Source organism: Camellia sinensis, chromosome 13, assembly GCF_055761805.1.
Source record: "Camellia sinensis isolate YWXY chromosome 13, ASM5576180v1, whole genome shotgun sequence".
NCBI classification, from domain to species: Eukaryota; Viridiplantae; Streptophyta; class Magnoliopsida; order Ericales; family Theaceae; genus Camellia; species Camellia sinensis.
In genome coordinates this window covers 55,652,259-55,796,437 of record NC_138973.1, presented here as the reverse complement: position 1 = coordinate 55,796,437, position 144,179 = coordinate 55,652,259, and the positions used below count along the sequence as shown (strand labels likewise).

Below are 144,179 nucleotides of genomic sequence, written 5' to 3'. Positions count from 1 at the left end.
AAGAAGGGCTCTGCAACCAGCCAGACTGACAGTGGTCGTTCCAAAATGTCACGGTCAAGTGGGTTTGATGATGTGTGCGCAGCTTTCACATCCTATGTACAAGCCAAAACAGGACATTCACGTGCACGAGAAAATGAGACTGAGGCTGTAAGTGCAGGTGGTGATGATTATTCCCTTGATGCATGTCAAGATGCATTGCTTGAGCTTGGGGACATACCACCGTTGCAGTACGTTAGGGCACTGACACTGTTCAAGGATAAGGAATGGGGAAGGTTTTTTATGCGCACTCCTACCCATTTGCGCCTAGCCATGATCCTCGTTTTGCAGTGAATTAAGAAGTTCTATGTAGGGCTGATCGCGGGTCGGTTTTGGCCGGGTGCGGGCCAAAATCGACCCGACCCGCACACATGCGGGTTGGAGAAAACAGACCCGCAACCGCCCGCGGTGCGGTTCGCGGGTTGTGCGGATGGGTCAGTTGGTTGTGCGGGCGGGTGCGGTTCGGTTTGCGGTTTGGGCTTTTTTTAAATTGGGCTTAGTTATGATATTAATTTGAACAAATTTGACATGTTGGGCTACTTTTTAAGCATTTTTTTATTATTTATGGAAAAGTTATAAATTAAATTTCATGATAACATAAATGCCCATATAATGATATAATAAATTTTACATTCTTCCAAAATACAAAAATAATTGATAAAACTAATTACAAACTAAAACATTAAAATTCACACTAAAATCAATCTCCATCCATCCATAATCCAAAGCTTACCTAAATTTTACATTCATCCAAAATACAAAAATAATAATAATAACTAGTCATCTCCATCCATCCATAATCTAAAGTTTACCTAAATTTTGCATTCATCCAAAATGTAAAAATAATAATAATAACTAGTTATCTCCATCCATCCATAATCCAAAGCTTACCCATTAATCCAAAATGCAAAAATAATAATAATAACTAGTTAGAAACTAAAATAAATTAGTTTTCATCCATCCATCCATCCAAAATCTAAAGCAAGCTTACCTAAAATTTAGTGCTCCAATTAATTTTACATTCATCCAAAATAAAAAAAATAATAATAAACATTAGTTACAAACTAAAATAACATTGTCTACAAACTTCATCCAAAATAATTTGAAAAGGTGGTATCCATCCAAGGCTTCACTAAACTCTTTAGGTCCATCTTCCAATGTCCAATCTCATCCAACAATCTGCCAAAAAAAATTCCAATGAGCCAAATTAATAAATATAAATAAATAGATATGAATAAATAAACATTAAGCTGATCTCAACTAATTAGAAAAATCTCACACATGAGCCAAATGAACATTAAAGTTCAATTATAGCATCTACATTAGACTTTGGGGTTGAAGAGGAACATGGCTCCAAAGTACCTAAAAGCATGAGTCAACAAGAGAAGATAAATAAACTTGCATAGTAAAAATAATAATAGAATTAAAAATGAAGAGATATTCACATATTACCCGAGTCGTATTGCTCAAATTCCTCAACATCATCCATTGCTTGTCGAAGAGAAATTGGAAGGTTGCTTTTAAGCCAATTTTGTGTGCATACAAGAGCTTCAACCATGGAAGGGGCAAGTGAACTACGGAATGGATCAAGGATACGTCCCCCGGTACTGAAAGCCGACTCCGAAGCAACGGTAGAAATGGGCATGGCCAACACATCCTTTGCTATTTGAGATAACACTCTATACTTTGTTGCATTATTCTTCCAATATTCCAATATCTCAAATGTCTGATTTTTTGCAAAATGTTCAACCTCGCCCAAGTACTTGTCTAATTCCGACTTGCTTCCACTAGTGAAGCGCCCTTCCAAATATGAATTAAATTGGGACTCCATTTGAGAATCCAAATCATCCTCATCAATCACCATTGTCTCCACTTCAGTCACCCTCGAGACACTCTCATTTGATGAATAAATTGTGGCATAATGGTTGTACAAACGAGTCAAACAAGAAACAATTTTGTTCACCATCTCATCCACCTTCCTCTTTTCTCCATGAAATATATTTGTAAAACAAAACTCCAAGTATGCTATCTTTTTTGTAGGATCAAGAGCAACAGCAACATACAACAACAAATTAATCTTATTTCCATCCCCCCAATATTTGTTGAACTTTTGCTTCATACTCATAGCCATTGTGCACAAAACATCATCATTGTCCAAAATTAATTGATTAATTGTGCTTTCAATTTTAAACATCTCTTTATAAAATGCATTGGAAGTAACAAAAAGGTAGGGCCGAGCAAGTGATCCGTGAAATCCGTAATCCGATCCAGTCCAGTCCAATCCGATAGGTTTGGATTGGTTTTTTGAATCCGCGGTTCTGTTCCAGATTAAAGAATTAAAAATCCGTAGTTTACGGATTGGTTCCGGATTGAACCCCACGGTTCCGGATTGGAACCGATCCGAACCGTATACAAATAGTCTATATTTTTATTATACATCCCCCCATAGTATCTTCTCTTAATTCTATATAAAATCTAAACTGAAACCTAAAATCGTATAATATTTTCTTTTATTACTCTTGTTTGTTGGTTTTTAGTTTTAAGTTGTAATAGTTTAAATACTTATAGTGAAACCAATTTTCTTATGGTTGTTTAAATTTTAAAACAGTATGTCGCTATTATAGAAAAATATGTTGCTATTGTGGAACTAATATAGCACTATGTTTATATTTTTATAAAATTAAAATGTTATAAATATATTTTTGTTATTTAATTATGTGAATCCGTGGTCCTAAACCGATCCAATCCGTATTTAAATGGATTGGTTCGGATTGGTTCCATGATTTAAACGGATTGGATTGGTTCCAATTTTTTAGGAACCGTAGATAACGGATTGGTCCTGGTTTTATCCCAATCCGATCCAATCCGGACCATGCTCACCCCTACAAAAAGGGACCCGAAAAATTTCTTTGTTGCAAGGTAGAATAGTTTCAAAAATCTCACAAACAACCTACATTTTTTCCAATCCTCCTCATTTGGAATCCTCCTAATCCCACCATCAACATCCTTGAAGTAAGTTTCAAAATTGGAGTCTTCATACTTCAAACGGTTAAAAGCCTTCTCAAACTTTTCAGCAGCCTCCAACATTAAATATGTGGAATTCCACCTTGTTGGTACATCTAGGCATACAAGAGCAGTAGTCACAAGTTTTAGATAGGCCGCACACTTCTTAAAAGCATCTTGCCGATTAGGAGAAGACCTCACATACCTAACCGCAAGTCTAATATTTGCAATAGAATCATCCATTTCTTTCAATCCATCACTCACAACAAGGTTTAGAATATGTGCACAACACCGCATATGCAAAAACTCATGCTCCAAAATGGTCCCCTTCCAATCTTTGGTATTCCTTCTCAAGTATTGAATGGTAAGATTGTTGGAACTAGCATTATCAACAGTTACAGTGAAGATACTATTGATGTTCCACTCAAGCAAACACAACTCAATTTTTCTACCCAAAGTTTCCCCCTTGTGATCTTCAACTTGTTGGAAGTTTATGATTCTTTTTTGTAGTTTCCAATTATCATCAATGAAATGAGCCGTTAGACACATGTAACACAAATTTTGAATAGAAGTCCAAGTGTCCGTAGTGAAGCAAATTCTACGACCCTTCATCAACCTCCTCAATTTATCCTTCTCGTTGTTGAATATGTTTGTCACCTCTCTTGCTATGGTATGACGAGATGGGATTGGTGTGAATTTAGGAACGGCAACATTACAAAATCTTTTAAACCCAACTCGCTCCACAAATCGAAAAGGTAACTCATCAATAATCACCATCTCGGCAAGAGCCCTTTTACAAGCCTCAAAACTAAAACTTGTTGCCACAACCTCAACACCCTCTTCGACATTTTGTTTTGATTTAAAACTCAATGTTTGTTGCCCATCTTTATCATTGTTTGGAAATTGTTTGCAATTAGGGGTATGACTTCTCAAATTACTAGTCCCATGAGTCCTAGAATCGGCCATATACTCTTTAAAACAATACTTACACACTGCTCTACGTTTCCCATCTTCTCCTATAACCTTATCAAAATGGTCCCAAACCGAGGATGGTGCTCTCCCACCACTACTCTCACTTTTTCTTTTGTTCGGGGGTTTAAGAGGCTTAGATTCAGATGGGAAAACATTAGTTTGAGAATTAGATGATTCTGGTGGAACAATAGGGCTTCCGGTAGATTCAAAACTAGCATTGTTATCTTTATCCATTCAAACTGGTAATAAAAAATTAAAAAAGTATGAGATAACAATTAAGTCATAGATGGTATTAATAATTGAATCTAAACCATAACAATTCTAGCAAAAGCATCAGCTATTTTCAACATGAAAATAAAATAAATACAATCTTATAAACTTGAGTCTTATAAAATAAACCATCCACATCTCATTCACCATTTTTGTTTTCAAATTTCTACTCAAGTTTATAAATCAAATAAATACAGTCTTATAAACCTTATTAATATTATGAATGTGACCTACATGCTACCAATTTTAAATTCACAATATACATATGAATTATGTATGTTATAGTTTTTTATTTGTCGAGAATGTGTATTCAATAATTTTCCTACTTTCATGGATTAATCATTATGGTTCTTTCTCCTATTTATAAAAATGATATAGAATAATTCCAATGGTAAATGTAAAAATAATTTTGCTAAAGTGTAAAGAAAATATAACCAATTCTCATTTTTGGCTACACTGATTTTGCTAAAGTGTAAAGAAAAAAGTTAAGTTGGAAGCATTTTTTTTGAAGAAATTAAAAATCAAGTGTATTTTTGAAAAATAATTATATATGCATGAAAAAATTTATGACTTTAATAATTAAAGTTATAAATTTTATTATTAACACTACACTGATTTGTTATCTCTCTCTCTCTCTCTCTCTCTTTATTTTTTTATCTCTAATTATCCGGAAGAACAGTTCTGAGAATTAGTAGATGTAGATGATTGGGAACCAAGCATTTGAATCAAAAAAAAAAATTAATTAAAAAGTCACAATAAATTATTAAATTATTTTTTTTACTTTTATATAATTTTTTCTTAAAATATTAAAAAGTGACTAAAAAATCAAACTTCCAAACCAAACCAGATCCACATCTAAGTTTCAAAAATCTAATCAAACTTCCAAACCAAACCAGATCCACAATAAATTATTAAAAAATCAAACTTCCAAACCAAACCAGATCCACATCTAAATTTCAAAAATCTAATCAAACTTCCAAACCAAACCAGATCCACACCCAAGTTTCTGCAGATCCACATCTAATTTCAAAAATCGAATGAAAAAGAGACAGAGAGAGAGAGAGAGAGCGAACCGGGCTGTGTTGCTGCCGATCGCCGGTTGATTTGCTACTGCCGATCGCCGGTTGCTGTGCTGCTGCCGATCGCCAGCGTCTCGCCTCGCCGCCGCTGCTGCTGCTGTGCTGCAGTGCTGCCGATCGCCGGCTGCTGCTAGCTAAGAAAGGAAGGGAAAATACAAAAGGGGGAGAGAGGAGAGAAATAGACGGGCTGCTCTGCTAGGTGGGTTTTCACGGGTAGGGTAATAAATAACATAAAGGTTTATTTTCTAATATATTATATATATATATATAATATTATTATATTAATATATAAATATAAAAAAAAAATTATAATAATACGCGGGTCGCGGTTTGCGGTTCGGGTAGGGTCAGAACCGCAACCCGACCCGAACCCGATTTTTGGCAGAATTCTTGACCCACACCCGCCCACCTACCTATATCGAAACCGCCCAAAAGGCTGCGGGTAGGGTAGGGTCGAGCGGTTTGTGCGGGTGGGTGGGTTCTGTGCCCAGCCCTAGTTCTGTGTTGCTTGTGTTAGCAAATCTTCTTCGCTGAACTGTTTGATGATTTCATTATTCCTGATTTGGTTTTTCTTATTTTTTTTTTTCATTCCATCACATCCTCTTTCCTTTTTTATGTTCGTATGTTTTTTTTTTTTTTTGAACTTTTAAGTGTTTTCTGTTATATTAAAACTATGTTCTATTATTATAATATGACCATGTGTTAAATAAATTTTGTTCTCCTCTGAATTTTACTGTTTCACCAATAACGCTAACTATTACAGCATGAATAACGTATTTTATAATTATGCTTTTACTGTGATGTAGACAAAGGCATATGTCATCCGACAGAGAAAACAATACAATGGAGCTCTCATCAGAGGAGGATGAGGTTGTTGATGATTTTATAGATTTTTTGATGATTTATTTAATGCATGACCATATCAACGCGTCAAGTAGTCGCCGACCGCAGCGAACGTGTCCATTTAGAGGTGATGATTACATCTTTGGCCTATTAAATGGCCATCCAGAAACAATGATGAACGTTATGCGAATGGATGCACAAACATTCATTTTATTGAAAGACACTTTACTCTATAATGGCTTTATCGATACTGAACATATGCATATCAGTGTGGAGGAATCGCTTGGAATTTTTTTATACACTTTTGCACAAAATGATCGCCATCGAATAATGGCAGATAGATTTCAACACTCCACGGAAACAATTTGCCGGCACATAAAAATTGTTATGCGGGCATTGTGCAAGCTTTCATCATCGGTTATCAAACCACGTAACCTAGAGGACATACCGGGAAAAATTTTAAATGATAGGAGGTTTTTTCCCTGGTTCAAGGTACGAACAGTATGACTGTCCTGTAAGTTTGTTCATATCAATAAGTGATAATAAATATTATTTTTTTTATTATGAAAGTAATATCGAAGTTTGTTTCGCTTTTAATATCAAACAAATATCTATCAATTAGGATTGTGTCGGTGCTATTGATGGCACATTGGTGGATGCATGGGTCCCTGCTTCAAGACAAAATACATTCCGCGGTCGGAAAGCAACGGTATCGCAAAATGTACTCGCAGCTTGCGACTTCGATATGTTGTTCACATTTATTAATTCTGGATGGGAAGGTAGCGCTCACGACAACGCTATTCTGCTTGACTCTATTACACGAGCTGATCTACAGTTCCCACACCCACCCAATGGTGATTGTCCCTGAATAACATATGGTACACTTTTTTCCTTGTCTGTTTTTGTACATATCAATTGACAGAACTGTGTATTCATTATTTACATGTAGGCAAGTACTATTTAGTTGATGCTGGTTTCATGAACATGCCTGGATTTCTTGCCCCATTTCGGTCTCAACGGTATCACTTGCAAAAGTTTCGTGGCCATCGTTATGCAGGACTTAAGGAATTGTTTAACCATCGACATTCGTCATTACGCAATGTCATAGAAAGAACATTTGGTGTTTTGAAGAAGCGCTTCCCAATATTGCGGTCCATGCCAAATTACAAGTCTACGCGACAAGGGCCTATCGTGATTGCACGTTGTGTAGTGCACAATTGGATCCGTTTGCATGCAGCTATGGATCCATTCTTTATGGAAGCTGATAATGAAATGGGCGTGGAAGCAAAAGCAGACGGGCTTGTTGGAGACCAAGCTAACTACGTTGATATGTCACAACATGGGTTAACGTCCCAATCGAACATTAGGGATGCAATTGCTACTGCTATGTGGCAAAATCATGTTCATCATGCATAGAAAAGGGATGTGAACAAGGCAAGTGAATATCGTACTGACTACTGGTTGTGAATGCGTAATTATTTGGTAAATTATTTCAATCATTATGACACCGTTACTACATAACTTCGCCCTTCCTTGTCTGTTTCTGTGATTTACTGACTTCTTTTATCTTCTTATAGGATAACTAATACTGAGAACAACGATTGGGCTAAATGGCAATGAAACGAAATAAAACACAAACATCATCGCATGGGCAATGAAGATAATGGTTTTTGCATATCAGTGTGTACTTAAATATGTTGTTCATGCAATGTGTAATATATAATTTTATGTATAGTCTAGCAAAGACAATTTAATATATTGTTATTAATATGCAATGTGTTTCTTAGTAACTTTCATAAATAAATATGTTGTATTTAAATTAAATGTGGTGGCACTACAGGAAATGCCACTTTTGGCGACCAAAATATTGGTCGCCAAAAGCCCCATTTTTGGTCGCCGAAACAATTAGCGACTAAAATATTTTGTCGCCAAACTAGTCGCCTATACGCTGTCGGCGATAGTATTGGCGACTAAACTATTTTTGGTCGCTGAAAGTGAACGTTTTGGCTACTAAACTCTGGTTAGTCGGCAAAGGTTATCTTTTGGCGACTAAAATATTAGTCGCCAAAAGTGAACATTCGGCTACCAAACTCTGAGTAGTCGGGAAAGGGTATGTTTTGGCGACTAAATATTTAGTCGCCAAAAGTGTTGAAATAAAATAAATTAAATTTTCAGCGACTAAAATTTTTTGTCGGGAATAAGTTTTAGTGGCCCCATTACTACATTTAGGGACTAGAGAATTTAGTCGCCAAAAATATTATTTTTCATTTTATTAAACTTTTGGCTACTAACCATTTAGTCACTAAAAGTTCTACCTTAGGCGTGGTGACTTTTGCCGACTAAAACTGTTCGTAGCCAAAAACCTATTAAGATTCATTTCTTTACTTTTTGCCACCAAAAGTTTTAGTCGCCAAATGATACCATTTTTTCCGTGACTAAAAAATTTAGTAGCCAATAGTTTATTTCTCTCATTCTCAAATTTTTTAGCTACTAATTATTTGGTGGCAAAAACGTTTTGGGTTATGTTTTTGCTACTAAATTATTAGTAGCCAAAACTTTTGATTACCTATTTGGCTACCAAAACATTTGGTGGCCAAATAATTTTCTGTTTTTTTTAAAAAAAAAAAAAAAAAAAAATTGTAAACAACCTGTATTCATTTATATTACATGTACCCTGTATAAACAATATAATCCATCAACACTAAAATATATTATCAATCATTAAAGCATTCAACATAATACATGAATAACCATGATTTAAATCACATACATAATACATGAATAACCAACGTCAATAATTTAAATTACAACCTATAAACATAATACTTTCTATTACATTTGTAATTAATACAGCAATGATACACAAACACCAGAGAAAATCAGACCAGCCACCTACAACAAGGAAGATTAGTGATTTGAAGCAGCTTAATTACGTCCTATAACACCCAAAGCAAGAGAGATTTAGTCTTCTGTCCAGCTCTGCTCAACAATTTCACGCACCCTCCGGTTGTATTCACGCTTGTTCTCACAAAACAACAATGCTGCTTCTGAATTTGCAGGTGAGTTTGCATTTGGATCACAGAGCATTGACTGAAATGAGAAAAAGGGGAAACCTGCATTTGGGCTTGGGTTTGGGTTTGGATCACAGAGCAATGACTGCAATGAGAAAAATGGGAAAAATCAAAAAACATCATACCTGAACTAGTGACCAGTAGCTTTGTGGAATCAAAACATTCCTAGAAGTTATATCTATTTGGTATGGTAGAGTCATGCTTGAACAATTGACAAACTGCTGAGTTTATTACATGCATTTGCTAGTTTTGCTCATTTATTTATTAGTAAAATGATTGCACAGTATGAATTTAATACACACCACGCATAAACACGTGCCCCAAGTTGTTATGTTATATCTATGAGCCTGTTAACAATTAATGAAAGGTTGGCCGCTATTTTGCCACACTAAATCCAACGGATAGTATGCATGGAGTGGCCAACATGGGTTCAATTTTGCTACCTTATGAAAATTTGTTTAAAAAAGAAAAGTAAAAGTTCTGTTAAATAAAGTGGATAAATAGGTATGCACAAACCAATCAACTTTATTTTGCTGCTCTCAAATATTTTTGTATTTCATTCTAGATTTCTCATATTTTATATTACCTACATAGAGGAAAGTGGAAACCATAAAGAAAAAAATAAATAGCACAAGAGCCAAAGGAGATATGTTTTGTGCTAGCATACTCTAAATTGGTTGCAGGCTTGACGCCCTTTTTTCTCAAAATCAACAAACACGAGTCTGTCATACTCCACCAAAAAATTGACAGAAAAAGTTCTTTTGAATAACTCTTTTTCAAGCAAATTAACTACAACAGCTTCAGTTTACCATTTCACTAATCATTCGAAACTAGTATCTTTAAATCAAAATCAAAGGGTGATTTTTTACTACGAGCAATATCATCTGACCATTCCTAGCAATAGATATTTTTGAACCATATATACACTCCATCATACCTGGATAGATGTCAGTATAGCAGCTATATCATATATTGGACTCCACTGATTTTGTAGAATATCCAGACAAATACTTCCATCTGCATAAACTGGTCCAAGCACAAAACAATAGTATGAGCAACTAGCATAGGCATATATCTTAGTGACATTATGTTTCACCACATAAGAGAGGAAATCAAATATCAAGGAGCAATGAAAAGACACAAAGAAAGCAGGATTCTGTGCAACAAGCTCCAGTGGATATGGCACGAAGTGTAATAGAAGCATGCAAACTAATAAACCCCAAAAAAGTAATAGAAACTTATAAAGACAAGTATAAAGCAATGTTGGCAGTCCTAAGAGGAGTAAACAGTATTGAAGTTAATATTAGTGGCAGAGCATGACTTCTGAGGATTCAGTGGCAGAAACTTACACTTTCCATAACACAACACAATAATCTGCTACCCTCTCAATCAAGAAAGCAAAAGGATTTAATTACTTATGACAAATAGATTTTACGTGAAGCCTTCTATAAACATATCCATTACCTTCCCACTTCTCAACTTCAAGCACTTAAAGCAAACCAGGCTCAACAACCGCTTTAGTTCGCTCACATGGGAAGGATGATATACTGGAATTGGTAATTCTATATACCCAAAGTGACTTGAAAGGTAAAAAAATGAACAAAACTTTAGCAATACTTCAATGTGTCCAGCGGTCATGACCATTCAAACTTCTCAATGTAATCAGAAAATAAATTGGATTAAAACATGAAAAATGCCTTCGCATGTCCCGGGTTCCACAGCACCACATGATTCACATTTTCCAAATTCAAGCGGCAAACTAAGGAACGGATTTGAAAGTTGACTAGCATGGCTTATAGGGAAATCACTATTGGATGATGTGCACTAACAAAAAAATAAATAAAAGGAATCATACCAACTTATTCAACCAGAATGGTCACAAGATCCAAAGTTGCACTTAATCAAATGCCAATTGTAGGACAATTTGTTCGGAAGGAGGTTTACATCCATCACAAGATCTAAAATATGTCTCTGGAACAATATTAGGACTCAAATCTTCTAGGGCCCAATTTTTTTTTTTAAGAATTTTTAAAACTATAAATGAAAAAACACATCTGAGAACTGTTTTAGTTTCCAAAAAAAAGACAACAATTTTCAATTTCAAAATCTAAAGAAAAAATATTATTTTCAAAACAATTTTTCATTCCCTATCCCCTGCGTACCTCCTCCCTCCACTCACTGAACATTTTTTCTTAATCTCATTTTATTTTTTAAAAACATATGTATGATGTACCAAATATGTCCAGCGTTCAAAAAAATGATGTACCAAAAACATATGTATGATGTACCAAAAAAATGAACAAAACTTTAGCAATACTTCAATGTGTCCAGCGGTCATGACCATTCAAACTTCTCAGTGTAATCAGAAAATAAAAAGGATTAAAACATGAAAAATACCTTCGCACAACATTAAAACATTAAAACATGACCATTGCATTCACACTAGCCATGTTTCTCAACCCACACAGTACAATTGAGTGAAGTCAAGCTAGTGAAGCACGAGTGAGTGGAAGTCAAGCTAGTGAAAAATTAAATCAATAAAGACGTCATTCTCCATCTACTTCCATTCATAGGGATAATATGCACCTCACATGGCCATTTTTTCAGCCCCCTAGCTTACATTGTATAGGATTAAGATTTGAATTAATACTTCTAAGGGAAAATTACATATCAGTGGAAAGTTTACAAAATATTAACATATCAGTCAAATTCACTTTACAGCCATATATAACAACGTAACAGGCGAGACTGCAGTTTGAATGTTTTTAAGGATTGGATTTGGGATGGCCAAATTAATCCCAATACCCAGACTGGGCCAAACCTAGAGTGGCATATATTTCCTTAGTTTCCCTTAATCATCATTAGGTAAATCACACATTTTGTTCTTCTAATTCCTTTTAACATGAATCCCAACCCTCCATTAATTAACCCAGATCACTTCCTATACCTCTGCTTCTGCTAACTTGGATATCCGCAGCCTATATGCAAAAAACTGAACTACTTCTTACTAATCATCAGAGAATATATGTATACATGCTCTTTTAACAAAGAAGAGGATGGTCAGAGAATTCTGGAACAAGTGCCTTGATCAGTTACGAGTGTTATCTCATGGTGCTTCAAAAGTGGAAGGACTTGACAGTGGTAGAGATGAACTTCTCTATAACCCTCTTTTTGGTATAAATAAGTGGTTTGCCGATAGGTAATCTGACAACTACAAACAGTTTGAAGATTCATTGGAGAGGTTGCACAAGTGGAAATATGATTCTCATGAGACTTTTATTGATAGAAACACTTTTTTTTCTTTGAGCTTCAATAAAGAATTTTAATAAAAAAGCAAGAAGAAGGAAAGAGGACAAGAAGTCCTCGTATAAACAAAAACATAAAAGTCAAAACAAATAGCACGAAACTCCTAGCACTAGGGATGTTATTGATAGAAACTCTCTCTCTCTCTCTCTCTCTCTCTCTCTCTCTCTCTCTCTCTCTCTCTCTCTCTCTCTGAGTCAGACTGATGATAAATTTAAATGAACCCTACCTAAAGGGCTCTCACTTATAAGAAAAACCCTTGACAACCTATGGCAAGGCTATCAGATTTGTGCTATCTGTGCAGCAGAATTGGCTATGAGACGTGATAGTTCTGAGGGATTCTGACCCATAACTACGTGTAAATCCTAGTTGATTTTATGGCTCCCAAAAGAAAAAAATGACCATTAAAACATTATAAATAAAACATTAAAACATGACCATTCTTCTTTTTCTTCTTCTTTACATAATTGATGGATCAAATATAAAACATTAATTACGAGGAACAAAATATAAAAACATTGATGGATCAAATATTTAAGGGCAAATTACACTCACCTCACCTCCCTTAAGTTAGGGAAAATACAATTAGCCCTACACTTTTGACATAATTGCATTAGACTCCCTTAACAGTTAAGCCCTTTTTTATTAGTAATTCATTAGTCATATGAATAAAAAATGGAGAAAAAAAATAAAGCATACTTTTACAGTCAATTGAGAACACATGAAACACCACTTTAAATTAATGAGTTCTTGCATATTTATGCCACAAAACAACAGTTCATCAGGGAAAAAAAAGAAAAGTGAAGGATTTTTCAGTACTTAAAGTGCATGCCTTGGGCATATATCAATAGGCTAATTAGAGAAGGGTTATTGAGGGGCCTTGGGAAAATAAAAAAATTCAAAACTCTGTTCAGGCCTCCAACCTCCAATGCATATTTCTTTCTTAGTTCCAACTTCCAATGATTTTCCATCTTATTTTCATGTTATTTCCAGATAATTCAATTTTTTCCACATGGAATAAAATCTTTCCCTTTTTTCCAAAAACCAAGACAGTCCAAAGTATTTAAGTTTTCACTTCTATTTTGCTTTATTTTCCTCCAGTTTTTCTGGGGGTACACACGAAAATGAATAGTTGCAATAAGCTTTTTAACAATCAAACTAGTGTTATTGAATCTTTTACTTTTTATTTGAATCCCAATTGACATTTCAGGCTTTTAATTCAAATCTCATTGGCAATTCCTCAAAAACAATCAAGAATTCATCAACTTAGGCAAATGTATAAACTTCACCATATAAATGAAGGTACATGAGCTATGCATACAAACATGCAGAACATACATTGCAAATACAGAATTTTAAAACCTTAAACTAGAAATGAAATTAGAGAAAGAAGTATGACCACCTGGGTGACTTCTGTAGAGGTGACCCAAATGATTACAACAGCAGCAATCAGGAAGAAACGAGCCCTGTATCTCCAACCCATCACAAATCGAAGAACGACCCAGATATCAAAATTGCAAAATATACACGAAAATCAACAAATTTCGATGCGGCTTTCTGTCAGATTATCAGATCTTCGACGTAAGTCTTTGTTGTTTCACTTGTCACCAACACACCCAAAAAAAAAAAGACAAAAAAGAAAGAAAAAGGTTAGCTACAAGTTTACGAATCGATTCGATTAATTTCTGAAAGAGAAATAAATAAACAAAAGAACCAAGTTTGTATGTCATGAGAGATAAATAAATAAAACCTATATTTCTGAAAGAGAAATAAATAAACAAAATTAGGAAACAATGCACCAAACTCTGTATATCATGAGAGAAGAAGGCTTACCAAAGAGAAGAACAAGCACCAAAAAAAAAAAAAAACACTCGCAAAGTAGCGAGAAAGACACCCAAAGTCGCCCACGGCGAACGACCCAACGACGAAGGTATCGGCAAAGGTATCTGAGATGCCGCACCGCCACTGCTGCTGCAGCTGCTAGCCGTCGTCAATCGCTGCTCACCGTCGTCGCTCGTTGGCCGCCGTCGTCCCCCCTTGCCGCTGCTTGCAGTCGATAGAGAGAGAGAGATAGTATTTTGGGAATTTTTGAAATTGGGGATATTTTTGTTAAAGGGGTTGGGGAACAAAAGGGGGGAAAGAAAGGAGGGAATTAAAAAAGCGGGAAAACGAAAAAGAAAAAGAAGAGGAGAGCTAGTCATTTTCTTTATTTTTTATTAAAATAATTTTTATTTTTATTTTTATTTTTATTTATTTTTTTGTAGTTAATGAAACTTTTTTTGTTTTTATTTATTTTTAGTTACTAAGGTTGAAAATTTATTTGTTTTATTTTTATTTTAATGAAAAAAAATTATTATTATTTTTTTATTTGGTAGAAGTAGAGGTAATTTTTGGGGGATTTTTGAAATTGGGAATTTTTTGTTTAAGGGATTGGGGATTGATGATTTGAGATCATGAGAAATAAAAGGGGGAAAAGAAATGGGGGAATTAAAGAGCGGGAAAATAAATTTTTTTTGGTTAAAATAATTTATTTTTTTGTAGTTAATGAATTTTTTTTTATTTTTCATTTTTTTTAATTACTAAGGTTGAAAATTTATTTGTTTCATTTTTATTTTAATAAATTTTTTTTTTTATTTTGAAGAAGCAAGGGTAATATTTTGATAAAAAAAATTTTGTCTGCGGCTCATTTTTTTTTTTTTTTTTGTTACTAAAAACCAGAAACTAATTTTTTGTGGTAGAGAAATGGAGCAACAGTGAAGGTGGTGGATAAGAGGTGATGGTCGTGGTGGTGGCGGCGGTAGCGGCAAAGGAGATTAGTGGTGAAGTTGTGGTAGTGGTAGAGGAGATGGAGTGGCGATGGTGGAAGAGAGGTAATGGTAGTAGTAGTAGTGGTGGTAGTAGAGTAGTGGCGATAGTAGTAGTAATGGTAGTCGTAGAGGTGAAGTAGCGACAGTAGAAGTAATAGTGGTGGTGGAATGGTGTTTGCAGTAGTGGTGAAGGTGATAGCAGAGATGGGTGGTGACAGAGAGTGATAGACAGAGAGACACAGAGATGAGGGAGAGAGTGATAGACAGAGAGACACAAAGATAGAGAGAAGAGAGATGAGCGAGAGAGATAAAGAGAAGAGAGATGAGCGAAAGAGACAGAGAGATAAATTTAAAAATAAGTCTTACAAATCAGATTTATTTACTCATAAGTCATGAGTGAATTTGTTTTACACACTTGGCCCTCGTTTTGATAATGAAATTTTTTTAAAACTTTTTAAATATATGTTTTGTGTCTGTAAAATGATTATTTCATTAGTACTAGTAATAATATTGAAAAATTTATTAAAATGATAAATAATTGGGATATTTTGTCTTTTATTTGTGAATTTTGATTTATTCTTAATTTATTAGTGTTATTGAAATATGATGATGTAAAAAGTATAAATAGTTTAATTGTACTTTTTAAAAGTATATGCATGTGAGAGGGCGAGGAAGAGATCGGTGAGAGGGTTTCACGAGCTCAGACTAGAGAGAGAGCGAGAGACAGACTGGGTGAGATTAGGGTTTTTTTTTTTTTTTTTGCCGGGGGGGCGGGGGGAATGGGAAAAAAATAAAGGGGGGAGCGGGAATGGAAAAAAATAAAAGGTATTATATATTTTGTAGAAATAGGGGTAATATATATTTTAATGAAAAATATTTTCCACTAACATAAAAATTAATTTTCTGTAGTCAATGAAAAATAAAAAATAGACACAAAGAGAGAAAGAAAGAGAGAAGAGTGATAAGTGAGAGAGAGAGAGAAGAGTGAGAGAAACAAACAGACACAGAGAGAGAAAGAAAGAGAGAAGAGTGATAAGTGAGAGAGAGATAAAGAGAGAAAGAGATATATATAGAGACAGAGAGACAAAGAGAGAAAGAGATAGAGAGAAACATATAGAAAAATAGAGAGAAACAAGAGATGAGAGAGATATATAGAAAGATAGCAAAAAGAGATGAACGAAAGAGAGAATAGAAAAATAGAGAGATAGAGAGAAGAGAGATGAGTGAGAGAGACAGAGAGAGAAAAAGAGAGATGAACGAGAGAAACAGAGAGAGAAAAGAGATGAGCGAGACAGAGAGAAGAGAGATGAGCGAGAGAGACATAGAAAGAAGACAAATGAGAGAGATAGAGAGAAGAAAGATGAACGGAAGACACATAGACAGATAGACAAACAGACAGAGAAAGAAGAGTGATGAGTAAAAGAGAGAAAGATAAGAGTGGTGGTAGTTGAATGGCATTTGCAGTAGTGGCAAATGTAGTAGAGAAGATGGGTGGTGAGAGAGAGATATGATTGAGAGACGAATAGAGAAAAGAGATAGAGAAAGAGACAGAGTGATGAGCGAGCAAGTGTGCCGTCGCAAATAGTTCCGTCTCATATACCCACTTTTCTTGTAGTGAGGAATGAGAAGGAGTTGTGTGTGAGAGTGAGATGAGAAACGGAGAAGGGTTAGGGCAAAATTTTGGGGGGAATCCCAATTTGAGAGGGACTTTCAAATTAAGATAAAAATTTTGTGAAAATATTTGCTGCTAATTTTTTTAGAGATGTGAAAAATAGATCAGGCTTGTTAAATTAATATTTTTTAATTTTATTTATTGCTTATACTTTTTAGTTTATTGGAGTTTTATGACCCAGTTTGTGAAAAAAAAAATTACAAAATTTAGAAATATTTAGAAAGTATAAATTTAAAAATAAGTCTTACAAATCAGATTTATTTACTCATAAGTCAATTGTGAATTTTTTTTACACACTTAGCCCTCGTTTTGATAATGAAATTTTTTTAAAACTTTTTAAATATATGTTTTGTGTCTGTAAAATGATTATTTCATTAGTACTGGTAATAATATTGAAAAATTTATTAAAATGATAAATAATTAGGATATTTTGTCTTTTATTTGTGAATTTTGATTTATTCTTAATTTATTAGTGTTATTGAAATATGATGATGTAAAAAGTATAAATAGTTTAATTGTACTTTTTAAAAATAATAAATTTATTATTAAAAATTAAATTCATCAGACTGACCTGTAACTATGCCTTTAAATTTTTGCAATGTAAAACTATCGACAAACAGCCAATAACAAGTTGCCCATTTTAGCATACCTTTCGCGTGAAGACCCAATTATTACAATTATTAAAAATAATAGTCTATTTTCAGAATTTAATTTCTTTTTATAATACAATTATTACATTTTAAAAATATTAATTTTTCAAAATTACCTTTTGATAGCAGGGCCGACCCTGCCCTAAGGCAGGTAAGGCTTGTGCCTTAGGCCCCATATTTTGGCCCAAAAATAGGGCCCTAAATTTAAAAAATTGTTATAGGTTCAACTTTTTTTTTTTTGGTTTTAAGATCAATTTAAAGGGCCCCAAATGTTTTATTGGGCACATGTATAATTTAGCCCATATTTATTTATAAATGTGTTTGGCCCATATTTATTAAAATGAAAATATATAAATAAATAAATAAAAAACAATAGGGCCCCTAAATTTGGTAAAACATATAAACATATATAACATAGGGCCCCTAAATTTGGCCCAAAAATAGGGCCCCTAAATTTGGTAAAATATTATAGGCTCAATGTTTTTTTTTTTTGGGTTTTAGGATCAATTTAAAGGGCCCCAAAATATTTTTTTGGGTCCATGTATGATTTACTCCATATTTATTTATAAGTGTAGTTTGGTCCATATTTATTAAAATGAAAATATATATTAAAAAAAAAGTGTTTGGGCTCAAGAAAAATAATACATACAATATATGGGCCCTATTTTTTTATTTTTTATTTTTACCTTCTTTATCTATTAGATTTTAGTGGAATAAATAATTTTGCTCAAATTTTTTTACCTAGGTCTTTATCAATTTTAATTGAATAATTTTTTCGTAATTTTTTTGTTCTAATTTTGTTTTATTAAATTGTTTTATTTATAATTTTAATGATTATATGTGTAAGTAAATTTTTTTATGGTTACAAACAAATAAAAAAATTGTAACTTATCGTTTTTATTCATGAATTTTTTTTCAATATAAAAGGGCCCCAATTTCCGAAATTCGCCTTAGGCCCCGACGAACTCAGGGCCGGCCCTGATAGTATATTTTTTTAGAAATATCAATTGTCATAATTGTTCTGTTTGTATTATTAATGGATTTAAAAAAAGGACAAAATAAGAAATTTTTATTATTTTAATAATTAATTTTTTAAAAAAATTAATATTTTTAGATAATAAAAAATAAAATAAGATATTAATAATTTTGGATGGTGGGTGTACAACCTAAAAATAAAAATAAAAATAAAATAAAATAACTATTTTGTTTAGTCAAATTTTCAAGTGGAGACTAATGGTATTGTTATTAATAAAATAAAATAACTATTTTGTTAATTTTTTTATTTTCATTCGGCTACCAAAAAATGTAGTAGCCAAAAGTAGGCCTTTGGCGACTAAAAGGAATTTTGTCGCCGAAACTTAACATTTGGCGACCAAAATTTTGGTCGGCAAAGATTAAAAATTAATTTTTTTATTTTCATTCGGCTACCAAAAAATTTGGTAGCCAAAAGTAGGCCTTTGGCGACTAAAAGGAATTTTGTCGCCGAAACTTAACATTTGGCGACCAAAATTTTGGTCGGGAAAGATTAAAAATTAATTTTTTTATTTTCTTTCGGCTACCAAAAAATTTGGTAGCCAAAAGTAGGCCTTTGGCGACTAAAAGGAATTTTGTCGCCGAAACTTAACATTTGGCGACCAATATTTTGGTCGGCAAAGATTAAAAATTAATTTTTTTATTTTCATTCGGCTACCAAAATATTTAGTAGCCAAAAGTAGGTCTTTGGCGACTAAAACTCATTTTGTCGCCGAAACTTGACATTTAGCGACCAAAAGTTTGGTCGGGGAAGATTAAAAATTAATTTTTTTATTTTCATTCGGCTACCAAACAATTTAGTAGCCGAAAGGTACCTCAACGGCTACTAAATTTTTATTTAGTCGCCAATTGTCATATGTTTAGCTACTAAAAATTGTTTTAGTCGCCAATTGTAATATCTTTAGCTACTAAATTTTTTTTAGTAGCCAATAATCAACATTCCCCTACTAAAAAAAATTAGTAGCTAAAAAGTTGACTTTTGCCGACTAATATTATTTTTGGTAGCCAATTCCGTGACTTTTGGCGACTAAATTAGTTTTGGTAGCTAAAAGTGGTCGGCAAAAATGCTTTTTCTTGTAGTGTGGTGGCAGATGGGTGGTGGGTGGTGATGGGTGGTGGGTGGTGGTGGCGGATGGGTGGTGGTGGGTGGTGGTGGCGGATGGGTGGTGGATGGTGATGGGTGGTGGTGGTGATAAGTTCACCATTTAAAAGTGTAACAAATAAAAAATAATAATAATAATAATAAGAATAAGAATAATAATAACAACAACAACGACAACAACAACAACAACAACAATAATAATAATAATAATAATAATAATAATAATAATAATAATAATAATAATAATAATAATAATAATAATAATAAAATAAATTAAAATAAAATAAAAAAGTAAATTATATTTTATTGTTTTATATCACCCGATTTTATAGCAAAATATTATTTTACATGAAAAATGTGTAAAAATTCGCTGAGTACATCTTAAAGTAAGGGTGTATAATTTGTGTAAACTCTGGGGTATTCTTTTTAATTTTCTGTACAGAAGTTTATATTAACTTCTTTTTTTTTTCCTTTTCATTAAAAAAAAGAATGTTTATTATTAAATATTATTAAATTGTAACTTGTTTTATTTAATTTCAAAACATCAATTTAATTTTATATTATAATTGATGTAGAAAAATTATTTAATAATTGTGTAATTTTTATTCATTTTATTCAAATGAAGGATTTCGTAGAAATTTATGAATTACTATTTATTAATTTTTGTACAAATAATTTTTTCAATGCATAATCTTTTTGCACAGATTGTTATAACATTATAACTATGTAATTAAATGATTCCAAAAAAAATCCGTCGTTGTTATTCATTACGTGAATAGAAAAGTTTATAACAAAATAACAAAAGTAAAACAATCACAACAAAACTCACCAAATAAATAACCAAAACAAAAAAAGAGAAAAAAAATATAACCACCATATCTGTGAACCATTTTACTTGATTTTTAAACAAGTTAAGCATCCTTGTCAAGTGGTGTTGGAGGTGGAGGGAAATGCTGATGGTACAGCTGAGTGACTCGATGGTCAATCAGATCAATGCAGTTCCTTGTCAGTTCAGCGTGTCTCTCTGAGTCTACACGAAACTCACCAAATTGATGAATTAGTGAGTTCTGAGCGGTGGCAATTTCATCGAACCGAGTACCAAATTCATCGAACCGAGTACCCAATGTATTGAGTTGATTAGCCATTTGTTGTTTCCATTGTAGGCGCTGATTGCACCGTTCTTGTTCCAAGGCTAAATAATCAGTCTAGTAATGGGGTTGTTCATTTGATGGCATGGTATTATCATTGGGTTCTTCCTCATCAGGTATTGGTTGATTTTCAAGATTAATAGAGCCCATCAAGGTGTCAGCACCACCAGCTCAGGTCAGTGTATACTCAGAAATTGGTGAAGTGATTCTGATCCATCCTTCACCTTCAAGGTTCACATCATGGGCTTTGAAAATTATGGTTAACAAAACTCCAAAAGGTAGTGACCGGCCACTCAGAGTATCCAATTTTGCAAGCATCATTTCTTTTAGTAATATAAAGCATAAATCTAATTTTTGTCTAATTTCAAAACAATATAACAAGTAAACTTAAAAACATGAAACACTATTATAATGTCCTTTTTGGGAGTGATATTTTCAACTATCCATCAATGGAGAATACGAATGTGAGGTTTTAAATGGCTGACTTGAAAATTAGTGCTGCTAAATCGGTTGTCACAAATTGTGGTATAAATCTGAGTGACATCATCAACAATTTTTTCTAATGCGGTCTCATTTTGAAAATAACATTGTAAATCTCCTGTTTCGACTCCAATAATTTGTGCAAAACGACGGAGAGAGGGTGTGATTCTTTTCCCCTTAACATAAGAGGTAAGACTGAACGGTTCATTTTGTTGGTCACCCAGTGTCAAGTGAACATAAAATAATCGTAGAAGACGGGGATATATCTTATTTGGCAAATTATTTAATGGTAACCATCCCATTGCATCTAATTTGCCAAGTAAGAGTGAATCATATTTAGAAGGTAGTTTTCCGTTTCTCCCCGTAATAATTGGTCGAGTAATGAAATGTTCATAGGCTTGTTCATAATGATATGTTGCAAAATCATTAGTTGGATAGCCATCATGTTGTTGCTGTGGTGGTGGTACAGGGTTTGAGGATTCACCAAGTTCGGGCCTGGTTCGTTTTGTTCTTGGCATGATGACTGCAAAAGTGAAAGAAAATTGTATATTAAAACATATGAGAGGTAAAAAATATGTATGAAAAATATATCAACCATTAGTACATTTTTGTGCATACAAACTTATTTTTATGTAAAAAATAAATATAAAAAAATTTGGTGACAAAATTTAATTAGGCAGATGCTATAGAAACAGATTTTTATAAATAAAAAAAAAACCATAGGGAATGATCTTTCTCATTTATATTGGGTTTGTTTCATTCAGTTTATTATAACTTAGAAACTGATAATCAGAAAAATAAATGATAGTGTGACAAAATTAGAACAAAAATCAGAAAATATAAAAGATGAAAATGGAACAGATATGAAACAAAGTGAACAGATACGGAGGTGGAATGGTGACTGGGCCGGGATGACCGGCCAGTTGTCCTCCTCTTCCCTCCCTCACTCCCTCTGCAGCTAATGTCTGAAGCTAATATGAAGATGAACTGGCATCAAAACTAACCTGTAAATTATGGAAGTGGAGAAGGAGGACCTAATGAGATGGTAAATATGCTTCTATTTCTCTAATTTTTGTTTTCTGATGTAACTGGAGAAGGTGTTTCTGAGATGGTGAAGTTGGTGTGGTAAACGGAATGAGATTCAGATTTAATAGAAAGGGTGAGGTTCAAAAGGTTCAGCTTGGAATTTTTTTTTTATTTACTTTTTATTTGTTAAATATTATTTGATTTTAATATTATTACTTTTTATATATATATATATCACATCCGTGTACTAAGTACACAGCTGCAGCCTCTCCTTTTTCTTTATCTCAGTGTTGAACACACAGCTATGAAACAATAGGGGGTAGGTAATAAGTAAGTGAAATTACTATCTTACCCTTTATATTTTATTCTATGTAATCGCTTTCCTTTTAAGTCAAGAGGGGCATAATAGTCATTTTGTATGTCAATCCCACAATTATATGAGCTCAACGGGTACAATAATGCATTGCGTTTCTGTTGCCACTTATGGACGAAATTCATAACATGTAATAAATGAAAAAAAAATGGATAATGTTTTGTAAGATTTACGTTATGATTTATATTTTAAAATATTAAATTTAGTGTATTTATTCCTTCTTTATTAATATGTATTTTCAAAAATTGTTGACTTTAACAAAATGTTAGAAAAAAATTAAAAACGTATTTTACAAATGAATTGATAGAAAAATTAATTGGCAGAAAATAATTGACATAGGTTTATTTTAAAATGAAAAAATTATTTCGAAAAAACAATTATTCAAAAAAATTACAAAATAAAAAATTAATTGACAAAAAAAATCAATTTTTAATTTCAGTATTTTAAAAATAGTTTGGTTATTATTGTTGATAAAAAATATGAATATCGATATATGAGTTGTGTGTTTGATGATAAATTATTGGTTGAATTAAGTTTTGAAAACTATTTTCAAAACACATCACTAAACAAATTTTCACCTTTCACATGTCACATCAAACTTTCAAAACTTAATTCAAAATACATCTTCAAAACACAATTCAACACTCTATTTAAAAATCATAACCAAACAAATTTTCTACACTCAAATCATAATTCTACAACCCACAAACTCAAAATACAACTCATACTCTCAAATCACATTTACAAAACACAACCAAACGCAGGCTAATTTTTTATTTTTTATTTTTGTGGCTATTAAATTATTTAGATTATTTTATTTGGCACATTAATAAAAATTCAATGGTAAAATAAATATATTTTTTAATAAATATTTTAATTTAAATCCTAATATATATATATATATATATATTTTTTCATTTATATTTTTTTAATTTTATTTTATTAATTTTATTTTATAACTAAAATAAAATAAAATTATAATAAATATTTGATAAATAGACCGATTGGATTAGGCAGAATTAAAAAAAACTATTTCAAACCTAATTTAAATATTAAATAGATACAAAATTTTAATTTAACCATATTTAATAAATAAGATAATTTTTTAAAATCTTAAAAATATAGAATTGAATTGAGGGAGCTGGGCATCGATGCCGCCACTCGGTCCAATAAGTTGCCACGTCTCCTTGTTGGTAAGCGGTCAACAAGCTTACGCTGTAAACAGACGTAAAATTGAGCAACGCGTCATGTGTCGTATAATGGAATCTATCTATCTATAATAAGTTAAAAAGTTCAGAGAGAGCTTGGGATACACCATAAAAGTGTTTTTTTTTTTTTTAAATTATATTTTTTTTATAAGAAATTAAAAAATATGTTTATTTAGATTATTCTAAATTCGTCCTAAAACTTTTATGGGAAATTTTGTTTTGCCATCTAAATTATATTTCGATAATCAATTTAAATCATGTACTTCTTATAATTTTAATTTTACATTTAAATTATTTAATTTTAGATTAATTTCACTCCTAGTGTCAACTACTGTCTATAATTAGACAGCACTTGTTATCGTCTTCATTTGAGATTTTATTTTACCTCCAAATTATCTCCAAAACTTCAATTAGACCCCTAAACAATGAAATTTAAGGATCTAATTGATATTTTTGAGATAATTTAGGAGACAAAATAAAATTTCGGAGCCACGTTATTAATTTCCATTTGATTATAAACGACAATTAATGACAAGGATAAAATTGAACCAAAATCAAATAATTTAAGTGTAAAATTAAAATTGGAAAAAGTACAGGAATTATTTTGATCATTGAGATATAATTTGAGTGGTAAAATGAAATTTCTTTTAAAATTTATCATCTTACATTACTATAATTTTTAAACAGAAAAGAAAAAGTATGTATTATATGTACTGAGAGGAAGATTTATGATCTGGAATTGGGCCGAGGTAACGGCCGAGCAGGTTGAGAGCTTAATGGTGTATGGGGCCGAGATGACCGGCGATCCGCCCGGAGATGGGCTGCCAGGAGTTGGGCCGGGCAGGAGTTGGGCCAAGTATGTGCCGCCCCAAACCGTAAAGAAGCTGCTCGGCAAGGCAGTGCTCGATTGGACCGAGCTACTTGATCAGGCGATGGTGGAGCTAGTCAAGCTGAGTGACCGGCGCCCAGAAAGGCGTGGTCAGCCGAGGTAATCGTTTGATCGACAGGAAGGCTGACCACAGGAGGTGCCCCGGGCTAGGCTTTGCCGAGATACCGCCTAGCCCGGTCCTCCTTGGGCTTAGCCAATGAAGTGCTTGGGTATGAAGCACAGCACGGCCGTGGATAGAGTAGCTCGGCTGCTGAGCTCCAGCTGAGAAGGCAGGCAGTTGAGATTAGGTGATGTTCAGCAAGGTTTACGCTGACAGATGGGATAGCGGAGCCACGTATCAGGAGATGACTGGGAGTATATGGGGCGCAGAGGGTATATAAGCATGTCTGCGCCCCCCATACGCAGGACGAACACTTTTGTAAGGAACTCCTGCACAAACTCTCTATCTGCTCTCCCTAAGGTGTGTGCTAATTAGATCGTCGGAGGGGTTTTTCGGCCACACACCGCCGGGTAGCTCACCTTCATTGTATTTTCAGGTGATCGGACAGAAACGGAGCTTGGAAGAAAGGAGTACGGGCTTGCTGAAATATTTGCTCCCCGCACAATTGGCGTCGTCTGTAGAAAATTTGACAGACAAAACCTTGTCTTCCAGGCTCGTCTGATTGCCGTCCATGGCGAACAACGAAGAGTTTCCGTTGTCTGCCATAGACGGAGCCACCCTGGAGTTCACCCGAAGGAGAGAAGGACCTCCCGTCACCCATCCAATGGCGGACTTGGAGACACCCACCGGAGGACAATCAGGAGACGTGCGGGATAAGCACGGAAGAAGTTATGGCCACTCACGAAGTCCAGACAGTCATCAGCGGCAGAGAGAATCACATGCCCGACGTCTGGAACACAAGTTGAGGGACCAAGACGCTGTCATCCGGCGAATGGCGGCGGAGATGGAGGAGCTCAAGCGGCATGTCAAAGGGAAGGGTGTAGCTGGAGTGGGTGACCACAGTGAACGCACCCCATCCCGCCGCTCAGGCAGTCAGAGTCAGCGACGCACTCCATCCATCTCTATTACCAGAAGTTACCAGGTTGGTGATTCCGACGCGCATGCAGAGAAGTCTAGCGCGCAGGATAGCACATACCAGCCCTCGCGTCCGGTGACGACGTCGAGGTACTCATATTCTGCTCACTCAAAGGATTTGCGGGCAGTCTTGAAGGAAAGAGCTCGCCGTCGAGAGGCACAAAGGGTGCCGGCGTTTCAACGGCTATCCTATGGGGTTCACGCCAGCGAGGAGGTCGGAATGCCTCCACCCCGCCAAGCAGCGCCACTCTTTGTAGATACGGACCTGGCCAGGCTGAGTGCCACCCTTTTTTCCCCGAAAATAGAAACAACATCGCTTCCGGCAGGCTTCCACCAGCCTAAGTTCACACTCTACGATGGAAAAACTAATCCTTACATGCACGTAAGCCACTTCCGACAAGTTATGGCCGGACATCGGAGAAATGATGGGCTTATGTGCCTTATCTTTCCGTCAAGTTTAGGCGAGCTAGGCTTGAAGTGGTTCGAGAGGTTACCGGAAGCGAGCATGCAAAGGTGGCACCAGTTGGCCGAACCCTTTGTGACGCGCTTCAAACCAACACTAAAACACCAAAGGAAGTCGATCACTTACTAAGTGTCAAGATGGAACCGAGCGACACACTGAAGGCATATAACTCCAGATATTGGGAGACCTTCAACGAGATCTTGGATTGCCCGGTCAACCTTGCAATCACTCAATACAAGCATGGTCTCCCGGTCGGACATAGACTGTGGGACTCGCTCACCATGCACCAACCGACGTCCATGGGCCAGCTCATGCAGCGCATCAATGAAAACATCCGGGTTGAGGATGATGCGTCAGCATCTACCGTGAAGTCAACTCCGGTAGAAACAGACAAGAAAACGGCAGGCAAAGTGCACGCAGTTGGGCGAGAGTCCAGCCGCTCAAGTGACAGAGCAGAGGAATCAAACCGTGGCTCGAATCGTGAGAACCGGGGTAGAGGACGTCAGAACGACCGGGATGACTACACCCAAGATGATGTTGCGGATGCCAACAGAAGATTGAAGGCAAGGACTGGCATCACCACGGTCTTCAAGATTCCAATTTATCGCATACTTAGTGAAATCCGAGACGAGGAGTATGTCCGGTTTCCTGCTAAGTTGGGCGATGGACAGAAGGGCTACAATCCGCGGTATCGTTGCACATTCCACCGGGAGAGAGGCCACCGGACTGAGGATTGTTTGCCTTTGAGGCAACACTTAGAATAGCTAGTCGCGGTCGGGCACCTCGACCTTTACATTGATGGCGGCGTAAAGCCAAATCAGGCTCCGGTCGATCCCAGGGGACAGGATGACCGAGACGCACCACCACAAGGGGTTATTAATGTCATCCACGGCATCATGGAACCGGAGCGTGTTTGCGAACTCCAGGGCATGATAAAAAAGGCAGAACATATGAGGGAAGTTTTGTCAGTACAGCCTGCCATCAAAAGAGGGAAGACTGAAGAAAAAGACGCGATTAGTTTCACCTCAAGGGATCTAGAGCGTATCCAGACGCCGCATAACGATGCCCTAGTAGTAACACTACGCATCACAGAATTTGATGTTAAACAGATCTTGATCGACCAGGGAAGCTCGGTCGAGATCATGTATTTTGATGCGTTCAAGCAGCTTAAACTCCGAGAGACAGACTTGGCTCCGGCAACTTCGCCACTGGTTGGTTTCAACTCGCAACCGGAGTGGCCCTTGGGAAAGATTATCCTGCCGGTCAAAGCGGGATCCGTGTCAAGCAAGTGGAGTTTTGGGTGCTACAAGTGCCTTCGACGTACAACCTTATCCTTGGAAGGGGATGGCTTCACGCTATGCAAGCTGTAGTGTCGACCTACCACCAGGTAATGAGATTTCCCTCGGCTATGGGGGCAATCGAGGAGATCTGGGGGGATCAAGTTATGTCCAAACAGTGCTTCGTGGCCGTGAATGGCAGCCGGGCTGCCAAAGGGTTCGTGCAAATGATAGAAGGACCGAAAGACTGAGGAGTTCTGGAGGACGTGGGCACTAAGGCAGATGACAAAGCTGTGGAGGACCTGGTTGAGGTGCGACTCGATATATAGCGGCCGGATAAGTTCTTCCTACTCGGTTCCAGCCTTACTGCCCAAGAGAGGACCGAGATGGTTGAGTTTTTGATTACCAACATCGAAATCTTCGCATGGTCGCCTTACGACATGCCTGGCCTCGATCCAAGTTTTATCTGCCATCACCTCAACGTCTTCCCTGGAGCAAAGCCAGTCATCCAGCAAACGAGGAGATCGACACTGCATCACGCCGAGGTAGTTGCAGAGGAGGTGAAGAACCTGCTTGAGGCACGAGCAATTCAGGAAGTGCACTACCCTCGGTGGATTTCCAACACAGTAGTGGTGCCCAAGAAGAATGAAAAGTGACGAGTTTGTGTCGATTATAAGACAGTCAACCGAGCTTGTCCCAAAGATAGCTTCCCTTTGCCGTGAATTGACCAGCTTGTGGACTTGACAGCTGGACATAATAGGCTCAGTTTCTTGGATGCCTACCGCGGCTACCATCAGATCGCCATGCGTGGGCCTGACCGAAAGATCGCCTCTTTCATGACTCCAAGGGAACTCTTCTGCTACCGAGTCATGCCTTTTGGTTTGAAGAACGCCGGGGCAACCTTTCAGAGGATGGTGACCAAAATGTTTGCTCCTTTGCTTGGCCGGACAATGGAGGCTTACATCGATGATATGGTGGTAAAGAGCCGACTTGAGGCAAACCATTTGTCCGACTTAGCCGAGATGTTTGCCATTCTAAAGAAGCACAAGCTGCGATTGAATGCGTCAAAATGTGCCTTTGGCGTGGGGTTCGGAAAATTTTTGGGGTTCCTAGTCACGAACCGGGGCATCAAAGCAGACCCTACTCAGATCAAAGCCGTGCAAGAGTTGAAGCAGCCCAGCTCGGTTAAGGACGTGCAACACCTGGCCAGGATGGCTGCCGCGCTTAATCGGTTTATAAGCCAGTCATCAGATTGCTGCCGCCCTTTCTTTCAAGCTTTGAAGTCAAAGTTCTCGTGGGACGAAGCGTGCGATCGAGCTTTGGCCGAGCTCAAGGAATATCTGTCTACTCCGCCACTGTTGGTTACACCAAAGCCGGGTGAGGAACTCTACCTTTACCTTGCCGTCTCCCAGCACGCAGTCAGTGTGGTGCTAGTCCGCGCTGAAGGAATCAAGCACCTCCCAATTTTTTATGTCAGTAAGACCTTGCTGCCGACTGAGACGAGGTACTTGCCGCTGGAAAAGCTTGCATTGGCGTTGATGATGGTTTCAAGGAAGTTGGCGCATTATTTTCACGCCCATACCATCATCGTACTGACCGAGTTTCCCCTTAAGGCCTTGTTTGAACGGGCGGACTTTTCAGGCCGAATTCTCAAGTGGGCGGTCGAATTGGGACAGTTTGATGTAAAGTTCCAACCGCGCACAGCCATAAAGGCCCAAACTTTGGCCGATTTCGTTGCTGAATTCTCGCCAGGAACTCATCCGGTATGCCCGGTCGATATTGCCGCGGCCGAATAAGGGACTGCAAGCCTGACCGAGATACCACAACTGGGTGGAGTTGCTGACGCGGAATTTGCGCGCCCCACCGTAGTACCCTCAACTTGTACAATTCAACCAACCGGTGACGCGATGACGGAGTCGGGTATTGTTGTCCCACCCACTCTGTCCGGTATAGCGTCATCAGAGGGTGAAGTGATAGAACTACTCAGCACCGAGCCTGCGGCCGACATAATACCGCAACCTGGTGATTCGCCTACGGACTTAGGCATTGTAGACCGACTTGCTGAGTCCGGTGCCGAATCACCAAGGGGGGCTGGAGTGGAACCGATCAACACGGAACTTGAAACCAGGCAGCCAAGGAACCGTGATCCCATTGCCCTTCGCAACTCTCAGGACCCATCAGACTGTTGGAAGCTTTTTGTAGGGGAAATGTGGAAGCTTTTTGTTGATGGAGCGTCCAACCGTCATGGTGCCGGCCTAGGTATCGTTCTTATCTCCCCGGATGGCCTAACCATTGAACATTTTATCATGCTTGGCTTCCCAGCATCTAACAACGAGGCTGAGTACGAGGCCCTTCTCGCAGGGCTCAAGAGCGCTATTCAAATGAAGGCTGCCGAGCTATTAATGTACAGTGATTCCCAATTTGTGGTTAACTAAGTATCTGGGATTTATGAAGCAAAGGACGACAGAATGGCGAAGTACCAAGCTCTGGTCAGGGCGCACATCAAGTAGTTTCAAGCAATCAGAGTCCAGCAGATTGGCCGTGAAGAAAACAGCCGAGCTGACGAGTTGGCCGGCCTCGCTTCGATGGTAGATAGTACGTCTCCAAACCCCCTGTTAATTGACTTTCTTCCACGGCCAAGCATTGAAGACGCCGGGTAGACGGATGTACTCTGCGCCGCGCTAGGTCCTTCCTGGATGGACCCCTTAATCTTGTTCCTCAGAGACCGGACTCTACCAACCGACAAGAAAGAAGCACACAAAGTCTGGGTGAGGTTAGAGCGGTTTTGGCTCTCTCCATCTGGTGCGTTGTATAAAAAGTCCTTTACTGGTCCTTATCTAAAGTGCGTGCACCCGAGTAGTATGGAGGCCTTCTTGTACGAAATTCACGAAGGCATTTGTGGCAGCCACATAGGGGGCAGGTCTTTGGCCTACCGAGCTATTTCGCAGGGATACTGGTGGCCGTGCATGCAGGCCGACGCACAAAAGTACGTCCGTAAGTGCGAAAAATGCCAAAAATTCGCCCATCAGATCCATTAGCCTGCTAGAGAACTTCTTCCCCTCACCAGTCCTTGGTCCTTCGCCATGTGGGGGCTAGATATAGTGGGGCCACTGCCAATAGCACCGGGAAATCGGAAATTCTTCATTGCGGCCACAGATTGCTTCACGAAATGGGTTGAAGCTGAGCCCTTGGCAACAATCAAAGAAAAAGACGTGAAGCGGTTTGTCTGGCAGAACGTAGCCACACGGTTTGGCGTCCCCAAGATCTTGATCTCTAACAACGGCACCCAGTTTGACGGTCGCCTATTCAGAGGATTTTGTGAAGATTTGAAGATTGAATTCTACAACTCCACTCCGGCTTACCCGCAGTCCAATGGTCAAGCCGAGGCATCGAACAAGACTATACTAGATGGATTGAAGAAACGGCTGGAGAAGGCAAAGGGAAAATGGGCTGAGGAATTACCCAGCATCCTTTGGGCATACCGAACAATCCCGCGGCGATCTACCAGGGAAGCTCCATTTGCTTTGGCTTATGGCATGGAGGCGGTCATACCTTTGGAAGTTGGCATGCCCACCCTAAGGAGCGAGAGTTTTGAGCCCGAACTGAATGCCGAGGCTATTGCCCTAGAGCTGGACCTAGTAGAGGAGCGTCGGGAGAAGGCCCTCATCCATGTGGCCACTTACCAACAAGAGCTCTCAAAGAAGTACAACAAGACGGTCCACCCCAGACTGTTCAAAGTTGGTGATTAGGTTTTGAGAAAAGTTATGGGCAACACCCTGGTGCCAGGTGAAGGCAAACTAGGGGAAAATTGGGAAGGACCCTACAAGATCACCAGTCTGGCGGGCAAGGGGGCTTACCACTTAGAGGATCTAGAGGGAAGAGCAATACCCCGGCCATGGAATGCGGCCAACCTGAAACTATATTATTTCTAAGCTTTTGCTTTCTTTTCTTGTGCAAAGGAATTTTTTGGCTTGCACTTCAGAATGTAATTCTTTTTGTCAATATATCGAAGTAATTTTGCTTTAGCACTTGGACTGTTGTTTTAGTGTAAATTCCGAGATGATTTACTCCGGTTGAAAGAGTTGGTGTTTTGTCCAACTTCAGATTCCCAACCGAGATGATTTACTCCAGTTGGAAGAGTTGGTGTTTCGTCCAACTTCAAATTCCCAACCGAGATGATTTACTCCGGTTGGAAGAGTTGGTGTTTCGTCCAACTTCGGATTCCTAACCGAGATGATTTACTCCGGTTGGAAGAGTTGGTGTTTCGTCTAACTTCGGATTCCCAACCGAGATGATTTACTCCGGTTGGAAGAGTTGGCGTTTTGTCCAACTTAGGATTCCCAATCGAGATGGCTTACTCCGGTTGGAAGAGTTAGTGTTTTGTCCAACTTAGGAATCCCAACCGAGATGATTTATCCCGGTTGGAAGAGTTGGTGATTTGTTCAACTGCTATTTCCAACCGAGATGATTTACTCCAGTTGGAAGAGTTGGTGATTTGTTCAACTTTGTTATTACCAACCGAGATGGTTATTTCAGTTTATGAAGTTGCTGTTTTGTTCTGCTTAAGTACTTCAACCGAGTTATGTATTCCAGTTGACGAGTTGTTTTGTTCAATCTATGATTTATACCGAGATGTTTTGCTGAAGATGGAATTGATGACAACCGTGCTAACACTTGGCAAAATTAGAGTTTTTCATTGATAGAAAATCAATACAAAAGGTGGGAACAGAGCCCGGTTACATCAGAAACGCAGAAAGCAAACATACAAAAAGAAAAGAAAACTAAACTAAGGGGGAGAGATTGGTAAACTCGTCCTCGGCGGCCTCAAGGTTGATGGTTGGACTTTTGTCTTGGGCACCGGGCTCGTCATGGCCAGGCTGCTCCTGCACCTCGGCATCCTCTGCCTCTGCATCTGTCTCGGCGTCTCCCTCTTCAAGCCCTTCCTCGGCCTCAGCTTGCAACCCGCTAAAGACGTTGTTTGCGTAAGGCACGAGGTAGACCGATAGGAAAACAGGAGGAGGATTGGCAAAAACGTCGGTGTCAGAGCCCTGGCCGAGATGCTCGCAGGCGGACTTCCAGCCAGCTTTGAAGTAAATGTCTTGTGTTGCAAAGACTTGTTTCTTATAGCTCTCCTCGGCTTCGTTGAAGCCGGCATTGTTAGCATCCCGGCAGTCTTTCTTCCGTGACTTTTTGAGCGCGTTTAGCTCGGTCTGGAGCTCATCCTGTTTTTTCACGGCCGCATCCAGCTGACCGAGCAGTCTGTTGTTGTTTGCATTAGCCATCTCAAGTGAAGACTTTGCTCGGCTTGGAGGCTCTGGACTTGGCTGGCTGTGTCATTGGCCTTTTGCTGAAGTCTATGGATGCGCTCCATTACTAGGTGTTGTTTCTGAATGGCCTACAAGAAGCAAAATTGATTAGAGAAGGAACCGGGCAAACACTTGTGAAAATTTTAGAGGCACATTGACTTACCCTAGCCATAGACTTCACTGATGATTTTATCAACCGAGTGTCAGGGACGTGGTCGCTGCCGACCACGTCGCTCGGTAGAAGAAGAGCTTTGGTAAGATCGAAGGCGAGCAAATGCTCTTTATCGCCCTTGATCGAAGCCGTGGCCGGGATGTCTTGACCCCGGTGCTTCAGCTGTGGACGCCAGGCTGGTACTGATACAGGAGTGTCAGATGGCTGCTCGGTAGTCAGCTCGGCGACAAGCTCGGCAGATGGGTCTGCGTGAGCTCTTTTACCAGTACGGCGAGGAGCAGGTTCTCGGTTGGACTGCCCGGTCGCTGGAGAGGCAAGAGCGACCACGGCGTCGCTGGATTGACCGGCGGCTGGCGAGCGGGTGACAACGCTCGGCATCTCGGCAGACGTGGCGGTGAGCAGGTTCTTGATTCTGCTTCGTTTGGCCATCTCGTGCTCCTCTGTCAAGCGAATGAGTGGAACGTTTGGCAGAGTTGGATTTGGTGGAGGTGTTGGAGCGCGGAGGAAGTCTGTAACTTTACTCCGGCGGGGAGCGGAGTATCTGTATGAGGGACTGTAGCCGAGCAATTGGTTGCAATCTCGGTCGCGGTAACGGAGCGCGGTCCTGATTACCTCTACGTTGGGGAAATGATAGTTGGCTTGCAAGGCTTGGATTGCTGCAAAAGAAACAAGAAAGAAAATGACTAAGTACAGAAACATGAAGAAAGTATATTAACCGAGCTAATTTGCGCGGCTTACATGTGCTGCCAAAGTTTTTGCTTATCATCCAGCCCGGTACATCGGCTGTCTCGTAATTGCCTAACACCCAGAAGAAATCATCGTCGTGAAGATCCTTGTCTGGTGTGCCGGTCACGATTTTCTCTATGCCCGGTCTAATCTTAAGATAATAGGCGTGGCCGTCGTTGGTGTGGCCTAGGGTGTATTGGCGCAGGATCTCGGCTAAACCTAGGCTTATGCCTAACCGGTTGTTTAGCTCGTGCACGCTGTTTATTATCCGGTAGGTGTTGGTGGATACTTGGGTTGGTGCTAGCCCGGTTCGGCGCAGGAACTCGGTCATCAGGGGATTGACTGGGAAGCGGAGGCCTCCTTCTACTATTGACAGCACGGTGAAGGGGCATTGGTCTAGTCTGCCCCAGGGTGTTGTCTCCTCTTCAGCCAATTCGAGATGGACGTCGGCTAGGATGCCGTACTCCTCTCTGAACGCAGCTAGCGCAGCCGGAGTATCCACTAGGAAGCGGAATTTCCCCATTTGTGGCCGGACTAAGGTAGCTCGGCTGAGGTGTTTGGCACAGTGGCAATTGGTAGTTGCTCGGTCTTGAGAGCCTGAGGAATGGACAGTGGTCCCCTTGGACTCTGCAGGAAAAGGATGGCAAGTGTAAGTGTGAGCGCGGTCGCGCAAAATGAGCTTTTCTTTAGCTCGATCATGAAGAGTGCCAAACCACCTCGGTTTCCTAAGCTAACTAAGGAGCTCGGTCGCCCAAGCGAACCAGATGTTAGCCCGGTTGAGTGACCAATTCCTTTTGCTATCTCGGTTTTGCTGGGGTTCTGACAAACATGTTATTTGCTCGGTTACAAAGGTTTTTTGGATCAAATGAAGACCAGGAGCCCGGTCCGCCCCCGTTCTTCAGTGTTCTTCAGGAAAAATGAAGAACACCATAAGTGATGGAGGGTTTGGGATGGTTTTTGGTGCCCGAATCCTAAAAGCTGCGTTTCTCTCCCCTAATGTGTGAAATATCGAAGAAAATGACGATAAAAGGGGAGTTTGAGGACTTACCAAGTTAGGGCAGTGCGTTCTCCACCTTGGAGCTCGAGTTCACGAATGGCAGAGGATGGGCAATAGCTCTGTGAAGCTTGATAAGCAAGAAAGGCAGTAAGAACGGAAGGAAGAGGGCAGGGGCATGTTTATAAAGGGTAAGAAACCGCCCAAATTCAAATTTGCAAAAACAGCTGGGTTAGCCGCTCGAGGGCGAATAAAAGGACGACACGTGTTCCCATTAATGCAGCGTCAGAGTTGAAGCGACAGGAAGGTTAGGCGAGACGACGACCGAGGAGCCAGCCGGGCTGGTCTTGAAGACAGGAATGAAAAACCGAGAAGTTGAACCGGGCAAGTTCTGAAGCCAGGAATAATAACCGGCCTGATCGCCATTCTGCAAACCGCGGACCGAGGACAAGATTATCCCGGTCAGTATAGGTAATCCCAGTCACGTTTCAGCGGACGGAATTAAGGGGCAATTGAGAGGGAGATTTATGATTTGGAATTGGGCCGAGGTAACGGCCGAGCGGGTTGAGAGCCTAATGGTGCATGGGGCCGAGATGACCGGCGATCTGCCCGGAGATGGGCTGCCAGGACTTGGGCCGGGCAGGAGTTGGGCCAAGTATGTGCCGCCCCAGACCGTAAAGAAGCTGTTCGGCAAGGCAGTGCTCGGTTGGACCGAGTTGCTCGATCAGGCGATGGTGGAGCCAGTCAAGCTGAGTGACCGGCGCCCGGAAAGGCGTGGTCAGCCGAGGTAATCGTTTGATCGGCAGGAAGGCCGACCACAGGAGGTGCCCCGGGCTAGGCTTTGCCGAGATGCCGCCTAGCCCGGTCCTTCTTGGGCTTAGCCAGTGAAGTGCTTGGGTATGAAGCACAGCACGACCGTGGATAGAGCAGCTCGGCTGCCGAGCTGCAGCTGAGAAGGCAGGCAGTTGAGATTAGGTGATGTTCAGCAAGGTTTACGCTGACAGATGGGATAGCGGAGCCACGTGTCAGGAGATGACTGGGAGTGGATATGGGGCGCAGAGAGTATATAAGCATGTCTGCACCCCCCATACGCGGGACGAACACTTTTGTAAGGAACTCCTGCACAAACTCTCTATCTACTCTCCCTAAGGTGTGTGCTAATTAGATCGTCGGAGGGGTTTTCCGGCCACACACCGCCGGGTAGCTCACCCTCATTGTATTTTTAGGTGATCGGACAGAAACGGAACTTGGAAGAAAGGAGTACGGACTTGCTAAAATATTTGCTCCCCGCACATGTACTTTATAATTATAGAAAAAATCACATAATTTCATACTTTTTGAGTCATAATTAAAAAAAATAAAAAATAAAAATCATAACTAAAATTTTAAAATAATATCATAATTAAAGAAAAAATTAATCATAATTAAAAATATATATATAATTAAAAGTGCATATAACGTGGTATTTTTTTAAGACATGATGTAACATTAATTTATGGAGTGTTTTAGAAAATTGATAAAAAATTAATTTTTTGACTTTTTGAGGGTTTTTTTTTTTTTTAAATCTGACTCTTTTAGTATTTTCTTTGTGACTCTTTCGAAAAAACTTGATAAAAAGCGCGCAAAAAAAAAAAAAAAAAAAAAAACTGACATTTTACCAAGTTTACAAATTACTCCTATAAACTGAGTTATTTTATACAGGCGAGTGATAATCATCGCTGCCTAGTCACATGATTCTTCTTCTTCTGCTGCTACCATATTTGATAAGCTCACACAGAAGAGCAGAGGCAAACAGATCTTCTACTCCCAAAAAATAAAAAAATGAGTTCAACCCAAACCCATCTTAGTGATCATGACAATCACGCTGTTCCCATAGTTGACTTGTCTCTCCTGCACCAAACTGATCCCCACACAAAATCTCTACTCATCGATCAAATCCACCAAGCATGCCTACAAATGGGTTGCTTTCAGGTCATCTCTCTCTCTCTCTCTCTCTCTCTCTCTCTCTCTCTCTATGTATGTATGTGCACACATGTGCTTTTGTTTTTTAATTTGTGAAGTGGGTTTTAATGTTGATGTAGATTGTTAATCATGGGATAAGTGAATCGGTGATAGAAGGAGCTTTAGATGTGAATTCAGAGTTCTTTGATATGCCAATTGCAAACAAGGAAGAGCTCATGTCTGATGATATATACAAGCCGGTGCGATTCAGTACGGTTCAGGGCAACAGTCCAATTGAGGGCCAATTTTTTATAAACTTCCTTAAGCTATATGCTCATCCTCTTGAAGATTTAGTGGCATTATGGCCTAATAATCCTCCTCATTACAGGTATTAATTTGATTAATTAATTAAAAAAATTGGGAGTAACATTTTACCTCATTACAATTAGCTACCTTGATGTTTCTTCAAATTCTCAATTGATTCTTTGAGGTTCTGGAAGTAACACAATTGCATAACAAATGTTACTCCATTATTCAACCTTTCATTCCAATGGAGGCTGTTGGAAATGGTGGAAAAAATTCTGGGTAAAACCAGAATTTTTTCTCAAGTTTGGTCTATTTTTTAGGTGGGCCCCGAGTGTCGATTTACTCGGGTCAAAGTGGTAACGCGTTCTATGCCGCGTTGTGATTCACGTGGTATATTTGGTTGCTCAAAACCATTACCGAGTGAATGGGAAATTGAAGCCAAAGTGTGCTCCATAGAAATGGAATTTTGGTGGAAATTTCTTAAAGTTGTAAATTGGCTTGTCCCACATTGATTTGGTGGGAAGTTTTGAAAGGGTTTATAAGGCTTAGAGTGAGATACTTGGGGTGTGCCCCAAGGGGTACCCAAGTGTTTTAGAGGGAGAGGTTATGGGCAAAATGGGCTAGACCCATTGGACCCAAAAATCACCACGCGCGCCGTCGTCCGGTCAAGCAGGCTGGACTGGACTGGGCTTGGGTGTGTGGTTGGGTTGGGCTTCTAATCTTTTTGGGCAAAAAATATTTAAATTTAATTTTATTTTTTATTAAAATAAAATTCAGAATTTAAATTAAATTGGTTTGGATTTTTTGTTCATCCAAACAGGGCTCTTCCCGTTTTCAAACAGAATTAAACGGATTTGGATTTATTGCTCATCCAAACAGAGCCCTTCCCGTTTTCAAACAGAATTAAACTGATTTGGATTTATTGCTCATCCAAACAGAGTCCTTCCCGTTTTGCTATCTGTTTGAATTCAAAACCAACAGGTATCATACCTGTTCAATTCAAAACCAAGAGCCACATACCTGTTCAATTCAAAACCAAGAGCCACCTTCACATCTATAAATAGGATCACCCTCATTTGATGTTTTCCATTCAGAAATTTCGTATTTCACTTCTGCTAATTATATTCTTCATCTTGTTGCATTTTATTTCCGAAAGAAAGAGTGTAAACACTTAGTGTGTTCGTAAGGCAAACAATTTGTAGTGCTGTTATTGTTTGTGGTAAGATCATTTCATCCTGGGAGATAGACGTCCAAATTCTGAAAGCACCGTGGAGAGGACGAATCTGTCTTAAGGACACAGTGTTAAACACTGGACTTGATCAGAAAAGTTATTCAAATAAATTAACCAAGTAAGTTGTTTAATTTTATTCTGTTTTTTATTTGTTTATTTAATCAGATTTTATTTTTGTTTTTGTAACAAAATAAAACCTGTGGTTTTATTTATTTATTATTATTTCGAGTTTGATTTTTGTAATCAAACAAATTCTCTCCTTTTATCTATTTCTTTTATTCTTATTGTTGTTTTGTACACAACAGAATTTAATCTATTTAAATACAGTGAAGATTGTCCAACAATCTTAAGACAGAACCTTTTTGGGTATCTTCATTGTATTTAATTTTCTGTGTTTTCAAATTAATATTCTGGTTGGAAAAACAAATAGTGATTTATACTATTTGACAGATAGTAGTAATATACTGTCTCTTTTCTTTGACAACAACTAGTAGTACGATACTGGTGTCATTAACAATTCAGAATATTATTTGGTATTACAGAAAATTCTTGTGATATTTTATTTTTCTAGTTTTAGTAACAAGGAAAATAAAATTATTTTGTTGTTATAATTATTTTCTGGTTTTAGTAACTAGAAAATTAATTTGTGTTTTAATATTTTCTGATTTTTGTAATCAGAGATTATGGCTACTACAACTGAAACTGCATCTGGCAGTGGTACTCCTATTGTTACACCTATATCGGTCCCTATCCAGAACCATGTTCATGTACCAATCAATCATGGAGAAAAACCGGAAAAATTTAATGGTACCGAGTTTAAGAGATGGCAGCAGAAGATGCTGTTCTATCTTACAACTCTTAATTTGGCCCGGTTTCTCCATGAAGAGGCTCCAGCACTTAAAGAGGGTGAAAGTGATCGGCAAGTTGTTGCCGCTGTAGATGCTTGGAAACATTCAGATTTCCTGTGCAGAAACTACATCCTAAATGGCCTTGACAATATGCTGTATAATGTATACAGTCCTCTGAAAACAGCAAAAGAATTGTGGGATTCTTTGGAGAAGAAATACAAGACAGAAGATGCCGGCACGAAGAAATTTGTCGTCGGTAAATTTCTGGACTTTGTTATGGTAGACTCCCAAACGGTAATATCTCAAGTTCAAAGTTTTCAAATAATTTTGCATGATATTCATTCAGAAGGTATGTCTCTTAGCGAGTCATTCCAAGTCGCTGCTTTAGTGGAAAAGTTGCCACCGGCTTGGAAAGATTTCAAAAATTATTTAAAACATAAACGCAAAGAGATGACTATGGATGAATTGATTGTAAGATTTAGAATTGAAGAAGATAACTGAAAGGCTGAAAAGAGGAATGGAAAAAATCCCATTGAGTCCAAGGCTAATGTGGTTGAACAAGTTCATAAACCACATAACAAAAAGAGGAAGTTTACTGGAGATGGTCCTAAACAAGGCGATAGTAGCAAGAAGTTCAAAGAAAAATGCTATAACTGTGGCAAAACTGGACATCGAGCTTCTGACTGCCGCCGCCCTAAAAAGAATCATGGAAGTACAAGTAAGAAGACCACCAATCAGGCCAATGTAACAGAATTGGATTACATCTCTGACGGAGTGAATGACATCAACCTTTCTGCTGTGGTGTCTGAGACTAACTTGGTTGGAAATCCCAAAGAGTGGTGGGTTGACACTGGAGCAACTCATCACATTTGTGCAGACAAGAAGATGTTCACTACCTACAATGAGGCTGCAAATGGTGAACAACTTTTCATGGGAAATTCTTCTACTTCTACTGTGGCTGGACAAGGGAAAGTAATCTTGAAGATGACATCAGGGAAAGAACTGACCCTCAACAACGTACTGCATGTACCTGACATCCGGAAGAATTTAGTTTCTGGGTCTTTGTTAAGTAAAAAATGGTTTTAGGCTTGTATTTGAGTCTGATAAATTTGTATTAACAAAGAGTGGTATGTATGTTGGTAAGGGATACATGAGTGATGGTCTCTTTAAGTTGAATGTAATGACAGTTGTACCGAAAGTTGCTATGAATAAGAATATCACATCTTTTGTTTATATTCTTGAGTCAAATTTATGGCATGGTAGATTAGGACATGTGAATTTTGATGCTTTGCGTAGATTAATTGGTTTAGATCATATACCAAAGTTTGAAATTAATCCTAATCATAAATGTGAAATTTGTGTAGAAGCGAAACTAACTAAGGCTCCATTTAAATCAGTTGAAAGAAAAACCGAACCTCTAGAATTAATTCATACTGATGTATGTGATTTAAAATTTATTCAAACTAGAGGAGGTAAAAAGTATTTCATAACATTTATCGATGATTGCACAAGATATTGTTATGTTTATTTACTTAGAAGTAAAGATGAAGCCTTAGAAATGTTTAAACTCTACAAAACAGAAGTTGAAAATCAACTTGGTAAAACCATTAAAATGGTTAGAAGTGATAGGGTTGGTGAATATGATGCACCATTAAATGAATTTTGTGCACAACATGGCATTATTCACCAAATTACAGCCCCTTATTCTCCACAGCAAAATGGAATTGCTGAAAGGAAGAATAGAACCCTAAAAGAAATGATGAATGCCATGTTACTAAGTTCAGGCTTACCACAGAACTTGTGGGGGGAAGCAATATTGTCTGCTAATTATGTTCTTAATAGAATACCCCATAAGAAAACCAAAAGCATTCCTTATGAATTGTGGAAAGGTCGACCACCTTCCTACAAATACTTAAAAGTGTGGGGGTGTTTGGCAAAAGTTGAAGTACCTGTTCCTAAAAAGACTAAGATTGGACCAAAAACAGTAGATTGTGTGTTTATTGGTTATGCTCAGAATAGTAGTGCATATCGGTTTCTGACTTATAAATCAGATATACCTGATATAAATGTGAACACTATTATAGAGTCAAGGAATGCTGTGTTTTTTGAACATGTCTTTCCTTACAAGAAAGGACAGGAATTAAGTTCACAGAAAAGAACTTATGATTGTACACAAAGTCAAGAGACTAATGACAATCAAACACAAGAGACTAGTAATAGTCTTGACCAACAGGATTTAACTAATGATGAACCTAGACGAAGTAAGAGAGCAAGAACATCAAAATCCTTTGGTCCAGATTTTCTGACATACTTGTTAGAAAATGAACCTCAAAGCTTTAAGGCAGCAATGACAGGTCCTGAAGCACCTTTGTGGAAAGAGGCTGTTAATAATGAAATTGAATCCATTATGCAAAATCATACTTGGGAATTGGTGGATCTTCCACCAGGTTCTAAACCTCTTGGATATAAATGGATATTCAAGAGAAAAATGAAAGCAGATGGTTCAATTGACAAGTATAAAGCAAGACTTGTTGTTAAAGGTTACAGACAAAAGGAAGGTCTGGATTATTTTGATACATATTCCCCTATGACAAGAATAGCATCCATTCGCATGCTTATTGCTATAGCAGCGTTGTTTAATTTAGAAATACATCAAATGGATGTTAAGACAGCTTTCTTAAACGATGATCTAAATGAAGAGATCTATATGGAATAACTCGAAGGGTTTGTAGTATCAGGGCAAGAAAAGAAAGTTTGTCGACTTGTAAAATCCCTTTATGGATTAAAACAAGCACCTAAGCAATGGCATGAAAAATTTGATCATGCAATGCTTACTAATGGGTTTAAGATAAACGAATGTGACAAATGCGTCTATGTTAAAAACACTGACCAAGGATATATCATAGTTTGTCTTTATGTGGATGACATGCTTATCATTGGAAGCAGTCAAAACATAATCAAATCAACTAAGCAGATGCTTAACAAAAGATTTGATATGAAAGATATGGGGTCGCAGATGTTATATTAGGAATGAAAATTACTAAAACATCTGACGGATATGCATTATCTCAATCTCATTATATTGAGAAAATTCTTGATAAATTTATCAAGGATGATTTGAATTTAGCTAGAACACCTGTAGACATCAGTCTTTATTTATCAAAAAATAAAGGTGATGCAGTGTCTCAGTTAAAATACTCCTAAATCATTGGAAGCCTAATGTACCTAATGAATTGTACTCGTCCTAATATAGCTTATGCTATCAGTATATTGAGTAGGTACACTAGTAACCCTGGAGAAGACCATTGGAAAGCGATCATTCGAGTTCTTAGATATCTAAGATTTACTCGTGATCATGGTTTGAACTTTACTCGATATCCAGCAATACTCAAAGGTTATTGTGATGCCAATTGGATATCGGATACTAAAGATTCAAAATCCACTAGTGGATATGTCTTTACTCTAGGAGGCGCTGCTGTTTCTTGGAAGTCCACGAAACAAACTTGCATCGCACGATCCACAATGGAATCCGAGTTCATTGCTTTAGACAAAGCAGGTGAAGAAGCAGAATGGCTTCGTCACTTCTTAGAAGACATTCCAATGTGGCCAAAACCTGTGCCAGCTATTTGCATTCATTGTGATAGTCAATCTGCAATAGGCAGGGCACAGAATCACATGTATAATGGTAAGTCACGATATATTCGTCGTCGACATAATACCGTAAGGCAATTGTTGTCAAATGGAATAATCTCAATAGATTATATAAAATCTAAAGAGAATATTGCGGATCCGTTAACAAAAGGTTTGACAAAAGAGCTAGTGTATAGTTCATCGAAGGGGATGGGATTAAAGCCTATTACATAAGAGTCGTCATAATGGTAACCCTACTTATATGACTGGAGATCCCAAGAACTAAGTTCAAAGGGACAACTAAGTTATGTATGGCTCGCCAGAAATCACCAAGGGATTAAAATTCCTACCCATTCCTATGGTGAGAGTGATATCTGCAATATATGTTGTCTGCAGGGGTATAAGGATAAGCTTTGCTTTTTAATGATTACTTATATCTTGATTAAGACATAAAATCAAGATGAGTATAAGGAGATACTCACAATAAGAATCACCTATATGAGTGTTGAACTGGGGCCGGTTCTATGAGAATGAAGAGGCTAAATTCTCTAGAAACACTTATGAAAACCAGGTGCGTTCAAGGCCAAAATGAACACAACAGTGAGAACCACGATGTGTTAGAAGATATTTTGTGTGAAATCTATTGTCTTGGCTTACACAAACGGCTGAACAATTCAAGGCATCGCGTCCATTGGTTAGCCAGTAAGTCCGATAGGTTATCACTAGGGAAGGTTCAAGGCCGAAAACTACCTATCCTGATGCAAGATATTTTCGACTTATACTCTTTCGTTAAGTCTACATATTGTTGCATTTCCGTTGTCATCAAATTCCATTCATGTGGGGGATTGTTGGAAATGGTGGAAAAAATTCTGGGTAAAACTAGAATTTTTCCTCAAGTTTGGTCTATTTTTTAGGTGGGCCCCGAGTGTCGATTTACTCGAGTCAAAGTGGTAACGCGTTCTATGCCGCGTTGTGATTCACGTGGTATATTTGGTTGCTCAAAACCATTACCGAGTGAATGGGAAATTGAAGCCAAAGTGTGCTCCATGGAAATGGAGTTTTGGTGGAAATTCCTTAAGGTTGTAAATTGGCTTGTCCCACATTGATTTGGTGGGAAGTTTTGAAAGGGTTTATAAGGCTTAGGGTGAGATACTTGGGGTGTGCCCCAAGGGGTACCCAAGTGTTTTAGAGGGAGAGGTTATGGGCAAAATGGGCTAGACCCATTGGACCCAAAAATCACCACGCGCGCCGCCGTCCGTCCGGTCGGGCGGGCTGGGCTGGGCCTGGGCTTGAGCGCGGGTGCGTGGTGTGTGGTTGGGTTGGACTTCTAATCTTTTTGGGCCAAAAACATTTGAATTTAATTTTATTTTTTATTAAAATAAAATCCAGAATTCAAATTAAATTGGTTTGGATTTTTTGTTCATCCAAACAGGGCCCTTCCCGTTTTCAAACAGAATTAAACGGATTTGGATTTATTGCTCATCCAAACAGAGCCCTTCCCGTTTTCAAACAGAATTAAACTGATTTGGATTTATTGCTCATCCAAACAGAGCCCTTCCCATTTTGCTATCTGTTTGAATTCAAAACCAACAGGTATCATACCTGTTCAATTCAAAACCAAGAGCCACATACCTGTTCAATTCAAAACCAAGAGCCACCTTCACATCTATAAATAGGACCATCCTCATTTGATGTTTTCCATTCAGAAATTTCGTATTTCACTTCTGCTAATTATATTCTTCATCTTGTTGCATTTTATTTCCGAAAGAAAGAGTGTAAACACTTAGTGTGTTCGTAAGGCAAACAATTTGTAGTGCTGCTATTGTTTGTGGTAAGATCATTTCATCCTGGGAGATAGACGTCCAAATTCTGAAAGTACCGTGGAGAGGACGAATCTGTCTTAAGGACACAGTGTTAAACACTGGACTTGATCAGAAAAGTTATTCAAATAAATTAACCAAGTAAGTTGTTTAATTTTATTCTGTTTTTTATTTGTTTATTTAATCAGATTTTATTTTTGTTTTTGTAACAAAATAAAATCTGTGGTTTTATTTATTTATTATTATTTCGAGTTTGATTTTTGTAATCAAACAAATTCTCTCCTTTTATCTATTTCTTTTATTCTTGTTGTTGTTTTGTACACAACAGAATTTAATCTATTTAAATACAGTGAAGATTGTCCAACAGAGGCCTCCAACACTAGTAAGCATTCTGCCTAACAAAAGTACATTAAAAAGAAGAAGAAAAAAAAGCGTATTAGGCATTTTGTTTGATCATTTTACCTAGTGTACAAGGGTAACTACTGGTTTGGTAATTAAAAACTTGGCCCACTTTATGTATTAACGTCTGTTAGCAAAAATTTAGTTTGGGTCAAATCAACAGAGTGGATTTGATAGAGAAATCAATTTTCACAAACAAATCAAACAATGTGGTTGGTGTGCTAAGACTTGGACAGATTCAAGGATTTCTTTGGAGGTTGTAACGTGAAGAAACAGAGATAATCACACTGGAAATGTGATTAATAATACTTAAACTTGTCACTTAATTACAATAATCAAATTACAAGTTTTATAGCACTACAATCCACAGGCCCAAAATGAGTTAACAAGAACTTAAACTACTATTACTCCTAAGTACATGTACTGAACTACTCTTAGATAAGTTATTGCTACTCCTAGATTTTACAAGTAATGTGAATTGGGTTGAAGGTCCTTCTCTCTTCTCATTTTCAGCTTTTATGCTGCTCCACTGGTGTCAAGACCCAAACCCGCCCCTATAGGTTTAACATCGTAACCGGCCAGTAATCCTGGGATTACCAAAGGCTTTTGAACAGATTAACTTATGATAGGGGTTGTGGAAGCAGATAAATAAAATATACATAGTCCATTGAGTTATGCAGACATATATGGAACAGAAAATTTAAAACTTAATTATACATGCACATATGATGTCACGACCCAAACATGCCCCTATAGGTTTAGTGTCGTAACCAGCCAGTAATCCGATATTACCATAGGCCTTCCCGTACAATAAAAAATAATCGGGGTTTGTGGAAGAAAAATACAAAAATACCAATAGTCCAATAAGGTATGCATCTATATGAACAAACATGTACACATATAAACGTTAACTTACCCACATAACGATACATAACTTATAACATAATATCTTATACATAACATATGCCCATGCTGAACATGTACATCATGACCAAAAGTTTGACAATGGCCTCTTAGGCCTAGCGCCAACTCGGAGGCACTCAAAACAACTCGGTAGGCTTCAAAACAGTGGCTTGGTTAAAGACCCCTTGTAAACTTGTCCTTCAGGACCCTCACCTATACATATACATAAAAAAAATAGTGAGCTAAAACCCAGTGAATAACATTAAAGTAAAAAGGTTAATAATAATGTCCGCTCAAACATTAAAAGCAATTCACATGTTCGTTAAGGAAAAGTATATCAGTCATAAGGATCCACGTGCATATATAGCGGTCTTTCAAACCATAATCTATACGGACAATCATATAACTCGATGTCATGTACACACTTGGCCATGGTATTATTACTCTCAGGCGAGAGCCACATGCATATAGGCCTCGGTATTGTTACCTCCGGGTAAGGGCTACGTGAATATAGACCACGGTATTATTACCCCCGAGTAAATGCCACGTGAACGTAGACTGCGGTATTGTTACCCCCGGGTATGGGCCACGTGAGTATATTGCATGAAGTGGGATACTCATTCATTCAGTAAATCATGTCACTGTAGAAACAATTCTTAACAATAACAATCACAGTCAGATACGCATTCATTCAGTAAATCATATCACTATAGAAACAATTCTTAACAATAACAAACAGTCAGAAAGAATAACTCAAACATATCTTTACAACATTGTTACTCACAGTTCGTTCTGTGAGGCATGTGGCTAGGGTGCAGTGTCTGACCTATATGAACACAGACAAGCACAATGGTTTAATATATAGTCTCACTGGTTCAATTACTCGTTACTTAGTCGTTAAATCTTTCCGTTTCACCATATGAAAACCATGCAAACGGAGGCCTAACAGTCCGAGACATAGCCAGAAAAACAGGTTGGATCTGCCTTGTTGGCCGCATGTGCGGTGGCCTTGGCCGCACAAGTGGTAGTGAAACAGTAGGCAATTTTGAAGGTTGGCCGCTCGAGCGGTGGCCCAGGCCGCTCGAGCGGTCTGGGTCTATTTGCAGCCCGAAAATCTGCTCTTGAATGGAATCTCATTATTTCCAATATCAAACTTCATTTTCATGTATTTCAAGGCCAAAAACTCATAAAAACATGTTGAATGCAACATATCTAGTTTAAACAAAATCATAACCATAACTTCAAAATGGAGGTTAAATTTTATACAAAACATTCAAACCCTTGAGTTGAGATACAAAGTCATCAGTTATGCAAATTGAGCTCTCATCCTTGAAATTCAGGGGGTTTATTCTTCAAATCTCAAGAATCATGCAAGAAAATAAATTGATGAACATGATTTCCATGAATCTATGCCATACATGAGGATACAACGTGCTCTTAATAATATATGGAAAAGTACATGCAAAACTCACACATAAGTCATAAATTCAACTGTATAACACTTAATCTTCAAGAATTAAGAGTTAAGATTCTTACGAAGGGCCTTTATAGGTACTTAATCTTGCATAATCTTGTTGAATACAAGCTTGATCTTAAGCCTCTCCTTCAAGTTCCACACCTTCCTCTTGGTTTCCCTCTTTCTCTAAACCTCTCTCTCTTTCTCTAGATTTTTCTTCTTCTTTTGTTGACCCTAAGCAATGTGTATATATATATATATGTACTATCTAATATTTAATTAAATCCAATTTAATTCATTCTAAATCAGAATTTTACAAAACTTCAGGTTCGGTCTTAAAAATCACACTGATCACGAATATGTATTCCGTTCTGGTTTCTGAAGCCTCTAAGGCCTTCAATTTCAGTGTAAAGTCGCAATGAAACCATCCAAACGCACCTTAATGAATCGGATGACATCAATTTTCAATTAAACTTCCTAAATGGCTCTAAAAATTCCCATTAGCATATCCATGTACTCAATTTCGGTTTCTGAACCCATTAAGGTTATCAATTTCAGTTCCAAAGTTGTAGCCCCAACAGATATTTCTCCAATTTCGACAGATATTCTCAAATTAATTCATATTAACGCATAGTTAAGAAAAATAGTTGTAACACGCATTTCGGGACCATTACATATGACGTCAATATTTCATAAGTCATGCATCAACATGTAGATACCACCAAAACGGATAACAAAACAAAGCATATACGGAATTCTATAATATGGTTCACAACTTGACTTCGGTAGAACGGGAACCTCCTCGAGAGGCACAGTGGCTGGCTGACAAAACAACTCTCCAGGCAGCAGCTTAGGCCTAGTCACGCACCTGCTCACCTACATACATAATATAAATAGTGAACGATAGCCTAGTAAATAATAACAGAGTAAAAGGTTTTAATGAATGTTGTCTATCACAGTGTCAGAAATCCGAGGTTATATCAGGAACAAATTTTTTGCATATTAGATTCATGTACATATTCATATTCGTATTCAAAGTTCATACATCTCACATAATGGTACGTGGTACATCCATTAGCGTTAACAAATCCGATGACCCATATTTGGGATGGCCATAAAGGCATTCCGATGACTCATGTGCACAAAGACATTTCCGATGACCCATAAAGGGACGGCCATAGAGGCATTCCGATGACCCATAGAGGGACGGCCATAAAGGCATTCCGATGACCTGTAGAGGGACACATATCATATGATGCTAAGAATGCCATGAATATATTTTAGAAACTTAGACCATCATTCATTCATACAAAACATAGCATCTCAGAAAACTAATCATTTCATATCATCAGAAAATAATTAAAGTTAAACATAACTTTACAAAGTCATTACTCATAGAGGGCTCCACTTGTAAAACAGACAAAGCAGACAAATCAGATAAATTGTGGCGCGTGACCTACACAAACATAACAGACACACACATTGGAACACACACCCAACTTATTTTATTTCGTTTTTAGTGTGTTTCTACGTCTTATCCTCATTATTATGTCTTAATTAGGGTTTAAGAATGCCTAAAATACAATGAGGATGCTAAAATGTACTTAGAAATGTTGAAAACGGGGGTCTCGCTGGAGTGCAGCTTCTTTCGCTCGAGAGGATGTCCACACATATAAGTGGTCGCTCAAGCGCAACTTCCTTCACTCGAGCAATCTGCAAAATTTACAAAAGTACTGATTGCTTGATTTTTTCACTCGAGGCACGCTTGACGGTCGCTCGAGCGTGAGACTGAGGTCTTCGCGCGAGCGCAACTCTTGTCGCTCGAGCGGTCTGCAAAATGTGAAACTTCTGGGGGCATGCATTTTACACTTGAGCATAGACTTATCCGCTCGAGCGGTGGTGCAAGAAAATACGTGTGGTCACTCGAGTGTAGGTTTCATCGCTCGAGCGGAGAGACAAATTCTGGAATTTCCAGATTGATGTTCTAAGCCCAAAACTCAAATTCAAAGCTATAAATCATGCTCTTTTTGGGCCAAAAACTGAAGGAAACTTGTGTAAACTTGTAAAATATGGTGAATTCAAAATTATTTCGCAAAATCAAAGCCCAAAAGTATACCAATTGCTTAAAACCCAACTTGAAAATTAAAGAACATAACTTGAAGTTAACATGCATGAATTGGGTTGACTTCTAAGCTTTCAAAACATGATCAAATGAAGTTAAATGTTGTAAGTTATGATGAATTCCCAAAATCAAGTGAGACTTAGTACATGCATGAGGGAATTCTTTTGCAAACAAGAGCAAAACTCCATGAAATGTACATGCATGCATGGGATGCTCATCTTTTCTACTTCCTTAGCTCAATTCTCATGTTTAACCACCTTAATCTCATGAATTCTTCCACTAATGTCTAGAATGCAAAGCTTAAGGACAAAATTCTCACCTTGAGTCTTCAATTCTTTGGGGTTTGATGATGATTTGAGCAATTCTCCAATTTCCAAGCAATTTCCTACCAGACTTCAAGGTTTGATCTCAATTCTTGCCCTCTCTCTCTTTCTCTTTTCTCTTCAAGGAGGGGTGATATGAGATTGTAAAGTGAACTAATGAGTTCATATGGGCCTTACATAGGCTTGAATTAATGAGACTTAATTAAAGCTAAACAAATGGACATCAATTATTCTAATTTACTCGTTTCGAGTCGAATTTCAATCAAAACCTACCATAAAATTCTAAAAAGTCTGAATAATACATAAATCAAGTTAATTTCGTGATCGGATGCCGATAAGGCTTTTAATTCGCAGAACGAAACATAAACATGAACAGATCTTTCTATGATAGACAAATAGGGTGTGTTTGATTGGACGGACTGGAAAATGGGGGATTAGAATCCATCGAACTTGAGTCTTGGGACTATGAATCCCCCGGACTATTTGGTCGGATTGGATATGTATCCTGTGTTTGTTTTTTCATGGGATTAGATGTCTGGATAGGACTATTTTCAGTGAATCCAACATTTGGTTGGACGGACTGGATAGGATAAATGAACAAAAGACTATTTTACCCTTTTTCAATTGTTTACTAAGTAATAGCAATATTAAACATATCTTTAATATTTTAATTATTTTTAGTAAACATTAAACATACTAATGGTTAAATTTTGTTTAAAGATACTTAAACATACTAATATTGATAAAAAATTGACTGGTACAGATTATTTTTATTTAAACAAATAAAAATTTATTGTTGAAATTAAACATACTAATGGTTAAATGTTTAAATTTTTATTTAAACAATTAACATTGAAATTATTTTGATGTACAGATTATGTTTAAACAATTAACAATTAACAATTAAATAAATGTTGATGCACAGATTATGTTTAAACAATTAACAAATGTTGATGTAATTAACAATTAACAAATGTAGATGTAATCAAATGTTGACGTATTAAAACATAATTTAATAGATATTAAATAAATATACATGTTGATGTACAGTTGTTGAAATAATTTAATAAACATGTTGATGTACAAATGTTTAAATGTTTAAATAAAACATAATTTAAATAAATGAAATTATTTATTGTTGAAATTAAACATTTAATTGTTTAAATAAAACATCTATTAAAACATCTATTAAATTTAAATAATGAAATTAAATAAAACATAAACAAAATTTTTAAATAAAACATCAATAAAATATCTATAAAAAATTATTTTAAAAAATTAAATAAATAAAACATTAATAAAAAGTTAAATAAAATTATTTTATTTTTAAATTGAGACATTTAAATTTTATTAAATTTTATTAAATATAATACATAATTAAATAATAGAGGGTCAAAATTGTCATTTTCGTATCTAATCCAAACAGTGATTAGTCCCCCCAAAATAATCCCACCCCCCCAAGGACAGGATAGTCCCCCATATGGGGGACATGGAGTCCGGCCGGACATGGAGTCCGCCGGATTAAAAAAAAATCAAACGACGGATAAGGAGGAAGGCCGGACATGGAGTCCAAATAGTGGATAGTCCCCCCCTTATTCCCCCAATCAAACACACCCATAGAGACACGAATAATACAACACACATGTAATTAATTCAGAATTTCATCGTAATTACTCATTGAATATTCTTAATCATGGTTTAACGGTTAATCATAGATCGGAGTTGTTACAACTGGCCATGTCAAAAAGCCACGTGTCCTTTTTACTGGTAGCTTCTACTTGCCCGTGATCCATAACTGCTGCAACTGTCAAAAGCTTCCTTTTCCTTTGAAATTGTAACATGTAATGTCCCTGATCTTCTCTCCAAGCCACTATCTTCATGTCCACGATTCTTGGACCCTTATTGTTCATGCCCATGCCCTTTGACATGCCTATCGACAGAGAATTCGAATTTTTGGTGCCAACAATTCCAAAGGTTAGCTATGTAACCAATTTAATTCGTCCCAAACACTCATTAATGGGTACTAATTGAGCGTTAATTTTTTTACTTTACCTAGTGTATACTTTAATAACACTTTCCATTCTTGAAATTAGTTTGGCTGTCAAAAAACCTAGCCATTGGAGAAGTTCCAAGTTACGTTTGGATGACAAGAACGAAAAAAAGAGGAAATGAAAATTTCATTTTCAAAAACTCATTATTAGTATTAAGATCTCTATGTCAATACAAGCCAAGCATTTGGTTAGGATTTTTTTAATTATAAAATAATAAAGTTTTAAATATTGTGGGTGCATTTACTTGTTTTACTCTCTTTCAAGAATGTGACATTTTTATATGAGGACCAGGATGTTAGAATGAGATTATATTAAGGTAGTGTTTGGTTCATTAGAATGAATTGAAATGTAATGATCATTCTATTAGAATGTCTATTCTTATATTTGGTTCACAAAAATAAAAATGTCATGGCTATTATATAGTATTTCACCAGACTTCACCTGCTGTGTGGTTCTCTATCTAGCAAAATGGGTCTCTCTTTTTTTTCTTTTTTCTTCTTCTTCTTCTTTCTTTTTTTTTTTTCTTTTCTTTTCTAATTCTTTTTTTTTTTTTTTTTTTTTTTTTTTTTTTGGGATATGGTGGACCATTTGTTTAAATCCGTGAAGGAAGTGAAAAAAGCATATAATTTTCCATAAATCCCTAAGGTTTGTTTGATAAGAATGAAAAATATGATAAAAAGTTGAAGTGATATAAAGTGAAATGAAATAAAGAAAAGTGAAAGAAAAATTTATTTTCTTATGCATTTGTTTAAGATGAATTTTTTGAGAAAAAGTTGTACTCCTACTAAAATTGAGAAAAAACTGAAATTTGCAACAAAAACAAAAAACTGAAATTCCCCTTCATTATTTACAAAAAAAAAAACTGAAATTTCCCTGCATTATTTGGAGAGAGAGAGAGAGAGAAAACACTGAAAGCCAAATAAGCATAGTGATATAGGTTGTACATAAAGTTCAACTTTTCTTGCACTTTCCGAAGTTCAAATGTTTTCTCTGTCCCACACTTCTCTTTTATTATAACCAAACTCACCAAGAAACTTATGATCATATGACAGAAAAGATGGAAACGTACACCAAGGAGGTGATGAAACTAAGCATTGAAGTACTTGGAGCCATTACGGAGAGCTTAAACTTGGCTCCGACATACCTAAGAGACAAATTGGAGCAAGGGTTCCAAATGATGGGCATCAATAGCTACCCACCAAGTTCCAAAACAAATGTCAAGATTGGTATAGTGTCTCATACAGATCATAGCATCATCACAATTCTCCTCCAAAGTTGCTCAGGCCTTCATGTCATGGACACCAGTGGCAGTAGCAGTGGTGGTGACGGTGCTTGGAGGGTTGTCCCTGAGATGAAGGGCACCTTGGTAGTCCTTGTTGGAGATCATCTACAAGTATTGAGCAATGGTATCTACAAGAGTGCGTTACACCGCGCAGTCCCGAGCACAGATGAAACCAGGCTGTCCATAGCTAGTTTTCACAGTCTAGCCATGGATGAAGTGGTTGAGCCTGCTCCAGAGCTGGTGGATGAAGAGCACCCAAAAGGGTACAGAGGAAGTAGCTTCCAAGACTACATCAACCATCTCTATTCTAAAAAAGAAAAAACCTTCATTGAGACTCTTAGAATGAATTGACATGTTTGTGATAGATGATGTGGTCTCAAATTCTACAGCTTGATTGACATTGTATTGTGTACTTCTATAGAAATGATATACATACAAATTGTGTTTTCAGTTGCATTGTATTAGCATTTAGCAATGGTATCTACTCTGTTATATAAAGTCTACAAAATTGAAAGATTTGTTAGAGTTTTTTCTTGAGTTTTCTTTTTTCTCTTCATCTACAATTTTGTTTTTGTCAATCAATAAAATATCAACTGATTGATTTTCGTAGCACGCCTTCTAGTATAATATATACATGTCATGTTTTCACTATGTATTACTATGGCCATGGTTATGCTTTGTTTTGAGATTTTTCAATGCACTTCAAATTCTACGGTGTGTTGTTACATGATGATAACGGGATCTGCTTAATGCATTCACAGTGACACGATATGGTGAGACTCGAAAAACGTATCTCAAGACACAGTGGTGTTTGGGAAGTGACTTTTTATGTAGGTTTTTTTAGTTGTAGGATATTATTGGATAAAAAATTTATAGTGTTTGGGAAGATAGTTGGGTTCTTTTGTGGTTGGATGTGATATTTATGAGAAAAAAAGTGAAATGATTATGGAGTTGGATGTGATATTTTGTTTGGATTTGTTTTTTTTTTTTGGTTTTGCAAAACTTTTGTCTTTTAGTGAAAAAAATGAGAAAAAAATTTGGAAACCAAGTTCCCAAACACCACCTACAATTGTGTGACGGGAAGTGTACTGAGTTAGAGAATATCATAACGTATTACTATGATCTTGAGTAGCCATCACAATTGGTCAATAGGTGGTTGGCCTGGAGGGTCAGGTGAATCAGACTTTCCCATCTGATTTTTTGCTGCATACAATTATTAGGCTTTAAAGATAGAAAGCAGAGAACCCCAATGGTGCTTGTGTTGTGTGGCGTGGGAGTGAAATTGAATTCCTTTCCAACATGTATCATCAATTTTTTCACATGCAGTTGCAGAATTTTTTATTTTTTATTTTTTAATTTTATTATTATTTTTTGCATCATGCCTGATCTATGAACCCACAAAGTTGTTGCAATTATATCTGTATACTTATATCTGGTAGGCCTAACTTGAACCAGCAAATTGATTCATAGATCACAGAGGTAGTCATGAGCCAATTCATGAGCTAATTCATGAGCCACCAACCATCTGACTTTGATTTAATTATAAAAATGGAAATATTAAATGGAGAACACTCCAAAATTTCACTTTTAGGCAATTTGTGGGATTCAGGTGGCACCTTCTTGGGGCATAGACACCATGATTGGAAAACTAGTGGAACTACAGTAGTAGATATGCTCAAAGGATGCTTGATAAATCCATATGAATTCATAGCCAAGAATTATCTGTCTTCAAATTTCTCTATCTCTCTATCCCGATATATTCCAATCATTGAATTACATAAAAATTTCGAAACATATGAATTTTAAGACATAATCTAATAATTAGAGATGCAGATAGAGAGATTTGATACAAAAAATATCGTGGCTATACTCATGACCATAAAAGGAAATATGTTCAGTTGTTCCAACCATATGCAAAAAAAACGAGTATTGTCCTTTGGTGTAGCTGACGGATGGCAGTTGGGATAATCCTTGAAAAGATAAAACAAAGGATAATTTATATCGAATTATCATTTATTTTAATGCACCTTGTTGTAGTTAAAGTAGGGACATAGAATTTCACAATAATTAGGTGGGTGATTCTATTTACAGCACAAGAAAAACTTAGTACACGTAATTTATATAATTTAGATTTAAGTTTATGAACAAAAATTTAATGTTCGGATACAAATTGATGAACAAAAAGTAATTGTCTGGATATAAAATAGTTGGACAAAATATATATTTGAACAATTTATTTTTATTCATCAGTCTATGTCGGAACATTTGTCTTTTGTTTAAAAGTTCATATTCGAACAAAACAATTGGTATTTACTAAGATTTCTTATGGTGAGTGAATAGAATTTCTCTAATTAAATAGGTCTAATTACCAAATTGTCCATTAACACTTCAAAATTTACAATAGTGCACACCATACCTCTCTAATTTTTTTTGTTCCTGCGTGTATATTTATTAGAATAATAAATAAAGGAGCACCAAATTATGAGCCAATGAACACATTTTCCATTTGTTTGTACAACACCTTAATTGAGTTAGGTATATCAGTAAACCAACTACAGTACTAAACGGGGCAGTTTTGTGCATTAATCAATCATTTTTCCAACCTTGCAAAACCTCCTCGAGTGGAGATGTACTCTTTTTTTTTCTTTTTTCTTTTTTTCCCTCTCCTATAAATAGCAAAACCAGTATTCATCAAATTGTGCTCAAAGTACTATCAACATGGCAAAGCTCAATGGCACCCCCACCAACTTCCTCCCCAACTCCCACATTGAAGCTGCCCAGTCTGTGACACCAACCAAGGCAACTGATCCAAGACTGTCACGCCAAGTGGCTGTCACAGACTCTGCCTCCTCAGCCATTTTCCGGAAGCGATTCTGAGCCATTCTGTACTACAAGAAGGCCTTGAGTGAGGAGTCAGGGTGGTTGTTGGTGGGGTGGATGAAGTTGTCGCTCGGGAAGGCTTTGGAGGAGCAACCTATCCTTGCTGGGAGGCTCCGGAGAGGGGAAGGAGGCAAAGGGGAATTGGAGATTGTGTCAAATGATAGTGGTGTCAGAATGATTGAAGCACGGATCTCCACAACCTTGGAAGAGTTTCTTGATTTGAAGGAGAGGGAAGATGCAGAGGCTGAGCTTGTGTTTTGGAATGATGATGATCAAAATCCTCAGTTTTCTCCATTGTTCTATATCCAGGTAAGTGATAGTAACACTTGTACTATAGTCTTTATTAAGCAAACTTTGTAATATATATATTTTTTTGATAATCGAGAACGCATGCTTATGGACCCATCCTAAAATGAAAAATTCAAGGTTCAAAGACTACCCCTAAGCAAGTGAACCAGACAAACGGCAAGGGAATCGAACCCTTGTCAATAAGCTGGTCACCATGCCCATATACCCACTTATAGCCATCTTACGCTCTATTTAGTTGAGAGATTTAAGAATAGATTTCGAAAGATAAAGAAAAAAGGTTTGTGAAATTAGGTAAAATGTAAATATGCTTTATTTATATTTCACCTTCCTTTTTTCTTTTCCTTTCTAAATCTTTTTCCAAATCCTCAATTAAACACAGCATTACTGTTCTGTGAATTGAAACCATATGATTCTTGCATTTTCCTTTTAATGCGACCAAGAAGTGTTTTTTGAGTTTTTTTTTTTTTTTTTTGTCAGGTGACTAACTTCCAGTGTGGAGGATACTCAATTGGGATTAGCTGCAGCCTTGTACTAGCAGATCCTTTGGCCATCATAAGCTTTCTAAGGAGATGGGTCGACATTCACAACCATATGGTCTCTGAAGCTGATGAGGCCAAACCACCTCTCTTCTACCTCCCTAATTTCAAACCAAATGGCACTTTTCTCACCAACCCAATTGGCTCAAACCAGACCAAACACCGCGGCAAAATTATGATCTTCAAATCTTCCACCATCAAAGATTTGAATTTGAATGATGAGGCACGCAAGGCACTCGCATTGCAGTGTGTCGAGGAGGCAGAGAGCAAGTTTGGTGTCAAAATGGCTTCAGATTTATCTTTGTTTGTGAAAGAACTCTCAGAGGAGGTCATAAAGGTAGAGAAATTTGCAAGAGAAGGGCTTCTGCAGAAGCCAAAGGGGTGTGGGAGTGGACTCAGTTGTGCAAATTGGGAAGATTTAGGGGCTAGTGAAGTAAATTTCTTTGAAGGGAACAGGCCTGTTTGTGTTTCTTGTTGGATTAATTCTGTCCCTGGTGAAGGATTTGTGATCCTAATTCCATCTGTTGATGAGAGTGTCTCTGAAATGAACATCGTTGTCACAGTTCCTAGTGAGACAGAGATGTAACCACCCCTTTACTTGGATGATCCATAGACCTTTTGGTTTTAGATTTCTTTCTAGTTTCAGCGTGTGGTATTAAGAATTCTTGTACCAGTGAATGATCAGTGTGGCGGTCTAAGGGTCTTGTACCTTATTAAGAGGTCAGGATCTCGATTCTTTCCACCACTTGTAGAACATTTCATGTGTAATTGTTGAGTTTATTATATGTTTGTGGTAATAAGATGTTGGATTTTCTTATATAGTTAAATGCTTAGTCAAACTTAAATCTCAAAACATTTTATGTTTGTGGTAATATATTGTTGGATTTTCTTACATAGTTAAGGTGTCATTTGGGAATTGATTTTTTTAATGATTTTTTGACATTTTATAAAAAAAAAAGGCGTCCAAAATATTAGAGATAATGACTTGACTTTTTGTAGTGATTTTTTTGATAAAAAGTTACATTCCCAAGCGAGACCTAAATGTTTAGTTAAATGCAAATCCAGGGCCGGCCCTGGGCATAGGCCCACTAGGCCATGGCTTAGGACCCCTCAAAATAGACAAAAAAAAAAGGGCCTCCTCCTATTATAATTTAGTGTAATATATTAGGTATGTTTTGAGTCAAAAAAAAATTAAAGAAAACCCAAATTAACTTAAAATAAATTGATCCATTAAAAAATTAAAAGGCTCATTCAAAATTAAAAGGGCTCATTCTCTCTCCCTATCTAATTCTTAACCCTAACTCTTAAAGAGTATTAAATCTTTCTTGGCTAAAGGATGTGAACCCTTTGGGCATCTAAACTTTTCAACTTTCTGAAAAGGGGTTATGGATGCTGGTTAATGGTGCTTTAATGACCAGCCATAAAAGCTTAAGGCTCTTCCTCTCTCCCCTATATATGTATAGATTGAGACCCTCTTGTCAAGTCTCAATATAGAAATTTTTACTTCGATTTTACAAGTCAGTTTGCCAGAAAGTTCCTACAGTGAGAGAGTGATATAGATTCTGCGAACAAGACTCAGGAGAGTGATATTGCCATTGAGACGGTGAATGTTGAAGGGGGTGGAACCCTAGAGACTGGAGCCGTGGGAGATTTGGTTAAGAAAGCTTCTATTTCTCAAGAAGTTGGAGCTGCCTCTACTTTTCCTCCCCTAGATGGCCTGGACAAGATTATGGACACTGCTCCTGAGGTTCCTTCCGTTGATAAAAGCTAAAGTTTTCTTTAGAATGATTCGAAGTTTCTGCTTTTTCTGACTTTCTTTTGTTATCAAGTTTCTGATGTACTGCGGCTCGGTCCCCTTGACGAGTTGTCTCCTTATACTTGCCAAGACAATTTTCCTCTCTTCTTTTTTTTGTTATTGTTGTTTGTTAGGCCAGCTGTGCCTTTGTTGGATGATGGAATTTTCCTTTCGATTTTGCAATCTGATGTTTTCTTATTTCCATGTCTGAATGCTATCTGTACTGCTTGCCCCCGGCCGAGCACTATTGGGACTTCGGGACCGAACAGATGCTTGGTCTAGTTAACGAATATGTTGCATAGCTGTGCCTGGTTTTGTAATGAAAAGAAGAAGGTCTTACTTAGGTCCATGTTGATTCTAAAAAACAATTGTTTGCCCCCACCTGGAGCTAAATAAGATCAGTATTGAAGACTGTGTTCTTTAGGCTGAGCTGCTTAAGTCTGTTGCAACTTTGATAGCATAAGTGCATTTGAATGGGGTAAAGGTATAAAGAGGTGTCTTACTCAAGTCCAGGTTGGTTTGAAAAGAAAACAATTGTTTGCCCCCACTTGGAGTTGAGTAAGACTAGTGCTGGAAGTTTGCCCCTGATAGAGTTTAGCCAAGTCTGTTCCAACTCTGTTTGTACGCAGCAATACTGAAGTGTCGATGTGATAATACTTAAGATATTCTGTAGGCTCAGAGATGTTTACTTAAGACATGTTAGTGCGGTTTCCACCAAGCAATTCCACTTGGCATGTTTAACTGCTAACTAAAATTTAATTCCGTTCAGTCATTCTGAAACTTAATCTGCTTGGGTTAAGACCAAAGCTGAGTTCGTTTGATACACATCAAAGCTAATTCCGTTTGCTAAGCACCAAAGCTAATTCCGTTTGATAAACATCAAAGCTAATTTCGTTTGGTAAGCACCAAAGCTAATTCCATTAGGTAAGCACCAAAGCTAATTCCGTTTGATAAACATCGAAGCTAATTTCATTTGATAAACATCAAAGCTAATTCCGTTTGGTAAGCACCAAAGCTAATTCTGTTGATAAACATCGAAGCTAATTACAAAAATTTGATAAATTTAAAAGAAGTGAGGAGGCATTTGCATTGGTCAAAAGATAAAATGTCTTTACATCCTGATAGAGAAGTTGGGGTTTAATTCTATTGATAGTATTTCTTGAGATTTGCTACATTCTAGGGCCGAGGTATGGCTCTGTGTCACGACCCAAACCCGCCCCTATGGGTTTAGCACCGTAACCGGCTAGTAATCCGAGATTACCGAAGGCCTGCTTAACAGTAAGACAGTAAAACAGAGAACAGGGGCCTGGCGGAAGCCAATACAGTAAATAAACAATGTCCAATGAGCTGTGACAGTATGTATGCCAAAAAGACTTTTCATATATACAAATACACAGTGCAAAACAGTATGTACAACATTTATAATCATTCAGATCAGGGACCTAATCCCTATTAAACAGTACAGTAACAGTCTATACAGTTCTACACAGTTACTACAAAACAGATGGGGGAAATTCAAACACCCCTAAGCCATAACTTGAGAGGTTCGGAACCTCGCAGTGAGGCATAGTGGTTGGCTTGACAAAACTGGAGCTTACCCCGACGCTTTTAGTCGCGGTCTGTTGCCTGTACACCTACATATATATATGAGTAGTGAGCTAAAGCCCAGTGAATAACACAATGCGTAAAGAGGTTAAGAATGAATGTCCTTATAGTAGTTAAAACAGTTCATTAAATCAGTATTTTAGTCGTTCAGTCAGTACAGTCATATGTGGTACATCCATTAGCATAACAGTACAGTAAACAGTAGGTCTTGAAAGACCGAACAGTCAATGATGGCCATCAATCAGTAAACAGTAGTGGTTCCAACAAGGGAACCGACAGAGATCTCTGTAACAGTAACAGTAACAGTCAGTAACAGTAGTTGTCAAGGATGCCACAATACAGTTCAGAATAGAGGACATACATTCATTCTATTAACAGTATTAATTCAGAAACAGTACAGTTCAATTGTTCAGAAGATAATCATTTTTGAACATATCTTTACACAGTTGTTACTCACAGAGTTCTGGGCTACAGTAAAGCTAGAGCGCGTCTCCAGTCGCCAACCCTACACAGTTTACTGGACGAACACACACTAAGCTACACAGTTGGGAAAAATAATAACTTAATCCCTAATTTGCCTCGATGTGGTTCTACATCTATATCCTCATTAAGATGCCTTAAACTAGGCCTAAGAATGTCTAGGATGAAATGAGGATGCAAAGATGCACTTTAAAAGTATTTTCAGAATTTTCAAAAAACAGGGGTCCCGCTCGAGCGTAGGTTAATCCGCTCGAGCGGACATGCAGACAAAGGTTTCCGCTCAAGCTCAGACTCAACCGCTCGAGCTTACCTCAAAACAGTCAAAAGTGCTGGATAGGTGAAATTCACGCTCGATTGGGCGCTCGACACCCGCTCAAGCGTAAAACACAAGGTCCCGCTCGAGCGTAAATTACCCCGCTCGAGCTGACTCAAAAACAGAACAAAATGCTGGGAGCACGATTTCCACGCTCGAGCGCCAGTCACCCCGCTCGAGCGTGAGTTCAAAATCTGGAATTCCCAGATTTGAACCTCAAGCTCAAATTCAACTTTCAAAGCAATAAATTCGATCCTCTTGGGCTCATTTCCTGGAAAAAATTTGCAAATACATAGTACAACATGGTTCAAAGCTCAATTTGTAAAATCAAAGCCCAAGGGAAGATCAATTAAACTCCTTTTCAAACCAAATTTCAAGAACATAATCCAAGCATGACATGCATGAGTTAAAACCACTTCAAAGCTTCAATGCTAGCTCCAATGAGCCAATTCTTTTCAAAACAAGATGAAATCATGGACTTAAACATAATATGAACATGCATGTAACACTTTGCCATGAAAACAACTTAAAATGCAACAATACAAACATGCATGCATGAAATGAGCTTCAATTCAACATGCTAGAACAAAATCATGACTTAGCTCTTCAACATGACATGAACCATGCAAGAATCAACTTAAAGACACAATTAAGAGGATAAAATTCATGCCTAGGTTCCTTAAATACAAGTCTAGAAGCTCAAGTAGGCAAATCTCCTACAATTTCTTCCAATTTCTAAGCAAATCAACAAGTTGAACTCAAACTCTCACTTCCTCTCACTCTTGGTCGGTTATGGCTCAAGGAAATGAGCTGAAGAAATGTTTTGAAGGCTCAAATATGTTATAATAAGGGCCCACTCACAATGGCATTTCCTTAAATAAAGCAACTTGTTTTGTTTAGCTTATTTTAATCTAATTTAATCATACTAAATCCCATTTCAGATAAATACATCATTAAATCACATAAATTCTACTGATCATGAAACACTAATCAATTTCTGGTTCTGCCGTCGATAAGGCCTTCAATTTGCAATTTAAACATAAAAACATAAATAGATAATCAAACAGTCAAACAGATAGAAATGCAATTCAAACAGATATATTCAATCAATTAGTTTCAGATTTCAGTCGGTCAGTTCAGTATTTCAATCAGTTCAATTACCAATCATAATCAGTCTCAGTTTAGCAGTAATCAGTAATCGATCAGTGATGAAGGTTGTTACAGTCTCCCCTCCTTAAAAAAAGTTTAGTCCTCTAAACTCGAGTTACCTTTGTTTTGGAAGAAAACAGGATTCAGTGGAAACAGTTCAGGATATCTTTTAGCCATGTCATCTTCCCTTTCCCAAGGGGCATACACGTCACCATGGTTTTGTCAGTCGACTTTCACTAACGGGATCTCTTTGTTTCTCAACTTCTTTATCCGTCTGTTTACAATCTAAATAGGCCGTTCCTCGTAAGTGTAGTCATCACTCAGCACTACACGAGTAGCCTCTATCACATGGAAAGGATCCCGGAGGTAGTCCCTCAACATAGAAATGTGGAAGACGTTGTGCATATGCTCCATTTCAGGAGGAAGTGCTACTTGATACGCCACCGGATTGATTTTCTCAATAATCTCATACGGTCCGACATATCTCGGAGCTAGCTTGCCTTTGACTCCAAAACGAGTCTGGCCTTTCATCGGTGTCACTTTCACAAAAACGTGATCACCTACTTCATATGCTCTGTCTCGTCTTCTGACATCTGCATAACTTTTATGCCTGCTCTGTGCAGTTTTCAGTCTCTATTGTATCAGTTTCACTTTCTCAGTCGTTTTATATACAATCTCGGGCCCAAGCAAAGGCCCATCTCCAACTTCTGCCTAACAAATCGGAGACCTACATTTTCTGCCATACAATGCCTCGAAAGGCGCCATACCAATACTTGAATGATAACTGTTGTTGTAGGCGAATTCGGCTAAGGGCAAATGGCTTTCCCAGTTTCCCAGAAAATCAAGGACACACATTCTCAGTAAATCCTCCAGAGTTTGGATGGTCCTTTTTGACTGGTCATCTGTCTGAGGATGATAGGCACTACTCAGCCTCAGTTCAGTACCCAATGCAGTCTGTAAGCTTTGCCAAAATCTCGATGTAAACTTCGAATCCCTGTCAAAAACAATAGACACAGGCACTCCACAATTTCATCAATATAAAGTATAGCCAATTTGTCCGCATTATAAATTGTCTTAACAGATAGGAAGTGAGCAGATTTAGTCAGTCTATCAGCAATAACCCAAATTGAGTCCATACCTTTACTGGAGCGAGGCAATCCCACAATAAAATCCATGGTGATATGTTCCCATTTCCACTCCGGTATAGGTAAGGGTTGCAGTAAGCCTGCGGGTCGTTGATGTTCGGCTTTGACTTGTTGGCAATGAAGACATTTCGATACAAAATTAGCAATTTCTTTCTTCATTCCCGGCCACCAAAAATTTAGTTTCAAATCTTGGTACATTTTCGTGTTCCTTGGATGGATAGACAGTTTTGAATTGTGGCCTTCTTGCAGAACTCTTCTTTTCAGTTCAGTATCATTCGGTACACACAGTCTTTCTTGAAATTTCAGTACATTATTTTCAAATTTGAAACCCGGTCTTGGTTTAGTTTCCCTTTCTTCGATGATCTTCTTCAAGAAGTCATCCAGTTGCTGTGTCTCTTTAATCTCTTCAATCAGTGCTGGTTGAGCAGAAATAGCAGCTAAGATTCCACCTTGTTATCGCAAAACAATTTCAATTTCAGATTTTTCAAGGTCACAAAGCAATTCTTTCTGCCCGGTGAGCAAATAGGCTAAGTTTCCAATCGATTTCTGGCTCAGTGCATCGGCAACGGTAACGGTGTTGGTTTTTCCCGGATGGTACAAGATCTGTAGGTCATAGTCTTTAATCAGTTCTAGCCATCTCCGCTGTCTCATGTTTAGTTCTTTCTGTATGAAGAAATATTTCAAACTCTTGTGGTCGGTATATACTTCACATGTCGCCCCATACAGATAGTGACGCCAGATTTTCAGTGCAAATACTACTGCAGGAAGTTCCAGATCATGGGTCGGGTAGTTCTTTTCGTGCGGTCTCAGTTGCCGGGAAGCATAAGCAATAACTCTCTCATTATGCATTAAAACACATCCCAAACCCTTATGAGAAGCATCACTAAATACAGTAAAACCATCTGTACCTGAAGGTAGGGTAAGAATCGGTGCAGTTACAAGTCGAGTTTTCAACTCTTGGAATGCTGATTCCCTTTGGTCAGTCCAATCAAATGATATCCCCTTCTGAGTTAACTGAGTCAACGGTAAGGCAATTTTGGAGAAATCTTTGACAAATCTTCTGTAATACTCGGCTAGTCCCAAAAAGCTTCGGACTTCTGTCACATTTGTTGGTCTAGGCCAGTTTACTACAACTTCAATTTTCTGCAGATCAACAGAAATTCCATCTTTGCTAATAACATGCCCCAAAAAAATAACATGATCAAGCCAAAATTCGCATTTAGACAGTTTAGCATAAGGTTTCTGTTCTCTTAGGGTCTGTAGGGCAAGTCTCAGATGATGTTCATGTTCTTCTATACTTTTAGAGTAAATCAGTATGTCATCAATGAATACTACAATAAAGTCATCAAGGTATGGTTTAAAGATTCTGCTCATGAGGTCCATAAATGCAACAGGTGCATTGGTAACTCCGAAAGGCATAACTAAAAATTCGTAATGTCCATACCTCGTTCGAAAAGCAGTTTTGTCAATGTCTTCTGGTTTAACTTTCAACTGATGGTATCCTGATCTGAGGTCGATCTTAGAGAACACTTGAGCACCCTGTAACTGATCAAATAAGTCATCAATACGTGGCAATGGGTATTTATTTTTCATAGTTACCTTGTTCAGTTCACGGTAGTCAATACACAGTCTCAGTGAGCCGTCTTTCATTTCACAAACAAAATAGGTGCGCCCCATGGTGAGGTACTAGGCCTGATGAACTTTTTGTTTAACAGTTCTTGCAGTTGCACTTTCAATTCTTTCAGTTCAGTTGGAGCCATTTGGTAAGGAGCTTTAGATACTGGTTGTGTTCTCGGAATCACATCAACGGTAAATTCAATCTCTCTGTCAATCAAATCCCTTGGAAGATTATCTGGAAAAACATCTGGGAATTCTCTGACTATAGGAATACTGTTCACGTTAGAATTATCATCAATAGATACAGTCAATACAGAACATAGATACCCTTTACACCCCTTTCTAATCAATTTAACAGCTTTCACAGATGAAATCAAATACGGAGGAGGTACTACTCCAGCCCCATTAAACACAAATTCGGGTAAACCAGGTGGACGGAAAACTACTTGTTTCATTACACAGTCTATAGTAGCATGATATTTCGTTAACCAGTCCATTTCCAATATTACGTCAAAATGATCAATGTTCAGTGGCAGTAAATCAATAAACAAATGTGCATCTCCAACAATAATTTCACAAGCAGGGTACATATATGCACAAGTCATGGATCCCCCAACTGGTGAAGATACAGCTAACAGATAATTCATGGGTTCTAATGGTCTATTCAGTTTTCGCGAAAAAGCATGCGACACATATGAATGCGTAGACCCCGAATCAATCAGTACATAAGCATTTTGAGTACAAATAGAGAGAATACCTGACACAACGGTCTCGGTATTCTGCACGTCTCCCGGTACTAGGGCGAACACTCGGCCCTGCCTCATGGGCTTTTTCCCGGTAGCTTTGGGGTTCGATTTTGGTGCAACAGTTGATGCTGCCACGCTTGGTGCAGCTTTACTATTGGCTTATGGAGCAGAGGGGCAGTCTTTCACCATGTGGCCCACCTTGCCACACTTGTAACAGGCTCCAGATATTTTGTAACAGACCCCTTTGTGCTTCTTGCCACACTCAGAACAGGGTGGTATGAAAGCACTCCCTTGGCTGGGGCTAGTTGTTGACCCCGTATTCTGTTTCTTGTTCAATGGTTATGCTTGCCTTTCTTGAATTTAAAACCCTGCCTTTTACCACGCCATTCAGACGCTGGTGTCTCAGTTCTCAGTGCCTCGATGTTCGATTCAGCCATCAATGCTCGGTCAAGAACATTTACATAATTCGGTAATTTCAGAACATTTATTCTGTCCAGTATTACAACATTAAGGCCGCCTTCAAACTTTCTGGCCTTCTTATAATCAGTGTCCACCATGTGTGGTGCATAACGGGCAAGTTCAGTAAATTTTGTCTCATATTCAGCAACGGACATTGTGCCCTGCCTCAACTGTTCAAATTTAGTTACCTTTCTGTCCCTAACACACTGAGGGAAATACTTTTCGAAGAAGGCTCCTTTGAATTGAGCCCAAGTCATTACAATGTTATCATCGCGGATAAGCATCCACCACCTTCTAGCCTCTTCTTGCAAGGTAAAGGTGACCAACAGTACTTTATGTGCTTCAAAGCACGAAAAAACCTCAAACAATTTTTCAGTCTCAATGACCCATGCTTCAGCTTTTAACGGTTCAAGGCCTCCCAAAAAAGACGGCAGTTTCATTTTACTGAACTTTTGGGTAAGAGCAATTATGTCCCCATCATTAACATTCACATTCTGTTCCGGCTGTACCGAAGAAGGAGGTGGGGGCCGTTGGTTCTGTTGTTGCTCTAGTCTTTCAGCTATTAATTCCATCATTCTTTCCAGTCTTGCCATTCTTGCCTCAGAGGATGAGGATTCAGATTCATTTGCAGTTCTTGTATTATCCATTTCACTATAAGCAGTTAAAGCAATTTTAAACATAAGCAGTTGTATACTTAAACAGTTTATCACATTAGTATATATTCAGTCATGTCTTAGCCACACACACTTTTCATGCTCATGTAATGCCCTAATTGCTTTTCTAGGACATCCTATAGCTCATTTGGACACGTGTGTGCAGTATAACTCGTGGTAAGTATCGCTCTGATACCACTCTGTCACGACCCAAACCCGCCCCTATGGGTTTAGCACCGTAACCGACCAGTAATCCGAGATTACCGAAGGCCGGCTTAACAGTAATGCAGTAAAACAGAGTACAGGGGCATGGCGGAAGCCAAAACAGTAAATAGCCAATGTCCAATGAGCCGTGACAGTCTGTATGCCAAAAAGACTTTCCATACATATATGCAGTTGGTGACAAAACAGTATGTACACTGTATACAATCATTCAGAACAGGGACTTAGTCCCTATTAAACAGTACAGTACAGTCTATACAGTTCTACGCAGTTACTACAAAACAAATGGGGGAAATTCAAACACCCCTAAGCCAAAGCTTGACAGGCGCGGAACCTCGTAGTGAGGCACAGTGGTTGGCTTGACAAAACTAGAGTTACCCCGGCGCTTCTAGCCACAGTCTGGTGTCTGTACACCTACATATATATATATATATATATATATATAAGCAGTGAGCTAAAGCCTAGTGAGTAACAACTGTGTAAAGATATGTTAAAAAATGATTATCTTCTGAATAATTGAACTGTACTGTTTTTGAATTGATACTGTTAATAGAATGAATGTATGTCCTCTATTCTGAACTGTATTGTGGCATCCTTAGCAACTACTGTTACTGATTGTTACTGTTACAGAGATCTCTGTATGTTCCCTTGTTGGAACCACTACTGTTTACTGATTGATGGCCATCATTGACTGTTCGGTCTTTCAAGACCTACTGTTTACTGTACTGTTATGCTAATGGATGTACCACATATGACTGTACTGACTGAACGATTGAAATACTGATTTAATGAACTGTTTTCACTACTGTAAGGATATTCATTCTTAACCTCTTTACGCATTGTGTTATTCATTGGGCTTTAGCTCACTACTTATATATATATATATATATATGTAGGTGTACAGGCACCAGACCGTGGCTAGAAGCGCCGGGGTAATTCCAGTCTTGTCAAGCCAACCACTGTGCCTCACTATGAGGTTCCGAGCCTGTCAAGCTTTGGCTTAGGGGGGTTTGAAATTCCCCCATCTGTTTTGTAGTAACTGCGTAGAACTGTATAGACTGTACTGTACTGTTTAATAGGGACTAAGTCCCTGTTCTGAATGATAGTATACAATGTACATACTGTTTTGTCACCGACTGCATATATGTATGGAAAGTCTTTTTGGCATAGAGACTGTCACGGCTTATTGGACATTGGCTATTTACTGTTTTGGCTTCCGCCATGGCCCTGTACTCTGTTTTACTGTATTACTGTTAAGCAGGCCTTCGGTAATCTCGGATTACTGACCGGTTACGGTGCTAAACCCATAGGGGCGGGTTTGGGTCGTGACAGTCTGTAAACAATGTCCAATGAGCTGTGACAATCTGTATGCCAAAAAAAATTTTCATATATACAAATACACAGTGCAGAACAGTATGTACAACATTTATAATCATTCAGATCCGGGACCTAATCCCTATTAAACAGTACAGTAACAGTCTATACAGTTCTACGTAGTTACTACAAAACAGATGGGAGAAATTCAAACACCCCTAAGCCATAGCTTGACAGGCTCGGAACCTCGCAGTGAGGCACAGTGGTTGGCTTGACAAAACTGGAGCTTACCCCGACGCTTCTAGTCGCGGTTTGGTGCCTGTACACCTACATATATATATATATATATATATGAGTAGTGAGCTAAAGCCCAGTGAATAACACAATGCGTAAAGAGGTTAAGAATGAATGTCCTTACAGTAGTGAAAACAGTTCATTAAATCAGTATTTCAGTCGTTCAGTCAGTACAGTCATATGTGGTACATCCATTAGCATAACAGTACAGTAAACAGTAGGTCTTGAAAGACTGAACAGTCAATGATGACCATCAATCAGTAAACAGTAGTGGTTCCAACAAGGGAACCGACAGAGATCTCTGTAATAGTAACAGTAACAGTCAGTAACAGTAGTTGCTAAGGATGCCACAATACAGTTCAGAATAGAGGACATACATTCATTCTATTAACAGTATCAATTCAGAAGCAGTACAGTTCAATTGTTCAGAAGATAATCATTTTTGAACATATCTTTACACAGTTGTTACTCACAGAGTTCTGGGCTACAGTAAAGCTAGAGCGCATCTCCAGTCGCCAACCCTACACAGTTTACAGGACGAACACACACTAAGCTACACAGTTGGGAAAAATAATAACTTAATCCCTAATTTGCCTCGGTGTGGTTCTACATCTATATCCTCATTAAGATGCCTTAAACTAGGCCTAAGAATGTCTAGGATGAAATGAGGATGCAAAGATGCACTTTAAAAGTATTTTCAGAATTTTCAAAAAACAGGGGTCCCGCTCGAGCGTAGGTTAATCCGCTCGAGCGGACATGCAGACAAAGGTTTCCGCTCAAGCTCAGACTCAACCGCTCGAGCTTACCTCAAAACAGTCAAAAGTGCTGGATAGGTGAAATTCACGCTCGATTGGGCGCTCGACACCCGCTCAAGCGTAAAACACAAGGTCCCGCTCGAGCGTAAATTACCCCGCTCGAGCTGACTCAAAAACAGAACAAAATGCTGGGAGCACGATTTCCACGCTCGAGCGCCAGTCACCCTGCTCGAGCGTGAGTTCAAAATCTGGAATTCCCAGATTTGAACCTCAAGCTCAAATTCAACTTTCAAAGCAATAAATTCGATCCTCTTGGGCTCATTTCCTGGAAAACATTTGCAAATACATAGTATAACATGGTTCAAAGCTCAATTTGTAAAATCAAAGCCCAAGGGAAGATCAATTAAACTCATTTTCAAACCAAATTTCAAGAACATAATCCAAGCATGACATGCATGAGTTAAAACCACTTCAAAGCTTCAATGCTAGCTCCAATGAGCCAATTCTTTTCAAAACAAGATGAAATCATGGACTTAAACATAATATGAACATGCATGTAACACTTTGCCATGAAAACAACTTAAAATGCAACAACACAAACATGCATGCATGAAATGAGCTTCAATTCAACATACTAGAACAAAATCATGACTTAGCTCTTCAACATGACATGAACCATGCAAGAATCAACTTAAAGACACAATTAAGAGGATAAAATTCATACCTAGGTTCCTTAAATACAAGTCTAGAAGCTCAAGTAGGCAAATCTCCTACAATTTCTTCCAATTTCCAAGCAAATCAACAAGTTGAACTCAAACTCTCACTTCCTCTCACTCTTGGTCGGTTATGGCTCAAGGAAATGAGCTGAAGAAATGTTTTGAAGGCTCAAATATGTTATAATAAGGGCCCACTCACAATGGCATTTCCTTAAATAAAGCAACTTGTTTAGTTTAGCTTATTTTAATCTAATTTAATCATACTAAATCCCATTTCAGATAAATACATCATTAAATCACATAAATTCTACTGATCATGAAACACTAATCAATTTCTGGTTCGGCCACCGATAAGGCCTTCAATTTGCAGTTTAAACATAAACAGATAATCAAACAGTCAAACAGATAGAAATGCAATTCAAATAGATATATTCAATCAATCAGTTTCAGATTTCAGTTAGTCAGTTCAGTGTTTCAATCAATTCAATTACCAATTATAATCAGTCTCAGTTTAGCAGTAATCAGTAATCGATCAGTGATCAGTGATAAGGGTTGTTACAGTCTCCCCTCCTTAAAAAGAGTTCAGTCCTTTAAACTCGAGTTACATTTGTTTTGGAAGAAAACAGGATTCAGTGGAAACAGTTCAGGATATCTTTTAGCCATGTCATCTTCCCTTTCCTAAGTGGCATACACGCCACCATTGTTTTGCCAGTCGACTTTCACTAACGGGATCTCTTTGTTTCTCAACTTCTTGATCCGTCTGTTTACAATCTGAATAGGCCGTTCCTCGTAAGTGTAGTCATCAATCGGCACTACACGAGTAGCCTCTATCACATGGAAAGGATCCCGGAGGTAGTCCCTCAACATAGAAATGTGGAAGACGTTGTGCATATGCACCATTTCAGGAGGAAGCGCTACTTGATATGCTACCGGATTGATTTTCTCAATAATCTCATACGGTCCGACATATCTCGATGCTAGCTTGCCTTTGACTCCAAAACGAGTCTGGCCTTTCATCGGTGTCACATTCACAAAAATATGATCACCCACTTCATATTCTCTGTCTCGTGATGATCAAAATCTAGAATTCCTAGATTTGAACCTCAAGCTCAAATTCAACTTTCAAAGCAATAAATTCGATCCTCTTGGGCTCATTTCCTGGAAAACATTTGCAAATGCATAGTATAACATGGTTCAAAGCTTAATTTGTAAAATCAAAGCCCAAGGCAAGATCAATTAAACTCATTTTCAAACCAAATTTCAAGAACATAATCCAAGCATGACATGCATGAGTTAAAACCACTTCAAAGCTTCAATGCTAGCTCCAATGAGCCAATTCTTTTCAAAACAAGATGAAATCATGGACTTAAACATAATATGAACATACATGTAACACTTTGCCATGAAAACAATACCTAATGCAGTCTGTAAGCTTTGCCAAAATCTCGATGTAAACTTCGAATCCCTGTCAGAAACAATGGACACAGGCACTCCATGCAGTCTAACAATTTCATCAATATAGAGTATAGCCAATTTGTCCGCATTATAAATTGTCTTAACAGGTAGGAAGTGAGATGATTTAGTCAGTCTATCAACAATAACCCAAATTGAGTCCATACCTTTTCTGGAGCGAGGCAATCCCACAATAAAATCCATGGTGATATGTTCTCATTTCCACTCCGGTATAGGTAAGGGTCGCAGTAAGCCTGCGGGTCGTTGATGTTCGGCTTTGACTTGTTGGCAATGAAGACATTTCGATACAAAATCAGCAATTTCTTTCTTCATTCCCGGCCACTAGAAATTTAGTTTCAAATCTTGGTACATTTTCGTGTTCCCTGGATGGATAGACTGTTTTGAATTATGGCCTTCTTGCAGAACTCTTCTTTTTAGTTCAGTATCATTCGGTACACACAGTCTTTCTTGAAATTTCAGTACATTATTTTCAAATTTGAAACCCGGTCTTGGTTTAGTTTCCCTTTCTTCGATGATCTTCTTCAAGAAGTCATCTAGTTGTTGTTTCTCTTTAATCTCTTCAATCAGTGTTGGTTGAGTAGAAATAGCAGCTAAGGCTCCATCTTGTTCTCGCAAAACGATTTCAATTTCAGATTTTTCAAGGTCACAAAGCAATTCCTTCTGCCCGGTAAGCAAACAGGCTAAATTTCCAATCGATTTCCGACTTAGTGCATCGGCAACGGTGTTGGCTTTTTCTGGATGGTACAAAATCTGTAGGTCATAGTCTTTAATTAGTTATAGCCATCTCCGCTGTCTCATGTTCAGTTCTTTCTGTGTGAAGAAATATTTCAAACTCTTGTGGTCAGTATATAGTTCACATGTCGCCCCATACAGGTAGTGACGCCAGATTTTCAGTGCAAATACTACTGCAGCAAGTTCCATATCATGGGTAAGGTAGTTCTTTTCGTGCGGTCTCAGTTGTCAGGAAGCATAAGCAATAACTTTCCCATTCTGCATTAAAACACATCCCAGGCCCTTATGAGAAGCATCACTAAATACAGTAAAACCATCCGTACCTGAAGGTAGGGTAAGAATCGGTGCAATTACAAGTTGAGTTTTCAACTCTTGGAATGTTGATTCCCTTTGGTCAGTCCAATCAAATGATATCCCCTTCTGAGTTAACTGAGTCAACGGTAAGGCAATTTTGGAGAAATCTTTGACAAATCTTCTGTAATACTCGGCTAGTCCCAAAAAGCTTCGGACTTCTGTCACATTTGTTGGTCTAGGCCAGTTTACTACAGCTTCAATTTTCTGCAGATCAACAGAAATTCCATCTTTGCTAATAAAATGCCCCCAAAACATATCATGATCAAGCCAAAATTCGCATTTAGACAGTTTAGCATAAGGTTTCTGTTCTCTTAGGGTCTGTAGGGCAAGTCTCAGATGATGTTCATGTTCTTCTATACTTTTGGAGTAAATCAGTATGTCATCAATGAATACTACAATAAAGTCATCAAGGTATGGTTTAAAGATTCTGCTCATGAGGTCCATAAATGCAACAGGTGCATTGGTAACTCCGAAAGGCATAACTAAAAATTCGTAATGTCCATACCTCGTTCGAAAAGCAGTTTTGTCAATGTCTTCTGGTTTAACTTTCAACTGATGGTATCCTGATCTGAGGTCGATCTTAGAGAACACTTGAGCACCCTGTAACTGATCAAATAAGTCATCAATACGTGGCAATGGGTATTTATTTTTCATAGTTACCTTGTTCAGTTCACGGTAGTCAATACACAGTCTCAGTGAGCCGTCTTTCATTTCACAAACAAAACAGGTGCGCCCCATGGTGAGGTACTAGGCCTGATGAACTTTTTGTCTAACAGTTCTTGCAGTTGCACTTTCAATTCTTTCAGTTCAGTTGGAGCCATTTGGTAAGGAGCTTTAGATACTGGCTGTGTTCCCAGAATCACATCAATGGTAAATTCAATCTCCCTGTCAATCAAATCCCCTGGCAGATTATCTAGAAAAACATTTGGGAATTCTCTGACTATAGGAATACTATTCACGTTAGAATTATCATCAGTAGATACAGTCAATACAGAACATAGATACCCTTTACACCCCTTTCTAATCAATTTAACAGCTTTCACAAATGAAATCAAATACGGAGGAGGTACTACTCCAACCCCATTAAACAAAAATTCGGGTAAACCAGGTGGACGAAAAACTACTTGTTTCATTACACAGTCTATAGTAGCATGATATTTCGTTAACCAATCCATTCCCAATATTACGTCAAAATGATCAATGTTCAGTGGCAGTAAATCAATAAACAAATGTGCATCTCCAACAATAATTTCACAAGCAAGGTACATATATGCACAAGTCATGGATCCCCCAACGGGTGATGATACAGCTAACAGATAATTCATGGGTTCTAATGGTCTATTCAGTTTTCGAGAAAAAGCATGCGACACATATGAATGCGTAGACCCCGAATCAATCAGTACATAAGCATTTTGAGTACAAATAGAGAGAATACCTGACACAACGGTCTCGGTATTCTGCACGTCTCCCGGTACTAGGGCGAACACTCGGCCCTGCCTCATGGGCTTTTTCCCGGTAGCTTTGGGGTTCGATTTTGGTGCAACAGTTGATGCTGCCACGCTTGGTGCAGCTTTACTATTGGCTTATGGAGCAGAGGGGCAGTCTTTCACCATGTGGCCCACCTTGCCACACTTGTAACAGGCTCCAGATATTTTGTAACAGACCCCTTTGTGCTTCTTGCCACACTCAGAACAGGGTGGTATGAAAGCACTCCCTTGGCTGGGGCTAGTTGTTGACCCCGTATTCTGTTTCTTGTTCAATGGGTTATACTTGCCTTTCTTGAATTTAAAACCCTGCCTTTTACCACGCCATTCAGACGCTGGTGTCTCAGTTCTCAGTGCCTCGATGTTCGATTCAGCCATCAATGCTCGGTCAAGAACATTTACATAATTCGGTAATTTCAGAACATTTATTCTGTCCAGTATTCTAACATTAAGGCCGCCTTCAAACTTTCTGGCCTTCTTATAATCAGTGTCCACCATGTGTGGTGCATAACGGGCAAGTTCAGTAAATTTTGTCTCATATTCAGCAACGGACATTGTGCCCTGCCTCAGCTGTTCAAATTTAGTTACCTTTCTGTCCCTAACACACTGAGGGAAATACTTTTCGAAGAAGGCTCCTTTGAATTGAGCCCAAGTCATTACAGTGTTATCATTGCGGATAAGCACCACCACCTTTTAGCCTCTTCTTGCAAGGTAAAGGTGGCCAACAGTACTTTATGTGCTTCAGAGCATGGCAAAACCACAAACAATTTTTCAGTTTCCAGTCACCATGGATTTTATTGTGGGATTGCCTCGCTCCAGTAAAGGTGTGGACTCAATTTGGGTTATTGTTGATAGACTGACTAAATCTGCTCACTTCCTACCTGTTAAGACAATTTATAATGCGGACAAATTGGCTATACTCTATATTGATGAAATTGTTAGACTGCATGGAGTGCATGTGTCCATTGTTTGTAACAGGGATTCGAAGTTTACATCGAGATTTTGGCAAAGCTTACAGACTGCATTGGGTACTGAACTGAGACTGAGTAGTGACTATCATCCTCAGACAGATGGCCAATCAGAAAGGACCATCCAGACTCTGGAGGATTTACTGAGAATGTGTGTCCTTGATTTTCAGGGAAACTGGGAAAGCCATTTGCCTTTAGCCGAATTCGCCTACAACAACAGTTATATTTCAAGTATTGGTATGGCGCCTTTCAAGGCATTGTATGGCAGAAAATATAGGTCTCCGATTTGTTAGGCAGAAGTTGGAGATGGGCCTTTGCTTGGGCCCAAGATTGTATATGAAACGACTGAGAAAGTGAAACTGATACAACAGAGACTAAAAACTACACAGAGCAGGCAGAAAAGTTATGCTGATATCAGAAGACGAGACAGAGAATATGAAGTGGGTGATCACGTTTTTGTGAAAGTGACACCGATGAAAGGCCAGACTCGTTTTGGAGTCAAAGGCAAGCTAGCGCCGAGATATGTCGGACTGTACGAGATTATTGAGAAAATCAATCCGGTGGTGTATCAAGTAGCGCTTCCTCCTAAAATGGAACATATGCACAACGTCTTCCACATTTCTATGTTGAGGGACTACCTCCGGGATCCTTTCTATGTGATAGAGCCTACTCGCGTAGTGCTGAGTGATGACTACACTTACGAGGAGCGACTTATTTAGATTGTAAACAGACGGATCAAGAAGTTGAGAAACAAAGAGATCCCGTTAGTGAAAGTTGACTGGCAAAACCATGGTGGCGTGTATGCCACTTGGGAAAGGGAAGATGACATGGCTAAAAGATATCCTAAACTGTTTCCACTGAATCCTGTTTTCTTTCAAAACGAAGTAACTCGAGTTTAGAGGACTAAACTCTTTTTAAGGAGGGGAGACTGTAACAACCCTCATCACTGATCACTGATCGATTACTGATTACTGCTAAACTGAGACTGATTATGATTGGTAATTGAACTGATTGAAATACTGAACTGACTGACTGAAATCTAAAACTGATTGATTGAATATATCTGTTTGAATTGCATTTCTATCTGTTTGACTGTTTGATTATCTGTTTATGTTTTTATGTTTAAACTGCAAATTGAAGGCCTTATCGGCGGCCGAACCAGAAATTGATTAGTGTTTCATGATCAGTAGAATTTATGTGATTTAATGATGTATTTATCTGAAATGGGATTTAGTATGATTAAATTAGATTAAAATAAGCTAAACTAAACAAGTTGCCTTATTTATGGAAATGCCATTGTGAGTGGGCCTTTATTATAACATATTTGAGCCTTCAAAACATTTCTTCAGCTCATTTCCTTGAGCCATAACCGACCAAGAGTGAGAGGAAGTGAGAGTTTGAGTTCAACTTGTTGATTTGCTTGGAAATTGGAAGAAATTGTAGGAGATTTGCCTACTTGGGCTTCTAGACTTGTATTTAAGGAACCTAGGCATGAATTTTATCCTCTTAATTGTGTCTTTAAGTTGATTCTTGCATGGTTCATGTCAAGTTGAAGAGCTAAGTCATGATTTAGTGCTAGCATGTTGAATTGAAGCTCATTTCATGCATGCATGTTTGTATTGTTGCATTTTAAGTTGTTTTCATGGCAAAGTGTTACATGCATGTTCATATTATGTTTAAGTCCATGATTTCATCTTGTTTTGAAAAGAATTGGCTCATTGGAGCTAGCATTGAAGCTTTGAAGTGGTTTTAACTCATGCATGTCATGCTTGGATTATGTTCATGAAATTTGGTTTGAAAATGAGTTTAATTGATCTTCCCTTGGGCTTTGATTTTACAAATTGAGCTTTGAACCATGTTATACTATGTATTTGCAAATGTTTTCCAGGAAATGAGCCCAAGAGGATCGAATTTATTGCTTTGAAAGTTGAAATTGAGCTTGAGGTTCAAATCTGAGAATTCTAGATTTTGAACTCACGCTCGAGCGTGGAAATCGTGCTCCCAGCATTTTGTTCTGTTTTTGAGTCAGCTCGAGCAGGGTAATTTACGCTCGAGCGGGACCTTGTGTTTTACGCTCGAGCGGGTGTCGAGCGCCCAATCGAGCGTGAATTTCACTTATCCAGCACTTTTGACTGTTTTGAGGTAAGCTCAAGCGGTTGAGTCTGCGCTCGAGCGGAAACCTTTGTCTGCATGTCCGCTCGAGCGGATTAACCTACGCTCGAGCAGGACCCCTGTTTTTTGAAAATTCTGAAAATGATTTTAAAGTGCATCTTTGCATCCTCGTTTCATCATAGGCATTCTTAGGCCTAGTTTAAGGCATCTTAATGAGGATATAGATGTAGAACCACACCAAGGAAAATTAGGGATTAAGTTATTATTTTTCCCAACTGTGTAGCTTAGTGTGTGTTCGTCCTGTAAACTGTGTAGGGTTGGCGACTGGAGACGCGCTCTAGCTTTACCGTAGCCTAGAACTCTGTGAGTAACAACTGTGTAAAGATATGTTCAAAAATGATTATCTTCTGAACAATTGTACTGTACTGTTTCTGAATTAATACTGTTAATAGAATGAATGTATTTCCTCTATTCTGAACTGTATTTGGCATCCTTAGCAACTACTATTACTGATTGTTACTGTCACTGTTACAAAGATCTCTGTCAGTTTCCTTGTTGGAACCACTACTGTTTACTGATTGATGGCCATCATTGACTGTTCGGTCTTTCAAGACCTACTGTTTACTGTACTGTTATGCCAATGGATGTAGCACATATGACTGTACTGACTGAACGAATGAAATATTGATTTAATGAACTGTTTTCACTTCTATAAGGACATTCATTCTTAACCTCTTTACGCATTGTGTTATTCACTGGGCTTTAGCTCACTGCTCACATATATATGTAGGTGTACAGGCACCAGACCGCGACTAGAAGCGTCGGGGTAAGCTCCAGTTTTGTCAAGCCAACCATTGGGAGGTTCTGAGCCTGTCAAGCTATGGCTTAGGGGTGTTTGAATTTCCTCCATCTGTTTTGTAGTAACTGCGTAGAATTGTATAGACTGTTACTGTACTGTTTAATATGGATTAGGTCCCTGATCTGAATGATTATAAATGTTGTACATATTGTATACAATCATTCAGAACAGGGACTTAGTACCTATTAAACAGTACAGTACAGTCCATACAGTTCTACGCAGTTATTACAAAACAGATGGGGGAATTTCAAACACCTCTAAGCCAAAGCTTGACAGGCTCGGAACCTCGTAGTGAGGCACAGTGGTTGGCTTGACAAAACTGGAGTTACCCCGGCGCTTCTAGCCACGGTCTGGTGCCTGTACACCTACATATATATCTAAGCAGTGTGCTAAAGCCCAGTGAATAACACAATGCGTAAAGAGGTTAAGAATGAATGTCCTTACGGCAGTGAAAACAGTTCATTAAATCAGTATTTCAGTCGTTCAATCAGTACAGTCATATGTGGTACATCCATTGGCATAACAGTACAGTAAACAGTAGGTCTTAAAAGACCGAACAGTCAATGATGGCCATCAATCAGTAAACAGTAGTGGTTCCAACAAGGGAACCGACAGAGATCTCTGTAACAGTGACAGTAACAATCAGTAATAGTAGTTGCTAAGGATGCCACAATACAGTTCAGAATAGAGGACATACATTCATTCTATTAACAGTATTAATTCAGAAACAGTACAGTTCAATTGTTCAGAAAATAATCATTTTTGAACATATCTTTACACAGTTATTACTCACAGAGTTCTGGGCTACAGTAAAGCTAGAGCGCGTCTCCAGTCGCCAACCCTACACAGTTTACAGGACGAACACACACTAAGCTACACAGTTGGGAAAAATAATAACTTAATCCCTAATTTGCCTCGGTGTGGTTCTACATCTATATCTTCATTAAGATGCCTTAAACTAGGCCTAAGAATGCCTAGGATGAAATGAGGATGCAAAGATGCACTTTAAAATGATTTTCAGAATTTTCAGAAAACAGGGGTCCCGCTCGAGCGTAGGTTAATCCGCTCGAACGGATATGCAGACAAAGGTTTCCGCTCGAGCGCAGACTCAACCGCTCGAGCTTACCTCAAAACAGTCAAAAGTGCTGGATATGTGAAATTCACGCTCGATTGGGCGCTCGACAGCCGCTTGAGCGTAAAACACAAGGTCTCGCTCAAGCGTAAATTACCCCGCTCGATCTGACTCAAAAACAGAACAAAATGCTGGGAGCACGATTTCCACGCTCGAGCGCCAGTCACCCCGCTCGAGCGTGAGTTCAAAATCTGGAATTCCCAGATTTGAACCTCAAGCTCAAATTCAACTTTCAAAGCAATAAATTCGATCCTCTTGGGCTCATTTGCAGGAAAACATTTGCAAATACATAGTATAACATGGTTCAAAGCTCAATTTGTAAAATCAAAGCCCAAGGGAAGATCAATTAAACTCATTTTCAAACCAAATTTCAGGAACATAATCCAAGCATGACATGCATGAGTTAAAACCACTTCAAAGCTTCAAATGAGCCAATTCTTTTCAAAACAAGATGAAATCATGGACTTAAACATAATATGAACATGCATGTAACACTTTGCCATGAAAACAACTTAAAATGCAACAATACAAACATGCATGCATGAAATGAGCTTCAATTCAACATGCTAGAACTAAATCATGACTTAGCTCTTCAACTTGACATGAACCATGCAAGAATCAACTTAAAGACACAATTAAGAGGATAAAATTCATGCCTAGGTTCCTTAAATACAAGTCTAGAAGCTCAAGTAGGCAAATCTCCTACAATTTCTTCCAATTTCCAAGCAAATCAACAAGTTGAACTCAAACTCTCACTTCCTCTCACTCTTGGTCGGTTATGGCTCAAGGAAATGAGCTGAAGAAATGTTTTGAAGGCTCAAATATGTTATAATAAGGGCCCACTCACAATGGCATTTCCGTAAATAAGGCAACTTGTTTTGTTTAGCTTATTTTAATCTAATTTAATCATACTAAATCCCATTTCAGATAAATACATCATTAAATCACATAAATTCTACTGATCATGAAACACTAATCAATTTCTGGTTCTGCCGCCGATAAGGCCTTCAATTTGCAATTTAAACATAAAAACATAAACAGATAATCAAACAGTCAAACAGATAGAAATGCAATTCAAACAGATATATTCAATCAATTAGTTTCAGATTTCAGTCGGTCAGTTCAGTATTTCAATCAGTTCAATTACCAATCATAATCAGTCTCAGTTTAGCAGTAATCAATAATCAGTAATCGATCAGTGATCAGTGATGAGGATTGTTACAAGGGCAGACTCATTTCTACTTCAGATTCAGTTATTGCTTCCGAAGACTTTGCTTTTGAGCTGACCAAGACCTTGTTACTGCCAGTGGACATGGTTGATCACAATGGGCCCTACGATATTCTAGTTCTAAAGGGGACCCTTCAAATGATGACTGCTGTAAGTGTTTTTGGGATTTGCTTGGTGTTATCTTACTGTTTTCTTTCTTTTAATATATTTGTTATCTGTTGTAGTGTATTCAGAGGATGCATCTATCAATCACCTGGGCTAAGGAATTAGAAAAGGCTGTGCTGGAGGCTTCCATGAATACTAAGAAACTGACAGTGAGCTTCGAAGCCGAGAAAGAGGGACGCAGGAGTGCCGAAAGGGAGGTGTTCCGTCTGAGCAAGGTTGTTACCTCGGCTGAAAAGTCCAAGGAAACTGCCATTGGGGTACAGGCCCTACTTGAAGGGAAGGTGACAGAGCTAGAGGCTGTTACTGCGGTGAGGGCCGCTAAACATTCTGCGTTGGAGGCTAAGTATTGGCAACAAGGTTAGGATGAAGTTGGTGCAGCTTACAAAGAAGAGGTGTTGGTGTTGTGGGATAAGCTCTTTCTAAAGGGTTGGTCGAGTGCTCTGGGCGCTGCTTAGGTTCCTGAAGGGTCTCCCTTGTTTCAAGATGTTCCTGTTCCCTTAAGGTCCTTGGGTCCGAAGACTGCTGCTACCCCTGCAATTCTTCCAGCTAAGACTTCCCCAGGAACTGATTCTGTAACCAAGACTCAAGAGAGGGACGTTGCCAATGTGACAGTGAACGTTGAAGGGGGTGAAACCCTGGAAACTGAAGCTGTGGGAGATGTGGTTAAGGAGGCTTCTACTTCTCAAGAAGTTGGAGTTGCCTCTAATTTTCCTCCCCAAGATGGCCTGGATAAGATTGTGGATGCTACTCCTGAAGTTCCTCATGTTGATGAAAGTTTGAAGTCGTCTTTGGAATGATTTGAAGTTTTTGCTTTTTCTCTCTCTCTTTTGTTTTCATTTTTCTGCTGTAGCTTTCTTGATTCTATGTCTGAATGTTACCTGTACTGTTTGCCCCCAGCCGAGCACTGTTGGGACCTCCAGGCCAAATAGCTGCTCGGTCTGGTTAACGAATATGTTGTACGACTGTGCTTGGTTTTGTAATGAAAGCAGAGGGTCCTACTTTGGTCCAGGTTGGTTCTGAAAAACAATTGTTTGCCCCCACCTAGAGTTGAGTAAGACTAAGGTTGGAAGTTTGCTCCTGATAGAATTTAGCCGAGTTTGTTCTAACTCTGTTTGTATGCAGCAGTACTGAAGTGTTGATGTGACGATACTTAAGAAATTCTGTGTACTCAGAGATGTTTATTTAAAATATGTTAGTGCGATTTCCACCAAGTAATTCCACTTGGCTAAGGTCCAATTTAGTTCCCAAACATAATTCCACCAAGCAATTTCACTTGGCATAGTTGAGTACTAACTAAATTAAATCACGTTCAGTCGTACTGAAACTAAGTCTGTTTGGGTTAGACCAAAGCTAAGTTCATTTCATAAACATCAAAGCTAATTCAATTTGGTAAACACCAAAGCTAAATTCATTTGATAAACATCAAAGCTAATTCTGTTTGGTAAATACCAAAGCTAAATTCATTTGGTAAACACCAAAGCTAAATCCATTTGATAAACATCAAAGCTAATTCCGTATGGTAAATACTGAAGCTAAATCAGTTTGGTAAACACCAAAGCTAAGTCCGTTTGGTGAACACCAAAGCTGATTCCGAAAATCTCTTGCAATGAAGCCGGTCAAATATTAAGCAAAAAAAAAAAAAATTTGAGAGACGTGGATAGGCATTTGTATTGATCAAAAGATAAGTGTCTTTACACTCTGACCTTGTATGGACCTTCCCAGTTAGGTCCTAGTTTTCCTTCACCAGGAACCCTTTTGTGATCCATAACTTTCCTCAAAACCAGTTCTCCAGGTGTGAATTGCCTTGGGAAAACTTTTTGGTTAAAACTCTTGATGAGCTGCTGCTGATATGCTACAAGTTTGATCAATGTTACTTTTCTTTGACTTTCTGCCATATCCAGTGTTTGTGCAATAGCTTCCTCGTTACTTGTGCTTTCAAACAGCTCAGATTGGAGGGTTGGGAGACCAACTTCAAGTGGGATAATAGCCTCCATTCCATAAGTTAGGGAGTAAGGTGTTTCCCCTATTGAGTGTCGTGTCGTGGTTCGGTAAGCCCATAACACGTAGGATAACTCTTCAACCCACTTTCCTTTTGCATGTTCGAGCCGCTTCTTTACTCCGTTGATGATGGTTTTGTTCAACGCTTCTGTCTGCCCATTACTTTGTGGGTAGCCAGGAGAAGAGTTTCGATATTCAATCCTGAGGTCGGCACAAAATTTTCTAAAGATCTTTCCGTCAAACTGTGTTCCATTGTCTGTAATCAGTACCCGCGAGATGCCGAAACGGACCACGTCGTTCCTCATGACAAACCGCTTTGTGTCTGCTTCTTTGATACTTGTCAATGCTTCAACTTCAACCCACTTAGTGAAATAGTCAGTTGTAGCAATGAAGAATGGTCTGTTCCCAGTGCCTCATGCCAAAGGTCCAACAATATCCAGACCCCATTGGACAAAAGGCTACAAGCTGGTGAGTGGAATGAGAGTTTTGGCTGGCTGATGAACTAGTGGAGCAAACTTCTGACATTTATCACACTTCTGAACGTACTACTGTGCATCTTGTTGCATCTGTGGCCACCAATACCCATGAGTGAGGGCTCGATGCGCTAGTGACCTTCCACTTACATGGCATCCACAAATCCCATCATGAATTTCATAAAGAACATTTTTTTACTAGATTTGGATGGACACACAAAAGATAAGGACTGAGATAGGAGCGTTTGTATAGCTTCCCAGAAGGTGAGACCCAAAACTGAGCTAATGTATGTCAGATTTTGCTGGCTTCCTTCTTGTCTTCGGGGAGAGTACCAGATTTCAGAAAAACAAGTATTGGATCTATCCAGCTTGGCTCTAGGTTACTGCAGAGGACTAGAGATGCAATGCTTGGTTCTGGCACGAGCTCAATCCAAACTTTTCTAGCGTCTTTGGCATCTACTAACGAGCCGAGGCATGCCAGAGCATCAGCATGGTTGTTTCTATCTTGACTGATTCGTTCTACTCGTATGGATTAGAATTTTTGAGTAGATCCTTAGCCTTGTCTACATACATGGCCGTTCTTTCGTCTCGTGTTTCATAGACCCCAGTAAGCTAGTTAACAACCAATTGAGAATCACTGAAAACCAGAAGTTACTCTGCACTGAAGTGTTCGGCACTGCGTATACCAGCCAACAGTGCTTCGTACTCCGCCTCATTGTTAGAAGCCTTCCAACTAAGCCTAAGAGCTTGCTCCCAGATAAATGCTTCTGGTGACATAAGTACTACCCCTGCTCCTGAGCCTCGGTTATTAAACGATTCGTCGACATAGAGCCGCCAAATATTACCAATAAAGAGTTTCTATGCTTCTGAAATGCATTGTTTTCTTAGTTCAGTGGTGTGTAGCACTGGTACCGAGCTGGAGTTTTCGCGCTCAGTGCTTTGGGTGGGAGAGAATTTGGCGACGAAATCTGCCAAGACCTGGGCCTTGATTGTTGTTCTGGGTTGATATCGAATGTCAAACTCACCAAGTTAAACCGCCCATTTCGCTGTTCAGCCGGAGAAATCAGCTCAGCTGAAGACAGATCTGAGGGGGAATTCAGTGAGGACATTGATGGTGTGACCTTAAAATTAATGTTACAGCTTCCTTGAGGCGATGAGCAGTGCGTAAGCTAGCTTTTCCAAGGGTAGGTATCATGTCTCGGCATCTAGTAGAGTCTTGCTAACGTAGTATACTGGCTTCTGTTCCTTTTCAACCTCTCGAATCAATACCGTACTTATAGCGTGATCTGAGACTACCAGATATAGGTACAGTTCTTCCCCCGGTTCTGGAGTGGACAGGAGATGTGGTGTACTGAGATATTTTTTAGGCCTTGCAATGCTTCGGTATATTCAGGACCCCATTCAAATGCAGCCTTTTTCTTAGTAGCTGAAAGAAGGGCTTCATCCGATCTGTAGACTTACTGATGAACCGATTCAGGGCAGCTACCATTCCAGCCAGCTTCTATAGCTCTTTAGCCTTTGTTGGTACTTCAAGCTCTTGTATTGCTTTGATTTGATCCGAATTTGTCTCGATTCCTCTGTGAGTCACCATGTACCCCAAGAACTTCCCTGTTCCTGCCCCGAAAGCACATTTCGAGGTATTAAGGCGAAGCTAATGGCTTTTCAGTATTCCAAAAACTTCTCTTAGGTCTGTAAGGTGGTTTGTTGCTTTTCACTACCATATCATCTATGTAAGCTTCCATGGTTCTTCCGAGTTGTTCCTTGAACATTCGAGTGATCATTCATTGGTAGGTTGCCCCGACATTCTTAAGACTGAACAGTATTATTTTGTAGCAATAGGTGCCTCTTGGAGTAATGAATGCTATCTTCTCTTGATCTGGGCCGAACAGTGGTATCTGGTGATAGCCGTTATAAGCATCCAGAAAACTCATATGTTCATGTCCTACTATTGAGTTTACCAGTTGATCAACGCAAGGCAGAGGAAAATTGTCCTTGGGAAAGGCTCTATTTAGGCAGGTGAAGTCAATGTAAACTCTCCATTTTCCATTCTTCTTTTTTACTACAACTGTGTTGGACAACCATTGTGGGTACTGAACTTCTCTAATCGCCCCCGACTATAATGACTCGAATTCTAATTCATATCAGATTGGTATTGATGGGTTAGCAAGTGAACTTTAAATCTTACAATTGAGGATTATTGGGTGATGTTTGGAACCTTGATTGAAGCCTTAACAAAGTGTTTAGGTAAGATTAGATCAAAAGCCCCAAATTTGAGTTTTTATTTTTGACCAGCCTTCACTCTTTTGCCCTTTTCTTTTTACATACTTTGAATTTGGATGTGCGGCTAGAACCATTGGAAAGCTTGTTTCTGGGGCTTTGATTTGGACACAAGAACGACCTAAAACGGAGTCCGAACGAGAGAGTTATACCTGTTTGAATTCTTAGTGCCTCTGCTGGTTTTCTATAGGGTCAACACCAATCTGGGAAGGGTCGACCCTCTTATGTTGCATAATTTTTGTGTTGGTTGCTGGAAAATAGGGTCGACCCCCTCTTGTCTACGGGTCGACCCCCTCTTGTCTACGGGTCGACCCCCCTTGCTTGTGCCAGATTGTCTTTTCTACCTAAAGGGTCGACCCCCCCTGCCCGAAGAGTCGACCCCTGCGTGTTTTTTTTTCAGATTTTGGGGTTCAAATGGGCCCTACCTTTGGGGGGGTTTTGGGCCTATTATTTTATTGACCTTAGGGCTACTTCTCTACTACTATAAATAGGCTCCAAGCATGGTTTCATTTCACTTTTCTCCTCCTTCCTCTCTCTCAAACCCTGAGCCTCTCTCATCTCTCTTTAAACCCAACTTTTTCCCACTTAGATTGCTAGATCTACACATCTAGAAGCATCATCTCACCCAGGTCCCTTGAGGAAGGCTGTAGAGCACGCCAAGGGCTTTCAATCCATCCAAGCGGATCGTGTTTTTGTTGAAGTCGAAACTTCGGGTTTCTCTCTCTTCTTGCTTAAGGTAGGATTTTCCTTGCTTCTCTTCAATATTGTCTTGTGGATAAATGGGTGATACTTTTTATTACATAAAACCCTCATTTTGAGGAGATTTTTAGAAATGGCATGTGAAGGGAGCTAGGGTTTTTGATTCATGGAATTTGAATTGTTGAGTTAAATGGAATATATGATGAATGTGGTTTTGAGTTAAATAGCAAAAAGCCCTAATATATGTTTAACCCTAGTTATGGCATCTCTGTTGGGAGTAAAGAAAGCTTCAATTGACATTTGATTTATGGAATTGAGTCCATGTTTTGTAGAAGATGAGAATAAATAACGATGAATAATAGTTAGAAAATAACAATTGTATAGAAAGGTTATTTTGAAGAAATTAAGATGAGTAATTAAATTAATTAATTGGGGACAATTTATGATGATTATTGTGTTATGAAATTGAGTATGAAGATTTGATAATTTTGTGGAAAAGTTAAAAGGCCATTGAAATATAAAAATTGAGAATGCTTTTAAAAATGCGCCAAAAGCTCTTAGTGGATGTGTTATTAAATGAATTTTGTGATAAAAATAATGAATGCTGTTATTGGTTTTGTTGGGATTATAACAACGAATGACTTAATGAATACTAGAGAATGGTGGAAAATAATGAGTACGTGTTCTTGAGCTAATATGTAATGGAAATGATGAATGAATTTGTTGGCTTTGCCTACAATTCATAACGAGCAATGACTTAAGAAATTGATGGATTGTAATGTTGCCTTGGGGTCCTTTTCCTGCCGTATTTGAGTCGGCAAAGCGTGACGCTTAATAAAGGCTCTGCCTTCCTTCCGGAGTAGCACCCGGTAAAGCGTGTAGGTTGATGAAATGTGTAAAGGTTCCGCGTTCCTTCCGGCTTGTGACCAGTAAAGCGTGAGGTTCCGTATTCCTTCCAACTTGTGACCGGTAAAGCCTGTGATATGATGTTAAGGCTTGGTAATGGAGCTGGTGTCCAATTTGGATTGTGTGAAATGATTATAATGAGATTTGTACATGGGTTTTTGAGATAATGGAAAGTGAATAATTTTGATTGGGTAAAGTCGAATATATGGAATTGTCACGCCCCAAGCTCCATGACAACGCCGCACACTCATTTAAGTGGGCATGCAAGGCTACGAGTCTAACACATAACCAACAATGTAAAATACTCCAATTAAATCCTTAATTATCATAATGCTAAAATCCATAAAAATTGATTATTCTTATCATATGAAATTATCCACCAAGTCCACTAATAAAATCCATTAACAAAACAATTAATCCAAGTACTTAAATCATAGTCCTACTCTCGGCACTCCCATATGTAAAAAAAATCCCGCGCAACTCTACTCTTCAGAATCTGAAAAAAAATAAAATAAGGGTAAGCTAGATAGCCTAGTAAATAACCAACCATCACTGCCAGCTGGATCAAGTATTAAAAAAAATTAATAAATAAATCGATAACCAATAAATATAAATTTTTCTACAGTTCAATAAATGAACAAGTATTTGTAAGATGGTTTCATAGCTAAAAGTAAACAATGTACAATACATTTTAAATGAAAAGCCAACAAGATAATTCAGAGTAATTCATTGTTCAAATCGATGGTTCGATATTCAGATGGTTCAATGATTTGATTCACAAAACCCAAGTCTTAATGACTACGGTCACTTAGCCCGTGACAAGGCCCAGAACCACACATAGGCCGGTGGTAAAGCCCCAAAAGAAACTAGTTTCTGTGCCAATAAATAACCCCCATTGGCTAGGGTCCAAATCATAGTCAGACTAGAGTGATGTTCAAAATTCAAACAATACACAACTTTTAAATAAAACATTTGATATTTTCAGAATAAACGTTTAGTACAATTTTCAGAATAGTTTCACCAAATATTCAAATAATTTTCATAATAATATTAGATGTTGTTTTATACTTGACCCATATTTTATTTTAAGAGAACAGGAAAGCTATGAATAAATATTTATGATTTTAAACGGTTCGATAGGAATAAAAATAAACCAACACTGATAGAGGGTTACTTACCTCAAACAGCTAAAATAATATTTCCCAAGCTAATCTCAAATTACCAAGATCCACCTCAATCTCACGAACCTAATAAAATATTATACCACATAAACAATTATTATTTGCACCCATCCTTCTCTTCTTGTAGCAACCATAGAATAAATTAATCCAATTGTTTATTAGGGACCCCCACAATTTAGCATCAAAACAAAGCCATCACAGCTTCGGAATTCTCAACCTATATTATTCTATTGTTGTTCATATACATGTATAAATTTGTAATTGCTTGTGGCCAAACTTGTATCCCACAAACACACCACCACTAAACTTAACCTATCACATATGAATCTCAAAATATGAACCACCCAACCAGGATGCAAAATACACTCTAAAATTGAGCAAAAATCGAGACCCCCAACATAGACTACATCAATATATTTATTTAATCATATAAGCCCGTAAATTCATCTATTGATATATTAACACCAAAATCATGGATAAGAATACAAAACAAATAAATCTTACCTAAGTGATGAATAAAGAAAAATCACCACTCTATAAATCCTCCTTCTTCACTTTGGTTTGTTTTCTTCTTCTTCTTTTTTTTTTTTTTCCACTTTTCAAACCCTGCGCAGCCTTCCTCCCAAGCCCTCTGTTTTTTTTTTTTTTGTTTTCTTCTCCCAGACAAAGCCACGGCATGATGGCTACTTAACCTAATATTCTTTTCTTTTCCAAAATTACAAAATTACCCACCTATGTTATTGAAATAATAATGCCATCTCATAATTAAATCCTTGATATTACTAAGTGACCCATATAAATTAATGTAATTACCAATCTATCCAAAAATAATAATGTTCAAAACTTGGGTTTTACATCCTTACCTCCTTAAAAAAATTTCGTCCTCGAAATTTGACATACCTGAAGTCTCAAAAAGTTGTGGATACTTTCGTTTCATTTCATCCTCGAGTTCCCAAGTTGCTTCTCTTTCTGAGTGATTACTCCATTGAACCTTAACATAGTGGATGACTCAACGCCTCAAAACCTGTTCATTCTTATCAACAATTCGTATAGGGTGTTCCTCATATGTCAAATCCTCCTTAAATTGCAATGGTGCATGATCAATCACATGACTAGGATCCGGTATATACTTCCTTAACATTGAGACATGAAAAATATTATGAACTCCAACTAGTGAAGGTGGTAGGGCAAGTCTATAAGCTACCTCACCAATTCGATCTAAAACCTCAAATGGCCCAACAAATCTAGGACTCAATTTACCACAAACACCAAACCTCATTACTCCTTTCATAGGAGACACCTTAAGGAATACATGGTCTCCAACCCCAAACACCAAATCACGTCTCCTGTTATCTGCATAACTTTTCTGTCTACTCTGTGCCGTGCGAAGTCGCTCTCTAATAAGATTGATCTTGTCCACTGTTTGTGTGATACCCCTGTCCCGTAATATGTTAATCGGTCCTTAATATGCGTATGATTATGTGTTTAGTATGATTTTGTGTGCCATTATGTAAAAATATGCGGCTTTGAACTTCTATCTGTTCACCATAGGAATGTCTATTTAAATAATCTGCTTTGGAAATTAAATTGGAGGCCTTATCGGCCACAGAACCCGAAATTGATTACGCCATTATGATTGGCATAATTTTTAGAACCTACAGTGAAATTTAATTGAAAATTGATTCAAGTCAGATTAAATTGATTTAATTGTTGAATTAGTGTCAATTATTCGTTATTATTATATTGATGTTGGTGGGGTTGGTAGTGTTAAGACACTGCACCTTGTATTCTCTCCTCATAACTTCCCTTGGTTGATCAAACTCTAAGAAAAACAAAAGGAGGGCCAGCTGTTAGAAAGAGAGGGGAAAAATTGGGTGATTTTGGCTCAAAGATTGGGGAACTTGAAGATCAAACCCAAGATTTTGTTATAGTTTGGGAGATTGAACTCTTAGGTAAGTAAACTCATGGCCAAGAACATGAGTTAGCTTGATTATAAGGAAATTGAGTTGTTTGTGTTCAATTGAAGGTCAATGAAGACATGCATGTATATAATTGTTGTGGAAATGCATAATCTAGCATGTATTGAGTTAAATATGGAAATAAATGTGTTAAATCTTACATTCAAGCATGTTTTTGTTGAGCTCCATGAGAATGAACACCATTTGCATTGTTTGGAATGGAAATGAAGTCAAGATTAGCATGCATGTTGAATAATTAAAGATAGGAGCTTTGAATGCATGAATGTGTATGATAGAATTTAGCTTGAATTAAATTGAGCCATGCATGTATTTGATTTATGAAATTGGGCTCCATGAAGATGTGTTTTGGTGTTTATACCATGTTAGTACAAGTATATGTGAAATTGGAGCCACCACAAGCATGAAATGATGGTTTGAATGTTGAAGGGGGCTCAAGAACTCAATCTGGAAAACCCAGATTTTTGATGTCCGCTCGAGCGGGGTGATTGCCGCTCGAGCGGGAAAATCGTGCTCCCAGCACTTTTGTAGAATTGGATTTCCGCTCGAGCGAGATATCTCACGCTTGAGCGGGGAGTTTTGTAGACAGGCCTTCCGCTCGAGCTCTCTATTCCACGCTCGAGCGTATTTTTCATGCAACCAGTACTTTTACAGGCCTTAAGGGTCCTTTCGAGCGGGTAAGTTAACGCTCGAGCGGGGACCCTGTTCTCTGAAATTTTGTATGCTCGTTCTGTGTTTTATTTTCCGTTCTCTTTCACTTGTAAGCACTCTTAGGCATATGTTAAGCATTGTAAATGAGTTAGTGAGATAAGAATAAAGCCTAAAGAAGAATATGTGAATCAAAGAACGGATTAAACTGTTAGTGACCCTTTTGTGTTCATGAAATATGTAGGGTCAAGCTCCAGGGCAAATCCACAAGCCGATCACTGTGAGTAATATCAATATTTGAATGACTATGAATGTCCAATTATTATTCCCTTATAAGTTTTATGAGTTGCTAATTGGGATTGTGAACAAAAGTCTGACATAAATGATTGGGCCGAAGGCCATTTTGACATAAATGATTGGGCCGAAGGCCGTTTTGACATAAACGAATGGACCGAAGGTCGTTTTGGCACAAATGAATAGACCGAAGGTCGTTTTGACATAAATGAATGGACCGAAGGTCGTTTTGACAAGACATGAATGAATGGGCCAGAGGCTGTTTTGACACAGAAGGGTAAATAGGCCTAAAGACCAGTTTAATATGAAAGTTTGAAAAGGCTGAAGGCCAGTTGGACACGAGTAATAGTTTGACAATGAAACGAATGAATTGGGCCCGAGGCCGTATGATGTGTTTGGAACCTCAGTTACTTAACTTACATGTGTCTATGTATGTATATACTAGTTAAAATGTAAATTGGGCCCAAGGCCGTTTGATGTATATTGTTCCAATATATATTCTTTATTTGATATTATTCACTGGGCTATCGCTCACGCTCATTCATGTATTTGTAGGTGAGCCCAAAGAAGTCCAAACCCAGCCCCAGTGAAGTCTATGTGGAACAACAGAGGTTTTGGGAAAGTCAGCCCTTGTGTCTCACGCACGAGACCCGCCTTCGCCTTTTTGTCATTTTGTTCTATGTTGTCGTGTTGGCGAAGTTTTTGTATATGTCTGCTTATAGTTTTTATGGGTTGACTTAGTATTGGATGATCCTGTCTGTACAGAACCTATGTTTCTGTTGTGAGTTATTAACGTACATATGTATGGTTTATTTTGATGTGCCATGTAAGCACAGCTCTATGGACAAAGTTTTAAATTTGGCTTCCCTTTTGGCCCCCTTTACTCTGATGTGTTAAGTCTGTTTTGGTTTGAGGCCGTAGGTAATCATAGGATTACTGGCCGGTTATGTCCTTAACCCATGGGGGCGGGTTCGGGTCGTGACAGTTTGTTGCACAATCTCAGGCCCTAAAAACTTCCTTTCACCCACATCATCCCAACAAATAGGTGATCTACACTTTCGTCCATATAAAGCCTCATATGGTGCCATCTGAATACTCGCATGATAATTGTTATTATAAGAGAATTTTACTAAGGCCAAATGCTCATCCCAAGAACCTCCAAGATCAATAACACAAGCCCTCAACATGTCTTCCAAGGTTTGAATAGTTCTCTCTGGCTGTCCATCAGTTTGAGGATGAAAGGCAGTGCTAAAATTCAAACTAGTGCCCAAAGCTGTATGCAAACTCCTCCAAAACATAGATACAAATCTGCTATCTCTATCAGACACTATGGTCACTGGAATACCAAGCAACTTCACAATCTCCTTGATATACAATTTTGCAAACTTCTCTAAGGAGAACCCTACCTTAAAAGCTAGAAAGTGAGCGGATTTGGTCAATCGATCAACGATAACCCAAATAGCATTGTTACCACCTTGGGTCTTAGGCAACCCTGTCACAAAATCCATGGTAATATGTTCCCACTTCCACTCGGGAATAGGAAGAGGTTGTAACTTGCCTGCAGGTCTCTGATGTTCAACTTTCACTTGTTGACATACCAAACATTGAGCAACATACTGAGCAATTTCCCTCTTCATATTATTCCACCAAAAGTTCATCTTCAAGTCTTTATACATTTTAGTGCTCCCTGGATGTACAGTATATCCTGAACTGTGAGCTTCTCTCAGGATTTCTCTCTTGAGCTCTAAATCATTAGGCACACACAACCTCTCTCCAAATCTCAAGGTTCCATCTTTATGCATACAAAATTCCATCTGTAGCGCTATTTCCATTTCAGCCTTAAGTTTTTGCAACTGAGGATCTCTTCCCTGAGCATCTTTAATTCTATCAATCAATGTAGGTTGAACTCTAAGGTTTGCCAACTGCACTCCATGGCTATGCCATCTAATGTCAATATTCAACCTCTGTAAGTCTTCCAAGATATTCTTTTGGTCAGTGATTAAGGTAGCCAAATTACTCGGGGTCTTTCTACTCAAGGCATCCGCCACTACATTGGCTTTTCCTGGATGATAATTGATAGTCAAATCATAGTCCTTTAATAGCTCCAACCATCGCCTTTGCCTCATATTCAATTCATTTTGAGTGAAAATATACTTCAAACTTTTATGATCAGTGAATATCTCACATTTCACCCCATACAAGTTGTGATACCCCTGTTCCGTAGAATGCTAATCGGTCCTTAAATTGAGTATGATTATGTGTTTACCATGATTTTATGTGCCATTATGTGAATATATGTGATTTTGAAGTTTTATCTGTTCACCGTAGGAATATCTGTTTGAATAATCAGCTTTGGAAATTTAATTGAGGGCCTTATCGGCCACAGAACCCGAAATTGATTACGCCATTGTGATTGGCATAATGTTTAGAGCCTACGGTGAAATTTAATTGAAAAATTGATTCAGGCCAAATTAAATTGATTAATTAATGAATTGGTGCTCAAATATGTGATATTAAATTAATGGGGCTTAGTGGGGTTATATGGGACCCTTATATATTCAACTCCCTCCTTTTATTTCATTCTGGGCTGATTAAACTCTCTAGAGGAGGAGAGACCCGAACTAGAGAGAGAGGGGAGGAAATCAAAGTTTTGCTCTTGAATTTTGGAAGTCTTGAAGACAACTCTAGACTTGACCATAAATTGGAAGGATTGAGCCTCTAGGTAAGCATTGATTCTTGAATTCATGAGTTAATGGGTAATCTTGTGTGTTCAAGGGTTGTGGTGATCAAGAGCATGATTTGAGCTGGTTTTATTGAAATTGAGGCTTGATATGTGCATGCATGTAAAGAACTCCTATGGAATCACAAAATCTAGCATGTAATTTGTGAAATTGTGAAAGATTGGTAGTTTAATCCCACATGCAAGCATGTCTTTGTTGAGTCTTATAGCAATGAGCACTAATTGCATTATTTGAAATGAATATGAAGTCAAAATGGACATGCATGTACAAATCATGGGAGTATAAATCTTGAATGTTTGAATTTGATATGTTAGTGATGAATTTGGATTAATTTGAGGCATGCATGTAAATGATGTAAGAAATTGAGCCTCCTAAGGTTGTGATTTCGTATTGGTAGCATGTTAACATGTGTAAATGTGTAATTTGAGCCATTGCATGCAAGTAATGTGGTTGAAATGTCGAAGTCGAGCTCAAGAACACCATTCTGGGTTTTCCAGAATTTTGACTTTCGCTCGAGCGGGGGAAGGGCCGCTCGAGCGGATAAATCGTGCTCCCAGCACTTTTTGCAGAGTTGGATGTCCACTCGAGCGGGATATCTCGCGCTCGAGCGGGGAGTTTTTGTAGACAGGCCTTCCGCTCAAGCGCTCTATTCCACGCTCGAGCGTATTTTTCATGCAACCAGTACTTTTGCAGGCCTTAAGGGTCCGCTCGAGCGGGGACCCTGTTTTCTGAAATTCTGGAAATGCATTCTGTGTTCTGTTTTCCCGTTCTCTTTCACTTACAAGCACTCTTAGGCATATGTTAAGCATTGTAAATGAGCTAATGAAATGTGAATTAAGCCTAAAGAGAGATATGTGAATTAAAGAACGGATTGAACTGTTAGTGACCCTTTTGTGCTCATGAAATGTGTAGGGTCAAGTTCCAAGGCAAATCCACAAGCCGATCACTGTGAGTAGTACCGATATTCGAATATATGTGAATGTCCAATTGTTTATTTCCTTATAAGCTTTATAAGTTGCTATTCGGGATTGTGGACGAGAGTCTGATATGAATAAACATGAATGGACCAAAGGTCGTTTTGATAAACATGAATGGACCAAAGGTCGTTTTGATAGACATGAATGGACCAAAGGTCATTTTGATAGATATGAGTGGGCCAAAGGCCGTTTAGACATGAATAAATGGGCCGAAGGCCGTTTTGACATGAATGAGTGGGCCGAAGGCCGTTTTGACATGAATGAGGGGGCCGAAGGCCGTTTTGACATGAATAAATGGGCTGAAGGCCGTTTTGACAAGGATGAATGGGCCGAAGGCCGTTTCGACACAAATGAACGGGCCGAAGGCTGTTTTGACATGAATGGAAATTTAGATGGGCCCGAGGCCAGAATGTTTGGAACTACAGACACTTGAGTTGGAATTTCGTATAGTTATATATACATATCTGTTAAATAGAATTATGAACTGGGCCCAAGGCCGTTTGGAACATATTGTCCTACGTTGTTATGTATATTCTGTAATTGATATTATTCACTGGGCTATCGCTCACGCTCATTCATGTGTTTGTAGATGAGCCAAGAGAGGCACAAACCCAGCCCCAGTGAAGTCTGCCAGGAACAACATGAGTTATGGAGAGTCAGCCTCGTGTCTCATGCATGAGACCATCCTTGCCCTTTTATCATGTACTTATGTTTTGTCTTGTTGGCAAGGGCTTTGTTTACGTCTGTACATAGTCTGTTATAGGTTGACTCGTCTTAGATGATCTTGTCTGTAATGAAATTTATGGTATTGTACTTTTGACGTGGGTTATTAACGTATATAAGTTTGGGTTGTTTTGAAGTGCATATAAGCACGGCTCTATGGACAAAGTTTTTTATTATTGCTTCCGTTTGGCCCCTATACTCTGTTGACTTATGTCTATTTTGGTTTGAGGCCGTAGGTAATCTCAGGATTACTGGCCGGTTACGTCCTTAACCCATGGGGGCGGGTTTGGGTCGCTGTAAACGTTTTCCTCCAAATTATTGTACTCCTCCCAATACCTTCTAGCATAATTACGCAGCGTTTCTTCTTATTCCTTTCGAAGACAGAACAATGTATCCGGCTCTTTCGGAATCTCAGTGTTGGAGACAAACCTGGCCAAGAACTCTTCAGAGAGCTACTTCCAGTCGTAAATCGGTCCAACAGGGAGACAATCAAACCATCGAAGTCCAGATTCTCCCAAGCAATGCCTCGTCTTGGCTCCATAAGGACATCATCTACCAATAATGGCTGATGTGCGTCAGTGGCTTTAACTTCCCATCGTGTGACGTGAACTTTGGTGGAGTGAACTTCTTAGGAGGTCTCATGGCCATGATTTTTGAGGAGAATGGGGAAGAGACGAGTCGATCCAATGCTCGGTGCTCTCTCTGATGGATAGTATGGTCAAGGTGATCTCGCCGTTGCTCATTTTGTCTGTTGCCAATTAGCCAAGTACGAAGATCCTGAGGAGGGTACTCTATCTGCTGGTTAGCTGTTTTCTGCCTCTTAGCCCTTCTTCGACGTGAGCCTCGAGTATGGCTGCTCGCTGCCTCACTTTGTACCGGGATTGGCGAGCTTTGCTGCCCAAAGTCATTTTTGGGAACCTTCTTCACTGTTGGTTCTCGGGATGGGCTTCTCTGTCGCAGGCGAGAGGGCTCTACGTCAGTCCTCTTTTTCGTCGAGTCACCCATCACCCTTTTGAGTTGTGCTTTTAGTTCCTGTATCTCTATTCCCATGGAGTCAATAATTTGATCCATGTAATCCTTCTCTAGTAGAAAATGATGAGAAGAACCTCCAGTGAAGGGTAATCGATGCTCAACGGATTCAGGAGTTCGGTTGTTGTTTCTAGTTTGTTCTTCTAGGACTATCGGGAGTGCTGAGCCTTTATCCTTTGTCTTCTCCGTTTGTGGAGTCAGTACCGAATGTGTGATATCCTCAATCCCCATCACCGAAATCAAGCATAGAACTTAGAGACAAAGCCGGTCCACGTTCACCGCACCAATTGTGCGCACCAAATACTACACTAGATGATTGTGGATCGAAGCTCCGCACTTAATTAGACTATCTAGGAATCGAAACCCTACAACAATAAGCACCGTTAGAGCTACTTGGCCGGGGTTGGCTGGATAACCCCTCTGATGTGGGTTGTCACACCCCAAACCCGGGTATAACCGGCCGTGGCCCACAGGGCCTTAGCCCAAGGCACACGTAAGCCTTAAACATGAATCCAAAATCATAAAGAATAAATGTGACAATAGCCCAGAAATAAATACATCAAAACCCAACACACTGACATGTCACAAGTATAAATGGTAAAACCAACCACAACCAACTTCTAAACAAATATACTAAATGGGACACAAACCGCCCACAAAATAAAATAATTCCCAATCAAACCCAACCACAATGTATGCACAAAACTCGACATAAAACTAAAACAAAATAAATGAATGTCCTAGAGGTCCATGCAATTGAGTCTCCACTACGCCATGAGTCCACGCTAAGTCCTTCTAACACCTGGAAATGATAAACAACTAAGTCAGCTGATAGCTCAGTGTGTAGCAACATGGATAGTAAATACAATTTTGAAAACAGGGTTCAATTTCAAAATAAGATATATATCACATAAACTAGATTGGCATACAGTTTGGTAAAGATAATCTGTTTCAAAAAGAAGGTTCCACGGTTTAACAGTTAAAATACCCATGTCTCTCAAGAACATGATAAATGACATTTTCTACTTAAAACAGATTACAACATGAACACTAATAATTTTCTGGGTATCAAAAAATAACAAGTAACATGCCACACAATTCTCAAGGCTATAAGCCCCGTTGGATCCAATATCGAACTAAGAGTCATCCTCAAGGTGGCAACCTGGGTTTTTTCTCTAAGACGATCCGATTGAAGGTCACTTAACTTAACCTAGGTCTTTTCCTTACAATCGTTGAGCACTAGAGTCATCACGGCCCAACCCGGATCTATTCCCTAGTAGTCAGAGTCACCACACACAGTGGAATAATTTCCCTAGACTAAAATACACAGATCGTCCCAATAATCAATACACATCAGTTTCACAAAACATGGTAGTTCACCATTATAAACATGAGACCAAAACAAAAATTTTACAGCATGCCAAGTTCACACATGGTTCAGAAATAATTTAATTCCATTGACAATATAATAATTTACCAAAACAGTTTAGTCCTGAAACAACAATTAAATTTTCCAACAGTTCAGGGTAGGGAAACATTTATAAAAATATGTAGCATGAAACTACTCACCTGGAAACGGAATAATGAAACCCTCGAATAGAGTATGAAAGTCCCACTAGTGTCCTGAACCAAGTATGAAGACTACACGTCACTACTAATTTAAAAAAATACTAAAGAATAGGAACTAAGTAACCTCAAACTAAAGCGCACTAACACGGCTCAATCCAACTCACCGTTACTCTTAAATATTACCTAAGTTCATTTTCTTCAAGGTCTAAATTTACCCAAGACATGGGTTCCGATCGAAACTTAACTAAAAGTAACTTTAAGATTAAAAAAAGTTTTAAACAAGTTTTCCCAATTTATTCGCTAACTTTGAAAATTACAAAATCCACTCTACACTATTCGAAAAATTCCAAAATCCTCCAGATATCAACTAATATATCCTAAGTTTCAAACCCAATTGGTTTTACTTGATTTGCTTATCAAAATAATTATTTACAATTAATTATGCCCAAACAGGTTGTTTTCTACAGCACTTTAAAGAAATTAATGGTTCTCTTAGTATATATGAGCAATCGATGCAAGGCCAAAATTATATGAAACTAGACTCGTAACCGGTTCTAATGATGCTAATTTGATAATTTTCGGATTTATACCCAAAGAGAACAACACTTCCGAAGTTACTATTTAAACCACTTTCTGGACAGATTTGAACGCCGCAGTTAATATAGATTTTGACTCCCAAAAATTATGAGAAAATTCAGATATGCAATTCAATATGTAGTTAATCTACTGTAGAAATTTCAATTTAAAATTCATCCATTTGATATAGTTTCTTGATTTTTAAAGTTTGTGATTCTGTGCAAAATTTTTGAACTAAGAATTACACTCATTCTTTATACATGAATTTAACTCCTCAGATTTCTTAACAGCACATATATATATATATATATATATATACAAAGTACACAAACCTATAACCTCTTCATCAATGAACTAAATAATAATAGAGCAAGGACAAAGAACAAAAACAAATAGAAGAATAAAGATAGAGACCTACTACACACCCAAAAGTTCTTCCTTGTTTGCAACCCCTTTTTTTTTCTTCTTCTTTTCTCTTAACCTCTCTATCCCCGTGGCTGCTGTTGGTGTTGTTGTATAATGTATTAGGCAACCTAGGGTTACCTTATATATCTAAACAAAAGCCTCTAAATTATTATCTCTTTATATTATTTTATTTTCTAACCCATAAATTTAAATAAAATATAACTATTATTATAACAAAATATACTTACTAACTTGCCCTCTATTTTTTTTTTAAATAACAAATCTTGCCTCTAAATTAAATACTTTCATCATAAATTTATTTTAAGTTTAAAATTAATTAAAAGACCCTCCAATAATATTTAATTCGCACTTAAAGATTCACAATAAAATATTTGAGATTGTAAAATTATTATTATGTAAATATTTACTTTATTTTTATATTCGGGTTCTCACATTCTCCCCCCCTAAAACAAAAGTTTCGTCCTCAAAACTAACTTGAGTAAATCATGAAAATAGATGTGGCTACTTCTCGTGCATTTCGTCCTCGCGTTCCCAAGTCGCCGCTTCAACTAGATAATTACACCACAGTACCTTAACCAATTTATTGGCCTTTGTACGTAACATTTTCTCTTTCGAATCCAAAATCTGAATAGGCATCTCCTCATACGAAAAATCCTCTCTAATCTGAAGTGGCTCATAATCTATCACATGCAACGGACTGTGCACATATTTCCTCAGCATAGACACGTGAAACACATTATGCACTCCTGCCAACCTAGGGGGTTAGAGCTACACGGTACGCAACCTCACCAACCTTCTCCAATACCTCAAATGGACCAATGTATCTAGGACTCAACTTTCTATAACAACCTCGACCTATGATTAACGTTAATCCGTACTTAATTATGCCTAACAGTAATTTAGGAGGGATTTGGAATTAATTTGCATGTGTATTGCATTATTTTGTGTCTCTATCTGTTCGGTGTAGAAAGATCTGTTCATGTTTTAGTTTTGATTTGCGAATTGAAAGCCTTATCGACGTTCGAATCAGAAATTGACTTGATTTATGTGCTAATTAGGATTTATAGAATTTTATGGTAGGTCTAATTAAAATTCAGTTTGGAATGATTAAATTAGATTAAATTAATGTGCACCAATTAAGCTCAATTAATCTTCTTTGTATCCAAGCCTATTTGAGGCACCACTTGGAGCCCACTCACTCCTTTTTCTTGATTCCATCACATTTTGTGCTTGCCCAAGAGAGACAAACGGGTGAGAAAGTGAGAGAATGGAGAATTGGTGTAGAGCTTGAAGATTGAATTCACAAGGAGGGAATTGCTAGGAAAACTTGGAAGATCACTCAAGACCATCTCTAGCATAAGGAATTGAGATCCCTAGGTAAGAATGTCAATCTCTAGCCTTGCAGTTTGGTTTATTAGAGCATGAAATTAATGGTGTTAGGTGGATTAACATGGGAATTGAGCTACAAGAGTGGAATTAAGAGTGAATTCATGCATCCATGTGCATTTCTTCACATTTTGAGCATGATTTCAAAGGTTTCTTTCATGCATGTGTTAACCTCACTTACATCTTGGTCATTCATCATGTTTTCCATTAAATTACCAAGTTTGATTATGTTTTGGAGTGTTTGAATTCATGGAAGTTCTTGCATGTTATGTTCATGAATTAATTTTGAGTTTAAAGTTGAATTCTTGTACAATTGACAAGCCTTTGGGCCATGATTTCTTGTTATAATTCTTTAAACATGTTTTGTTATGAGTTTCATGTATTTCCCCCAAGTTTTGGCCCAGGAAAAAATGAGTTTTGGATGCTTCAAAGTTGAATTTGAGCTTGGTGATCAAATCTGGAATTTCCAGAAATTTGATCCATGCTCGAGCGGGGAATTTTACGCTCAAGCGTGAACTCTGAGTACATGCGCTTCTGCTCGAGCGACGATGGTTACGCTCGAGCGTGAAATGCATATATCCAGAAGTTCTTGTGTTTTGCAGTCCGCTTGAGCCAGGAGATCTAAGCTCGAGCGAAGATCTGAGTCTCACGCTCAAGCGGAGGTCAAGCGTCCGTCGAGCATGAAAAACATGTAACTAGTACTTTTTCTAGTTTGCAGTCCGCTCAAGTGAGGAAAGTCACACTCGAGCGGAGCTTCATTATCTGCATGTCCGCTCGAGCAGGAAAAGCCACGCTCGAGCGTGGACCTTATTTTCAGCAAGTTTCAAGAAATGTTTTCCAATGCATTCTTGCATCCTCATTCCATCCTAGGCATTCCTAGGCCATGCTTAAGATTCCGTAATGAGGATTAAAGGTTAGAAGAACACTAAGAGCCAACGAAGTAAGTTATGTACAATTAGAACGTGTGTTTCAAGTGTGTGTCTGCTATGTGTTATGTAGGTCACGTGCCGCGTACCGTTTGACCAATCTGCTCCATCTATCTGTCTCTAGGCCAACTGTGAGTAATAACATAGTAAAGTTATGTTCAACTTTACTTATTTTTCTGTGTGATGAATTAAGATCTGTTTTCTGAAATGATGTGTTCTATACAAGGAATGATTGTCCAATTTCTAATATGTATTCGTGACATCCTTAGCATCATGTGATATTTGTTGGCTGTTACCCGGTATCGGAGGTTCCATCATGGAACTTAATATGTCTGCACTCTGTTACCCGTACCGGAGGCTCCATCATGGGGCTCAGCGTGTTTATTCTCTATTACCTGGATCCGGAGGTTCCTTTATGGAACTGGTTATTCGTAACCCTCACGTGTCTGCATCTGTTCTGTATCTGCTCTGTTAATGCTAATGGATGTATCACGTATACTTAAGTAGACCTCATGATTTCTGTATATGATCTGGACAAATTATGAATTTGATACGAAACTAAATTATGATTTCTGAATCTGTTCGGACTCATTCATTGAAACCCTTTTACTCTGTTATTGTTCACTAAGCTTTCGCTCACAGTTTATATTATGTATGTAGGTGAGCCAGCGCGTGATAAGGGCCAGAGTTGACGGCCTTCATTTCTATTTTTGTCAGCCAACCGTTGTGCCTCCCGAGGAGGTTCCAATCGAAGTCTAGTTACATGGCTATTTTTGTACTTGTGCTAGTCTCTGTCTGTTTTGTAAAGTTGGGTCCTAGGAATTACACTTTTGTAAATGTTTTGTAAATATTGATGTCCTTCGACCGACACGCTTATGTATATGCAAGTTTTGAAATCTTCTGTCCCATGTATGTTATCACAGCTCATTGGACCTTGTCTATTTTGTATAATTGCTTCTGTAGCCCCTTATTATGTGCTTATCTGTTAAAAGGCCTTTGGTAATCCACGGATTATTGGTCGGTAATGATGCTAAACCTACAGGGGCGGGTTTGGGTCATGACGCTTTCCTTTCTTTCCAAACCTAATGACTTCTTTCCATGGTGATACTTTCAAGAATACCATATCCCCAACATGAAAGTCTAAATCTCTCTTACGATGATCAGCATAACTTTTTTTTTGTCCACTCTGAGCAGTCAATATTCTCTCTCTGATGGTGATAATTTTCTGTGTAGCATCCTCCACCAAATCAAGTCTCAACATTTGCCTCTCACCAACCTCATACCAACACAAAGGAGACCTACACTTCCTCCCATATAAAGCCTCATAAGGAGCTACTCCCAAACTAGAATGATAACTATTATTATACGCAAACTCGATGAGCGGCAAATAATCATTCCAATTACCTCTCCACTCCAAAGCACAAGCCCTCAACATATCTTCAAGGGTTTGAATAGTCCTCTCCGATTGCCCATCTGTCTGAAGGTGATAAACTGAACTAAAATTTAACCAAGTACTCATAGCTGATTGTAATGCACCCCAAAACTTAGACACAAAACGAGGGTCCCGATCTGACACTATTGACATAGGTGCACCATGCAATCTAACAATCTCCTTCATATACAACTGTGCAAATCGAGCTAGAGAATAGTTCATCTGCAACTACCCAAACTGCATCGTGGTTACTCCTAGTACGAGGTAATCCGCACACGAAATCCATGGTAATATGATCCCACTTCTACTCTAGTATAGGTTAGGGTTTTAGTTTCCCCACGGGTTTCTGATGTTCTACTTTAACCTGTTGACACACCAAACACTGAGCCACAAATTCTACAATATCTCCTTTTACGACTACCCAAACTGCATCGTGGTTACTCCTAGTACGAGGTAATCCGCACACGAAATCCATGGTAATATGATCCCACTTCTACTCTAGTATAGGTAAGGGTTGTAGTTTCCCCACGGGTTTCTGATGTTCTACTTTAACCTGTTGACACACCAAACACTGAGCCACAAATTCTACAATATCTCCTTTTATACCATTCCACCAAAAATGTTCATGAAGATCCCGATACGTCTTAGTGCTTCCAGGATGAATGCTATAACTAGAACTATATGCCTCCGTCATAATCTCCTTCCTCAAATCACCACCAACAAGAACACAAATTTGGCTACGAAATCTAAGCAATCCATTATCACTAACCACAAAATCTGCATGCTTACCCTCTGTCATCTCTCCTTTAATACGCTCACACTGGGGGTCAATCTCTTGAGCTAAACGAATTCGATCTCTCAAGGTCGGCTGAATTGTCAATTGACTACAATAAGCCCTATCACCAGGCGTAACAACCTCAAGCCTCAAACGTCTCATGTCTTCCACCAAACAACTCTCAATAGACAAAGCAGCTACATCTCCAACTGCGACCTTCCCACTCAAGGCATCTACAACCATATTTGCCTTCCCCGAATGATACAAAATATTCACATCGTAATCTTTTAGCAACTCAAGCCATCTTCTTTGCCTCAAATTTAGCTCATTCTGTGTGAAAATATACTTCAAACTCTTATGATTTGTGTAAATCTCACATGACTCCATACAAATAATGTCACCAAATCTTAAAAGTAAAAATCACTGCTGCTAACTCCAACTCGTGCGTAGGATAATTTCTCTCATGTACTTTCAACTGTCGTGATGCATAAGCAATCACCTTCCCATGCTAAATGACCACACATCCTAAACCCTGTCGTGAAGCATCACTATAAATCACAAAACCACCCTCATCTGCCGGTAAGGCAAGGATTAGAGCAAATGTCAATCTTTGTTTAAACTCTTGGCAGCTACGCTCACAATCATCATTCCACTCAAACTTGACCCCTTTCTTAGTGAGATTGGTAAGTGGCAAAGCAATATGGAAGAATCCTTCCACAAACCGTCTGTAATATCCAACAAGCTCTAGAAAGCTGCATACCTCTGTCACAGAAGTAGGTCGTGGCCAATCAACAATTGCTGTCACCTTCGCGCTATCCACAAATACCCCATCTTTATTCACCACATGACCCAAAAAGAATACACTGCTCAACCAAAATTCACACTTCTTAAATTTTGCATACAGTCTCTTCTCCCTAAGGATCTAAAATATTACCCTCAAATATTGCTCATGCTCCTCTTTACTCCTCAAATAAATTAGGATGTCATCAATAAGCACTACTACAAATTTATCCAGTTGGGGTTTAAATACTCTGTTCATCAAATCCATGAATGCAGCTAGTGCATTTGTGAGACCAAAAGGCATCACCAAGAACTCATAATGCCTATAACGGGTTCTAAAAGTTGTGTTAGGAATATCTTTATTCTTTACCTTCAACTAGCCTGACCTTAAGTCAATCTTAGAGAATACCTGAGCTCCTTGCAATTGGTCAAATAGGTCATCAACGCATGGCGAAGGTTACCTATTCTTCACTATGACTTTGTTCAATTCCCTATAATCAGTACACGATCTCATAGACCCATCCTTCTTCCTCACAAACAATATAGGTGCTCTCCAAGGTGAAATACTAGGCCTAATAAAACCTTTTTCTAACAACTCCTGTAACTGAGTTTGTAACTCCCTCAACTCCAACGGTGCCATTCTATAAGGCACTTTAGAAATAAGTGTTGTGTCAAGGACCAAGTTAATGAAAAATTCTATCCCACGGTCTAGAGGAAGTCCAAGTAGATCCTTTAGAAAAACATCAACAAAATCACTCACTACAGGAAACTCCTCTAACTTCTATTCTGGTAGTTCGATACTCACCACACAAGCTAAATAACCATGACATCCTTTTCTCAACATTCGGTTAGCTAGAAAGGAAAAAATAAAATAAATAGAAGACCTTTTCCTATCTCCCTGAAAGAAAAACTCATGTTGCCCCAGTATAGAAAAAACTACCATCTTTCTAAAATAATCAACAGAGACATGATGCTTCGTCAACCAATCCATCCCCAAAATCACATCAAAATCCTTCACCTCTAAGGAAATACCAAAACAATCCTACCATCCAAGTTTACCTCACAAGATCTATAGACATCTCCTAACACTACTATTTCTCCTAATGGAGTAGACAGAGCAATACATGCATCCAAAGGCTCACAAAGAATAGACAATCCAAATAGATATCTAGGTACCAACTCTTAACCTTCAAAATGAAATCAAGAAAGATTCAACACTAGTTTAAACAAAACTAACTCAAGCACACACTACTAAGGACTATAGGGACTCGGACCTTGTCTAAATGATGAAATGCAAGACATGTAACTCGATAAACCTATAGCTCCGATACCACAATTGTCACACCCCAAACCTGGGTATAACCGGTCGTGGCCCATAGGGCCTTAGCTCAAGGCACACGTAAGCCTTAAACATGAATCCAAAATCATAAAGAATAAATGTGACGATAGCCCAGAAATAAATAAATCAAAACCCAACCCACTGACATGTCACAAGTATAAATGGTAAAACCAACCACAACCAACTTCCAAACAAATATACTAAATGGGACACAAACCGCCCACAAAATAAAATAATTCCAAATCAAACCCAACCACAACATATGCACAAAACTCGACATAAAACTAAAAAAAAATAAAATGAATGTCCTAGAGGTCCATGCAATTGAGTCTCCTCTACACCATGTGTCCATGCTAAGTCCTTCTAACACCTGGAAATGATAAACAACTAAGTCAGTTGATAGCTCAGTGAGTAGCAACATGGATAGTAAATACAATTTTGAAAACAGGGTTCAATTCCAAAATAAGATATATATCACAGAAACTAGATTGTCATACAATTTGGTAAAGACAATCTGTTTCAAAAAGAAGGTTCCACAGTTCAACAGTTAAAATACTTGTGTCTCTCAAGAACATGATAAATGATATTTTCTACTTAAAACAGATTAAAATATGAACACCAATAATTTTCTGGGTACTAAGAAATAACAAGTAACATGCCACACAATTCTCAAGGCTATAAGCCCCGTTGGATCTAATATCGAACTAAGAGTCATCCTCAGGATGGCAACCCAGGCCTTTTCTCTACGACGATCCGATTGAAGGTCACCTATCTTAACCTAGGTCTTTTCCTTACAATCGTTGAGCACTAGAGTCATCACAGCCCAACCCGGATCTGTTCCCTAGTGGCCAAAGTCACCACATACAGTGGAATAATTTCCCTAGACTAAAATACACAGATCGTCCCAATAATCAATACACATCAGTTTCACAAATCATGATAGTTCACCATTATAAACATGAGACCAAAACAAAAAGTTTACAGTATGCCAAGTTCACACATGTTTCAGAAATAATTTAATTCCATTGATAATATAATAATTTACCAAAACAGTTTAGTCCTGAAACAACAATTAAATTTTCCAACAGTTTAGGGTAGGGAAACATTTATAAAAATATGTAGCATGAAACTACTCACTTGGAAACAGAATAATGAAACCCTCGAATAGAGTGTGAAAGTCCAACTAGTGCCCTGAACCAAGTATGAAGACTACACGTCACTACTAATTTAACAAAAATACTAAAGAATAGGAATTAAGTAATCTCAAACTAAAGCGCACTAACACGACTCAATCCAACTCACCATTACTCTTAAATATTACCTAAGTTCATTTTCTTCAAGGTCTAAATTTACCCAAGACATGGTTCCGATCAAAACTTAACTAAAAGTAACTTTAAGATAAAAAAAAGTTTTAAACAAGTTTTCCCAATTTATTCGCTAACTTTGAAAATTGCAAAATCCACTCTACACTATTCGAAAAATTCCAAAATCCTCCAGATATCAACTAATATATCCTAAGTTTCAAACCCAATTGGTTTTACTTGATTTGCTTATCAAAATAATTATTTACAATTAATTATGCCCAAATAGGTTGTTTTCTACAGCACTTTAAAGAAATTAATGGTTCTCTTAGTATATACGAGCAATCAATGCAAGGCCAAAATTATATGAAACTAAACTCGTAACCGGTTCTAATGATGCTGATTTGATAATTTTCGGATTTATACCCAAAGAGAACAACACTTCCGAAGTTACTATTTAAACCACTTTCTGGACAGATTTGAACGCCGCAGTTAATATAGATTTTGACTCCCAAAAATTATGAGAAAATTCAGATATGCAATTCAATATGTAATTAATCTACTGTAAAAATTTCAATTTAAAATTCATCCATTTGATATAGTTTCTTGATTTTTAAAGTTTGTGATTTTGTGCAAAATTTTTGAACTAAGAATTACACCCATTCTTTATACATGAATTTAACTCCTTAGATTTCTTAACAGCACATATATATATATATATATATACAAAGTACACAAACCTATAACCTCTTCATCAATGAACTAAATAATAATAGAGCAAGGACAAAGAACAAAAACAAATAGAAGAATAAAGATAGAGACCTACCACACACCCAAAAGTTCTTCCTTGTTTGCAACCCCTTTTTTTTTTCTTCTTCTTTTCTCTTAACCTCTCTCTCCCCGTGGCTGCTGTTGGTGTTGTTGTATAATTAGGCAACCTAGGGTTACCTTATATATCTAAACAAAAGCCTCTAAATTATTATCTCTTTATATTATTTTATTTTCTAACCCATAAATTTAAATAAAATATAACTATTATTATAACAAAATATACTTACTAACTTGCCCTCTATTTTTTTAAAAAATAATAAATCTTGTCTCTAACTTAAATACTTTCACCATAAATTTATTTTAAGTTTAAAATTAATTAAAAGACCCTCCAATAATATTTAATTCGCACTTAAAGATTCACAATAAAATATTTGATATTGTAAAATTATTATTATGTAATTATTTACTTTATTTTTATATTCGGGATCTCACAAGTGAAAGATCGGAGAAGATGAGGAATACTCTCTCAGTGCCGGGAGTTGTGTTTTGGTGAGTATAGTTCAGCTAATTTTAGTTACCTTCAGTGTGAAGTCAGTGTAATTTATATAGAACTCTTTGCTTGCTGCCCAAGATGGTTTCATGGAGTCCTTGTGCGACAATGTCTCCTTTTAGTATTGCCCAAGGTGGGGGACCATCTGGTAGTTGACAAGGGGTGTATATACTCATTGTAACCATGCTTGTAACAGATCGCAATCCTTCAATCAACTGTTTCTGTGATTCTAGGGGGAGGGGACCAGCTGAGGTGGCACCCTCCATGTACATGCATTCACAGCTTCCACGTTTCTCTGTTGGGTTCTTTTGGCTTGGTACCATCGTGCCTCGGCTGAGCCCTCTGTGAGATTGCTTGTAGAAATGGGCTGGCCCAGTAAGATATCTTTGTATGGGCTCGGCCCCTTTTAGGTTCAGTCTAAGGATCAGATCCTGCGGCTCGGCCTAGCCCAGCATCGTGACTGAACTGACCTTTCCACTACAGGCTAGGCCCAAGTGCTTGAGGACTTAGGTGAATTGTGGATGATGTAATTTGGCTAATCTGACGGGGCCACGTGCTTACCCTGCTTCTCAGGACTTGAGTCTAATGGATTGGGCCGGCCCAAGGTTTGGATCCGACCCATTTTATATTTAGTCCCCTCAGACATGATGTAACATTAATTTATAAACTAAGTTATTTTATACAGGAAAGTGATAATCATGGCTGCCTAATCACATGATTCTTCTTCTTCTGCTTGCTGGTACCATATTTGGTTTGAATATAAATCTAAGCTCACACAGAAGAGCAGAGGCAAACAGATCTTCTACTTCCAAAAAAAAAAAAAAAATGAGTTCAACCCAAACCCATCTTAGTGATCATGACAATCACACTGTTCCCATAGTTGACTTTTCTCTCCTGCACCAAACTGATCCCCACACAAAATCTCTACTCATCAATCAAATCCACCAAGCAAGCCTACAAGTGGGTTGCTTTCAGGTCATCTCTCTCTCTCTATGGATGTATGTGCACATATATGCTTTTGTTTTTTAATTTGTGAAGTGGGTTAATGTTGATGTTGATTGTTAATCATGGGATAAGTGAATCGGTTATAGAAGGAGCTTTAGATGTGAATTCAGAGTTCTTTGATATGCCAATTGCAAACAAGGTAGAGCTCATGTCTGATGATGTATACAAGCCGGTGCGATTCAGTACGGTTCACGGCAACAGTCCAATTGAGGGCCAATTTTTTAAAAACTTCCTTAAGCTATATGCTCATTCTCTTGAAGATTTTGTGGTATTATGGCCTAATAGTCCTCCTCATTACAGGTATTAATTTTATTAATTAATTAAAAAAAATTGGGATTTATTTTACTTAATTACTGTATTGACTTTGTATTGTCTGGACATATTTGACTAAGTCAAAATCAGAAAATAAGATACAATGGTGATTCTTTGAAAATGGAGTAACATTTTGCCTCATTACAATTAGCTCCCATGATGTTTCTTCAAATTCTCAATTGATTCTTTGAGGTTCTGAAAGTGACACAATTGCATAACAAATGTTACTCTATTATTCAACCTTTAATTTCATCTCCAATGGTTAGGTATTGTTAGAGTACCTCCAACACTAGTAAGCATTCTGCCTAACAAAAGTACATTAAAAAGAAGAAAAAAAAAAGCGTATTGGGTATTTTGTTTGATCATTTTGCCTAGTGTATAAGGGTAAATACTGGTTTGGTAATTAAAAACTTGGCCCACTCTTTGTATTAATGCCTGTTAGCAAAAATTTTGTGTTAAATCGACAAAGCGGATTTGATAGAGAAATCAATTTTCACAAACAAACAAACAAACAAATCAAGCAATGTGGTTGGTGTGCTAAGCCTTGACAGATTCAAAGATTTTTTTGGAAGTTGTAATGTGAAGAAACAGAGATAATCACACTAGAAATATGATTAATAACACTTAAACTTACCACTTAATTATAAAAATCAAATTACAAGTTTTATAGCATTACAATTGACAGGTCCAAAATGAGTTACAAGAACTGAAACTACTATTACTCCTAAGTACAAGTACTGAACTACTCCTCGATAAGTTACTGCTACTCCCAGATTTCACGAGTGTTGTGAATTGGGTTGAAGGCATTTCTCTCTTTGCATTTCCAGCTTTTATTCTCCTCCACTAGCCATGTCAAACAACCACGTGTCCCTTTTGTTGGTAGCTTCCACTTACCCATGATCTATAACTGCTGCAACTGTCAAAAGCTTCCTTTTCCTTTGAAATTGCCACATGTTATGTCCCTGATCTTCTCTCCAAGCCACTATCTTCATGTCCACGATTCTTGGACCTTTATTGTTCATGCCCATGCTCTTTGACATGTCTATCGACATAGAATTCGAATTTTTGGTGCCAATAATGTCAAAGGTTAGGTACGTAACCAATTTAATTCATCCCAAACATTCATTAATGGGTACTAATTGGGCATTAATTTTTTTACTTTACCTAGCGTATACTTCAATAATACTTTCCATTCTTGAAATTAGTTTGGCTGTCAAAAAACCTAGCCATTGGAAAAGCTCTAAGTTACGTTTGGATGACAAGAGTGAAAAAAAAAAAGAGGAAATGAAAATTCCATTTTCAAAAACTCATTATTAGTATTAAGATCTCTATGTTAATACAAGTCAAGCATTTGGTTAGGATTTTTTTATTATAAAATAATAAAATTTTAAATATTGTGGGTGCATTAACTTGTTTTACTCTGTTTCAAGAATATGACATTTTTATAGGAGGACCAGGATGTTAGAATGTGATTATATTAAGGTAGTATTTAGTTCACTGGAATGAATTGAAATGTAATGATCATTCTATTAGAATGTCTATTCTTATATTTGGTTCACTACAATAAACATGTGATGGCTATTATATAGTATTTCACTAGACTTCACTTTCTGTGTGGCTCTCTATCTAGCAAAATGGGTCGCTCTTTTTTTTTATTTTTTCTTCTTCTTCTTCTTTCTTTTCATTTCTTTTCTTTTCTTTTTTTTGGGAGATATGGTGGACCATTTGTTTAAATCCGTGAAGGAAGTGAAAAAAGCATATAATTTTCCATAGATCCCTAAGGTTTGTTTGATTAGAATAAAAAATATGATATAAAGTTGAAGTGATATAAAGTGAAATGAAATAAAGAAAAGTGAAAGAAAAAATTATTTTCTTATGCATTTGTTTAAGATGAATTTTTTGAGAAAAAGTTGTACTAAAATTGAGAAAAAACTGAAATTTGCAACCAAAAAAAAAAAAAACTGAAATTCCCCTTCATTATTTACAAAAAAAAAAAAAAAAAAAAAAAAAAAAAAAAAAAAACTGAAATTTCCCTGCATTATTTGGAAAGAGAGAGAGAGACACACTGAAAGCCAAATAAGCATAGTGATATAGCCTGTAGGTTGTACGTAAAGTTCAACTTTTCTTACACTTTCCAAAGTTCAAATGTTTTCTCTGTCCCACACTTTCCTTCTCTTTTATTATAACCGAACTCACCAAGAAACTTATGATAATATGACAGAGAAAAGATGGAAATGTACACCAAGGAGGTGATGAAACTAAGCATTGAAGTACTTGGAGCCATTATGGAGAGCTTAAACTTGGCTCCGACATACCTAAGAGACAAATTGGAGCAAGGATTCCGAATTGTAAAAATAAATTGATGTATATTATTGATTGATTTGTGTATTACAAGATTGTTGTGTATATTGATATTTTGTTATGTTTACAATGATCAAATATATAGAAGAGAAGAAGGTAGTAGGTGAAGTGGTAGGGGATGAAGTGGAGGTGGTAGTGGTAGGTTAGGTGAGGAGGTGAGTGTGTGTGGTAGGTAGTAGTGGGTTAGGTTTAGTGGGTTTAACAGCCCCCCTCAAACTCAAGGAGGTTAGACACAAACCAACTTGAGTTTGGAGAGAGTTACAAAACAGAAAAAAATAAACTGATAAATAAAATAAAACAGGATAGGAGACACGGTATGGTCGTGTCAGACCGTTGTAGCAGACAGTTTACGGGGTCATGTCGGACCGTTGAAGCAGACACTGTGTGGTCGTGTCAGATGTAGAAGACAGTTTACGGGGTCATGTCGGACCGTTGTAGCATGACAGTTTACGGGGTCATGTCGGACCGTTGTAGAAGACAGTTTACGGGGTCATATCGGACCGATGTAGCAGGACAGTTTACGGGGTCATGTCGGACCGTTGTAGCAGGACAGTTTACGGGGTCATGTCGGACCGTTGTAGAAGACAGTTTACGGGGTCATGTCGGACCGATGTAGCAGGACAGTTTACGGGGTCATGTCGGACCGTTGTAGCAGACAGTTTACGGGGTCATGTCGGACCGTTTGAAGCAGACACTGTGTGGTCGTGTCAGACCGTTGTAGAAGACAGTTTATGGGGTCATGTCGGACCGATGTAGAAGGACAGTTTATGGGGTCATGTCGGACCGTTGTAGAAGATTGTGGTGGTGCACCAAGGGGGTGACTTAGGGAGTGCGCCATGAGCGACTTATACATGATACTGTGTATAACCCCCCCTCAAACTCAAATAAGTGTGAAGATAGAAACCTATTTGAGGTTGAAAAGGGATTGATAAAGCTGACCGGTGGAGAAGACACTGTATGAGTGTGTATATAGGCTGCCCAAAAGATAGACATGGATGTAGATATCGAGCCCTCAAAAGGTGTGCCATCAAAAGGCGTGCCATCAAAAGGCGTGCCCGAGTCATGAAAAGGCGTGCCATGAAAAGGCGTGCCAGGTTGTCGGCGTCAAGAGACGCGCGATGCGCGTGGCTGTCTCTGTGTCATGGTCTTTATAAACCGAAGCGGAGGAGGCAGAAACTGAGACAGAAAAACTGAGAGAAACCTCTGAAAAATTCTGCATTTTGCTGAGAAAGAGAGGTCGTTTTGCTGAGAGAGATAGTCTGTAACACTCTGTTGCTGTTGCCCAGAAAATGGCTTCGTCGTCCCGCGGGCTGCTCACCCTCTTTCCCGACCTCAACGAGTCCACAGGAGAGAGAACTGGTGCGGTGGCCAGTGAACCTCAACCAAACACTGCTGGGTTTGCTCCGCTGAACTTTCTGATGCGGTCTGTGGAGCAAAAAATGGCGGTGCAGTCGGATGTGGAGGCCAATCAGTATACGTTGAAGACATGTGTGGAGTCCATGACGGCGGTTACAAATCTGTCGCACCGGCTGCAGAGTAGGACAAATGAGGTGCAACAGTTAAACTCCCAGCTGGCTCTGCTCCAACGCATGTATAAGGATGCGCGAGCAGAGATAAGCGTGCTAAGGGCAGAAAACAAGGAGCTGAAGCGGAAGGCCACCGTGATGTTCCGATTTGGAGGGCCGCCATATGCTACAGTGGAGGAGCAAGAAGGGGTGATCGTGCCCAGTGGAGTGGGAAATACGGAGGCAACACCGGCAAGGACCGCCCAGGACGGAGGCAAGAAGAAAAGACCGGCGGCAGAGTAGAGAAAAATCCCACCTGTGGATGTGGTTGTTTGGTTTGTTGGTTTTTTTTATTTTATTTTATTTTTTTTTTTTTTTGTTTTTTTGTTTTTGTGGAAAAGTGTGAGCGGGGTGAATCCCTGATATGAATAAAACAAGTGTGTTTGGCAAACTCGAATGGTAGGTGTGGTAATGCAAAAAAAGCAACTGGAATGAATGTTGTGTTTTTTTTTTTTTTTTTTTTGGAACTGGAAAATGGAGTGATGCCGGTACTTGATTATGGAAAGCGAATGTGCTGGTGCAGTTGTGTAATGCTCAAAAAGAAGAGATAAAAATAAATAAAATAAGCACCCCTAAGAGACACGCCTAGGTGGGTGATGAAAAAAAAAAAAACATAAACATAAATAAAAATAAAAACAAGAGGAAAAGGTGGAAATATTAAAAAAGTGTGGTGGGTATGTGGGTAGTGGAAACATGGGTGTGAAAGGGGTCACCAACTGAGCTTTATAATCATGAAATTGGATACCTTTCGGTGTGCGTGGGGTAGTAGCAAATTGAATCAGATGAGAGATCTGAAAAGCAAGCAAGTGGACATGGTTGGAGAATTCAAACCCAGATTCAAGCGGGTTAGATACAGGCGATGTTGCCGGCGAGCACCCCCATGTAGGTCGTCAATGGGATTCGCGTCGAGCAAGGCCTAGACAGGCCTGGAAGTGAGGCTACAAGACAGGTCGAAGTCCGTGAGAGGTACGTGACCAGACTGTTGTACAATAAGTTCTCTGGCTTGTTTTGGGGTAGATGGTTTAGATCTTTGAACACCTAAAGAAGCAAGATTACAATTGGCCCTCCTCCCATCAATCTGGGCAAGGCGTTGGCGAGCTTGCGGATGCGAATGGCGGCTGTGGTCTTGCGAGATCCGAGGCAGCCATTGTTTCCGGCGACGGGAGAGAGTGATTGATTGAGATAGGTGATCCAGACAGGTCACTATGAAAGCTCCATTGTTTCTGTTGGTGTGGAGTGGCCGTACTAGATTAGATTGACTGCGATATTGCCTTTCAGTAGAGCTCCGTTGTGGACCAGTGGTTGTTGCTTTACTAGAGCAGAGTGAGATGGTGAAACCATGGTGGTGCTCAGGTTCATTGACGAGCACAAGGCCGAGAACCGGACTTACAAGTTGGGTCTGAACCGGTTCGCTGACCTAACCAGGTAGTGCATGATGTCGATTTACAAAAAGTTGCCTGTGAGATTTGCAATGGACAGAGGTGGGCTGGTTGGAGCAGATGGTCAAACACATTGTGGTGCTGTTGAGGCAGGCGGAGAGGAGTGGTCCGTCGGTGGCTGGTGCAGGGAGAGAGAGATGTCAGCGGCGGAGATGAAGCTGCAGGTGGTGGTGGAGAAGTGGATGACGGCAGCGAGGTGGTGTTGGTCGAATCACGGCTGAAGGCAGTGGTCCTCAAGGGAGTGCAAAGCAAGATGGTACCTGGGTTGGTTGAGATCGAGTTGAGTCACTTGTTTCGGATCGTTCTCTATCGTCTTCTTGAACAGAATAAGAGCCTCAGTGTTGGTTTTGATGGATGAAAATCCGGCTTACTCGGCTCAGTGGTGGAGTAGCTGCGGCAACAATGGAAGAGAGTAATCAGAGAATAGTTGGAAGATGAGAGGTCCGGCGGGCGGCCAAGGCGAGGCTGCCGCCCGCCGGTGAAGCGAAAATACTAAGTTCTTAACCTAGCTCTGATACCATGTAAAAATAAATTGATGTATATTATTGATTGATTTGTGTATTACAAGATTGTTGTGTATATTGATATTTTGTTATGTTTACAATGATCAAATATATAGAAGAGAAGAAGGTAGTAGGTGAAGTGGTAGGGGATGAAGTGGAGGTGGTAGTGGTAGGTTAGGTGAGGAGGTGAGTGTGTGTGGTAGGTAGTAGTGGGTTAGGTTTAGTGGGTTTAACACAAATGATGGGCATCAATAGCTACCCACCAAGTTCCCAAACAAATGTCAAGATTGGTGTAGTGTCTCATACAGATCATAGCATCATCACAATTCTCCTCCAAAGTTGCTCAAGCCTTCATGTCGTGGACACCAGTGGCAGTAGCAGTGGTGGTGACGGTGCTTGGAGGGTTGTCCCTGAGATGAAGGGCACCTTGGTAGTCCTTGTTGGAGATCATCTACAAGTATTGAGCAATGGTATCTACAAGAGTGTGTTACACCGTGCAGTCCCGAGCACAGATGAAACCAGGCTGTCCATAGCTAGTTTTCACAATCTAGCCATGGATGAAGTGGTTGAGCCTGCTCCAGAGCTGATGGATGAAGAGCACCCAAAAGGGTACAGAGGAAGTAGCTTCCAAGACTACATCAACCATCTCTATTCTAAAAAAGAAAAAACCTTCATTGAGACTCTTAGATTGAATTGACATATTTGTGATAGATGATGTGGTCTCAAATTCTACTGCTTGATTGACATTGTATTGTGTACTTTTATAGAAATGATATGCATACAAATTGTGTTTTCACTTGCATTGTATTAGCATTTAGCAATGGTATCTACTCTATTACATAAAGCCTACAAAAGTGAAAGATTTGTCAGAGTTTTTTCTTGAGTTTTCTTTTTTCTCTTCATCTACAATTTTGTTTTTGTCAATCAATAAAATATCAGCTGATTGATTTTCGTAGGACACCTTCTAGTATAATAAATATACATGTCATGTTTTCACTATGTATTACTATGGCCATGGATGTGCTTTGTTTTGAAATTTTTCAATGCATTTCAAATTCCACGGTGTGTTGTTACATGACGATAGTAATACAAAACGAGATCTGCTGTCTGAAAATTTCTTTGTTCCTTGTGTTTTAATGCATTCACAGTGACACAAAATGGTGAGACTCTCGAAAAATGTATCTCGAGATACAATTATGTAACGGAAAGTGTATTGAGTCAGAGAATACCATAACGTATTACTATGATCTTGAGTAGCCATTACAATTGGTCAATAGGGTCAGGTGAATCAGACTTTCCCATCTTGTCTTGTGTGACGTGGGAGTGAAATTGAATTCCTTTCCAACATGTATCATCAATTTTTTCACATGCACTTGCAGAATTTTTTTTTTTTTTTAAATTTTATTATTATTTTTTGCATCATGCCTGATCTATGAACCCACAAAGTAGTTGCTGTCGGTCAATCTTAAGACACACTCTATTTTTGTTTTTGGTATCTTTATAGTATTTAATTTTTTGTATTTTCAAAGTAATATTCTGGTTAGAAAAATAAATAGTAATTTATGCTATTTGACAGATAGTAGTAATATACTGTCTCTTTTCTTTGACAACTAGTAGTAATATACTGGTGTCATTAACAATTGCAGAATATTATTTGGTGTTACAGAAAATTATTTTGGTATTTTATTTTTCTAGTTTTAGTAACAAGGAAAATAAAATTATATTATTTTCTAGTTTTAGTAACAAAGAAAATAAAATTATTTTGTGTTTTAATTTATTTTCTGGTTTTGGTAACTAGAAAATTATTTTGTGTTTTTTTTTTTATTTTTGTAATCAGATAGTTTTGTACTAATTTGTTTTCTGGTTTTGGTAACTAGAAAATTATTTTGTGTTTTTTCTGATTTTTGTAATCAGATAGTTTTGTGGTATTTTATTTTCTAGTTTCAGTAACAAAGAAAATAAAATTATAGTATTTTTTAGTTTTAGTAACAAGAAAAATAAAATGATTTTGTGTTATAATTTGTTTTCTGGTTTTAGTAACTAGAAAATTAATTTGTGGTTTGTTTTTCTGATTTTTTGTAATCAGATATTATTTCGGTATTTTATTTTACTAGTTTAAATAACAAGGAAAATAAAATTATTTTATGTTATAATTTATTTTCTGGTTTTAGTAACTAGAAAATTAATTTTGTTAATTTATCATAATTCTTTTGACTTTATCGTAGTACATGGGAGAATTTGTTTCTGGAGTAAAATATTAATTTATAAACAAATTTTATTTTTATTACAAAAAAAAAAAAAAAAAAACCTTTGTGACAAGTTTAGTTTCTTTATTGGCTTTTTGAATCATATTTAAATTTCTGTGTGTGGATCTGTAGTCGTGAATAGTATCTGCTTATGAGTCGGAATAATATATATATATATATATATTCACAAGGACTTTTGCATGCATATTTAATTAGTTTATTTATGTACAAATCAAACTTATTAAATGAATGTATGTTTTGTCATTTTGGAGTTTAAAATTCAAAACGCATTGAATTTTATTTATGAGTTGAGAATCTTTTTATTTCATGATGCAAATTTTGGGATCATGCATGATTAATTTATTTTGTTAAATTCATTATTTTTAGTTGATGCGTTTGATATGCATGTATGATGTCAACTCAAGTTATTTCTTAATAAAAATTTCATGTGATTTGGAATGTTAAATTGATATGTTAATTAATTTGAGTTTTTCCAATCAATTTTGAATGGGTGTTTAAACACCAAAGAAATTTAAACATGAAGATGTATGTAGTTATATCGTTCCATTTAATCGGAAAGTAAATTTATGAAATCTTTTATGTTGATTTTTAGTTTATGTTGAATTATGTGACATGAGATGTCATTAATAATTATTTTACTTGCATAGTAGAATTTGTTAAATCATGAACCATTTTATTAATATGGGGGTGTATCTCTTGCACTAGTTGAGATAATTTAATTTTCTTCTATCACAAATATTTTTATGACAATGACATTTATTTGTTATTGAGTTGCAAGAATGTATACAATCAAATGGGTTTTTGAATTGTTCGATTCTTAGGCAAAATTTTTTATGAGGATATGATTTTGTCAAAACATTAATTCTGACTTGAGTAGTCATAATTATTTTGGTTTTTTCTTGAATTTGTTTTGAAATTCATTAATTTATATCAGAGATAATAGGGGTGGTGAATATGATGCACCATTAAATGAATTTTGTACACAACATGGCATTATTCACCAAACTACAGCCCCTTATTCTCCACAGCAAAATGGAATTGCCGAAAGGAAGAATAGAACCTTCAAAGAAATGATGAATACCATGTTACTAAGTTCAGGCTTACCACAGAACTTGTGGGGGGAAGCAATATTATCTGCTAATTATGTTCTTAATAGAATACCCCACAAGAAAACCAACAGCACTCCTTATGAATTGTGGAAAGATCGACCGCCTTCCTACAAATACTTAAAAGTGTGGGGGTGTATGGCAAAAGTTGAAGTTCCTGTTCCTAAAAAGACTAAGATTGGACCAAAAATAGTAGACTATGTGTTTATTGGTTATGCTCAGAATAGTAGTGCATATCGGCTTCTGACTTATAAATTAGAAATACCTGATATAAATGTGAACACTATTATAGAGTCAAGAAATGTTGTGTTTTTTGAACATGTCTTTCCTTACAAGAAAGGACAGGAATTAAGTTCACAGAAAAGAACTTATGATTGTACACCAAGTCAAGAGACTGATGACAATCAAACACAAGAGACTAGTAATGGTCTCGGCCAACAGGATTTAACTGATGATGAACTAAGACGAAGTAAGAGAGCGAGAACATCAAAATTCTTTGGTCCAGATTTTCTGACATACCTGTTAGAAAATGAACCTTAAAGCTTTAAGGCAGCAATGACAGGTCATGAAGCACCTTTGTGGAAAGAGGCTGTTAATAATAAAATTGAATTCATTATGCAAAATCATACTTGGGAATTGGTGGATCTTCCATCAGAAATACCTGAATATAAATGGATATTCAAGAGAAAAATGAAAGCGGATGGTTCAATTGACAAGTATAAAGCAAGACTTGTAGTTAAAGGTTACAGACAAAAGGAAGGTCTGGACTATTTTGACACATATTCCTCTGTGACAAGAATAACATCCATTCACATGCTTATTTCTATAGCAGCGTTGTTTAATTTAGAAATACATCAAATGGATGTTAAGACAGCTTTCTTAAGCGATGATCTAAATAAAGAGATCTATATGGAGCAATCCGAAGAGTTTGTAGTATCAGGGCAAGAAAAGAAAGTTTGTTGACTTGTAAAATCCCTTTATGGATTAAAACAAACACCTAAGCAATGGCATGAAAAATTTGATCATGCAATGCTTACTAATGGGTTTAAGATAAACGAATGTGACAAATGCGTCTATGTTAAAAACACTGACCAAGGATATGTCATAGTTTGTCTTTATGTGGATGACATGCTTATCATTGGAAGCAGTCCAAATATGATCAAATCAACTAAGCAGATGCTTAACAAAAGATTTGATATGAAAGATATGGGGGTCGCAGATGTTATATTAGGTATGAAAATTACTAAAACATCTGACGGATATGCATTATCTCAATCAAATTATATTGAGAAAATTCTTGGTAAATTTATCAAGGATGATATGAATTTAACTAGAACACCTGTAGACGTCAACCTTTATTTATCGAAAAATAAAGGTGATGCAGTGTTTCAGTTAAAATACTCCCAAATTATTGGAAGCCTAATGTACCAAATGAATTGTACTCGTCCTGATATAGCTTATGCTATTAGTAAATTGAGTAGGTACACTAGTAACCCCGGAGAAGACCATTGGAAAGCGATCATTCGGGTTCTTAGATATCTAAGATTCACCCGTGATCTTGGTTTGAACTTTGCTCGATATCCAGCAGTACTCGAAGGTTATTGTGATGCAAATTAGATATCGGATACTAAAGATTCAAAATCCCCAAGTGGATATGTCTTTACTCTAGAAGGCGCTGCTGTTTCTTGGAATCCACGAAACAAACATGCATCGCATGATCCACAATGGAATCCGAGTTCATTGCTTTGGACAAAGCAAGAGAAGAAGCAGAATGGCATCGTCACTTCTTAGAAGACATTCCAATGTGGCCAAAACCTGTGCCAGCTATTTGCATTCATTGTGATAGTCAATCTGCAATAGGCAGGGCACATAATCATATGTATAACGGTAAGTCACGACATATTCGTCGTCGACATAATACCGTAAGCCAATTGTTGTCAAACGAAATAATCTCAATAGATTATATAAAATCTAAAGAGAATATTGTGGATCCATTAACAAAAGGTTTGACAAAAGAGTTAGTGTATAATTCATCGAAGGGGATGGGATTAAAGCCTATTACATAAGAGTCGTCATAATGGTAACCCTACTTATATGACTGGAGATCCCAAGAACTAAGTTCAAAGGGACAACTAAGTTATGTATGGCTCGCCAGAAATCACCAAGGGATCAAAAATTCCCTACCCATTCCTATGGTAAGAGTGATATCTGCAACATATGTTGTATGCAGGAGTATAAGGATAAGCTTTGCTTTTAATGATTACTTATATCTTGATTGAGGCATAAATCAAGACGAGTATAAGGAGATACTCACAATAAGAATCACCTATATGAGTGTTGAACTGGGGCCGGTTCTATGAGAATGAAGAGGCTAAATTCTCTAGAAACACTTATGAAAACCAGGCGCGTTCAAGGCCAAAATGAACACAACAGTGAGAACCACGATGTGTTAGAAGATATTTTGTGTGAAATCTATTGTCTTGGCTTGCACAAACGGCTGAACAATTCAAGGCATCGCGTCCATTGGTTAGCCAGTCAGTCCGATAGGTTATCACTAGGGAAGGTTCAAGGCCGAAAACTACCTATCCTGATGCAAGATATTTTCGACTTATACTTTTTCGATAAATCTGCATATTGTTGCATTTCCGTTGTCATCAAATTCCATTCATTGTGGGGGATTGTTAGAAATGGTTATAAAATTCTGGATAAAACCAGAATTTTTTCCTAAGTTTTGTCTATTTTTTAGGTGGGTCCCGTGCGTCGATTTTCACGGGTCAAAGTGATAACGCGTTCTATGTCGCGTTGTGATTCACGTGGTATATTTGGTTGCTCAAAACTATTACCGAGTGAATGTGAAATTGAAGCCAAAGTGTGCTCCATGAAAATGGAGTTTTGGTGGAAATTCCTTAAGGTTGTAAAATGGCTTGTCCCACATTGATTTGGTGAGAGGTTTTGAATGGGTTTATAAGGCTTGGGTTTGGTACTTGGGGTGTGCCCCAAGGGGTACCCAAGTGTTTTAGAGGAAGAGGTTATGGGCAAAATGGGCTAGACCCATTGGACCCAAGAATCACCACACACGCGCGCACGCGCCGCCGTCGCCGCTGCCGCAGTCCGTCCGGTCGGGCGGGCTGGGCTTGGGCGCGGGTGCGTGGTGTTGTAGACGTCCCCAAACGCCCCGAGAGGGACGAGCTCCCGTTCCGTTCATTTGGGGTCACTACAGCTCAGGACTCTCAAATTGTCACGGTTCTAAATCTGAACCAAAGAGTCTAAATCCGGCAAATCGTTTTGAGAAAACAGATTTTTTGAAAGAAGTACCAAACATGGACTGCTTTTCCAGATACAGAGTCGCCACCTAAATATTTTATTTTGGGGAAATTTAGGAAACGCTGACTCGTTTGCCTAAGGCCACGTGTCCGTCATCACCAAAGTTGCCTCGGCTCGGGAACTTGGGTACGATTGGGGAAGGTCACTTCGTGAGCACCCCCGCTCGCCCGATCAAAGATCGACCTCTACTAACCATGATATCTATTTTTGAAAACATTGTGTGTTCTTATTCCGGTTATTAGCCTAGATTACTATGTGATGCGCACAACATACAAGTATAGACTAGGTCGCCTGAATTGGAACAAAACATTTCATGTTTGTTTTTGAAAGATGGTTTGCTACTCGCAAGTAGGCTTAAAATGCAGATTTTGCCACCCTCGGGTGAGCTTAGAAAAGATGGTTTTGCCACTATCTAGTGGGCTTAAAACTCACAGTTGATGATTTGTTCCAATCCAAACAACCCAACCTTCACCTACAGGCATTCAGGCAGATATATCACATAAGCACATAGCCTCATGGTAAGCATGCTATTCATGGTAGTCACTCACACGCATGCAAGGATGCTAAAGCATAAAACTTACCGAGTACTCCAAGCCAAAAAAAGAAGCTCATTAGAAATCCATGCATGATCCTAATTATACAGAAATGCCTAATGCAACACATGCAAAAATGCAACTATAGCAGGCCCGGCTATTCTAAACATGGCATATGAAATGCAACAGCTAACAAGTACTCAACTTGGAATAAAAAATACAATGCAGTCAGTATGATGCGCCGAGCCTGGTGTATGCAAAACAGATGAATGAATGCAAACATGCTATCATACTGTATGCTAATTGAAATATGCCCTAATCTAACCATCATAAGCGGATAAATAAAAGGGAGAAGGACGTGGGGTTGGAAGACATACAACACACACACGCACACTTATTACAGTTGTGCCCTAGCGCAGAGGGTCCGAATAAATAATACAGTCCCGAATAAAGTCCGAATAATACAGTCCAAATATAAACAAATTCCTAATTAATTTACAAATTAACTAAGAAAGCTATAAACTGGCATGCAAGCCAGGGACGGCCTCGACTCTGATGAATGATGCAAGTCTGGGCTGCCTTGCGCGGAAATCCATTAGGATGCCCCAATTAGCCTCTGTTTTACAATTATCCATGGAAAACGCGCCAAGCTCCGGAAGGTTGCTAATTCTTGATTTGCTGCAACAGAGAGCAGGAAAGGGGCATAGCAATGTATTTTCACAAATGTATGCATGCCTCGATCCTCGTGCCACCAATCACGCATCTCGATGCATGATGGCCGAGGAGTCGAAATGTGCAACTCAATATAGAATGAATGCACATGAAAACTCAACTAAAACCTAACTCCTTCATGGATAATCCGGAGTGTCGGTGACTGGGAATTGAGATACGTTCCGTCACTCGGAGTACGAAACGCACCTCGTTTCCCGTGCTCGGGCTAACTCCTATCCCAAGCACAATGCGATATGCATGACATGCATGAATGCAACTAATATACGACCTAGCATGCACAATGCTATGAAATGGCATACACGATGCACGAGGTAACACGGCATACACAATGCACTAACATACATCCTAGCATACACAATGCTATGAAATGAAATGGCATACACAATGCACAATGGACTTACACCAACATGAGTGGACCTCAGCCACACTCACATAGGAGGCCATGAGATGAAAAATGAGACACTCGAAATGCGTACACACATGCACGCAAACCGAGAACCGACCCCAAGGCACGAATGCCACTCTAACAAGACATGGCAAAGCATGGAATATGGCATACGATCATGCAAATTTCAGAGCTAAAATATAACCCAAAACAGTTCCGAATCATGACAATATAGCCCCTGATGCATGAAATGGTCCCGAAATGCAAGATTAAGCACATGAAATGGCTTGTAGCTACATCAAGCATGCATTATTTGCTTATGACATGTGAATACAGATTCAAGGAAGTCCCAAAATAAGCATGTTCACAGTTTTAAGAAAGACCAAACAGCAAACACAAATAGGGAAAAACTAGCATGCAAAAATGGCCCTAAATGTGAGATAAAGAAGCAACTCACAGCTTCTGACCCCAAAAAGATTAGGGCCCTTCAACAAAGTTGAAGAGGGGCCCAAAACATGATCTTTTACAGTTTATGGAAAACCACAAAAACCAGCACAGGTATGGCTAAACTCTCATGCAAGAAATGGGCCAAAAGATGGCCAAAGAAGCAAGTGGTGGTTTCTGGCCTTAAAAACAAAGGGTCCCTTCAACAATGCTGAAGAGGGGCCAAAAATAATGCATTTTACAGTTGATGGCCGGACCCAAAACAGTATGCATGCAAGCCTAAAATACTACACAAAATAAAGCCAAAAAGAGAGATATAACACAAAGTGTATAAAGGATGCCTCAAACCATGAAATATCCTCAATGAAACATGAATATGGGGTCAAAATAAGGCCATTTTAAGTTTGGATAAGATCCCAAAAACAGAAGCAAATGAGGCTAACAAATCATGCAAAAATGGAGCCGAAATAGAGATATAAAGGCAAGTGGAAGATAGAAGCCTCAAACAGCAATGAGCCCTTCAACAATATTGAAGAAGGGCTCAAAATAAGCAACTTTTCAGTTCATTACAGAGCTCAAAACAGTTTTTACACAGGTCAAAAATATTACACAAGAAAATAGCATACAAGAGGGATAATGAAGTAAGTACACCAAGGAGGCCTCAAACAGTGAGAGGCCCTTAATGAAACATGAAAAATGGCTCAAAATAAGCTTAAATTCAGTTAGGGTCGGAGCCCAAAACAGCAAGAAAATATGACTTATGTATTGAACAAAATATGGACCAAAAGGAGGAAATGGAGCTTACCCTTGAAGACTTGTCTTTGGCAGCTCTTTTGGCTTGATTTGCAGCACTCCTAGGCCTTGAAGAATCACCTCCAGCTACTGGAATGAAGGATGGAAGGGTGGTGCTAGGTGATGGTGTGAAAAGGGGTATAGGACTTGAAGGATTGAAGCTTGGAAGAGAGGGAGAAAGAGAGATACAACAATGGAGCTTAGGGGGGATTTTTTGTAACCCTAATATCAGAGCTGGAGCCTCTGATATATAGGCAAAAAGAGGGGGAAAATGGGGGGAAAAAAATAGAGGGAAAACCAACCAAGTTTCCCTCCAAAAAGCAGCCCCCCGGATACAGAATCTGTGGGGAAAATGAATGCACTTCTGCACTGTAGCTGATGCAAGGAAACTGGCCGGCCAGTTATCCAGGTTGCAGGTGGCCGGCCGACTACTTCCCATGGCCGGCCGGCTGGGGTCAAAAGGGTCAAGTGTGATTAATGGCCGGCCACCACAAATAGAGAGCCTCTGATGTGTGCACAACACAACCCTGTGGTTGAACACTGGAAAAAGTGAACCAAGAGAGAGAACAACCCACTTTTCAAAGGGGTTCAAAAGGGTCAACAGAAATTACTGGCCGGCCACCAAATATTGGTGGCCTCCCAAGTGTGTACATCACAACTATGTGGTTAAAAGTTCAAGAAAATGGTCCAAGGGTGGTCAACATTGGCTTTGAAGTGAGGAAAATCGGGCGACGGAGGGCGATGAAGGGATAAAGCTGGCTGACAGAACAATTACTGGCCTCCCACCCTTCTACAGCCTTCCTACCAATGAAACAGAGGTCCCTGCCAAAAATGAACCAAAACTAATGCAGAACGAAGGTTCGGGGGCCGAAACACGCAGTTCGAGGCCCCGAAAACTGGCTGTTAGGCACCGGGAGTGGTGTTCGACCACAAAGTCAGTTTCCCGGGCCACAGTGTCCCTCAAAAGGGAGCAAATAAGAAGTATGCCAAAAAACGGAGCAAACGGAGATGGTTAAGCGGTCCCGAACCGAGGCACACGGCCAACGGTTCCGAAAAATCAGAAATTGGACTCCAAACGAGCAAAATGGCCTACGACCACAAAACGTAGCCTACGGCCACTGAGAGATGATCTACGAGACCTTTCCCTCCCTTCGCGAAGAGGAAATAGAGAAAATTGAACCTGGTTCGCAAACCGAGGCAAAGCACAAAAGAGTCCGGAAGTCTGGAGGCAAGGCTCGCAGCCGAGACTCTGAAACTTCTGGACGAGCACAATATGCAGTATCACCGAGCGCTCAACGGGTGACGTCTGAGTCTCAAGGTCGGTCAAAAATGGGGTGTCTACAGTTACCCCTCTTTGACAGAACTCGAAAGTCATAAGTGACGGGAGTGAATGTCAAAGCCTAGAGACGACCCATTTTTGACAAGGCCGAAGACTTAGACAAACATACAAAATTAGATGTGCCCGCTGGCAGGGGCAAAATGCAACTGACAATGCAAGAAGCCGAAGGTAACTCAATGATCGTGCAAATGCAGCAAACTGTAATGAAGCAAGTATTCGCAAACAGATGCAACAATTTTAAGCAAGAATGCAAAGTAACGACTACATTTCATGCAGTTAAGAATGCAGAGAATTATTCAATTCTCGTCGCGTCTCACATAGAGAAGATACGATACTTGCGCGATTCGTCTGGTCGTACCAACCTCAAATGAACCGTACATACAATATCGTACCTGCAAAATAAAGAGACTCAACAAGTACAACATATCTAACAACATGCGTTCAATGTGATATCGAAATGCAGGCAATTGTGGTATTGACAGAAAAGTGCATCGCAATGCGGGAAGAAACGCGCGTTTCGGCGAGGGAGACTCGATCGCGGCCTCCGGTTCACCTCCCGGAGAGGTTGTAACATGTTCAAAAGGATACATCTCACTTTCGATGAATAAACGATGAGACATGCATTGGAAGTTGGAGCTGAAGTCCGGCGGAGTGATTTCGCGACAGAAAATGTACTTCTCTTGTACTTTTTCAGGTCTCGGGGGCTCCAATCTTCCTCAAAATTTGCAAGGACCTTGGAGGGCATCTGGGGAACATGGCCGGCCAGTTTTCTTGGGAGAAGGATGTGGCCGGCTAGTTATTGAAAAGTAAATGGACGGCCAGCTAGAAAAAGTGGCCGGCCGGCCACTTTGCCTAATCCGGGGGCAATTTTGTCCTTTTAGCCTCTTTTCTTTAAATACATCCACCCAAACACTTTGAGCTCACTTTTGCAGCTCCGAAATCTTCCTCTCCTCCTTCCCAAACCATTTTCTCCCTCAGATCCGGGCTCTATACGCATTTTCCAACGCCCCATGCAAGTTGTTTTCACGAAATCTTTCAATTTCAAGCACTTTGAACCGATTAAATTTTGGTTTCGAGGCTTCTTTTCTCATTTTCGCCACTTGAGGTGAGTTTGTCTCAATATTTGGAAGATTTTCTCGGGAGTTGACTTTTGTTGACTTTTTTCAATTTTTGCTCATTTTGCCCCTTTTTGCAGATTTCTTCAAATGGTGGGTCAATTTCCCCACGGTGGAGGTTCTCCAGGTGCCGAGGGCGAGCCTGACATCATGTCTTTACCTCCGAGGGTTCGCCCCTTCATCCCCAAGAGGTATGATCCACCAGTACATGTTCTCCCGCGGGCTGTTTTTCATCATTTCACTGAGTTTGACGAGTGAGCACCCGGGGATCTCCTCCTGCGGGAGCCTGAGTATCATCTCTCCCACGAGGCACGAGAGGTATTTACTTCATTCCTACCTTTTCTGTAACGTATTACGAATTTTTCTTGCATTCTGCTTGCGTTTTGAACACACGGTCTTATCACTAGAATTCTTAAGCACTCAGCCCATAAATTGATTGTGAACACACGGAACACATCGGTTGAGGGTTGAACACGCAGCCCAACACACTGATTTTCTGAACACACGGCCCGAATTAATGGTGAACACGCAGCACACACTGATTGAGAGTTGAACACGCAGCCCAAACACTGATTTTCTGAACACACAGCTCAAATTGATGGTGAACACGCAGCACACACTGATTGAGAGTTGAACACGCAGTCCAAACCCTGATTTTCTGAACACACAGCCCAAATTGAAGGTGAACACACAGCACACACTGAATGAGATCTGAACACGCAGCTCAAATTGAAGGTGAACACGCAGCACACACTGAATGAGATCTGAACACGCAGCCCAAATTGAAGGTGAACACGCAGCACACACTGAATGAGATCTGAACACGTAGCCCAAATCACTAATCTTTTGAACACACAGCCCAAGTTGGCATTCTGAACACACAGCCCAGACTGATTGAGAATTGAACACGCAGCCCAAATACCGACTTTCTGAACACACAGCCCAAGTTGATTTTCTGAACACACAGCCCAGGTTAATTGAGATTTGAACACGCAACCCAAACACTGACTTTCTGAACACACAGCCTAAGTTGATTTTCTGAACACACAACCCAGGTTGATTGAGATTTGAACACGCAGCCCAAGCACTGACTTTCTGAACACACAGCCCAAGTTGATTTTCTGAACCCACAGCCCAGGTTAATTGAGATTTGAACACGCAGCCCAAATACCGACTTTCTGAACACACAGCCCAAGTTGATTTTCTGAACCCACAGCCCAGGTTAATTGAGATTTGAACACGCAGCCCAAACACTGACTTTCTGAACACACAGCCCAAGTTGATTTTCTGAACCCACAGCCCAGACTGATTTTCTGAACACACAGCCCAGATTGATTTTCTGAACACACAGCCCAGACTGATTTTCTGAACACACAGCACACACCTACTTTACTTTGCACGCAGCCTATTCATTTTATTTGCACGCAGCTTGTTCATTTTATTTGCACGCAGCTTATTCATTTTATGCTGAAACACCTATTCATTCTGAATGCAGGTGACTTCTCGCAATGTGCGGGGGTATGGTTCCACCGCGGCGAGAGACTGGTATGCTGAGCTCTCGGAGGCCGTTCGGGATTTGGTCGATTTGACAGGGTTCGGGCCCTTCTACGCTGGGCTATCCCGTTGTCCTGCTAGGAGGACGCTGATGGCCGCCCTGGTGGAGAGATGGTGGGACACCACCAACTCTTTCCATTTCTCTGCCACTGGGGACATGACTATGACCCCTTTTGACTTCGCTGTGTTGACCGACCTGGATATGGGAGGTTGGGCGATCCCATATGATGAGGATATGGGCGAGTGGGAGGCCGCTTGGATATATCTGTTGGGGACTCGCCCACCTGTCGACAGAGCTTCAGGGAGAGTCCGATATACCTGGTTCTCTTCCCATTTTCGGCGGGTGGAGATAGAGCCTGGGACTCCTGATGAGGCGACACAGTATGCTCGCGGCTTTTTGATGTTCCTCTTCGGGACCACTCTGTTTGCTGATAGAGGGAACACTGTCGGGCTCTATCTGTTGAGTGCCTTGGTGGACCTGTCACAGGTCAGGCGGTATCACTGGGGTGGTGCCGGCTTGGCCACCCTTTACTGCTACATGAGCGTGACTTCCTGCGGACAGGGGGACCTACTCGGCGACTACTGGAGAGCTTGGGAGCTACTTTCTGCCCTCTTGATTTACATTTCTGCTCCTCATTACTTGCATATTGCATACACGGCGCACTTTATACTCTGTATCGTGCATTTTGCCCTCAGCATTCCATATTCTGCTTTGTTTTCTACAGTTGTGGGTCTATGTATATTTCCCGACATTGGCCCCAGAGATGATGGTAGCGGGACCTCTCATGACCCCGTACTCACTGGTGTTTGAAGGCCGGCATCGGCCAAGGCCTCGGGAGTCTCTCCTTTACCTGCGACAGTATTTCGACATAGTGCGCCCATCGGAGGTACTTCAGAACTCTCAGTTCTTTCTATTTTCATCTTTGATTTATCCTGTATATCTTCGATTTCTATTTGGTTTATACACCTGTTATCCGCAGATTACATGGCAGCCATGGGCGCCCTTAGGTGAGGGTCTCCGTTTCCAGTTTGCCGGAGGGTGGGGTGCCTCCCGGTACAGACTCCTGTTCGAAGGACCGGTTGGCAGGGCCTTCTTTCTGGGGGAGCGTTTCTTGCGCCAGGTTTGGGGTTACACTTCTCAGGATCCTCCCTCAGCACCCCCAGCCAACATGCGGATTGCTGATATATTCATTTCCCGGGATGTTGTCAATGCTATGCTGGGCACTGATGCTTTGCTATATATTGAGGAGGGGGATTATGCCACCTACCGTCACACATATCTGATGCCTCCATTGACGGGAGTTCGCACTTCGACGATGAGGTCTGCTGGTATGCCATCCTCGAGCCAGGCCCGGGCTCGGGCTGCAGACGCCCCTTCCACCAGCAGGGCTGGTGCATCTAGAGGTGGGGGTGGATCGGTTCCCCCGATTCCTCCGACTCTTCCTCATCCTGGGTGGCCGGATATGCCGACTGAGCTGATGGGATGGCAGTATGGGACTACCTCTCCGATTCCGATCCCGATAGAGCCTCCGATGCCCGGTCATCAATATGTCATTGATCCCAACTCACCGCCGGTATGCTCTACTGCTTTTTATCTATCATTCAAATACTTAGACACTCCTTTATTCGTTGATGATTTGAGCTTGTATCTGCAGCCACCCAGAGAGTACATGGAGGAGGTGATCGGATTAGTGGCCTCACTTGAAGGCATGGTCTTGCGGAGGGAGGCACAGTTGTCTATCATGGGCTTTCAGGTACCCTTCAGTTTTCTGGCATTTATCATACTTCTGATGACATGCTGATTTCTACTGCATTGATAGGCTACTTGTGTAGAGCACATCCGACACACGCCCCACTTGTACACTGTGTTTGCATGCACCCACTTCATGTAGTTTTTGCTTGCATCTGCATCTGATGTACATATTTCGACTGATGTATTTACTTTGAATTCTTTGTTCTCAGATGCCTCCGGTATATGCTCAGCCGCGGGCCAGGCCACCTGGGCCTTCTCGGGGAGCTGGGCCATCTGGGCCTTTTCACGGAGCCGGGCCATCCAGGCCTTTTCACGGAGCTGGGCCATCCCAGCCTTTCCCGAGGAGCTGGGCCATCTAGGTCTTCTCGAGGGGAGGGGTCGTCTCGCAGACGTAGAGCACATGTTGTGGAGGAGGAGCCTAATGAGGATGAGGAGGAAGAGGTTGCAGACCGTCAGTCGGAGACATCCGCTGATGGAGATGGCGACTCCGACCTTGGTTCCGGGAGTAGAGGCGAGGCTGAGGGGGATCCCGAGGATGATGGCTCTAATTCAGATGACGGCGATGGCGATGGTGGCGGGGAGTCCATTCCGCAGAAGAGGACGAAGAGGGCCTCTTATCACTGCTCTTGAGAGCGCAGACGCGGCTGTTTCCTGTTTTATTTATCTTTTTGCTAGTAGTTATAGCACATTGTACATTATCGGTCAGTTTTATTTTCTGTAAAACTTGTGCCTTAGTCTGTAAAATGTTGTAACAAGCAAGGCATGATGGGATGAAACAGCTTTTAAAAAAAAGTATTGTATTTTAAACACTTAGCATCATATCGCATCATGTTGCTTCATAATGAGATCGAATGGAAATGTGTATTGTGCATTTCGCCCAGTTAGGTAGTGAACCGACGCAACAACTTTACTTTCTAAGATATAACAAAACCTTAGCAAGTTTACAACTCGATAAACAAAATACAATAATGTTGACAATTCGATAAACAAGACTCAAACAAAAGGCTTAAACAAAGAGTAACAACTCAAAAACACGAAACACGACAGCTCGACAAACAACTCGATAAGCAAAACGACAACTCGATAATCAAAACAACAACTCAATAAACAAAACTTAACAAAACGAAGTGTACTTCGGACGATCTGGGCACCGGAACGCATCCGAAACAATGGGAAATAGAGGCCTTCGACACATCTGTTGCGTGGAAATGCTTGAAACCTTCTCCCGGAGGGTAAAACAGAACCAAAGGCATACATTGGAGCATGGCCGACCACTTTTGGGAGCCGGCCGGCCAGATTTATTGCAGAGAGGGGGCCACCGGCCAGTTTTGTAACAATAAGTGGCCGACCTACCAGAAAAAGTGGCCGGCCGGCCACTTAACTCTGCAGCTGCCCAATTTTTGACACTTGTCCTCCTGAATAGTGTTTTTCCCTCTTTAAAAGCCTTAGCTCCGTGCTTTGATTCAATTCATCTTAGTTTTGCACAAAAATGGAGGCGTTTCTCGTTGAAAATCTCACAGCTTGGATCGCTTCTCTGGATGGCTCGGAAAAGTTAAACTTCTGGGGTTTCGGCTTGAATGCACTATTCACGCTGAGTCGCACTCCGCTGCATCTCCCTTTTCTCCATGCCGCGGCGAGGTTTTGGAACCCGGTGACGCACGTCTTTAGCTTCGGCGGTCAAGAGGTATGTCCAACTTTTGAAGATTTTCAAGTTTTGATGGAATCTGAAAATCATGAAGAGATCTTGCCCCTGTTCCGCTTTGGCCACACCCAAGCTTTAAGGCGGATGTGTGGACTCACCGCGCATGATGCTCGATCTCTGATCTGTAATGGGGAACTGGATATCCTTGGTTTAATCCATCGCTTTTCTGACGCCGGTGACCGCAACAACCATTATTGGCAAGGTTTCCGGCAACACGCCCTTTGCTTGTGCTTGTTGTCTCGCTTTCTGCTTTCCCCGGGCTTCTGCGGAGCTAGCATTCGTCTGATTGAAGTTGCTCAAGGCTTGAGAGAAGGAAAGAGTTGTATCGCCATGACCTTGGCCGAGACGCTGATGGGCTTGGATTTTGTCTATCGCCGGGAGGCGACTAGGTTTGTTGGGAGTCTACTGCTGCTGCAGGTAATGTTTCCCACCCCATCTTACATATGTATTTGCTTACATCACTCGGCCCTCAAGCTCAATTTTTCTCACAAAACCCTTGTCTTACTTTTCTCTCATCGTACACCTCTCTATTCTTTATTCTCTCATTTTTCATCCCTCCCCAGGTATGGTTAATGGACAAATTGCAGGTTATGGACTCTTGCCCCGCCTACTCAGCTCGAGGCTATTTCTTTCGACAGCGCCTAGTCAATGCCCCCGATGAAAGATGGTGGTTTGACTGGATGTGCAATCTGTCCGCAGATCGCATTGCTTGGCGTTGTCCCTGGCTTAATCTCCCGGCAATGAGCTATAGCATGTCCCGGCTGATCAGGATCCAGTTGATTGGTCTAACCCACTGTGTGTTCTACTTTCCGTTCCGGTTCCTACGCCAATTTGGTCATGATCAGATTTGCCCACCAGAGGGGATTGAGTACCCAGCTGCTTTCCCGGTCCGAGGTGCACAGCTTGCCCGATACGCCACAGCATGGAGGACTAGAGAGCTCCTGGCTCCTGCTCCCGCTTTCAATTGCACTTTGTCTGACGAGTGTTTGGATTGGCTCAACGAGGAGGCACAGGTTGGGCCTAGCTTGGCGTCAGAGGCTTCGACCGGCTCTGCCCCAGATTTATTGTTTTATTAGTACTTTCAAGTTTTCTTTATGAATGTAATAAAAAGCAACTTCGATTTTATGCAAGAGCAGGAGAACTCTGTTTTGAAATCAATGAAATTGAAGGTTGTGGTACTGAAAATTTTTCGCTTTGGTCCAAAAATGGTCTTAGTTGTAAAGAGATTAATTTGAACGAAGTCAACTTTTATTAAAACTTTTCAAAACCATTTTTGATGTGGATCAGAACTGGACACGCCTAAGATCTGTCACTGAGATGCACAACCCCAGATCCCTGCAACTGGAAAGTTGCCCCTAGTTTGAAGAGTACCGCGGCACTGCATGGCAACGGAAAGTTGCCCCTAGTCTGAATAGCACTGTACCGGAGATCGCGATAAATGCTAATGGATAAAGATGACCGAGATGGTCAAAATGGACAAAGTTGATCGGGGAAGAGTTTATGGCTGAACTTCAAGGTGAAGTTGCCTACGTATCCCAAAGATGGGAATCAAGCCTTACGTAGTTCAGGCTTAGGTTCACTCGAGTATTTTCACTCTCCTTTTACGCTCTAACTTTTGCCAAGGTCGCCCTTTGCGGGTTTTCAACCTTGCGAGCTCAGTTTTTATATTTTCCAATATTTGTGCTCTAACTTTTGCCTAGGTCGCCCTTTCAGGTTTTCGGCCTAGCGAGCCTCTCAGGGGTAATATTTCTTCAACTTGTCCATGTTGATCGGTTGGGAAAACTCTAGTCCATCTAGATCCATCAGAACCACAGCTCTACCTGACCAGATAGCTTTGATGATGTAGGGACCAGTCCAATTGGGTTTGAACTTGCCCCTTGGGTCGTGGATGGGAGCTCGGTTGTCCTTGAGCACCAGATCTCCTTCCTTTAGATTCCTGGACTTAACTTTCTTGTTGAAAGCCCGGGCAATTCTGCGCTGATAGCCTTGAACATGGTACAATGTTTTCAGTCTTCTCTCGTCAAAAAGCATAAGTTCCTCAAATCTGCTCTGCTGCCAGTCTGCTTCGGCTATTTGACACTCAGCCAATACTCGTAACGACGGAACCTCAATCTCGATAGGTAGAACGGCCTCCATCCCATAAACCAATGAATACGGAGTCGCTCCGGTAGACGTTCTGATTGAAGTCCTGTAGCCCCACAGAGCAAATGGCAGCTTATCTGGCCAATCCCGGTAGGTTTCCATCATCTTCTGCAGTATGTGTTTGATATTCTTGTTGGCGGCCTCGACTGCTCTATTGGTTTGCGGCCGGTATGTAGATGACTTATGAAAAGCCACGTTGTATTTCTCCAACAAGTCTATCACTTCCTTCTTGAAGTGGGAACCATTATCTGAAATTATCTCGTTTGGGACCCCATAGCGATAAATGATGTTGTTTCTGATAAACTTTGCAACGTCAAACGTGTGACGCCTTCAACACCGCATATGATTGGGCCTCAACCCACTTCGTGAAATAATCTATCGCAACCAGGATGAACTCATACCCATTCGACCCCTTCGGAGTGACAGCCTCGATCACATCGATCCCCCAAACTAAAAAAGGCCATGGCGAAGTCATGTTGTACAGCTTTGACGGCGGGATGTTCATGCGGTTTGCATGAATCCGACACTTGTGGCATCGCCGAACAAAACTAATACAATTCTCCTCCATGGTGGACCAGTAGTAACCCTGTCTGAGGATCTTCCGTGCTAGCATTACTCCGTTCATATGCGCACCGCATTCTCCTCCATGGATGGCCTCCATCAGGCGCTTCGATTCCTCGGCTTCAACACACAGCTTGTGCATTCCCAGATGACCTCTCTTATACAGCTTACCCCCACAGATGATGAACTGGACGGCCATTCTTCTGATTGCCCTTTTATCCTTGGCATTTACCCCTGGCGGGTATGCTTCCTTTTCCAAGAAATTCCAAATGTCATAATACTAGGGGTTTTGGTCCTGAACCTCATCTATAGCAACAATCGACTCGTAGGCTGGCGCAAATTTCTGGTCAATGACGACTGGACGCATCCGAATTCCAAATGGGATGTCTATCATGGAAGATAAAGTTACTAAAGAATCTGCGAACCTGTTGTTCTCTCTTGGAAGATGAGCAAAGTTTAGTTTTTCAAACCGAGGGATTAGCAAGTCCAAGGTCTGGTGGTACATCATCATCTTTTCTTCCTTGACTTTCCAGTCTCCGTTTTCTTGAGACACAACAAGGTTCGAATCCCCGATGACGTCCAAACGTCTTGCCCCTAGTTCCAAGGCCGCTTCTAGGCCGGCAATGCACGCCTCATATTCTGCTTCGTTGTTCGAGACTTTGAACCGGAGTTTGAAGGCTAGAGGGATACGGGAATTGTCAGGTGCTATCAGCAACACTCCTATCCCATACCCGTACTGATTTGATGCTCCGTCAAAGTACATCGTCCAATATTCGTCGTCGATGTGCAAAATGGCTTCATCTGGGAATGAGTACTCCACTGCTTCACCTTCTTCGACTGGATGATCGGCCAAGAACTCTGCCACCGCTCTTCCTTTGACCGACTTGCGTGTTACGTACTTTAGATCGAATTCGGAGAGCAACAGCAGCCAACGAGCTAGCCTACCCGTAAGTGCCGGTTTCTCAAAAAGGTATTTGATGGGATCTAGTCGTGAAACCAACATTACGGAGTGAGCTAACAAGTAGTGCCGCAGCTTCCTAGTAGCCCATACCAAAGCCAAGCAAGCCTTCTCGAGCGGAGTGTAGCGGGTCTCGTAATCCAACATCTTCTTGCTCAGTTAGTAGATGGCCCTCTCCACCTTATCCTCTGATTCTTGTGCGAGCATGCAGCCCATTGTAGTCTCAGTCACTGAAAGGTACAATATCAACGGTTTCCCCGGCTCTGACGGTGACAACACGGGCGGGTTCTGCAAGTATTCTTTGATCTGTTCAAAAGCAGCTTGACATCGGCCGTCCCATTGGAATTTCTTGCCTTTCTTCAGGAGACCAAAAAGTGGTTCACAAGTCAAGGTTAATTTTGAGATATAAGGTTGTAAAATGGCTTGTCCCACATTGATTTGGTGAGATGTTTTGAATGGGTTTATAAGGCATGGGTTTGGTACTTGGGGTGTGCCCTAAGGGGTACCCAAGTGTTTTAGAGGGAGAGGTTATGGGCAAAATGGGCTAGACCCATTAAACCCAAAAATCACCACACACGCGCGCACGCGTCGCCGCCGCCGTCCGTCCGGTCAAGCGGACTAGGCTTGCGCGCGGGTGCGTGGTGTGAGGTTGGGTTGGGCTTGTTCGGCCCAATACTAATCTTTTTGGGCCAAAAACATTTGAATTTAATTTTATTTTTTGGTAAAATAAAATCCATAATTCAAAATTAAACTGATTTGGTTTTACTGTACATCCAAACAGGGTCTGGTATTATTGCACACCCAAACAGGGCCCTTCCCGTTTTGTTATCTGTTTGAAATATAACCCAACAGATTCAAATCTATTTGAATTCAAAACCAACAGGTTTCATACCTGTTCAATTCGAAACCAATAGCCACCTTTACATCTATAAATAGGCTAGCCTCCCATTTTGATTTCACTCCAATTTTCGGACTCCATCCTCTGATAAAAATCTCTGCATTTTGCTGCATTTATTTTCTGAAAGAAAGAGTGTAAACACTTAGTATTTAATTTTCTGTGTTTTTGGTATCTACAAATTGTTTGCCTTACGGACAAAAATTGTTTGCCTTACGGACACACTAAGTGTTTACACTCTTTCTTTCAGAAAATAAATGCAGCAAAATGCAGAGATTTTTAGCAGAGGATGGAGTCCGAAAATTGGAGTGAAATCAAAATGGGAGGCTAGCCTATTTATAGATGTAAAGGTGGCTATTGGTTTTGAATTGAACAGGTATGAAACTTGATGGTTTTGTATTCAAATAGATTTGAATCTGTTGGGTTATATTTCAAACAGATAACAAAACGGGAAGGGCCCTGTTTGGGTGTGCAATAATACCAGACTGGTTTATTTCGGGAAGGGCCCTGTTTGGATGTACAGTAAAACCAAATCAGTTTAATTTTGAATTATGGATTTTATTTTACCAAAAAATAAAATTAAATTCAAATGTTTTTTGCCCAAAAAGATTAGTATTGGGCCGAACAAGCCCAACCCAACCTCACACCACGCACCCGCGCCCAAGCCCAGCCCGCCGGACCGGACGGACGGCGGCGGCGGCGCGTGCGCGCGTGTGTGGTGATTTTTGGGTTCAATGGGTCTAGCCCATTTTGCCCATAACCTCTCCCTCTAAAACACCTAGGTACCCCTTAGGGCACACCCCAAGTACCAAACCCATGCCTTATAAACCCATTCAAAACCTCTCATCAAATCAATGTGGGACAAGCCATTTTACAACCTTAAGGAATTTCCACCAAAACTCCATTTCCATGGAGCACACTTTGGCTTCAATTTCTCATTCACTCGGTAATGGTTTTGAGCAACCAAATATACCACGTGAATCACAACGCGGCATAGAACGCATTACCACTTTGACCCGTGAAAATCGACGCACGGGGCCCACCTAAAAAATAGACCAAACTTAGGAAAAAATTCTGATTTTATCCAGAATTTTATAACTATTTCTAACAATCCCCCACATGAATGAAATTTGATGACAACGGAAATGCAACAATATGCAGATTTATCGAAAGAGTATAAGTCGAAAATATCTTGCATCAGGATAGGTAGTTTTCGGCCTTGAACCTTCCCTAGTGATAACCTATCGGACTTACTGGCTAACCAATGGACGCGATGCCTTGAATTGTTCAGCCGTTTGTGCAAGCCAAGACAATAGATTTCACACAAAATATCTTCTAACACATCGTGGTTCTCACTGTTATGTTCATTTTGGCCTTGAACGCGCCTGGTTTTCATAAGTGTTTCTAGAGAATTTAGCCTCTTCATTCTCATAGAACCGGCCCCAGTTCAACACTCATATAGGTGATTCTTATTGTGAGTATCTCCTTATACTTGTCTTGATTTATGCCTCAATCAAGATATAAGTAATCATTAAAAGCAAAGCTTATCCTTATACCCCTGCATACAACATATGTTGCAGATATCACTCTCACCATAGGAATGGGTAGGGAATTTTTGATCCCTTGGTGATTTCTGGCGAGCCATACATAACTTAGTTGTCCCTTTGAACTTAGTTCTTGGGATCTCCAGTCATATAAGTAGGGTTACCATTATGACGACTCTTATGTAATAGGCTTTAATCCCATCCCCTTCGATGAACTATACACTAACTCTTTTGTCAAACCTTTTGTTAACGGATCCGCAATATTCTCTTTAGATTTTATATAATCTATTGAGATTATTCCGTTTGACAACAATTGCCTTACGGTATTATGTCGACGACGAATATGTCGTGACTTACCGTTATACATATGATTCTGTGCCCTGCCTATTGCAGATTGACTATCACAATGAATGCAAATAGCTAGCACAGGTTTTGGCCACATTGGAATGTCTTCTAAGAAGTGACGAAGCCATTCTACTTCTTCTCCTGCTTTGTCCAAAGCAATGAACTCGGATTCCATTGTGGATCGTGCGATGCATGTTTGTTTCGTGGATTTCCAAGAAATAGCAGCGCCTCCTAAAGTAAAGACATATCCACTTGTGGATTTTGAATCTTTAGTATCCGATATCTAATTTGCATCACAATAACCTTCAAGTACTGCTAGATATCGAGCAAAGTTCAAACCAAGATCACGGGTGAATCTTAGATATCTAAGAACCCGAATGATCGCTTTCCAATGGTCTTCTCCGGGGTTACTAGTGTACCTACTCAATTTACTGATAGCATAAGCTATATCAGGACGAGTACAATTCATTAGGTACATTAGGTTTCCAATGATTTGGGAGTATTTTAACTAAGACACTGCATCACCTTTATTTTTCGATAAATAAAGGTTGACGTCTGCAGGTGTTCTAGCTAAATTCATATCATCCTTGATAAATTTACCAAGAATTTTCTCAATATAATGTGATTGAGATAATGTATATCCGTCAGATGTTTTAGTAATTTTCATACCTAATATAACATCTGCGACCCCCATATCTTTCCTATCAAATCTTTTGTTAAGCATCTGCTTAGTTGATTTGATCATATTTGGACTGCTTCCAATGATAAGCATGTCATCCACATAAAGACAAACTATAACATATCCTTGGTCAGTGTTTTTAACATAGACGCATTTGTCACATTCGTTTATCTTAAACCCATTAGTAAGCATTGCATGATCAAATTTTTCATGCCATTGCTTAGGTGCTTGTTTCAATCCATAAAGGGATTTTACAAGTTAACAAACTTTCTTTTCTTGCCCTGATACTACAAACCCTTCGGGTTGCTCCATATAGATCTCTTCATTTAGATCACCGCTTAAGAAAGCTATCTTAACATCCATTTGATGTGTTTCTAAATTAAACAACGCTGCTATAGAAATAAGCATGCGAATGGATGTTATTCTTGTCACAGGGGAATATGTGTCAAAATAGTCCAGACCTTCCTTTTGTCTGTAACCTTTAACTACAAGTCTTGCTTTATACTTGTCAATTGAACCATCTGCTTTCATTTTTCTCTTGAATATACATTTATATTCAGGTATTTCTGATGGAAGATCCACCAATTCCCAAGTATGATTTTGCATAATGAATTCAATTTTATTATTAACAGCCTCTTTCCACAAAGGTGCTTCATGACCTGTCATTGCTGCCTTAAAGCTTTAAGGTTCATTTTCTAACAGGTATGTCAGAAAATCTGGACCAAAGGATTTTGATGTTCTCGCTCTCTTACTTCGTCTTAGTTCATCATCAGTTAAATCCTGTTGGCCGAGACCATTACTAGTCTCTTGTGTTTGATTGTCATCAGTCTCTTGACTTTGTGTACAATCATAAGTTCTTTTCTGTGAACTTAATTCCTGTCTTTTCTTGTAAGGAAAGACATGTTCAAAAAACACAACATTTCTTGACTCTATAATAGTGTTCACATTTATATCAGGTATTTCTGATTTATAAGTCAAAAATCGATATGCACTACTATTCTGAGCATAACCAATAAACACACAGTCTACTGTTTTTGGTCCAATCTTAGTCTTTTTAGGAACAGGAACTTCAACTTTTGCCATACACCCCCACACTTTTAAGTATTTGTAGGAAGGCGGTCGACCTTACCACAATTCATAAGAAGTGCTGTTGGTTTTCTTATGGGGTATTCTATTAAGAACATAGATAGCAAACAATATTGCTTTCCCCCACAAGTTCTGTGGTAAGCCTGAACTTAATAACATGGCATTCATCATTTCTTTGAAGGTTCTATTCTTCCTTTCAATAATTCCATTTTGCTGTGGAGAATAAGGGGCTGTAGTTTGGTGAATAATGCCATGTTGTGCACAAAATTCATTTAATGGTGCATCATATTCACCACCTCTATTATCTCTGATATAAATCAATGAATTTCAAAACAAATTCAAGAAAAAACCAAAATAATTATGACTACTCAAGTCAGAATTAATGTTTTGACAAAATCATATCCTCATAAAAAATTTTACCTAAGAATCGAACAATTCAAAAACCCATTTAATTGTATACATTCTTGCAACTCAATAACAAATAAATGTCATTGTCATAAAAATATTTGTGATAGAAGAAAATTAAATTATCTCAACTAATGCAAGAGATACACCCCCATATTAATAAAATGGTTCATGGTTTAACAAATTCTACTATGCAAGTAAAATAATTATTAATGACATCTCATGTCACATAATTCAAAATAAACTAAAAATCAACATAAAAGATTTCATAAATTTACTTTCCGATTAAATGGAACGATATAACTACATACATCTTCATGTTTAAATTTCTCTGGTGTTTAAACACCGATTCAAAATTGATTGGAAAAACTCAAATTAATTAACATATCAATTTAACATTCCAAATCACATTAAATTTTTGTTAAGAAATAACTTGAGTTGACATCATACATGCATATCAAACGCATCAACTAAAAATAATGAATTTAACAAAATAAATTAATCATGCATGATCCCAAAATTTGCATCATGAAATAAAAAGATTCTCAACTCATAAATAAAATTCAATGCGTTTTGAATTTTAAACTCCAAAATGATAAAACATACCTTCATTTAATAAGTTTGATTTGTACATAAATAAACTAATTAAATATGCATGCAAAAGTCCTTGTGAATATATATTTATATATATATATATATATATATATATTATTCCGACTCATAAGCAGATACTATTCACGACTACAGATCCACACACAGAAATTTAAATATGATTCAAAAAACCAATAAAGAAACTAAACTTGCCACAAAGGTTTTTTTTTTGTAATAAAAATAAAATTTGTTTGTAAATTAATATTTTACTCCAGAAACAAATTCTCCCATGTACTACGATAAAGTTAAAAGAATTATGATAAATTAACAAAATTAATTTTCTAGTTACTAAAACCAGAAAATAAAGTATAACATAAAATAATTTTATTTTCCTTGTTATTTAAACTAGTAAAATAAAATACCGAAATAATATCTGATTACAAAAAATCAGAAAAACAAACCACAAATTAATTTTCTAGTTACTAAAACCAGAAAACAAATTATAACACAAAATCATTTTATTTTTCTTGTTACTAAAACTAGAAAATACTGTAATTTTATTTTCCTTGCTACTGAAACTAGAAAATAAAATACCACAAAATTATCTGATTACAAAAATCAGAAAAAACACAAAATAATTTTCTAGTTACCAAAACCAGAAAAATAAATTAACACAAAGCTATCTGATTACAAAAATTAGAAAAAAAAAAACACAAAATAATTTTCTAGTTACCAAAACCAGAAAATAAATTAAAACACAAAATAATTTTATTTTCTTTGTTACTAAAACTAGAAAATAATATAATTTTATTTTCCTTGTTACTAAAACTAGAAAAATAAAATACCAAAATAATTTTCTGTAACACCAAATAATATTCTGCAATTGTTAATGGCACCAGTATATTACTACTAGTTGTCAAAGAAAAGAGACAGTATATTACTACTATTTGTCAAATAGCATAAATCACTATTTGTTTTTCCAACCAGAATATTACTTTGAAAGCACAGAAAATTAAATACTATGAAGATACCAAAAACAAAAATCGAGTCTGTCTTAAGATTGAAGGACAATCTTCACTGTATTTAAATTAATTAAATTCTGTTGTGTACTAAACAACAACCAGAATATAAAGAAATAAAGGAAATGAGAGAATTTGTTTGATTATAAAAATCAAACACAAAATAAAAATAAATACAGTGAAGATTGCCCTACAATTGGGGGGCATTCCGAGAAATTAATCCATAATTCAAAGTTAAACTGGTTTGGGATTGAAGGACAATCTTCACTGTATTTAAATTAATTAAATTCTGTTGTGTACTAAACAATAACCAGAATATAAAGAAATAAAGGAAATGAGAGAATTTGTTTGATTACAAAAATCAAACTCGAAATAAAAATAAAAATAAAAATAAATGAAAACATATTTTATTTTGTTACAAAAAAAATTAAAATCTGATTTAAATAAATAATAAAAGACTAGAAATAAATTAAATACCTTACTTGATTTAATTTCTTCGAATTATAATTTGATCAAATCCAATGTTTGACACTGTGTCCTTAAGACAGATTCGTCCTCTCCACAGTGCTTTCAGAAATTGGACGTCTATCTCCCAGGATGAAATGATTTATTACAAACAATAGCAGCACTACAAATTGTTTGCCTTACGAACACACTAAGTGTTTACACTCTTTCGTTCAGAAAATAAATACAACAAAATGCAGAGATTTTTATCAGAGGATGGAGTCCGAAAATTGGAGTTAAATCCAAATGGGAGGCTAGTCTATTTATAGATGTAATGGTGGCTATTGGTTTTGAATTCAAACAAATAACAAAACGGGAAGGGCCCTGTTTGGGTGTACAGTAAAAAGTATTGGACTGAACAAGCCCAACCTCACACCACGCACCCGTGCCCAAGCCTAGATCGCCCGACCGGATGGCGGCGGCGTGCGCGTGTGGTGATTTTTGGGTCCAATGGGTCTAGCCCATTTTGGCCATAACCTCTCCCTCTAAAACACTTGAGTACCCCTTGGGGCACACCCCAAGTACCAAACCCAAGCCTTATAAATCCATTCAAAACCTCCCACTAAATCAATGTGGGACAAGCCATTTTACAAGCTTAAGGAATTTCCACCAAAACTCCATTTTCATGGAGCACACTTTGGTTTCAATTTCCCATTTACTCGGTAATGATTTTGAGCAACCA

The 144,179-nt window shown here is 38.8% G+C and overlaps 2 protein-coding genes and 1 long non-coding RNA gene across 4 annotated transcripts; 2 read left to right on the top strand and 1 right to left on the bottom strand.

Annotated features, from left to right (window-relative positions):
- Positions 1-9,120: 9,120 nt before the first annotated feature.
- Positions 9,121-10,595, bottom strand: LOC145805825 (uncharacterized). The gene is made up of 2 exons (XR_014347976.1): positions 10,212-10,595; positions 9,121-9,359 (listed from the first exon to the last, which is right to left on the bottom strand). It is a non-coding gene; the product is annotated as an uncharacterized LOC145805825 (long non-coding RNA).
- Positions 10,596-36,629: 26,034 nt separating this feature from the next.
- LOC114284843 (2-oxoglutarate-dependent dioxygenase 21, chloroplastic) lies at positions 36,630-116,473 on the top strand. Of its 2 annotated transcripts, XM_082902247.1 has the most exons (4): positions 36,630-36,948; positions 37,059-37,306; positions 112,076-112,197; positions 115,959-116,473. In XM_082902247.1, exons 1-4 carry the CDS (start codon positions 36,799-36,801, stop codon positions 116,417-116,419), a joined length of 981 nt encoding a protein of 326 aa, XP_082758373.1. In that variant the 5' UTR covers positions 36,630-36,798; the 3' UTR covers positions 116,420-116,473. The 2 variants fall into 2 exon arrangements, with proteins under 2 accessions (XP_082758373.1, XP_028083590.2); XM_028227789.2 differs by lacking the exons at positions 112,076-112,197; positions 115,959-116,473 and adding an exon at positions 53,058-53,745 and having other exon boundaries at positions 36,642-36,948.
- On the top strand, positions 55,908-57,908 carry LOC114284842 (protein ECERIFERUM 26-like). Its single transcript, XM_028227788.2, has 2 exons — positions 55,908-56,478; positions 56,956-57,908. The coding sequence occupies exons 1-2, from the start codon at positions 56,227-56,229 to the stop codon at positions 57,598-57,600; spliced, it is 897 nt and encodes a 298-aa protein (XP_028083589.2). The 5' UTR covers positions 55,908-56,226; the 3' UTR covers positions 57,601-57,908.
- Positions 116,474-144,179: the final 27,706 nt, after the last annotated feature.

Coding starts and splice junctions, on each gene's coding strand:
- LOC114284843 (XM_082902247.1), top strand. CDS start 36,799: ATGAGTTCAACCCAAACCCATCTTAGTGATCATGACAATCACGCTGTT. Junction 36,949..37,058: donor TACAAATGGGTTGCTTTCAG/GTCATCTCTCTC, acceptor ATGTTGATGTAG/ATTGTTAATCATGGGATAAG. Junction 112,198..115,958: donor CAAATTGGAGCAAGGATTCC/GAATTGTAAAAA, acceptor TGGGTTTAACAC/AAATGATGGGCATCAATAGC.
- LOC114284842 (XM_028227788.2), top strand. CDS start 56,227: ATGAAGTTGTCGCTCGGGAAGGCTTTGGAGGAGCAACCTATCCTTGCT. Junction 56,479..56,955: donor CTCCATTGTTCTATATCCAG/GTAAGTGATAGT, acceptor TTTTTTTGTCAG/GTGACTAACTTCCAGTGTGG.